The 144,179-nt window shown below is 47.5% G+C and overlaps 1 protein-coding gene across 1 annotated transcript; it reads left to right on the top strand.

Moving 5' to 3' along the window:
• The first annotated feature begins 59,714 nt into the window (after positions 1–59,714).
• LOC141097724 (nicotinamide N-methyltransferase-like) lies at positions 59,715–87,648 on the top strand. The gene is made up of 3 exons (XM_073585098.1): positions 59,715–59,934; positions 85,196–85,403; positions 86,533–87,648. Exons 1-3 carry the CDS (start codon positions 59,784–59,786, stop codon positions 86,960–86,962), a joined length of 789 nt encoding a protein of 262 aa, XP_073441199.1. The 5' UTR covers positions 59,715–59,783; the 3' UTR covers positions 86,963–87,648.
• The last annotated feature ends 56,531 nt before the right edge of the window (positions 87,649–144,179 follow it).

The following is a 144,179-nucleotide window of genomic DNA, read 5'->3' as shown; positions in this document are numbered from 1 at the left end:
CAATGGCTGGATTTCCTTCGATTTTGTAAGTCCTATGGATCACAGCAACGTTATGTAAATGAAGGCTGTGAGGGAAGAAGTAAAAGTCTCTCCCCTCCAGAAATGTGCCCCCACCCTTGGGATTCCACAGGATTATTGTTTTCTTTTAATTAAAAGAGCTAGGAAGAAACTCTTTGAAGCTCTTAACACAAGGGTACAAACTTTTTTGCAGCTGCAGCCAGCTGGCTCTTTTGCCTGACTGAAGCACAGGAGACGCCATGCTACAACAAGTCACAGCAGGCTCTAAGGTATTGAATCTGGAAAATGACCTATAATAACAGAATGCAATATCTCTGAGCCTAGCAGAGCACATTTTTGGAATCGGCATTCCTTTCCCCACGTGCCCATATTATTTGGCCACCTTCAAAACCCTGCATTATGGAGTTATAAAGCATAGCTAACAGGAATTACATACAGTAGGCATATTTAGCCTCTATGTACAGATAAAATCTAGCGGAACCCAGTGGCGGCACAACCAACCCATTCAGCGCTTCTTGCGCAAAGTTATGGGCCATCCACGATTTTGGACAGAAAATCTTATTCTCAGACATGGGAAGAGGGAGGCAGCCCAGCCAAGGGGTAAGGAACAGCTGTTAGGGCCTGCGGAACACACCAAATAATATGAAAGAAGATATGAGGTGCGTTCGCAGCCCGGGGTCCACCGTGCAGAGATGGAACCTGCTGCTGATTAATGTCAGAACTAGATGATGGCTAAACGCTTGCTCACACGTGGGTTAACTTCACCCAGTGTGAATAGAGGCGAACTTTGTTGCTCCACAGAGACGCTGAAACAAACGCCAGAGCCTGTTGAACTCACAGAGCTGGGCTGAGTGAGCGCTAATTAGGGGTCACAGAGCCCTGTCCTAGAGACACCGGCCTAGAGCATCTCTAGACCATCAGAGCTCGGCGCCAAGGCTGCGGGGCCAGCAAAAGGTAGCAGTATATATAATCTCACCAAGTGCACATAGTGCTGCTTCGGCAAATGCCAATAACCACCCAGGACGGGGAGGAAAGCACTAGAGGTGCGCACTGCATCGCACAGCGGTCACAGCTACCTGGTGTGGTATGACAGTGCCTGTAGTGGGGAGGCACAGTCGGACGCTAGTGTGCGTAGAGTACTGGAAGCATGGTGGCTTGAGCATAGCTGCCCATTGGCGCTGACTCTGAATCCCTAACCAACATGCGTATCAAAGGGAGGGGAGTCACCAGATACATGCATCCATCATCATACACACAAATAAGCATAAGAGTCTATACTAGCGCATGGTCGAGAGGCCATGCAACTCTTTTGTAGTGGCGTCCTTCCGGGACCTTCCCAGTGGTGGACCAATCTGAGCAGGAGTAGGACCTCCGACCTCCAATGGGAGGTCATCGCACGGGCATGCTCAGTACCCAAAAGATAGGACTTAGTCTCAGAAGCGTCTACTTGCTGCTGACACAGGCATGGAGATATAGCAGAGCCAGAAGGAGCATGGAGTTATAGCAGAGCCAGAAGGAGCAACCAGATGCCTAGCATCAGCCTGGGCAAGACGCCTAGAGCGACGACCCTGCTGAGCAGGAATCTCTGTGGCTGCAGAGGAATGGAAGACCGCAGAGAGCATGGCTCAAGATTCCCCCTGTGCAGTGGGGAAAACTCAACGCCTATCATTACCCTCCCTCCTAGGGCCCCCTCCTCTCTGAGCCTCGCTAAGCTCAAATGGCTCCCAGGTCTGAGCCTCTGGACCATGACCCTTCCAGTCCACCAAATAAAACTTTTTACCATGCATCACCCTGCGTCCCACGATGGCATTGACCTCAAACTCATCGGAAGACAGGTCTGATGTCTCGGCAGATGACTCGGAGAACCGAGACAAGTGAACCGACTTAAGAAGGGACACATGGAAGGGGTCAGAGATGGCCAAGTGTGGGGGAAGGGCCAGGCAGTAGACCACTGCATTGATCTGCTCAAGAACCTTGAAGGGGCCAATGTAGAGAGGAGCAAACTTAGTGGACTCAACCCGCAGCCTGATATTACGGGCCGAGTGCCACACTAAGTAGCTAGGAGCGAAGGTCGGAGCGGGGAGCCAATGCGTGTCGGCGGAAGCCCTCATTCTTTCCTTAGAGGCCAAGATGGCATCCTGAGTGTGATCCCAAATGTCACGAGCCTCCACCACCCAGTCTGCCACCCTAGAATCGGTGGACAACATGGGCATAGGAACAGGGACGTGCGGATGCTGGCCGTACTTAAGGAGGAACGGCGTCTGACCGGTGGAGTCGGCCGCAGCATTGTTCAACTCAAACTCTGCCCATGGTAGCAAGAATGCCCAGTCCTGCCTGGCCAAGACAAAATGTCGTAGGTATGTGACCAGGGTCTGATTGGCTCTATCAACCAACCCATTCGTCTCGGGGTGGTAGGCCGAGGAGAGATTTAGCTCAATACTGAGCAGACTACAGAGCTCTCAACAGAACCGAGACGCAAACTGGGGACCCCGGTCACTGACTATTTTGACCGGCACACAATGCAGGCGAAAGACGTGTTTTATGAACAAGGCTGCCAGGCCTCATGCAGAAGGTAGCCGCGAGAGTGGTACCAGGTGCACCATTTTAGAAAAATGATCGGTGACAACCCAGATGACAGTGCTGCCACTGGACTTGGGCAGACCGATCACAAAGTCCATGCCGACCATCTCCCAAGGTCTGTCCGCCACCGGCAGGGGGTAAAGTTGCCCTTCAGGCCTCTGACAAGAAGACCTGTTCTGGGCGCAGGAAACACATGCCTGAATATAATCTCCCACGTCTTGTGCCATGTGCCACCATCAATATGTCCTCGCCAAGAGTTCAGTGGTCCTCTTCGTCCCAAAGTGACCTCCCACCCTGGATGCGTGGGCCCAAGAGAAAACCTCTGGCCGCAGACGGGCGGGAACAAAGGTCTTGCACCGATTCAAGAGCGACCGGAGCCACAGTCCTCTAGCTTTCAGATGGGACGATTAGCTGAGGCTCAGGCTCCTCCTCCTCCAGTGACATCATGGAGCAAGAGAGAGCATCGGCCCGGACATTCCTCTCACCGGTCAGATAGTGAAGGGTGAAACGGAATCAGGAGAAAAACAGCGACCATCTGGCCTGGCGATAATTAAGCCGCTGGGCCGTTTGTAGATATTCAAGGTTTTTATGGTCGGTGTACACCTGGAAGGGGAACTGCGCACCCTCCAGGAGGTGTCTCCATTCAGAAAAGGCCAACTTCATGGCCAACAACTCCCTGTCCCCGATGGAATAGTTCCTCTCCACCGGTAAAAAGGTCTAGAGAAGAAGAAGCAGGGATGTTTCTGACCTTGAGCATCCTTCTGATAAAGGACTGCTCCGGCACCGACGGACGAGGAATCTACCTCCAGGATAAATGGTTTATCCACATCGGGACGGTGGAGTATGGGAGCGCCAGCGAAATGTGTCTTGATGGCGGAGAAGGCCTCAGAGACCTGTTCAGACCATACTTTAGGATTGGCTCCCTTTTTGGTGAACGTTACCAAAGGGGCCACCAAGGTGGAGAAATGGGGAATGAACTGGCGATAATAGTTTACGAACCCCAAAAAGCGCTGCATCGCCTTAAGGGAGTGGGGTTCTTTCCAGTCCATTACCACCTGCAATTTGGCCGGATCCATAGCCAAACCCTGGGCCGAGATGATATAGCCCAGGAAAGGCAAGGACTTCTGCTCAAACTGGCACTTCTCCAACTTGGCATAGAGGGAGTGCGCTCGCAGGCGGTCGAAGACCTTGCAGACATCTCTCCGGTGGGAAGTCAAATCTGGAGAGAAGATAAGAATGTCGTCCAGATAGACCACCACCGAGGTGGAGAGCATTTCTCGGAAGATGTCATTTACAAAGTCTTGGAAGATGGCTGGGGCATTACAGAGGCCAAAGGTCGTGACCAGATACTCATAGTGGCCATCGCTGGTGTTAAAGGCCATCTTCCATTCGTCCCCCGCAAGAATACGTATTAGGTTATAGTCTCCCCGCAGATCCAACTTGGAAAATACCCTTGCTCCTCGTAACCTATCAAATAGTTCCAATATCAAGGGCAGAGGATACTTGTTCTTAATGGTTATGGCATTAAGACCCCTGTAATCGATGCAGGGGCTTAATTCTCCATTCTTCTTTTGGACAAAGAAGAATCCTGCTAGTGCCGGTGACACCGACTTCCTAATGAATCCTCTTGCCAGATTCTCTCTGATATAATGAGACATGGCCTCTGTCTCTGAGAGAGATAGGGGGGTAGACTCGGCCCCGAGGAGGCTCAGCACTGGGCAAGAGGTCATAAGGGCGGTGCGGCGGAAGGGTCTCCACCACCTTCTTGGAGAAAACGTCTGCATACCGTTGATAAGGCTTGGGAAGTGAGGATAGATCTGCGGGAACCTCAGAGGTAGCGACCTGTACGCAGTCCCTCAGACACCTACCCTCGCAGGACTTGCTCCAACTGAGAATTTTCCCCAAGGACCACTCTATATGATGAGTGTATAAAAGGATATAAAACTGTCTCCTGACATACAGTAAGGCACATTAAAAAGTAGTTATAATTTTTTCTGCCACTAAATGTGAAACAGCGTGCTATATTCCACCTTGTCATTTTGTGGTGGTGATCCGAACCTGTCTGCAGACCTAAGGCAGATTAAACAAAAATTATAATATTTCAGTTGCACAAAGTTAGACAACCTGCCGTATCACAGTTTGTGTTAGGATTGGCGGAACGCACTAAATAAAAATAATAATAAAGTGCGTTCGCCGCTCGGGGTCCACCGTGCAGTAGATGATATGACTGCTGCTAAGTGGTGGCAGGCAAGCAATATGGCGGAAATGCGCACGTGGGTTAAACGTCACCCAGGTGCGCAGAGCAATCTCTGTTAAGTCACAGAGGTGCCAACAAAGACAAATACAATAAGGCTGAGCCTGTTGGAATCACAATACTCAGAGTAAATGCACACACAGTATCTGGTCACAGGAGCAGAGCCAAAGACAGTGGAACTGCGTCCGTCTAGACCTACCGTGCGTGCGACGTCGCAACTGTGGATGCCAAGGAGGGCTGCAACTGCAGCGCGGCGTAGGACACTGCCTCTAGATGACAAATCTAGTACGCAAGCGCAATGTCGGATGCTAGCCACTGTGGATGATGTAGTAGTGGCGTGCTGGCGCTGACTCTAAGCTTAGTCCCTGTCCACATACTTAATAACAGAGGGAAGGGGTTTCAAATGAGTCATTCACCGGAATCATACATCCATCATCATTCACACAGTAGCAACTAGAGACTATACTAGCGCATGGCGGAACGGCCATGCACGCTTTTTATAGCAGCTGGGACCTTCCGGAAGCTTCCAGATGTCCGAAATGGACCAATGAGATCTGGAGCAGGACCTGAGCATATGACTCCCGATCTCCAATGGGAAATCGTCTCATGAGCATGCTCAGTAGGAGGACAGAGGGACTTAGCCCCTGGAGAGATTTGCTGCAAGGCAATCTCCTCTGCAGTAGATAAACAGCAAGAGACCGCAGAATGTAAGGGTCTGGATTCCTGCAGAGCAAATGCAGAAACCTGACGCCTAACATTACCCCCCCTCCTAGGGCCCCCTCCTCCCTGAGCCTTCCGATCCACCACCTTGTGCTCATCAGGGGCATAGGCTTCAGACCCGTTCGAAGGCAACTCTGATGTCCCGGTAGGTGATAAGTTAAACCGGGACACGTGGAAGGCATCAGAGGTGGCAGGGTCGCCAGGTTTGAGAAGGGACATGTGGGAGACAACGGGGGCGGCAAAATCGCCAGGAGCAAAAGCTAAAGTGGAACGCCGCAGTGTGTCGGCTGGTGTCTCCACTCTCTGTTTAAGGAAGCTATTCCGAGCACAAAAGGCGCAGGCCCGAATATACTTTTTAACGTCCCGAGCCCTGTGCGGCCACCAATACGACCCCGCCAGGAGTTTTGTGGTCTGCATGTAGCCACAGTGACCACCCCTCCTAGAGGCGTGTGCCCACGCGAGAACCCTCGGCCGAAGGTGGGGAGGGACAAAGGTCTTACCCGGCGGCACAGAGTTTGGCCATTGCGGGGCACTGTTGTCCTGAGAAACAGCGTGTTGACAATGTTAACCGTAAATGGAGTTTTGTGCCGGACGCGCCTCGAAAATGGCGCGAGACACCTCCATGGGCTCTGGGAGTGGAGTCTCTGCTCGCGTGGTTCCAGAGGCTCAAAAAAGTTTGGAGCCGAGGTAACCTTCCGTTTGGATTGAGCACGCTCCAGGCCGCGGTCCGAAAAACGGAGATCAATGCGGGTGGAAATGGCAATCAGCTCTTCCAAACTTGCAGGAACCTCTTTGGTAGAGAGAGCATCCTTAACATGGTCTGCCAAACCTCTCCAAAACACAGGGATGAGGGCTTTGTCAGACCACTCCAGCTCGGAAGCCAGTGTCCGAAAACGAACGGTATACTGACTAACCGAGAGGGATCCCTGAGTCAAAGCAAGTAGCTGAAGAGAGGTGTCGTACATGACTCATGGTCCCAGGAAGACCTGCTTAATAGCTGTCAAAAACTGAGCAGCGGTCCGAACCTCTGGGTCACCACGCTCCCATATTGGCGTAGCCCACTCCAACGCCTTGCCCGACAGAAGGGAAACAATAAACCCCACCTTGGCCCGTTCCGTAGGGAATCACGTAGCCTGTAACTCCAGCTGGATAGAGCACTGGCTGACAAAACCCCTACAGGAGGCGCCATCGCCAGGAAATTTATCGGGCAACGGGAGGCGGGTAAATGTTGGTGCATGGGAGGACGTGGACATAGGTGAAACCATGTCTGTGATTGCCGGTACAGCAGCTTCAGTGGATTTCGCAGCTGAGATAGCACTCTCCAGAGTAGCCAACCGGAATTCCAGCTGTCAACTATACTGTAAGAGTTGCTGCTGTTCTGCCATCACTAGCCAGACCCTGGCACTAGTATAATGTTCGGAACAGCAGAACGCACTAAATAAAAATAGTAATAAAGTCCGTTCGCAGCTCGGGGTCCACCGTGCAGTAGATGATATGACTGCTGCTAAGTGGTGGCAGGCAAGCAATATGGCGGAAATGTGCACGTGGGTAAAATGTCACCCAGGCGCGCAGAGCAATCTCTTTTAAGTCACAGAGGTGCTAACAAAGACAAATACAATAAGGCTGAGCCTGTTGGAGTCACAGTACTCAGAGTAAATGCACACACGGTATCTGGTCACAGGAGCAGAGCCAAAGACAGCAGAACTGCGTCCGTCTAGACCTACCGTGCGTGCGACGTCGCAACTGTGGACGCCAAGGAGGGCTGCAACTGCAGCGTGGCATAGGACACTGCCGCTAGACAACAAAGCTAGTACGCAAGCGCAATGTCGGACGCTAGCAACTGTGAATGATGTAGTAGTGGCACGCTGGCGCTGACTCTAAGCTTAGTCCCTGTCCACATACGTAGTATCAGAGGGAAGGGGTTTCAAATGAGTCATTTACCAGAATCATACATCCATCACCATTCACACAGTAGCAACTAGAGACTATACTAGCGCATGGCGGAACGGCCATGTGTGCTTTTTATAGCAGCCGGGACCTTCCGGAAGCTTCCAGATCTCCAAGATGAACCAATGAGATCTGGAGCAGGACCTGAGCACATGACTCCCAATCTCCAATGGGAAATTGTCTCATGAGCATGCTCAGTAGGAGGACAGAGGGACTTAGCCCCTGGAGAGATTTGCTGCAAGGCAATCTCCTCTGCTGTAGATAAACAGCAAGAGACCGCAGAATGTAAGGGTCTGGATTCCTGCAGAGCAAACGCAGAAGCCTGACGCTTAACACATTGTCATTTGGTTGGGTTGTAATTAAGCTTTAGAGGCCTGATCCAGAGGCCACAAAAATTCTTCTGTTATTTAACATCATACAGTAAAGGACCTGACTTTAAAAATAGTTTGCAGCATCTAGTGTGTTATATGGGCCTGATCCATAGGCCACAAAAAAGTCTTCTGTTATTAGCATCATGCAGTAAGGGACCTGACTTAGAATCATAGAATCGTAGCGTTGGAAGGGACCTCCTGGGCCATCTGGTCCAACCCCCTGCTCAAAGCAGGATTCACTAAATCATCCGAGACAGATGTCTGTCCAGCCTCTGATTAAAAACTTCTATTGAAGGAGAGCTCACCACCTCTCATGGCAGCCTGTTCCACTCATTGATCACTCTAACTATCAAAAAGTTTTTTCTAATATCTAATCTGAGTCTCCTCTCATTCAGTTTCATCCCATTGCTTCTAGTCTTTCCTTGTGCAAATGAGAATAAAGATGATCCTTCTACAATGTGACAGCCCTTGAGATATTTGTAGACAGCTATTAAGTCTCCCCTCAGCCTTCTCTTTTGCAAGCTAAACATTCCCAAATACTGCAACTAGTGTTGAGCATTCCGATACTGCAAATATCGGGTATCAGCCGATATTCGCGGTATCGGAATTCCGATACTGAGTTCCGATACTTTTAGCATGTCGAATACCAGAATCGGAAGTTCCCATAATGCTATGAGCCAGTTTGATTTGATTCAGCCAATGAGGAATCCTAAGAAGTGTGGGCACATCCTGTTAGGCATGTAGGCATGTTAACTAATGGCATGGCTGTGATTGGCTGATGAAATGATGTCATGATGCACTATAAAAGCCGCCACCACCATTTTGAGTTCACTCTGCTGTGAATTCAGTTAGGGACAGGACGCTGCTCTTCTGACTCTGAGGGACAGTTAGAGATAGCGATTTGCTATATTGTGCTTTACCCAGGCTACTTTAGCAACCCCTATGTGAAACTTTCTTTTGCCTTGCAGCGCTGTTCACAGCTGTCTGCAAGGTCTGTGTGTGTGAGTGCAGCTCACGCTGTAGTGTGTTCTGCAGCCACCTCTGGTTGTAGAACGCTCAGCGTGCGTCACTGCCTCATACATATTTTCCTCAGAATCAGCGCTGCAGGAGCCGTCACAGTCTACCTCCACATGGACCCGTGAACGCTTACCTGTTACGACCGATATGAGCACAGCCGTGGCCAAACGTAAACAGGCCGTACTGAAATTAATTTCTTTGGGGAATCGAAGCCACACAGCGCAGGAGCTCTGGAATGCCATCAAGCAGGAGAGCGACGTGTGGTTTGTGCCAGCGAATCTCCAGCCGGGCTTGGTAGTGTGTGACAATGGCCGAAATCTGGTGGCAGCTCTGGGCCTAGGCAACCTCACTCCCATCCCAGGTCTGGCACATGTGCTCAACTTGGTAGTACAGAGTTTTTTGAGGGACTATCCGGATCTTGATGCACTGCTGCACAAGGTCCGCGTAGAGTGCGCTCACTTGTGGCGTTACAGCATGGCAAGATCACGCATTGCAGCTCTGTTCACCGATTCCGCCTTCCGGAACATCGCATCATATGTGACCTACCCACCAGGTGGAATTCAACGTTACATATGTTGGAGCGGTTGTGTGAGCAGCAGGCAGCAGTAACGGAGTACCAGCTGCATCAGGCGCAAACAAGTCGCACTGTGCGCCGTTCACACTTCACCACCACTGAGTGGGCCTCTATGAAGGACATCTGCCACGTTTTGCATGCCTTCGATGATTCCACGTGGATGGCGAGTGCAGATGATGTACTAGTCAGCATGACTGTCCCCCTTATCTGCCTGCTTCAAAAAACACTGCAAGCACTAAGGGAGGAGGTTTTGGGAGAGGTGGAGGATGAGGAGTCACAAATGCCATCTGCTTCTGGACAGTCTGCGCAACGTGGTTCCTCACAAAGGCCTAGGCAGGGGACACTTTGTGAGGAGGATGAGGAGGAGTCAATGGAGGAGGTAGACATCTCTCCAGAGGAGGGAGGTACACAATGCTCTAGTAGTCAGTATGTAGAGCGAGGGTGGGGTGATGCAGAGCAGGCAGAGATGACGCCTCAAGCAGGGGACAGTGGGTCGTCCTCCCAGGGCTGTGGGGTACTTGGTACCGGGCCGGTATCAGTGGGATGTGTCACAGCAGCGGTGACCCGGACCGTGGCCCTGGGCGCCCAAGTAAAAGGAAGATGTGAATGGTGGAATGTAGTTAGATGAATAGTTCGTGACGCCACCTGTGGTGTTCGGCAAGTGAGATGTTAAGCCGACGCTGCATGCAGCTCCGCTGGGACTGGTGGTATGGTGCAGCAATGATGTTATAGCCCTCCACAGGCAGGGCTGTTGTCCCAGGGCAGTGTAGATGTGAAGACACTTAGATGGTGTAGTGTTTGGCGCAGGGGATGTAGCAGTGCCAGGCGGACGGACGCAGGAAGGAATGGAGGACACCAGGGCATGTAGTTCCAAAGCTTTACTCAGTCTGTAGTGCCCGCTTCTGTGCCGTGTCCTCTGGGTTAGGGACTCAGTCAACCTCCAGGCAAGATGGAATGCTCCCTTCCAACACTCCGCCAACTTACGTGCCTTTTCTGAACGTCTCCTCTATAGCGCCTTTAAGTGTGAAGATCTCCTAGTACTGAGTTACACTGGAGTTCCTCCTGACTGATGTTCCCAAGAACTCTACTTGTATGGCAGACAGCTGTAGCCTGCTTCGGGGACGCTCTACTCCTGAGTCCCGGCTCTCTATCCGTGTTCCTGTTGTGCTCCAAGTCTTAGATGGGAGTAGTGCATTTACAGTCCACTACTCCACTGGTGTCTGCTGCAGAACCATTAGTGTCCATACAATCTCGGGGACCAGGCCCCGACCTTGCGCTTAGAACTTCTAGGCAGGGTTCTTCCTCTAACCCACGTCCTCTGTGTTCCCTTTAACTCCTACGTTCCGTACTTGTCTTTCCCTTCTATGGAAGCTCAGGCTTTGGTTCAATGTCTTTCTCCTTCTTTCCTTTCCCGTGCCAGCTGGCTCAGATCACTGAGGCAGCTGCAGCACTCTTTCCTCCATCCCTCTTCCAGGGATCCCCACTCCTCTCCGAGTGGCTTAACCTGACTCTTCGTCTGACTGAACCTCACTCCTAAAGCCTTCCCGCTCTTTTATATGCATTCTCAACTCCACCCACCTCCCTGCACGTTTAGTGTTCCAAGCAGGCAACCACAAAAGGTGCTCTGCTTCTCTCTAAGCATGGAGCCGCAATGTGGTTTTGCTGAACTACTCTATTGTGTGGGGTGCGAGTGTTGGAGCGTGGTCAGGAGCCTCCAACTTACCTGGATGGTGGGGCACCACACCTTAGGAAAAGGTGCAGTACCTCTGTGGCGACTGAGCCTCAGGGGCGCCACATACCCCCCCGTTAAACACAGCACGTCTGCGGGCTGCAAGGTAAACAAAGTTGACAATACAGGAACTTACACATTTTTGTAATGCTAAATAAACATTTCTTATACTAAACTTCCCAATGTGAGAGGCACTCATTCTTGAACGTTGCAAACAATTCTTAATTAACTATCTAAAATCCTAAGTCAAAAGTGCAATTTTCCATACAATACTTAATTCAAAGTGCTATTGTCTGTTACTCACTATCACGTCAGTATTCTTCATCAACACATTTCTTTCCTCTTAACTCTGAGTGACAACCGTGGTGCCTGGTTCATCATCTACATTTTCAAATCTTTATTATTCTTTATTCAAATATCTCATCTCTCTATCAAAACTTTCTTAATTCTATATATAAAAGCCATTTACTCTCATAAGACACATCATTATCAAATACTTCACATTAAACTTTTCAAAAGTTCTTGTAAGTGCTGGACACTGCTCCCAGCCGGGATCTCTTGCAGTTTCCTTTGATTGGAGTCATGCTCCAAATGAGGTAGACGTTATCTTCGCAAAGTGTCTATGTAAAATCAAGAGAGGGTACCTAAAGAGGTACAACTATTTACAACTGCAGTTCTGGACCATTCAACGTTCATGATCTCCATAGTTCAATGGAAAGGCTGCCAACAAAACGGCAACACTGGAAAAATAAACTAGGGCATGATAACCAAAAATAGGAAACAATGGCACAACTGTGCAAATACCCTCCTGGGTAACACGAGTTATTAACTAATGGTTGTTGTCCCCTCCTGGGTTTATGGAAGCTGATGATTGGGAACTGCTACCAGATGTGATACTTTGGGTGTCGTCACCCTGTTGCTGGTTGCTTGCTAATTCTGGTGCTCTAGTGCATGGCCTAGCACCGAGGGATGCCGCAGCTTGTTGGCGCTGATAGGCGACTACATGGGGACTCGGCAGCCAAGGGATCCTGAGGTCACTATCCCACAGTGACCTAGATTCCTCCAATCCCCGAAGATGCTGAATCGTGCACGCCTGTTCCAGCCGTACCCTTCTCAGTAGGATTCTTTTCCACCTCCCCATTTCCGACAGTCTAGTGCCCCCAGCTGACTCTTCCAACTGCCCCATTTCGAGTTCCCGCAAGCCAGCCTCTGACAACGTGAATTCGGGGGGCAACCATTTAGGAGGGCCTGGGTGTATACATGGTACCTCCCAATGGTACGGTCTCTGCTCCGGTGCAGGCATAGTGGCAGTGGGCGCTGCCCGGTGGGACACCGGGGACGGCGGTGGAGCTAATGGCGGCTCCGGGTCCGCGGGGGTCTCTGTGGGGACCTGCGCAGCTGCGTCAGGTCCGGATGGGGGCTTCTCTTCCTCTGCTTCAGCTCCCTGTGCTGTGTACAACTCCTCCGGTAGTAGCGGCAGGGAGGGAAGAAGGTACGCTGCCGGTGGCATGGCAGCGGTTTCAGACTTCACAGGGTCTGCCTGGAAGAGGTCTGGTGCAGCAGCGGCAGGTACCGGTGTCGCGGGTGCCGCAGGTGTAGGCCCCTCCTGGGCGCACTGCAGGTTCAATGTCCATAGCATTTCCTGCCTCAGTTGCAGGCGGCGCGCCAGCTGGGCTATTTCGTCCTCCAGCTGCTGGCGGTTCATCTCGGACACTGGGTTGGAGCCTTCAGCCATGGCGCCGGGGAGATCCACTTCCCAGCGCTCCGCAGGCCTCCTCCCATCTCTCTCCAAGATAGCATTCTGGCATTCTTCTACCTCCTCTCTCGACCCCTTTCCCGCCACTGGCTTCTGCCCCTCCTTCTTGGGGTGGCGTCTTCTTCCAGCGCCTCCATACCAAGCCAGTATACGAACCACTCGGGGGGTGGGCCATGTTGGTGTCACATAGTAATTCAGGCAGGGGAGGCCCAAGACTGTACGCGGTCTTTTCCTAGGACCTCCCATCTCGTCACGCCCTTCTTCTCCACGCCAACAGCCATTTTTAATGTTGATTTTACAGTCTATTAAATTGGGTCTTCTGCACATTCTCAAAAGTTTTAAGTCCAACAAATCTTAGGCACACAGAACCCGATGGCATCGGGTCTCGATATCCTGTTCGTGACGCCAAGTTGGGTCGCCCTCCCAGGGCTGTGGGCTACTCGGTACCGGGCCGGTATCAGTGGGATGTGTCACAGCAGCGGTGACCCAGACCGTGGCCCTGGGCACCCAAGTAAAAGGAAGATGTGAATGGTGGAATGTAGTTAGATGAATAGTTCGTGACGCCACCTGTGGTGTTCGGCAAGTGAGATGTTAAGCTGATGCTGCATGCAGCTCCGCTGGGACTGGTGGTATGGTGCAGCAATGATGTTAAGCCCTCCACAGACAGGGCTGTTGTCCCAGGGCAGTGTAGATGGTGTAGTGTTTGGCGCAGGGGATGTAGCAGTGCCAGGCGGACTGACGCAGGAAGGAATAGAGGACACCAGGGCATGTAGTTCCAAAGCTTTACTCACAGTTTGTAGTGCCCGCTTCTGTGCCGTGTCAGGGACTCAGTCAACTTCCAGGCAAGATGGAATGCTCCCTTCCAACACTCCTCCAACTTTTGTGCCTTTTCTGAACGTCTCCTCTTTAGCGCCTTTAAGTGTGAAGATCTCCTAGTACTGAGTTACACTGGAGTTCCTCCTGACAGATGTTCCCAAGAACTCTACTTGTACGGCAGACAGCTGTAGCCTGCTTCAGGGACTCTCTACTCCTGAGTCCCGGCTCTCTATCCGTGTTGCTGTTGTGCCCCAAGTCTTAGATGGGAGTAGTGCATTTACAGCCCACTACTCCACTGGTGTCTGTTGCAGAACCATTAGTGTCCATACAACCTTGGGGACTGGATCCTGGCCTTGCGCTAAGAACTTCTAGGCAGGGTTCTTCCTCTAACCCACGTCCTCTGTGTTCCCTTTCACTCCTACATTCCATACTTGTTTTTCCCTTCTATGGAAGCTCAGGCTTCGGTTCAATGTCTTTCTCCTTCTTTCCTTTCCCATGCCAGCTGGCTCAGATCACTGAGGCAGCTGCAGCACTCCTTCCTCCATCCCTCTTCCAGGGATCCCCACTCCTCTCCGAGTGGCTTAACCTGACTCTTCGTCTGACTGAACCTGACTGAACCTCACTCCTAAAGCCTTCCCCGTCTTTTATATGCATTCTCAACTCCACCCATCTCCCAGCTTGTTTAGTGTTCCAAACAGGGAACCACCAAAGGTGCTCTGCTTCTCCCTAAGCATGGAGCCACAAAGTGGTTTTGCTGAACTACTCTATTGTGTGGGGTGCGAGTGTTGGCAAGGTCAGGAGCCTCCAACTTACCTGGATGGTGGGGCACCACACCTTAGGAGAAGGTGCAGTACCTTTGTGGCGAATGAGCCTCAGGGGTGCCACAACAGCTTTTCTTGGCCAGTTGGGAGTTTGCAGCACATGGTTGATTTCATGCTGCAGTGCCTGAGAAATGACCGCCGCATCGCCCACATTCTCAACACAGCTGATTATTGGGTGTACACCGTCCTAGATCCTCACTACTGGGACAACTTACAAAGCCTCATAACACCATTGAAGCAGGAGCGTAAAATGTGCGATAACCAAGACACACTGGCGCATTCCATCATTTTCTCCATTCCACCCGAAAGCAGTGCTGCTAGTGCTTTACAAAGCTGCTCTGTGCGCCGAAGCAGTGGAGGAAGCTCTGCACAAAGAGAGAGCAGAGGCAGCGCATCAGCACAAGGCAAGACCAGTATGGCCCAAATGTGGCAAAGTTTTGTGTGCCCGCCACAAATGTCTACACCATCACAGACGGCTCCAGTCAGCAGGAGGCAACGTTTCCGTCAAATGGTGACAGACTACATGTCTTGCCCTCTCAGTGTACTCCCAGACTGCTCTTCCCCCTTCAAGTTTTGAGTCTCTAAGCTGGATACATGGCCAGAGCTTAGCCAGTATGCATTGGAGGTGCTGGCTTGCCCTGCTGCTAGTGCACTATCGGAACGCGTCTTTAGTGCCGCAGGTGGTGTACTAACAGAGAGTCGCATGCGACTATCCTCCGATAACGTTGACCGGCTTACTTTTCTGAAAATGAACAAGGCCTGGATCTCGCCGGAATTTGCCAGTCCTCTTCCAGATTAAATAATTGGTTGGCAACAGTATCCAGGTCTTCTGTTGTGTTCATGTTTCTACCACCTGAACTGTAATCACTGGGCTCCAACACCGCCAGTTGCTGCTCAGAAGTACCGTCTGCACAGAGAAAAACACTAGCTCCTGTGTTAGTGGGGTTCAGTAATGCCAGCTGCTCTCCTGCTGTGTGTCCTGCAATATCTCCTGCTCCCTCCACATTCATCCCAACATAAGATATTAAACTTGCTCCAAATAGGCCTCAGTCTACACCATGATTGACCCTGTGCTCCAACACCGCCAGTTGTTTCTCAGAAGTGCCGTCTGCACAGAGAAAAACACTATCTCCTGTGTTAGTGGGGTTCAGTAATGCCAGCTGCTCCCCTGCTGTGTGTCCGGCAATATCTCCTGCTCCCTCCACATTCACACTACAACTGATTTTAAACTTGCTCCAATTAGGCCTCAGCCTACACCCTGACCAACCCTGGGCTCCAATACCACCAGTTGCTGCTCAGAAGTGCCATCTGCACATAGAAAAACACTAGCTCTTGTGTTAGTGGGGTTCAGTAACGTCAGCTGCTCCCCTGCTGTGTGTCTGGCAATATCTCCTGCTCCCTCCACATTCACACTACAACTAATTTTAAACTTGCTCCAATTAGGCCTCTGGCTCCACTCTGTCTCTAGTATTTACCCTGTGCTCTAACACCGCCAGTTGCTGCTCAGAAGTGCCGTCTGTACAATCAACATTTGTTCCTGTGTTACTGGGGTTCAGTAACGTCAGCTGATCCCCGGCTGTGTGTCCGGCAATTTCTCCTGCTCTGTCTGCCGGACAAACAGCAGGGCATCAGCTGACGTTACTGAACCCCAATTACACAGGAGCAAGTGTTGACTGTGCAGACGGCACTTCTGAGCAGCAACTGGCGGTGTTGGAGCCCAGGGTAAATACTAGAAACAGAGTGGAGCCAGAGGCATAATTGGAGCAAGTTTAAAATCAGTAGTAGTCTACAACAGATATTAATCTAGATCCAATTAGGCCTCTGGCTCCACTATGTTTGTAGTATTAACCCTGGGCTCCAACACCGCCAGTTGATGCTCAGAAGTGCCATCTGCATGGTCAACATATGCTCCAGTGTTATTGGGGTTCAGTAATGTCAGCTGATCCCCAGCTCTGTCCACACTGACACACCTACAGATTTTAAACTTTCTCCAATTAGGCCTCTGTCTCCACTCTGTTTGCAGTATTTACCCTGGGTTCCAGCACCGCCAGCTGGTTCCTGGCAGTGTCTTTGGCACGGGTACTCCCTCCTGCCCAGCCTGGTTCCAGCACGCCAGCTGTTTCCGGATAGTGTCAATGTCACTTTGCCTCCAAAACTTTGTCCTGTCGTGTTGCGGTCGGGTTAGCCGACTCTATGGTGCCTGCAGTTTTGGTGCTTCCTTTGTATGCTGCAAGATCTGGCAATAAAGGCTGGTTCTGTAGTGCCAATAGGACAAGCACCCCCTGTAGGACTGTGGGTTTCGGTAACTGCGGCCGGCTCTCGGCCTTGCAACATTGTTTTTCAGGGGTACCTTCTGCTACCCATCTGGGTTCCAGCACCGTCAGCTGGTTCTTGGCAGTGCCTTTGGCTTAGGTGCCTCCATCTCGGTATCCGAGTTCCAGCAACGTCTGCTGGTCCTGGGTAGTGCTTTCTGGCACAGGTACCTCCTGCTTAGTAACCGGGTTCCAGTACCATCAGCTGGTCCTCGGTAGTGCCATTGGCTCTTGTTCCTTCTGCTGCCCCTTCAGGTTCCAGCACCATCAGCTGGTTCTCGGCAGTTCCTCAGCCTTCTTGTACCTTCTGCTACATTTCCAAGTTCAAGCTTTTTGAAATGGTTTTTGGTAATCACTCTGGATCTCCCTGACGACGACCCTGAAGACCACCCCAAAGAATACCAAAAAGATGACCCTGAAGAAGATAACCAAGAGGACAAAGAACATGAAGACAACCACCAAGATACAGAACAACAAGAGACCAAGAAGCAGAAGAACAAAAAGCAGAAGAACATTAAGCATAAGACTAAAAATCAGAGCAAAAGATATTATCTATATTATAAGCAGAAGAAGACTAAGCAGTGTATGGGGGTGAGTCCGTTCCTCCTTGTGGTGCCCCTGGAAAATGCCTGCTGCTGCAGGCCAAATTGAACGCAGACAAATTCTGTTGTAAATCTTTTGTGACAGGCAGAACGGAAGGCGTAATCTTCAAACTTTTATAGATAACAACTACAGGAATGCCTGTCACAAATAAGAATATGATGAAGAAGAATAGGAAGAAGATGAAGAAGTAGAATATGAAGAAGAATAATAGTTGAATAAGAAGAATATGAAGAATGTAAAAAAAAAGAATAATAGGAAGAAGGTGAAGAAGAAGTTGATGAAAAAGAGGCTTCTGCTGAGGATCATGAAGTAGAAAGTGTGGGAGAGTAAAAAAGAAGGTGAAGAGCATGGAAGTAGTGAAACATACATATCTGACAAAATATAAGAGAGGTTAACATAGTCAATATCTTTGTAACTCCGAACGACTTAAAAAAAAAAATTAATTCCTGCTATTCCATTTGATTGGGCTAAACCTCTATGCCTTTAATGTCTCCTCCACCTCCCCAATACATTCTACATTATTCTTAGTTGTTTTTCCTTCATGTAGAATTAACCTACAAGGAAATAAAGTGTTTATTTTAATTCCGATATTTCTGTCCCATTGACTTGCATTGGTTTCCTGTATCGGAATCAGGGATATCCGATACTTTTTGGGTATCGGTCCGATCCAATCCGATATTTCACGATATCGGAAGGTGTCGCTCAACACTACCTGCAACCTTTCCTCATAAGACAGGGTTTGCAGACCGGTCACCATTCTGGTCGCTCTTTTCTGAACTTGCTCCAGTTTGTTGATGTCTTTTTTAAAATGTGGTGCCCAAAACTGGACACAGTATTCCAGATGAGGTCTGACCAAAGAAGAGTAGAGGGCAATAATGACTTCATGTGATCTAGACTGTATGCTTCTGTTAATATATCCTAAAATTGCATTTGCCTTTTTTGCCGCTGCATCACACTGACTCATATTCAGTCTATGATCTATTAGTATACACAAGTCTTTTTCACATGTGCTGTTGCTTAGCCCTATTCCTCCCATTCTGTATATGCTTTCTTTCATTTTTATTGCCCAGATGTAGTACTTTGCATTTTTCCCTGTTAAAAACCATTCTGTTAGTTGCTGCCCACTTCTCCAGTTTATTTATATCTTTTTGAATCATCTCTCTCTCTTCTCTAGTATTAGCTATCCCTCCTAGCTTTGTGTCATCAGCAAATTTAATCAGTTTACCCTCAATTCCTTCATCTAAATCATTGATAAAGATGTTGAACAATACAGGGCCCAGGACAGAGCCCTGTGGTACCCCACTTGAGACATTCTTCCAACTGGATGTGCAGCCATTTACGACCACTCTTTGGGTCCGATCACTAAGCCAGTTATGAATCCACCTAACAGTTACCTTGTCCATTCCATACTTAGTCATTTTTACAATAAGTATGGTGTGAGATATTTTGTCAAATGCTTTGCTGAAGTCAAGATACAGTATATCTACAGCATTTCCCTGATCCACCCATTCAGTGATTCTGCCATAGAAGGTAATTAAAGGGGTTGTCCGGGCTTTTCACATAATCTCAGGGCATATCTAGGCTGCAGAATGCTGGCAATAAGTAATTTACTTTCTGTCACTAGTTTGCACGGTTGGTAGATATTCTTAACAGAGCGTCCAAGGGGGTGTGTGTTCTGGCATTGAAATGAGAACTGGTTGTTTCCTCCTATGCTACTAAAAACATGCCCTCTGTAGCAACAACCTCACCCTCCATAGCTACAGGCCCTACCCATCCACATAAAGAAGCCCTCCTCACACAGTATAACAAATCCTCCCCGCCGCTCCATTCTGCCCCCTCCCCGCCGCTCCATTCTGCCCCCTCCCCGCTGCTCCATTCTGCCCCCTCCCCGCCGCTCCATTCTGCCCCCTTCCACCCGGCACCATTCCCCTCCTCCCTGCCGCTCCATTCCCCCCCACCACTCCTGTCCGTCTCACCCGGTCTTCACATTGCCGGTGAAAGTGCAGCAGGGAAGGAGCGGGTCATGTGACAGGCTCTGTGCACGTCACTTCAGCCTGCCTGTCACATGACCCGCCCCTTCCCTGACCCTGCTGCACTTTCACCAGCAATGTGAAGACCGGGTGAGATGGACCGGCGTGGTGGGTGGGAATGGAGCGGCAGGGAGGGGGCGGAATGGAGCGGCAGGGAGGGGGCGGAATGGAGCGGCGGGAGGTTTTGTTATACTGTGTGAGGAGGGCTTCTTTATGCCGACAGGGAGGGCCTGTAGCTATGGAGGGTGGGGTTGTTGCTATAGAGGGCATGTTTTTAGTAGTGTAGGAGGAAACAACCAGTTGTCATTGCAATGCCATAACACACCCCACCTTGGACGTTCTGTTAAGAATATCTACAAAACCGTGCAAACTAGTGACAGAAAGTAAATTACTTATTGTCACAATTCTGCAGCCCAGATATGCCCTGAGATTATGTGAAAAGCCCGGACAACCCCTTTAAGTTAGTCTGACATGACTTATTAGTTACAAACCCATGCTGACTCTGTTTAATCACTTCATTCTTATCCAGGTACTTACATACATGTTGTTTAATAATTTGTTCAAATTATCTTTCCTGGTTTAGAAGTCAGACTCACCGGCCTATAGTTGCGCCTGGGTCCACTTTCTTCCCCTTTTTGAAGATAGGAACAACATTTGCTTTTCTCCAGTCTTCTGGGACTTCTCCTGTTCTCCAAGAATGTTCAAAGATTATGGAGAGTGGTTCAAAAATTTCTTCTGCTATCTCCTTCAGTACTCTGGGGTGTAATTCATCTGGACCTGGAGACTTGAATTCATTTAGGTTAGCTAAGCGTTTCCTCACTATCTTTCTGTTTATAGATAACCTGGATTCTTCTATTCCCTTAATAGGACAGTGAATAACAATTGATGTTACATTTCCTTTCTGAGAGAAAACAGATGCAAAATAGGAATTTAAAAGTTCGGCCTTCTCAATATCCTATCTTACCATTTCATCATTTTCATTCTGTAAAAATCCTATAGCATCTTTGACTTTTCTTTTACTTTTGATTGGAGTTGAGCAAAACAGGTCGGTCAGATTAAAAAATCGCCAACTTTCGCTAAAGTCGGGTTTCGCCTATCGAAACCCGACCCTAGCGTGAGGTCGGCCATGAGGTCGCCGATCAGCGTGCCAAAGTTGCGTTTCAAATAATGCTTTCAGCGCCTTTTCTTACCCAATGACGGAGGACGCACACTGTGGGCAACGCGATGACATGCGCAGCGGCCAGCACCATCTTAGAGAAGGGCATTGAAGTGATTGGCTGGCTTTGTGTGGCATCACAGGGGGTATAAAAGGCTGTGAACGCCGACCGCCATCTTAATTCTGCCGATCTTACAATAGGGAGAGGTGCTGCTGATTCTGAACAGGGTGAGCGTTAGGCAGGGAAGAAGAAATAAAAAGCTGCTTCTGCTGATAGTGCTTTTCACTGTACAGTTAGTGTGCAGTGAAAGGGGAGGATTTTTGTTGTGTGCAGCAGCGCTGGTGGTGATTAGGCTGCCTTTTAAGGCTACCTGCTAGCTGCATTGCTGTGTGCACACTGCTGTTCAAACTGCTTTTTTCAAAGCACTCCAAATTTTATTATTTTTTCCTGGTGAGTTACTGAGCATTCATTTTTTCACACACCGTCTAGCGGTGTTCGCTCCTCACACAATACCGTGTACCGGCTGGTATCACGGACAAATAGAAGCTATCTGGGTGTGACTCTGGAAGAAAAAGCCGAGGAGTTTGTCCGTTTTTCCAGACCTACACCTTAGAATTGTGTCCATTTTTCAAACAGTTTCGTATATCTGCTGTTTGATTACAGTCAAAACTAGACAGAGACAGCGTGTGTCAGTCCGTATACAAATACACGGAGCTTGACAATTTTACATACACACACCGTACAGTGAGTTACTGAGCATTCATTTTTTCACACACCGTCTAGCGGTGTATGCTCCTCACACACTACCGTGTATTGCGGCTGGTATCATAGACAAATAGAAGCTACCTGTTTGTGACTCTGGAAAAAAGAAATGAGGAGTTTGTCCGTTTTTCCAGACCTATACCTTAGAGTCGTTTCCATTTTTCAAACAGTTCCGTATATCTGCTTGTTGGATTACGGTCCAATACATACTGTGAGAGCGTCTGTGACTAACATAATATACACGTTGATTTAATTTGTTTAATACACCTTACACAGCTGGACGCTCCTCATACAGTACCATCTCTCTGCTGGTATTTTTGGTACATTTTCCCAAACATGAGGAAGTATGGTGGAAGAGTCCGCGGACGTGGCCGGGGGGGGCGCAGCTGGTACTGATGGTGGTGGTGCATCGGCTGGTTCTGGCAAAAGCACAATAGCAGCTAAGGCAGGAGGTGTTGAGCCTGCGTCATCCTCTGGCCCAAGAAGGCCTGTAAGGTTGCCTTTTCTTGGAGTCGGAAAACCGCTTTTAAAGCCGGAGCATCAGGAACAGGTTTTGGCGTACATTGCCAAAACAGCCAACAGCTCTATTGCCTCCTCTTCTGAGTGGGCCACACCGCTGTGGGAGCGTGGTGATCATGTGGTGCAGGGTGCTTCGCGGTTCTTAGACACTCTGAAACAGGTCTTCCTGGGACCACGAGTCACCCATGACACCGCGCTCCGGCTGCTGGCACTGTCACAGGGCTCGTCCATGGTCAGTCACTTCGCCATCCAGTTCCGGACGCTGGCCTCAGAATTAGAGTGGCCAGATAAGGTCCTCATTCCGGCGTTCTGGAGAGGTTTGGCTGGCCATGTGAGGGACGCTCTGGCCACCAGGGATATTCCAGCTACACTGGAGGAGCTTATCTCTGTCTCCACCCGAATCGATCTTCGTTTCATCGAGCAAAGGTTGGAACGGGACCAGTGTAGGCAGAGGTTTAGGTTGGCACCTTGTTTTTCTAGACCTCTGGAATCCCCCGATCGGGCGTCCGAGCGTCAGGGGGCTTCCCGTGAGGGATCTAGACTCCGGTCCGCTCGAGCTCCTGTGAGCTGTCATATTTGTAGGCAGGCCAGTCACCTCGCCAACCGGTGCCCACAGCAGCAGGGAGAATGCTCGCGCCTAGTGGCCGTAGGAGGCGGCGCACTAAAGCCAGCGATGTTTTCCTCCAAGCTGTCCTTTAAGGGGACTCTTGGGTTTTATTCTTCCACTCTGGCGGTGGAGGTTTGCGTGGATTCCGGGGCGGAGGGCAATTTTATGTCGTCAGCCTTCGCCCAACGGCACGCTATACCTATGGTTATGATGTCTACACCAGTCACCGTCAGAGTGGTAAACGGCACCACTCTACCCTCGTAGATAACTCACCAGACCGTCCCCTTGGTACTCTCTGTGGCTCCGTCTCATCAGGAGACGATATCCCTCCTCGTCATGCCCGAGGGTATTGACCAGGTACTTCTAGGGGTTCCCTGGCTGCGGTATCACTCCCCCCATATAGAGTGGTCCTCAGGGAGGATTATTGGGTGGAGTAAGTCATGTGAGGGTAGATGTCTGAGGGAGTGCGTTCAGGTTGCCTCCACCGAGGTTCCCGCTGATCTCTCCTCGCTCCCCAAACACTATCGGCAGTATGCAGACGTGTTCTCCAAAAAGGCGGCGGAGACCCTTCCACCGCATCGCCCCTATGACTGTCCTATTGACCTCTTGCCTGGTGCTGAGCCTCCCCGGGGTCGAGTCTATCCCCTATCTCTCCCGGAGACTGAGGTCATGTCTCAGTACATCAGGGAGAATCTGGCAAGAGGATTCATTAGGAAGTCAGTGTCACCAGCGGGGGCGGGATTCTTCTTCGTCCAGAAGAAGAGTGGGGAACTACGTCCTTGCATTGATTACAGGGGTCTTAACGCCATCACCGTTAAGAATAAATATCCACTGCCCCTGATATCAGAACTGTTTGATAGGCTACGAGGAGCGAGGGTATTTTCCAAACTTGATCTGCGGGGGGCTTACAACCTGATTCGCATCCGTGATGGGGATGAATGGAAGACGGCATTTAACACCAGGGACGGGCACTATGAATACCTGGTGATGCCCTTCAGGCTCTGTAATGCCCCAGCCGTCTTCCAGGACTTTGTGAACGATATCTTCCGGGATATGCTTACCACCTCGGTTGTAGTCTATCTGGATGATATCCTCATCTACTCTCCAGATATTGACTCCCACCGGAGAGAATTTTGCAAAGTTCTCGCTCGCCCGCGGGCGAACTCCCTCTATGCCAAGTTGGAGAAGTGTGTGTTTGAGCAGGAGTCCTTGCCTTTCCTGGGCTATATCATCTCGGCCCAGGGATTGGCCATGGATCCTGCCAAGCTACAGGCGGTGATGGATTGGCAGGAACCTCATTCTCTCAAAGCGGTGCAGCGCTTTATGGGGTTCATAAATTATTATCGCCAATTCACCCCCACTTCTCGACTTTGGTAGCACCCTTGGTAGCCCTCACCAAGAAGGGTGCAAATCCCAAGTTGTGGTCGGAACCGGTCTCCAAGGCCTTCTCCACCATTAAGTCCCATTTCGCTAGCGCTCCCATTCTACATCGCCCCGATGTAGACAAGCCCTTCATTCTGGAAGTGGATGCCTCTTCCGTCGGTGCTGGAGCAGTCCTGTTCCAGAAGGACACGCAAGGTCGGAACCATCCATGCTTCTTTTTCTCCAAGACCTTCACACCGGCGGAGAGGAATTATGCCATCGGGGACAGGGAGTTGCTAGCGATGAAGTTGGCCTTCTCGGAGTGGAGACACCTCCTGGAGGGGGCTCGTTACCCTTTCCAGGTGTTCACCGACCACAAAAACTTGATGTATTTACAAACAGCCCAGCGGCTAAACTCTCGCCAGGCTAGATGGTCCTTGTTCTTTTCCCGGTTCCATTTCACCCTCCACTTTCTCTCCGGGGAGAAGAACGTCCGGGCCGATGCTCTCTCCCGCTCCGTGGTGTCATCGGAGAAAGAGGAGGAGGAGCCTCGGCTGATCGTCCCATCCGAAAGCCTGAGGACTGTTGCTCCGGTTGCCCTTGAGTCTGTGCCTCCGGGCAAGACATTTGTCCCTGCCCGTCTGCGACCGGAGGTCCTCTCTTGGGCTCACTCGTCCAGAGTGGGTGGACATTTTGGGACAAAACGGACCTACGACCTTTTGGCGAGGACGTACTGGTGGCCACATATGGCCCGTGATGTCAAGGACTATATTGAGGCATGCGTCTCTTGTGCCCGGAATAGGTCCTCTCGGCAGCGGCCCGCTGGGCTTCTTTTCCCTCTGCCGATAGCAGACAGGCCCTGGGAGATGGACGGTATGGACTTAGTGGTGGGGCTACCCAAGTCCAGCGGCAGCACGGTCATTTGGGTTGTCACCGACCATTTCTCTAAGATGGTGCACCTGGTACCTCTCTCCCGGTTACCATCAGCGGGGCCTGGCAGTCTTGTTCATCAAGCACGTTTTCCGCCTGCACGGCATGCCGGACAAGATTGTTAGTGACCGAGGTCCTCAGTTTGCGTCCCGGTTTTGGAGAGAGCTCTGTTCTCTACTCAGCATTGAGCTGAATCTCTCCTCGGCCTATCATCCCGAGACGAATGGGTTGGTAGAGAGAGCCAACCAGACCTTGATAACATATCTTCGACATTTTGTCTCAGCCAGGCAGGACGACTGGGCATCCTTGCTGCCGTGGGCAGAGTTCGCGTTGAACAATGCTGTGGCCGACTCTACCGGTCAAACCCCATTCCTCCTAAATTACGGTCAGCATCCGCGCGTTCCTGTGCCCATGCCCGTGTCTTCCACCGACTCCAGGGTGGCAGACTGGGCGGCGGTGGCACGTGACTCCAAGGAGAGAATGAGGATCTCTGCTGACGCACACCGGCGTCCTGCTCCAAGCTTCTCCCCTGGCGACATGGTATGGCTCTCTACCCGAAACATTAAACTGCGGGTTGAGTCGCCCAAGTTCGCGCCACGATACATTGGCCCATTCAAGGTCCTTGAGCGACTTAGCTCGGTGGTCTACCATCTGGCTCTTCCCCCACATTTGGCCATCTCGGACGTGTTCCATGTGTCCCTCCTCAAACCAGTTCACATGGCCCGGTTTTCCGAGCCATCTGCCGGGTCATCAGACTTATCGTCTGACGAGTTTGAGGTTAATGCCATCGTGGGGCGCAAGTTTGTCCGTGGCAAAAAATTTTATTTGGTGGACTGGAAGGGTCATGGTCCCGAAGCTCGGACCTGGGAGCCGGTGGAAAATATTCACGCACCACTCCTGATCGCGGCTTTTGAGCGCAGTGAGGCTCAGAGGGGAGGTAATGTTAGGCATCGGATTCCTGGCACTGCACAGCGGGAATCCAGAGCCAGACATCCTGCGGTCTCCCATTCCTCTCCGACCGCGCAGACTCCTGCTCAGCAATCTCGGCTGGCCAGGCATCTCCCTCTGACTCGTTCTGTGAGCCTGGATGTTGCTGCCACCTCTGGTGCAGCAATGGTGACGCAACCTGCTTTGCAGGGAACTGCTCCCGAGGCTAAGTCCTCATGCCGTGCTACTAGGCATGCCCACAACTTGTCCTCTCAGTGGAGAGCAGGGGTCACATGTGCAGGTCCTATGTCGGATCTGATTGGTCCTTCCTATAGTACTGGAAGGTCCCGGAAGCGCATGGCTATAAAAAGCCCGCATGGCGGCTCGGCCATGCGCTAGTGTAGCATATTATGCTGTGTGTGTATGGTGATGGATGCATGGACTGGTGACTGACTCATTTGAAACCCCTTCCCTCGGTTATTACGAATGGTGACAGATTGTTGGGTAGTCAGCTCCAGGTTGTGGCCAGCTACACGCCACTGTGCCTCCTGCACGACACACTAGCGTCCGACGGTGCTCGGTCATTCCGGCGCCGTCGCTCAGCAGCGATAGTTATTGCCGCGCTGCGGTTGCAACGTTCTTGGCGTCTGCGGTTGCAGCGTCATTCGCTGGATATCCTGTGAAGTAAACAGGGCCAGCGTCCTCATACAACTCTGTTGTTTTAGCGACTCTGTGTGTGAACAGAGCCGTACTTAGCGTTCGGGTGACGTTAACCCGAGCGCAGTACCTCACCTTTCGGTGCATCCGCCATTACTCAGCAGCGGTCTTGTCACCTACCGCACGGTGGACCCCGGGCGGCGAACGCACCTCCTATTATTTATATCTGGTGCGTTCAGCCGACCCTAACAGTCATGGCCACAGCACTTGCAAGTTGCAATACTTACCTCTCCCTTCTCCACCGCTGTGTAGTCTGGGCAGTTAAATCCTTCACAGGGACGGCCACTAGAAATTTGGTGTATTGATCAATGATGGTTAAGATGTAGCTATGGCCTGTCCTGCTGGCCTCTACCTTCAGATGATCAATGGCTACCATTTCAAATGGATGTCAACTTACAAGCGGATGCAGTGGTGCTTTATGATCACCTTTCACAGTTGTGATAATCACAGACGTGTGACATTCCTGCCACCATTTTTCAATGTCTCCTCTCATGCCAATCCAATAGAATCGCCTACGGCCTGTGGCTTCTGTCTTTTGCACTCCAAAATGACCAGACACATCTTGATAGGCAGTGAGGACCATGGGTACATCTCTCCGTCTGATCACAATTTAATGGAGACGAGTAACGGTGATGTGATCCACGCTACTGCGATAAATCAATCCTTTCTTCACAAAGAACCTTTTTCGCTTTCTCCACAGACAAAGTAATTGAGGGTCTGCATCGCCTCTGCAACATATAACGGGAGGTTTTCCCACGATGAGTAATTCCAAAATTTCTGCTAACACTCGACTTTGCATCTATACTTGTGTCCATGTAGTTTCCAGTAGCGGAGATTCTTGACTGGCTTACTGAGATTGAAATATATACGAACATTTAAAAGTACCACAACACTGTATACTGATGTACGCTATGAATACCTTTCCCTTTTTATACTTTTTTAATTCTGGTGTAATACATAGTGAGCCTGTGAGTGTATGTGTCTGACTCCGGAAGTATAGACGGAAATTTAACCCTAGACTGGACACACCTGGTATGTGCTGATACAGTACCATGTTTCAAAAATTTGTATTAAGGTATCATCTGTAGGATAACCAACTGTGGGGGGGGGACCCTCTCCTTGCCAAAGACAAACACGAGACTGAGACAGAGTTTGTATTGAACAGGTCCGTTTTTAGTGCCCATCCTTCTGTCGACAACAGCAATTCACCACAGCCGTTTCACATTTCTCTGTACACAGGCCCTGGTACCTTCACTTCCTTTGTAACTATAATTGTGGTGTCCTCTGTGGCTCTTCCACTGAGGCTGGCCTAGGCCCAACCACCACAGTGCTGCACCAGTCTGAGCACACCGTCCGTATGTCCGTAGCCCCACGTCATCTTCGTCTACCGTCCTCTGGGCCACCCTCCCATGACCGCCTCAACTGTCAGTCCTCTCTGGAGCCTTTCCACTGTCTCTATTTCCTCAGCAGAACATCCTCTTTATTGTGCTCCCTTCGCTGACTTACTCTTCCAGAACCTTCCCTCAGCCTTTTATACTTCCAGTTCTAGTAACTCCGCCCACCATCACCTAACAGTTTCTCTGACCAATGGCAGTTATTCAGTCCCACTCCTACACTCTTCACTGCCCTCCAATGGGCAAGCTAAAACACTGCACCCTTTCTCTTTATCTTAGCGGTTTCAAACCTACACTGCGCTACACCTCTGCTTCTCATTACAGGCTGGTTTGTCTGTCAGTCCACCTTCCCTACATCAACCATAGTGAGTGAGCGTATGTGGGTTACACCTTCTATATTTACGATGAATCGGAGAAACAAATTTTTATACAATACTCGATATAGCTTGTATCTTGTTTTACAGTACCTTTGTTCGACATTTATCATTACGGTCAAATCCATACTGTGTAAGAGTCTGAGAGTGACTACAGGACTATTTATACGGAGATTTCAATTCTACCCTAAAAAATATATACTTGCTATCTTGTTATCCAGTAACTTTTTTTACAACATTTTTTTATTATGGTCAAAACCAAACTGAGTGAGCGGCTGAGGGTGACTACGGAAATATATACCGATATTTTCAATTTGGCCAACACTGTATACAGCAGAATGCTTCTGATACAGTAACCTTTTTAGCTATTTAGATTCTGGTGTAATCCATAATGAGCCTGTAAACGTCTGTCTGTTACTCCGGCAATATATTTGGAACTTTAAGATTACCCCAACACTGTATACAGCTGTATGCTTGTGTTACATAACCCATTTACAGCTTTTCATATTCTTGTGTAATCCATACTGGGTCTGTGAGCATTTGTGTCTGACTCCTGAAATGTATAGGGAGAATCAGAATGTTTACACTATACCAGGGGCGTAACTAGAACTGATTGGGCCCCATAGCAAACTTTTAAACGGGGCTCCCTCAAAGACACACCCCCTCAAAGACACACCCCCTTCAAGACACACCCCCTTCAAGATGCAGTGCGAAATCATTCATAGTGTACATTTTTTTTCTGCCGGGGCCCCAACCTTTTTTGCACCAGGGACCGGCTTCAAGCAAGACCATTCTTCCATGGCCTGGCAGGGCGGGGATGGAGGTGTGACAGGGGCGGGGCTTTGGTCATAAGGGGGCGGGGCTATGGACGCGGTTGTATTTTAGCAGTGCATACTTATCATTTAATTATAATATTTATAATGTGACTCAACTCACCATAGGTTTTGAATGAGTGGGAGCACCTGGCTTGTTTCTCTGTTTCAGTGGGAGCACTGAGCTACTCCTACTGATGACCGTCACTGCTAATGATGATTGGAACCTACAAGGAAATGGAGCACTGAGCACTTAAGAAAAATTGTACTGGAGTACTGTACATGCTGATTATTTTCTAATCATCAGAAAATGTATGTGTGGTTCCCCCCGTCCTGTCCAGCTCTGTGTGGCTCCCCCTGTTGTATGCATGGCTCCCCTGTCACCATCCTTACAAACATGGCTCTGCTCCCATCCTCCCATCCTTGTATACATGGCTCTGCTCCCACCCTCCCATCCTTTATGCATGGCTCCCCTGTCCCATCCTTTATGCATGGCTCCCCTGTCCCATCCTCTATGCATGGCTCCGCTCCCACCCTTCCTCCCTTGTATATATGGCTCTGCTTCCACTCTCCCTCCCTTGTATATATGGCTCCGCTCCCACTCTCCCTTCCTTGTATTTATGGCTCCCTCCCATGTATTTATGGCTTCGCTCCCACTCTCCCTCCCATGTATTTATGGCTCCGCTCCCATGTATTTATGGCTTCGCTCCCACTCTCCCTCCCATGTATTTATGGCTCCGCTCACACTCTCCCTCCCATGTATTTATGGCTCCGCTCCCATGTATTCATGGCTCCGCTCACACTCTCCCTCCCATGTATTTATGGCTCCGCTCACACTCTCCCTCCCATGTATTTATGGCTCCGCTCCCATGTATTCATGGCTTCGCTCCCACTCTCCATCCCATGTATTTATGGCTCCGCTCCCACTCTCCCTCCATTGTATTTATGGCTCCCTCCCATGTATTTATGGCTCTGCTCCCATGTATTTATGGCTTCGCTCCCACTCTCCCTCCCTTGTAATTATGGCTCCGCTCCCATGTATTTATGGCTCTGCTCCCACTCTCCCTCCCTTGTATTTATGGCTCCCTCCCATGTATTTATGGCTTCGCTCCCACTCTCCCTCCCTTGTATTTATGGCTCCGCTCTCATGTTTTTATGGCTTCGCTCCAACTCTCCCTCCCATGTATTTATGACTCCGCTCCCGCTCCCCCTCCCATGTAATTATGGCTTCGCTCCCACTCTCCCTCCCATGTATTTATGGCTCCGCTCTCGCTCCCCCTTCCATGTATTTATGGCTTCACTCCCACTCTCCCTCCCATGTATTTATGGCTCCGCTCCTGCTCCCCCTCCCATGTATTTATGGCTCCGCTCCCACTCTCCCTCTCAGGTATTTATGGCTCTGCTCCCAACCGGGTATGTATGGCTGGGCTCCCCCATCCTCCCCCATCATACTTACCCCTCACGTCGCTGTCGTTGAACTTCCTTCCCGTCACTCCACATCCCTGCATCTTGCGGCGCTTCAGCTTCTTCCTGTGCGGAGCGGTCACGTGCTACCGTTCATTAAGGTCCATGAATATGGACGCCACGCCAATGGGACATGAGTGACGTCCATATTCATGACCTTAAATGAGCGGTAGAACGTGACCGCTCAGCGCTGGATGAAGCCGCCGCGCCGACAGGGATGACAGGGTGAGTATCAGCTGCTACACGACAGCCGCCGGCTCCCCTTGTGTCCACGGACCAAGCTGGGTTGTGGACTCCCTCTCCTGAGCTGGAAATTGTATTTAATGGCTTCCCCTGACTGGTGTCCAGTGTTTGGGACCCGGTCCTTGTCTGCCTATATTCACACAGATGTCAACTTTGACACAAGATAAGGTTATCAATACTAGACAGTGTAGGACCGCCGCGACCACAGAGTCACCTTGTCGATGGTGGGATGGCTTTTATGCTATGTTTGATCAAATACAGTATTACTAAGAACTCTGTATGATTTAAATGCACTTTTACTTTTTACTTATTTAATTATAGCAGGGCTTTTTCAATTTGTCATTTGAAGGTTTTGTATGCTTTTTGGCCATGTGAACATGCATTTATATGCTGCATGTGTACCAACTCAAACCAAGCTCAATTTTTTTGTTTTTTCTTTGTATTTTTGCATTCTGTGCAAGCTGGGGTGTGGCCTCCCTCTCCTGAGCTGGAAATTGTATTTAAATGCTTCCCCTGACTAGTGTCCAGTGGTTGGGACCCGGTCCTTGTCTGCCCTTATTCACACAGACTGCTGCATGTGTACCAACTCAAGCCAAGCTCAATTTTTGTGTTTTTACTATATATACCTTGTATCTGGTGATACTGTTCCTCTTTTTCAACTTGTTATTTTATTGGGTAATCCATACTGAGCCTGTGAGTGTCTGTGTATGCCTCATGAAATATATACGGAGATTTACTGTTATCCATATACTGTATAGAGCTGTACGCTTCTGATACAGTACCCAATATCTGCTAGTATTTTGGGTCCATTTTAAAAAACATGAGGAAGTATGCTGGAAGAGGAAGCGGATGTGGGCGTGGAGGGCCACCTGGTACTGATGGTGGTGGTGGTGCATCTGCTGGTATAGCCAAAAACACAATAGCAGCTAAGGCAGGAGGTGTTGAGCCAGTGTCATGGTGTAGCTCTGGAAGGCTTCTAAGGCTCCTTTTTCTCGGAGTAGGTAGACTGCTTTTAAAACCTGAGTATCAGGAACTGATTGTGGCTTACATTGCTGAAACAGCCTCCAGCTCTATCGCCTTCTCTTCTGAAGTTGTAAAAAATGCAAGCACTGAGTCGTAACTGCAGGCTTCTGGTCAGGAGCAACCCCTTTCCTTGTGTCCTTCACCCACACCAAAAGTTAAGGATGTGGACGCACACACCTCAGATTTCCATGGAGCTCTTTGCACATACCATGCCTGGGTAAATTAAAAATAGGGCCCATCATTTACTGGAGCAATGTAAATGGGGCAGATCAGACACTGGAGCAGCATCTAAGGGGCACATTATACACTGGAGCATTACAAATGGGGCCCATTATATATGGAGCATTATGTAGAGCTCATCGTATACTGTATGGAACATTATATGTGACTAATTATTTGGTATGGAGAAATATATGGGGCTCATTATTCTGTATGGCACACAATGTGGTGGCCATAACACTGCATGGAGTAATATACTGTTCTTTTTTTGAGCTATTGTACAATTTAAAACAGATCAGTCATGTCATGTAAGCAGTGAAGTATGTGTCATTGTACTATACCTATATTTCTGTGACGTATCGGAGCATCATGAATTGTGGTATGTGTTAAAGGGTTGCACTGACACTCTTTAGTCCAGGGCACATGAAAACCTAGAGCCAGCCCAATCTCCCCACAACTTTAGCCAAATAACCCCCAGTTTTCAATGCGTAACTATTCTTAGGAAGCAAATTAAGGTTGACAAGCTTTAGTTATAAGAATTGATGTTTTTGGCATTGAAATGGGCACTGTAGGTGTGTTTACTGTCTTCCACTCCCTGCCGACTTTGCTTCCCCATAGACTTGCATTGGGTTTCGTGTTTCAGTCTGCCTCCGACTTTTCCCTATAGTCGGCCGATTTCATTCGACCCGACTTTTGCGAAAGTCGGGTTTCATGAAACCCAACTCGACCCGAAAAAAGGCAAAGTCGCTCATCTCTACTTTTGACATATACCCAAAATCCATTTTTTTTTGCTTTTGACGTCTCTGATTCATGCCTGCAGGTTCTGAAGACAGCATTATATTCTTCTTTAGATATGCTTCCCTCTTTCCATTTTATAAAAATTTATTTTGTTCTTTTTAGCATCTACTTAAGTTCTGTGTTCATCCATCCTGGTTTCCTTAAATGCTTCCTATTCTTCCCTATTTTCGGAATTGTTAACAATTGTGCTTAAAGAATTTCCCATCCTTCCTGGACATTTTTGTCCTTAAGGATATCCAGCCATTGGATCCCTCCAATTCTCTTTCTGAATCCCTTAAAATCTGCCTTTCTGAAATCTAACCTTGACGTCTGAGTCTTCACAGGTCTTCCTCCTCTAGTGATCCAAAATTCTAAAATAGCATGATCGCTACCTCCTAGGGACCCAGCCACTTTTACCTCCTCAACCATTTACTCCCTGTTTATGAGGATTAGATCCAAGGTAGCAGTTCCCCTTGTTTTCTCCCCTACCTTTTGGAAGAAAGTTGTCAGCAAGAGAGGATAAGAATTTCCTTGACCTGTTAGTTTTGCCTGAGAGAGATTCCCAACTAATATCTGGATAGTTGAAATCTCCTATGACAACTATGTCATATTTTTTGGAGAACTTGGCCATTTGGTGCACAAAGAGTTCATCCATATCTTCAGCTTGCACAGGCGGCCTGTAGTAAATGCCTACAATGGTGTCCTTTCCATTGTTCTGTCCTTGTATTCTTACCCAAACAGTTTCCACAGAATTCCCAGTCTCTGAAGCTTCAATCTCTGTGCAGATATATGCATTTCTAACATACAAAGCAACACCCCTTCCTCGTTTATCAAGTTTGTTTCTTGCAAATAAGTTGTATCCTTCTATCCTTGTATTCCAATCATGTGTATTGTCCCACCAAGTTTCAGTGATTCCAATGACATCATATTTCTTGTCCTGCGTTAGTAGTTCCAATTCTCCTTGTTTGTTGCCCATGCTTTGTGCATTAGTATAGAAACATTTTAGTTTGTGATTGGTTTCTCTTTCTCCAATATTTGTATTAATTAGATTCTTTTGTCTTTGTTCTTTCCTCCCACTTCTAATAGCAGAGTTCTCATTAGCATTTGTCAGGTGTATGGCTTTTTCTGGCCTTTTGCTTCCCTTCCCGCATTGTTCTAGTTTAAAGCTCTCCTGATGAGTGTAGCAAGACGACTTCCAAATACATGTTTTCCAGTCTTCGTAAGGTGCACCCCATCTCTAGCAAGTAGTTCATCGTATAGGTAATTCACTCCGTGATCCAGAAATCCAAATGCTTGCTGATTGCACCATCGACGTAGCCAGTTGTTCACCTGCAGAATCTTAATCCACCTCCTTGTTCCATGGCCATCCACTGGGATGATGGAAGAGAAGACCACCTGCGCTACCAGTTCTTTCACTTTCTTACCTAAGTTTTCAAAGTCACTGCAGATGGTTTACAGGTCGTTTCTTGCTGTGTCATTTGTCCCCACATGTAGTAGCAGGAATGGGTAGTCATCTGTAGGTCTGAAGAGTCCTGATATCCTGTCAGACACATCATTAATTTTTGCACCTGGAAGACAACACATTTCTCTTGAGGTTATATCCAGTCTGCAAATAGCAGCCTCTGTTCCTCTTAACAGGGAATCCCCCATGACCACCACTCTCCGTTTCTTCTTCACAACATTTTTCTTTCTCCATCCAGGAGGACTCTGAAGGCGTACAAGGTTGTTGTTTGTGGGCAAAGTCTTATCCTGATGTATCTCTTCATCGTTCTCCTGCATAAGGATTTTTACAGGATGAAAATGATGAAATGGTAAGACAGGATGTTGAGAAGGCCGAACTTTAAAATTCCTATTTTGCATCTGTTTTCTCAAAGAAAGGAAATGTAACATCAACTGTTCTTCACTGTCCTATTAAGAGAATAGAAGAATCCAGGATATCTATAAACAGAAAGATAGTGAGGAAACACTTAGCTAACCTAAATGAATTCAAGTCTCCAGGTCCAGATGAATTACACCCTAGAGTACTGAAGGAGATAGCAGAAGAAATTTTTGAACCCCTCTCCATAATCTTTGAAAATTCTTGGAGAACAGGAGAAGTCCCAGAAGACTGGAGAAGAGCAAATGTTGTTCCTATCTTCAAAAAGGGGAAGAAGGTGGACCCAGGCAACTATAGGCCGGTGAGTCTGACTTCTATACCAAGAAAGATCTTTGAACAAATTATTAAACAACATGTATGTCAGTACCTGGATAAGAATGAATTGATTAAACAGAGTCAGCATGGGTTTGTAACTAATAAGTCATGTCAGAAATGAAAAAATGACTAAGTATGGAATGGACAAGGTAACTGTTAGGTGGATTCATAACTGGCTTAGTGATCGGACCCAAAGAGTGGTCGTAAATGGCTGCACATCCAGTTGGAAGAATGTCTCAAGTGGGGTACCACAGGGCTCTGTCCTGGGCCCTGTATTGTTCAACATCTTTATCAATGATTTAGATGAAGGAATTGAGGGTAAACTGATTAAATTTGCTGATGACACAAAGCTAGGAGGGATAGCTAATACTAGAGAAGAGAGAGAGAGGATTCAAAAAGATATAAATAAACTGGAGAAGTGGGCAGCAACTAACAGAATGGTTTTTAACAGGGAAAAATGCAAAGTACTACATCTGGGCAATAAAAATGAAAAAAGCATATACAGAATGGGAGGAATAGGGCTAAGCAACAGCACATGTGAAAAAGACTTGGGTATACTAATAGATCACAGACTGAATATGAGTCAACAGTGTGATGCAGCAGCAAAAAAGGCAAATGCAATTCTAGGATGTATTAACAGAAGCAGACAGTCTAGATCACGTGAAGTCATTATTTCCCTCTACTCCTCTTCGGTCAGACCTCATCTGAAATATTGTGTCCAGTTTTGGGCACCACATTTTAAAAAAGACATCAACAAACTGGAGCAAGTTCAGAAAAGAGCAACCAGAATGGTGACCGGTCTGCAAACCCTGTCTTATGAGGAAATGTTGCAGGATTTGGGAATGTTTAGTTTGCAAAAGAGAAGACTGAGAGGAGACTTAATAGCTGTCTACAAATATCTAAAGGGCTGTCACATTGTAGAAGGATCAACTTTATTCTCATTTGCACAAGGAAAGACTAGAAGCAATGGGATGAAACTGAATGGGAGGAGACACAGATTAGATATTAGAAAAAACTTTTTGACAGTTAGAGTGATCAATGAGTTGAACAAGCTGCCACGAGAAGTGGTGAGTTCTCCTTCAATGGAAGTCTTCAAACAGAGGCTGGACAGACATCTGACTGGGATGATTTAGCGAATCCTGCTTTGAGCAGGGGGTTGGACCAGATGGCCCAGGAGGTCCCTTCCAACTCTACGATTCTATGATTCTATAAGAGCCTAGTAAAAGGTTCCTGAGCAGTATGGGCGCTGACTGACTCCTGATCCTCCTGCTTCTCTGGGTCACATTCCTCTGTTTCTTTAAAAATAGTTTGTAGCATCTAGTGTGTTATAGAGGCCTGATCCATAGGCCACAAAAAAGTCTTCTGTTATTAACGTCATAAAGTAAGGGACCTTGTTAGGATTGGCAGAACACACCAAATATAAATTATAATAAGGTGCGTTCGCAACCCAGGATCCACCATGCGGTGATGGCAAAACCGCAGCTAGAGGACAATGGTGGAGCGCAGCTGCAAGTAAGCACTGTAAACACACCACTAAATGTCACTCGGTGTGAACAGAGTTCAAAGCGCCTGAGTTTGTTACTCCACAGAGCAGTGCGGAAACTGAGAGCACTCTAAGCTATGCCCTGTTAAATGTCATAGGAGCATAGAGGGATTGACGCTAGTGGGGTCCCAATAACTCACCCCCCACTATGCTGGTGATTGAACTTGCACTGACATATGGTGGCATTTGAGCCTGTGCCTGAGGACACCCGGTGCAGCCGCTAAGTTCAAGCGGGAGTTCTTACCTTACACTGCATGTCCAGAAACATACTCGCAGTGCTATTAGCAGCACACGTGCACACAGGGTGGTAGTTGTCCCACCTACACACACACAGCAAATAAGCAAGATACTAGCATACAGGCGTGTGCCATTAAGAGCCTTTTATACCTTTAGCTCAAGTCCAGACAGACAGGACTTTGCCTGTGGACCAATCAAAAGCTGCCACCTCACCAGAGCAGCTGACATCTGAGCACCAATGAGAAGGTGCCACATCATGGACATGCTCAGTAGGGTGAAATCCAGACTTAGTCTCCAGAGCATAACGCTGCACGTGTATACCAGTAGTCACCATAGGCATAGCTGGAGAGCCAGCAGTAACTGTTATGATTTGGTAACCGAGGAGGATAGCCGGGGCATAAGCTAGGCAGCCAGATAACCAGAAAGGTTGGTAACTTAGTGGATTGCAGACCCCTAAACTGATAACACAACTAGAATTAGCCATGGGACATAGCTATGATGCCCTAGATGCCTCGGCATAGCCAAAGAATTTACTGAGCCTAAAGGAAGAGAGGGGAAAGCTACCCAGGAGTAGAACGCCAAAGGAATAGATAGCCCCCAAACATATGTTGCTGGTGAGACAAGATGAGGTACAAAACACAGGCAGAAAATAGAGTGAGCAAATGATGGGGCCCAAACTGTCTAGATAGAACAGGACAGGAAAGAATACTGTCTGCCATCACGCAAAAAACTCTAAGAAAAATCCAACACGTCTGATATGCAAAAATACTGAGGCCACATAACCTCTCCCCCACTAGATCAGAATTCTGGTGTGAAATGGAAGCAAAGCAAAATATACTGATATACCAGGGAATTAGAAATACTGAAAGACTGACATGAGCTGTGACATATGGAACAGGGTCCAGCACAGGTCCCAGCAGGGAGCCAGGCTGAACTCACATCAGCAAAGCATAAATCAGAGAAAGGCAAAAACTGAATCAACTGCAAAAAGATTCAAGCAAACAAATGACTTATCTGAAAGATGCAGGACCAAGCAGGAGGCAAACAGACTTCCAAAATGCACAGGAAGAAAACCAAATCACCAGCAACAACTGAGGGAAGGTTGCTGACTTAAATCTTCCCAGTCTGTAACACCTGACCTCCAATCAGCCTCCTCAGGTGATTGACTTCTGTCAGCTAGACCAGCTCCATTACCAGCAGCAACCACCAGAGGGAGCCCTATCTCTGAAGCCAGGTCAAAAGTGTTCACAAGAACTAACTACACCTGAAGCATGAGCTTGGGCAAAGTGCTGGGTTTTGAGTCTGTGCTGAGCAGTCATACCAGAGGCTGATCCTGAATGAGAGACTGCTGCTCTGGACAAGGCTTGGTACCTATCCTGTGCAACATGAGAATCCTGACGCCTAACAGACCTGACTTTAAAAATAGAAGAAGCTAGTGCGAAATACATGTTGGGGTGAAGGAGGTCGTGTCATTCACATTCACTAGAGACCTGGTATCAGTGTTTTCATAGGTATTACCCTTTTTTAATTTTATTTTGAACCTTTGTGGATTTATGCAGCAATCCTCTAGTACTTTCTCAGCCGTGATATTATTTAATCGTGCTGACATTGAGGTCATTTACTTTTACCTGCAGCATATATCAGACTGGGTTACATTCATTCAGGTGCAATTTAATGTGGGTTTCTATTACATTCAGAGTGAGTTGCCTGTAGTGTTGTCACAGATTATTTCCACACAGTATTTATTTTTTTTCTAACCTTTGAGGTTTTATGCAGCAATTCTCTAGTACTTTTTCAGCTGTGATACTATTCAATCTTGCTGATATTGAGGTAATTTATTTTAACCTGCAGCATATATCAGATCGGGCCACGCCCATTCAGGTGCAATTTAATGTGGGTTTCTAGTACTACACTTTATTTTTTTTTTTTTTTTTCAGTCACGGTATATTCAGTTATTTTGACACTGAGGTTATTTAATTAAGTTACATATATCAGGCCTGACTTATATTCAATATTTTTTTAATACTGTGGTGTGAATATTCTCTACATTTATAGAGATATTAGACTCTTGTTGGAAATTATTTATAATTACTTATGTGCAAGGATTCAGATTTGTCTGTGTGACTATAATAACTAATGGCATGAATGTTTTGAGCGCCTCCTGCTGGGCATTTTTGTAATTTTATAATATTTTTAATGTTTTTTCAATAAAATTTGATATTTTATTCTCATACTGGATCTCTTCATGATTTTTGGTGCCGTCATGGTATATTGGCCCAAAAATGTTTGTTTCTGATATTTTGAAGTGCCAGAATATATGTGGTATTTGGACTAATTTCAAGTATATTTAAAAATAGTTTGTAGCATCTAGTGTGTTATAGAGGACTGATCTATAGGCAACAAAAAAATTCTTTGGCTATTAACGTCATACACTAAGGGAACTGACTAGTGATGAGCAAGCACTAAAATGCTCGGGTCGAGCAAATTGAAAAACTCAGGTACTAGACTCGAGCAATGAGTCTAGTGTTAGTCTATGGGAAATCCGAGCTTTTTTTCCGCGACCCCTCCCCGGAGGTCTTTCTAGGGTATCAAAACGTCGTAAATGTATGGGGACAGCGCACAAACGACATGGGAACATCATGGGGATCGCCCCTGGAAACATTTATGACTCCTCGGTCTCTGCTGTGACCAATTTTGTCAGAGTGTGCCACTTTTACAGGCGCTTACAAAACCAAAATGGATTTTACAGGGAAATATGTTAATGGACTTCCTTTCCAGGGTACTAATTTGTAAGTAAGGCAAAAGAAATAACCCCCCAAAAATGCACCTCCACCACTTTGGCAATTTTCACACGCAGCATTTTTGATGCATTTTCCAACATTACCATTGCTTTCAACCAATACAAATGCATTTACTGGAAAATGTCATTGTTAGGCTACTTTCACACTAGCGTTTTTTTGCGCTGCGTTTGGAGCGCACATGAAACGCATGTCAAAAGCGCATGCAAACGCTGCATTATTTTGTAGCATTATTGTGCGCATAACAACAAAAAATTGCAGCGTTTTTATCCGTTTGTGTTTTTCAAGCGTTTGCATTTTTATGCGCAATTAACTGGAGAAAAAATCCTTGAAAAATTCTTGCAACACACTCCACCAATGGGACACCAGTGGGTGTGTCTATGGAAATTCTTTATATAGACCCAGTTTACACCTGAATTCTTCGCATTTGCTTGCATTTGACTTGAGAAACACTGATCTGCGCTGGAAGAGCTTTTACTTTGACTTGGATCTGGACTTGAGGGTGGCTCAGGCTTATGCCGTTGCTTGCCATGAACAGAGGGAGAGAGAGAGAGGCAGCGAAGACGGCAGCAGCGGCATATGTGGATACATCCCATTACGGAACTCCGGGAGAGCCGTGGAGCGTACCACACCCTCTACAGTGAGCTACAGGCAAACCCGGAGAAATTTACGGATTATACCCGGATGACCCAAGAAACATTTCACTATTTGCTTGTTCGGGTAAAAGAAGTCATCCGGAGACAGGACACGCAGCTCCGGCGTGCGATTACTCCTGAGGAACGGCTCCTGGTCACATTAAGTTACGTAGTTTTGCTAAACCAATGTCTGCTGAATTTTCTTGCTTGTGACATGTACTCTTCAAAATCTGGCAGAATTACAGTTCTGCCATGTCGGTAACTACAAGCTGCGTTAATTTTTGGATGCCATGTATTGAACCAAATGCTGCTGAATTATTTTTTTTGTTTTAATGTAACGTGTGTAAAAAAATTACATAAACACAAATATTAATTTTTGTTGATTTCTTTCTGTCACAGATTCCTGGCTACTGAAGAGACCCTCTCCTCACTGCACTTCGAGTACCGGATTGGAATCTCCACGTTGTCTGGAATTGTAGCGGACACCTGCCGGGCTCTCTGGAACGTTCTCTGTCCCGAATTCATGCCCATGCCAACCGCAGAAAAGTGGTTGGACATCGCTGAAAGATTCTGGACTGTATGCAATTTCCCTAACTGTTTGGGAGCGGTGGATGGGAAACATATCAGGATTATCAAGCTGAAAAGAACAGGCTCTGAGTTCTTTAACTACAAAAAGTACTTTTCAACTGTACTGATGGCCATTGCAGATGCAGACTGTAAGTTTATTGCAGTGGACATTGGGGCATTTGGCCGTGTTAATGAGTCCCAGGCTTTTTAGACATCAGACATGGGCAGGAGGTTGTATGGCAACAACTTCAATTTCCCCATGCCACGGCCTCTTCCCAACACCGAAGGTCCGCCACAGCCATTTGTAATGGTTGGTGATGAAGCGTTCCAGATGTGCCAACACCTCCTCAAACCCTACTCCAGCCGGGACTTGGACCTACAGAAAAGAATTTTCAATTACACGCTGATCAGGGCCAGGAGAACAGTAGAGTGTGCCTTCGGTATACTTGTATCTAGATGGCACATTCTTGGCACAGCTATAAATCTGAAACTGGAAACATGGGATGAGATGGTCAAGGCCTGTGTTGTTCTACATAACTTTGTACTTTCTCGAGAGCATCCGAACTTTGATCTTGATGATGTTGATCCTAATCCATTGCCTGAATTTACACAGCACCCTTTCAGGTCATCTGTTGAAGTTGGCCAAATGAGGGACCAATTTGTGGCATACTTCAACTCAGATGTAGGACGGGTGGAACACTATTCAGTTTGCAATACACCAGATATCTCGATTACTGACGTTTCTTGTGTCAGATATGTTTTGTCAACAAAACCAATCTACATCTTCACCAACTCCACAAGGTTCAACAACTGATCATGTTGTAATGAAATCCATAGTTGCTAAAAATTTTTGAAACAGAGGATTCCATACAACTTGATCTTTTGTTGGTCCTTGAGGCCTGGAGTTGGGGAACCCTGCTGGATGCACTCTGTGCAATATTCCTACAATGTAGAGATTGTTCTGGAAAAGGAAAGTCATGTAGATTATACCTATATGACTTGTCTTTTCCACAGCAGTGTCTACATTCTAGTAATATTGAACACACTAGATCCAGCAGGGTTCCCCAACTCCACTCCACAAGGTTCAACAACTGATCATGTTGTGATGGGTATATGGGCATGGGACTAATGGATGGAGGATGTGTGATGGGTATATGGGCACTCGACTATGGGATGGAGGATATGTGTGATGGGTATATGGGCACGGGAATATGGGATGGAGGATGTGTGATGGGTATATGGGCACTGGACTATGGGATGGAGGATATGTATGACGGTATATGGGCATGGGACTATGGGATGGCGGATATGTATGATGGGTATATGGGCACGAAACTATGGGATGGAGGATATGTATGATGGGTATATGGGCATGGGACTATGAGATGAAGGATGTGTGATGGGTATATCGGCACTCGACTATGGAATGGCGAATATGTATGATGGGTATATGGGCATGGGACTATGGGATGGAGAATATGTATGATGGGTATATGGGCACGGGCCTATGGGATCGTGGATATGCATGATGGGTATATGGGCAAGGGACTATGGGATGGAGGATAATTATTATAACTTGCTATAACTAACCACAGTTAGTTACTATGCCCGGGCAGCGCAGGGCTCTTCAGCTAGTTACTTACTAAATGGGAAACTGCTGGGGAAATCAGACATGGAAAAAGACTTAGGCATCTTAGTCAATAAGAAGCTAAATTGGAGTGCCCAGTGTCAGGCAGCTGCCACCAAAGCAAATAGGGTCATGGGATGCATTAGAAGAGGTCTGGGGACACGAGAAGAAAACATAATTCTCCCTCTGTACAAATCACTCGTCAGACCACACTTGGAGTATTGTGTGCAATTTTGGACGCCGGTGCTCAAGAAAGACATCACTGAACTTGAAAGGGTTCGAAAGCGGGCTACTAAAATGATAAATGGAGTTGGTTCACTACAATACCCAGAAAGGTTATCAAAATTAGGTCTATTTACTCTAGAAAAGAGAAGACTTACGGGAGACCTAATATATATGTACAAGTATATCAGAGGGCAATACAGAGATCTATCCAATGAACTGTTTGTATCAAGGACTGTGACAAGAACAAGGGGGCATTCTCTTCGTTTGGAGGAAAGACAATTTCTGCACCAGCATAGAAGAGGGTTCTTCACGGTAAGAGCAGTGAGGCTCTGGAATTCTCTTCCTGAGGAAGTGGTGATGGCCAACTCACTGAATGAATTTAAGAAAGGAATGGATGCTTTTCTTGTGAGTAACAGTATAGAAGGTTACGAATAACAGAATATTATAGGTAGATGGTTGACCCAGCTTAGGGGAAGGAATTTTTTTCCCTATGGAGAAAATTGGCTTCTACTCTGTGGGTTTTTTGCCTTCCCCAGGATCAACAATGCCGAACAGCTGCACTAAAAATAGGCTGAACTAGATGGACATAAGGTCTTCCTTCAGCCTTCAAAACTATGTCAATACAATATAAAAGGGAAAAAGCTTTATTGACAACATGAATAAAAACATTTAAAAAAAACAATCCGCATAAACCCAGTGTTAGGCGTCGGGCTACTGCCACTGCACAGCATGAATCCAGAGCCTTGCACCCAGCAGACTCAGCAGACTCGTCAGTCCAGGAGCTCTGCCCAGACCAGCAGTGTAGGATCGGTTGCTGCTGCTGCCACCTCTGGTTCAGGTTTGACAACGCATGCTGGCCAGCAGCAAGCCACTCCAGAAACTAAGTCCTCCTTTCGCTCCACTGAGCATGCCTGTGGGACGATCTCTCTTTGGAGATCGGAGGTCACATGCTCAAGTCCTTCTTCAGCTTGGATTGGACCATCTGAAAGGTCAGGAAGGTCCCGGAGGGACGAGGCTATAAAAGAGCTGCATGCGTGCGGCCATGCGCTAGGATAGACTCAAATAGTTTGGAGTGTATGATGATGGTTGCATGTATCTGGTGAGTGACTCATTATGAAACCCATTCCCTTTTGATACGTATGTTGGTAGGGTATAGAGTCTGAGTCAGCGCCTGAGTCTATAGGCCACAGTGCATACCAGCCGTCTGCACACTAGCATCCGCTGGTGTCGCCCACTACAGGGCACTATCAAACCGCGGCAAGTGACAGCCACGCCGGTGCAACGCCTTGTGCACCCTGTGTGCTTACCTGGCCCAACCCAGGGCGATTAGTGGCGTCCACCTGAGCGGCACTGTGCACACTTGCACACGTAATTTATTTAACCCTTGCTGGCATCGCAGTTGCGGTGCCAAGCGCTAGCGGTCTAGAGGGACTTCAGTCCTGCGATCTAAGGGCTTAGTTCTGTGACTATACGCTAGCACTCACACTGCCGAGCTCTGTGAGCAATAACAGGCTACGGCATTTATTATTTTGCGGTTGTGCGGCTCTGTGCGATAACAAAGTCCGCCTCTGTACACATTGGGTGAGGATAACCCCGTGTGTTCCGTTATTATACCGCCATATCGCATCTGCCATTACCAAGCAGCAGTTACCACCTCTGCACGGTGGACCCCGGGGTGCGAACGCACCTAAACACCATCTTTATTATTTGGTGCGTTCCGCCAGCCCGTAACATTCTGCTTCCACACCTTGTGCAGGCAATCAAATATATACATATATATAGTTATATATATATATGTATATATATATATATATACAGTTGTGGCCAAAAGTATTGACACCCCTACAATTCTGTCAGATAATACTCAGTTTCTTCCTGAAAATGATTACAAACACAAATTCTTTGGAACTAATATCTTCATTTAATTTGTCTTAAATGAAAAAACACAAAAAGAATTGTCCTAAAGCCAAATTGGATATAATTCCATACCAAACATAAAAAAGAGGGTGGACAAAAGTATTGGCACTGTTCGAAAAATCATGTGATGCTTCTCTAATTTGTGTAATTAACAGCACCTGTAACTTACCTGTGGCACCTAACAGGTGTTGGCAATAACTAAATCACACTTGCAGCCAGTTGACATGGATTAAAGTTGACTCAACCTCTGTCCTGTGTCCTTGTGTGTACCACATTGAGCATGAAGAAAAGAAAGAAGACCAAAGAACTGTCTGAGGACTTGAGAAACCAAATTGTGAGGAAGCATGAGCAATCTCAAGGCTACAAGTCCATCTCCAAAGACCTGAATGTTCCTGTGTCTACCGTGCGCAGTGTCATCAAGAAGTTTAAAGCCCATGGCACTGTGGCTTACCTCCCTAGATGTGGACGGAAAAAAAAAATTGACAAGAGATTTCAATGCAAGATTGTGCGGATGTTGGATAAAGAACCTCGACTAACATCCAAACAAGTTCAAGCTGCCCTGCAGTCCGAGGGTACAACAGTGTCAACCCGTACTATCCGTCGGCGTCTGAATGAAAATGGACTGTATGGTAGGAGACCTAGGAAGACCCCACTTCTTACCCCGAGACATGAAAAAGCCAGGCTAGAGTTTGCCAAAACTTACCTGAAAAAGCCTAAAACGTTTTGGAAGAATGTTGTCTGGTCAGATGAGACAAAAGTAGAGCTTTTTGGGCAAAGGCATCAACATAGAGTTTACATGAGAAAAAAAGAGGCATTCAAAGAAAAGAACACAGTCCCTACAGTCAAACATGGCGGAGGTTCCCTGATGTTTTGGGGTTGCTTTGCTGCCTCTGGCACTGGACTGCTTGACCATGTGCATGGCATTATGAAGTCTGAAGACCACCAACAAATTTTGCAGCATAATGTAGGGCCCAGTGTGAGAAAGCTGGGTCTCCCTCAGAGGTCATGGGTCTTCCAGCAGGACAATGACCCAAAATTCATTTCAAAAAGCACTAGAAAATGGTTTGAGAGAAAGCACTGGAGACTTCTAAGGTGGCCAGCAATGAGTCCAGACCTGAATCCGATAGAACACCTGTGGAGAGATCTAACAATGGCAGTTTGGAGAAGGCACCCTTCAAATATTAGGGACCTGGAGCAGTTTGCCAAAGAAGAATGGTCTAAAATTCCAGCAGAGCATTGTAAGAAACTCATTGATGGTTACCGGAAGCGGTTGGTTGCAGTTATTTTGGCTAAAGGTTGTGCAACCAAGTATTAGGCTGAGGGTGCCAATACTTTTGTCTGGCCCATTTTTTGGAGTTTTGTGTGAAATGATCAATGTTTTGCTTTTTGCTTCATTCTCTTTTGTGTTTTTTCATTTAAGACAAATTAAATGAAGATAATAATACCAAAGAATTTGTGTTTGCAATCATTTTCAGAAAGAAACTGAGTATTATCTGACAGAATTGCAGGGGTGTCAATACTTTTGGCCACAACTGTATAGTGTATATATATATATAGATATAAACCACTTGTTAATAGATCATTATACAATAAGGTCACATGTAAACCATTATATCTAGCCTCAGCCAGAAACAGACAATAACCACAGAGTCACAAGGCAATGCACAGAACGAGAAAACAGACCGGGTCATACACAATAAAGCAATGGAACTAAACAGTATGCAAGCACTCCAGGGGGTCAGACACACAGCCAAGACAGATGTGACACTGACAAGGATCACAAGACAAAGGCAGGTAAATATAGCCCTCCCCAAACCAAAAGGAGGCCATACAAAATTAACCCTGAGAGGACAGGGAAGGAGCCCTGTCCACAACCATATCAGAGGGATTCGCTCCACTACCAAACCTGCAAATCCCTGCAAAAATTAAAGCACGTCAGGTTTTCCTAAAAATCTGACTTGGTCAAATACTTTGACCAAATCCACACTCACTTTTACTCAGCCTTATCATCACTGACATTTCTCCGAAATCAGAATACACTCCAGTGAGTTTAGTATGTCTCTATATGTATCCTGGGGAACAAATACCAGCCCTTGTAGATGACATCCCTCACTGTCTCACATAGTGTAGGAGTCTCTCTCTTTTTAAATCTCTCTCTGAACATGAGTCTTAATGCCCTGTTACACATAACGATGTCCCAGCAATCCCACCAACGATCCGACATGATGGAATCGCTGGGACATCGTTAGGCTGATCGCTGGTGAGCTGTCACATAGACAGCCCCAGCGATCAGGACCAGCGACGCTGGACGCTGGCTTCTAATGTAAACGTAGGGTATCTAGGAGCTCCGCAGCTCCTGGATACCTGCTGTTTACCTTGGAAACCAGTGTACACGCTGGTTTCAAAGGTAAACATCTGGTATTTAGAAGCCGCGCGACTCCTGGATACCCACTGTTTACCCTGGAAACCAGCGTGCACGCTCATTTCCAAGGTAAACAGCGGGTATCCAAGAGCCGCGGGGCTCCTTGATACCCGACGTTTACATTAGAAACCAGCGTTGCTGATCGCTGGTCTCTCACTGCCACACGCAGTGATGCGTGCTGGGCAGCGGGAGACCAGAGATCAAAAAACGGCCCGGGACGTTCGAGGACGATCAGCGACAACCAGCAGGGGGCCGGTCGCTGATCCCCGTCACACACAGCGATCTCGCTGGAGAGATCGCCGATGTGTCACAAAATCAGCGATCTCGCTAGCAAGATCGCTGTGTGTGACGGGGCCTTTAGAGAAAATGGCCTCCAACTGTGACTCAACAGGCACTGTGTGCATAGTCATTCCACTTCTGGGGCCAGTCTGCTGACGTGATGCCAGTCACTCTCTTCAGCTGAACTGCTCTGACCCTCTGCTCTTCACTAGTTACAGTGAATGTGGCCTTCTCCATCCCATCAGTGTTTTGGGGTGTTTCTTCAATTTTTAATACATCAATGGTGGCAAAATTTTCACTTTCCACGTAGTCTTCACTTACCATGTCAACAGTTTTAGTTTCATTCAAGTCAAGTTCTTGATTTTTCCCATCTTGCTCGCTTTCTCATTGTCTTCTGTCAGTATCTTCTGATAGAACTGAATGTTCCTTCTGGTCACATAAATCTCTTCCACAGTCTTCAACAAGATTACTGCTTTCCATGAATTCTTGAACAAATTAAGGATGCTTGCACAATCTTTTAAAACTTTCAAAAAAACTTCTTCTGAGGCCATCCTCTAGATGTCTTCTAGGTTATTTGGCAATCTCTGCTTAGATTTTTGCTAGACCTTGCACTTAGTGCATAGGCTTCACCAGTGTAAGAGTCCCAGTTTTTTTTTTATAAATTCTACCCTAATTTATGTTGAGGCCCTCCTCTACTTTTCTCCCAGTGTGTATTGGAGTCCCTCCTTCAATTTTTTTGACAGCCCTTGCATTTAGTTCATATCCTTTATAAGTCTAGGAGTTCAACTCCTTAACAATTTTAACAAAATGTGCATGAGGCCCTCCTTTATTTCCAATATCTGAGTGCATTTTTCTCTTGCATTGTCTGTATAGGTTTTGTAATTTTCAGAGTCTCCCTTTCATAAATTAAACAGGATGTGTCTGACCATGTCACAAATACCACATGCCCAGTTAAGGAGGTAAAATTTTAAAATTACATCATATGACTGTTTTTTCACCATTGAAAGCATTGAGAAAGTGCAAACACTAGAGTTGAGCGAAACAGGTCGACCAGATTCATAAGTCGCCGACTTATAGCAAACTCGGGTTTCGCCGACCGAAACCCGACCACGGAGTGAAGTTGGCCATGCGGTCGGCAAAACGAGCGCCAAAGTTGGATTTCCCAGAATGCTTGCACGTGACTTTTTTCAGCCACTGAGCAAGGACGTACACTGCAGGCAATGAGATGACGTGTGCAGCGTCCGGGGAGAGAGAGAGACTTATCGCGCACTTTAAAAAAGTGGTCCGGCATGTAGGTGTGTTTACTGTCCTCCACTCCATGCCGACTTTGCTTCCCCATTGACTTGCATTGGGTTTCGTGTTTCAGTCGGACCTTCGACTTTTCCTGATAGTCGGCCGATTTCGTTCAACTCGACTTTTGAGAAAATCGGGTTTCATGAAACCCGACTCGACCCTAAAAAAGGCAAAGTCGCTCATCTCTAGCAAACAAGCATCCAAAACACTACATGTGAACATAGCCTAAGTACTGGAGGAGGCTTTTTTTTCTCTTTTTAATTTTGCTCTATATAGTGTTGTGCGTTACCATCCGATATCGTGAAATATCGGATCGAATTGGATCGGACCGATACCCAAAAAGTATCGGATATCGCCGATTCCGATACCGGAAACCAATGCAAGTCAATGGGACAGAAATATCGGAATTAAAAAAAACCCCTTTCTTTCCTTGTATGTTAATTCTACATGAAGAAAAACAACTAAGAATAATGTAGAATGTATTGGGGGAGGTGGAGGAGACATTAAAGGCATAGAGGTTTAGCCCAATCAAATGGGATAGCAGGAAATAATTTTTTTTTAAGACGTTCGGAGTTACAAAGATATTGACTATGTTAAGCTTTTTTATATTTTGTCAGATATGTATGTTTCACTACTTCCATGCTCTTCACCTTCTTTTTTACTTGATGATCCTCAGCAGCAGCATCTTTTTCATGAACTTCTTCTTCACCTTATTCATCTTCTTCTTCTTCACCTTCTTCCTATTATTCTTTTTTTTACATTCTTCATATTTTTCTTATTCAACTATTATTCTTCTTCATATTCTACTTCTTCATCTTCTTCCTATTCTTCTTCATCATATTCTTATTTGTGACAGTCATTCCTGTAGTTGCTATCTATAAAAGTTTGAAGATTACACCTTCTGTTCTGCCTGTCACAAAAGATTAACAACAGGATTTGTCCGCGTTCAGTTTGGCCTGCAGCAGCAGGCATTTTCCAGGGGCACCACGAGGAGCAACGGACTCACCCCCATACACTGCTTAGTCTTCTTCTGCTTATAATTTAGATAATATCTTTTGCTCTGATTTTTAGTCTTATGCTTAATGTTCTTCTGCTTTTTGTTCTTCTGTTTCTTGGTCTTCAGCTTCTTGGTCTTCTGTCTTTTGTTGTTCTGTATCTTGGTGGTTGTCTTCATGTTCTTTATCCTCTTGGTCATCTTCTTCAGGGTCATCTTTTTGGTCTCCTTCGGGGTGGTCTTCCGGGTCGTCGTCTTCAGGGTCATCGTTTTCGTGGTCATCGTCTTCTTCGGGGTGGTCTTCAGGGTCGTAGTCAGGGAGATCCAGAGTGATAACCAAAAACCATTTCCAAAAGCTTGAACTTGGAAATGTAGCAGAAGGTACAAGAAGGCTGAGGAACTGCTGAGAACCAGCTGATGGTATTGGAACCCAGATGGATAGCAGAAGCTGCAAGAGCCAATGGAACTAGCGAGGACCAGCTGACAGTGCTGGAACCCGGAGGGGCAGCAGAAGGAACAAGAGCCAATGGCACTACCGAGGACCAGCTGACAGTGCTGGAACCCGGTTACTAAGGAGGAGGTACCTGTGCTAGAAAGCACTACCAAGGACCAGCAGACGTTGCTGGAACTCGAATACCGAGAAGGAGGCACCTCAGCCAAACGCCCTGCCGAGAACCAGCTGACGGTGCGGGAACCCGGATGGGTAGCAGAAGCTGCAAGAGCCAATGGAACTAGCGGTGACCAGCTGACGGTGCTGGAACCCGGAGGGGCAGCAGAAGGAACAAGAGCCAATGGCACTACTGAGGACCAGCTGACGGTGCTGGAACCCGGTTACTATGCAGGAAGTACCTGTGCTAGAAAGCACTACCAAGGACCAGGAGACGTTGCTGGAACTCGGATACCGAGAAGGATGCACCTCAGCCAAAGGCCCTGCTGAGAACCAGCTGACGGTGCTGGAACCCGGATGTATAGCAGAAGGTACCCATGAAAAACAAAGTTGCAAGGCCGCGAGCTGGCCGCAGTTACCGAAACCCACAGTCCTACAGGGGGTGCTTGTCCTATCGGCACTATGGAACCAGCCTTTGTTGCAAGATCCCACAGCCCACATAGGAAGCCCATAAACTGCAGGCACCATAGACTCGGCTAACCCGACCGCAACACGACAGGACAACGTATTGGTGGCAAAGTGACAATGACACTACCCGGAAACAGCAGGTGTGCTGGAACCAGGCTGGGCAGGAGGGAGTACCTGTGTCAAATACAATGCCGGGAAACAGCTGGTTTTGCTGGAACCCAGGGAAAATACTACAGAGTGGAGACAGAGGCTTAATTGGAGCAAGTTTAAAATCTGTAGTTGTGTGAGTGTGGACAGAGCAGGAGAAATTGCCGGACACACAGCTGGGGATCAGATGACATTTCTGAACCCCAATAACACTGGAGCATATGTTGACTGTGCAGACGGCACTTCTGAGCAGCAACTGGCGATGTTGGAGCCCAGGGTCAATCAGGGTGTAGGCTGAGGCCTAATTTCATCAAGTTTAATATCTGTTGTAGACTACTACTAATTTTAAATGTGCTCCAATTAGGCCTCTGGCTCCACTTTGTCTCTAGTATTTACTCTGGCCTCCAACACCGCCAATTGCTGCTCAGAAGTGCCATCTGTGGACAGAGCAGGAGAAATTGCCGGACACACAGCCGGGGATCACCTGACGTTACTGAACCCCAGTAACACAGGAACAAATGTTGATTGTGCAGGGGGCACTTCTGAGCAGCAACTGGCGGTGTTGGAGCACAGGGTAAATACTAGAGACAGAGTGGATCCAGAGGCCTAATTGGAGCAAGTTTGAAATCAGTAGCAGTGTGAATGTGGAGGCAGCAGGAGACTTTGCCGGACACACAGCAGGGCAGCAGCTGGCATTACTGAGCCCCACTAACACAGGAGCATGTGTTTTTCTCTGTGCAGATGGCACTTCTGAGCAGCAACTGGCAGTGTTGGAGCCCAGGGTCAATCATGGAGTAGGCTGAGGCCTACTTGGAGCAAGTGTAAAATATGATGTAGTTTGAATGTGGACTGAGCAGGAGACTTTGCCGGACACACAGCAGGGGAGCAGCTGGCGTTACTGAAGCCCACTAACACAGGAGATACTGTTTTTCTCTGTGCAGACGGAACTTCTTAGCAGCAACTGGCTGTGTTGGAGACCAGGGACAATCATGGAGTAGGCTGAAGCCTACTTGGAGCAAGTGTAAAATATGATGTAGTTTGAATGTGGACTGAGCAGGAGACTTTGCCGGACACACAGCAGGGGAGCAGCTGGCGTTACTGAATCCCACTAACACAGGAGCTAGTGTTTTTCTCTGTGCAGCCGGCACTTCTTAGCAGCAACTGGCTGTGTTGGAGACCAGGGTCAATCATGGAGTAGGCTGAGGCCTACTTGGAGCAAGTTTTATATCTGATGTAATTTGAATGTGGAGGGAGAAGGAGACTTTGCCAGACACACAGAAGGGGAGCAGCTGGCATTACTAAACCCCACTAACACAGGAGCATGTGTTTTTCTCCGTGCAGACGGCACTTCTGAGCAGCAACTGGCAGTGTTGGAGCCCAGGGTCAATCATGGAGTAGGCTGAGGCCTACTTGGAGCAAGTTTTATATCTGATGTAGTTTGAATGTGGAGGCAGCAGGAGACTTTGCCGGACACACAGCAGGGGAGCAGCTGGCATTACTGAGCCCCACTAACACAGGAGCATGTGTTTTTCTCTGTGCAGATGGCACTTCTGAGCAGCAACTGGCAGTGTTGGAGCCCAGGGTCAATCATGGAGTAGGCTGAGGCCTACTTGGAGCAAGTTTTATATCTGATGTAGTTTGAATGTGGAGGCAGCAGGAGACTTTGCCGGACACACAGCAGGGGAGCAGCTGGCGTTGCTGAAACCCACTAACACAGGAGCTAGTGTTTTTCTCTGTGCAGACGGCATTTCTGAGCAACAACTGGCGGTGTTGGAGCCCAGGGTCAATCATGGAGAAGGCTGAGGCCTACTTGGAGCAAGTGTAAAATCTGATGTAGTTTGAATGTGGAGGGAGCAGGAGACTTTGCCGGACACACAGCAGGGGAGCAACTGGCGTTACTGAACCCCACTAACACAGGAGCATGTGTTTTTCTCTGTGCAGATGGCATTTCTGAGCAGCAACTGGCAGTGTTGGAGCCCAGGGTCAACCATGGAGTAGGCTGAGGCCTACTTTGAGCAAGTTTTATATCTGATGTAGTTTGAATGTGGAGGCAGCAGGAGACTTTGCCAGACACACAGCAGGGGCGCAGCTGGAGTTACTGAACCCCACTAACACAGAAGCTAGTGTTTTTCTCTGTGCAGACGGCATTTCTGGGCAACAACTGGCGGTGTTGGAGCCCAGGGATTACAGTTCAGGTTGTAGAAACATGAACACAACAGGAGACCTGGATACTGTTGCCAACAAATTATTTATTCTTTAAGAGGACTGGCAAATTCCGGCGAGATCCAGGCCTTGTTCATTTTCAGAAAAGTAAGCCAGTCAACATTATCGGAGGATAGTCGCGTGCAACGGTTTGTTAGTACACCACCTGCGGCACTAAAGTCGCGTTCCGATAATACACTAGCAGCAGGGCAAGCCAGCACCTCCAATGCATACTGGCTAAGCTCTGGCCATGTATCCAGCTTAGAGGCCCAAAACTTGAAGGGGGAAGAGCCGTCTGGGAGTACACTGACAGGGCAAGACATGTAGTCTGTCACCATCTGACGGAAACATTGCCTCCTGCTGACTGGAGCTGTCTGTGTTGGTGTAGACATTTGTGGCGGGCACACAAAACTTTGCCACATTTGGGCCATACTGGTCTTGCCTTGTGCTGAGGCGCTGCCTCTGCTCCCTCTTTGTGCAGAGCTTCCTTCACTGCCTTGACGCACAGAGCTGCTTTGTAAAGCACTAGCAGCACTGCTCTCGGGTGGAATGGAGAACATGATGGAATGCACCAGTGTGTCTTGGTACTCCCGCATTTTACCCTCCCGGTTCAACGGTGTTATGAGGCTTTGTAAGTTGTCTCGGTAGTGAGGATCTAGGAGGGTGCACACCCAATAATCAGCCGTGTTGAGAATGTGGGCGATGTGGCGGTCGTTTCTAAGGTACTGCAGCATGAAATCAACCATGTGCTGCAGACTCCCAACTGCCCAAGAAATGCTGTCCCCTGCTGGAGGCATCATCTCTGCCTGCTCTGCATCACCCCACCCTCGCTCTACATACTGACTACTAGAGCATTGTGTACCTCCCTCCTCTGGAGAGATGTCTTCCTCCTCCATTGACTCCTCCTCATCCTCCTCACAAAGTGTCCCCTGCCTAGGCCTTTGTGAGGAACCACGTTGCGCAGACTGTCCAGAAGCAGATGGCATTTGTGACTCCTCATCCTCCACCTCTTCCAAAACCTCCTACCTTAGTGCTTGCTGTGCTTTTTGAAGCAGGCAGATAAGGGGGACAGTCATGCTGACTAGTGCATCATCTGCACTCGCCATCCGCGTGGAATCATCGAAGGCATGCAAAACGTGGCAGATGTCCTTCATAGAGGCCCACTCAGTGGTGCTGAAGTGTGACCGGCGCACAGTGCGACTTGTTTGCACCTGATGCAGCTGGTACTCCAGTACTGCTGCCTGCTGCTCACACAACCGCTCCAACATATGTAACGTTCAATTCCACCTGGTGGGTAGGTCACATATGATGCGATGTTCCGAAAGGCGGAATCGGCACTGCAGAGCTGCAATGCGCGATCTTGCCATGCTGGAACGCCGCAAGGGAGCGCACTCTATGCGGACCTTGTGCAGCAGTGCATCAAGATCCGGATAGTCCCTCAGAAAGCTCTGCATGACCAAGTTGAGCACATGTGCCAGACATGGAATGTGAGTGAGGTTGCCTAGGCCCAGAGCTGCCACCAGATTTCGGCCATTGTCACACACTACCAAGCCCAGCTGGAGATTCGCTGGCACAAACCACATGTCACTCTCCTGCTTGATGGCATTCCAGAGCTCCTGCGCTGTGTGGCTTCGATTCCCAAAAGAAATTAATTTCAGTACGGCCTGTTGACGTTTGGCCACGGCTGTGCTCATATCGGTCATAACAGGCTCCTGCAGCGCTGATTCTGAGGAACTGGAGTATGAGGAGGAGTCAATGTGTACAGACTGGATTCCTGCAATCCTTGGAGTTGGTAGAACACGTACAGCGCCACTCTCAAGATCTGTACCCGGCTCCACAACATTGACCCAATGGGCAGTGAGGGAAAGGTGTTGTCCCTGTCCATGGTTACTGGTCCACGCATCGGTGGTCAGGTGTACCTTGCTACTGACGGAGTTTAGTAGCGCATGTTTAATTTTTCCCTCCACATGCTTTTGCAGGGCAGGGACGGCTTGCCTGCTGAAATAAAAGCGGCTGGGCACGGTGTATTGTGGGACTGCCAATGCCATGAAGTTACTGAAGGTGTCAGTCTCCACCAGCCTGAATGAGAGCATTTCAAGGGCCATTAGTTTGGCAATGCCATCATTCAGAGCCTGTGCTCGGGGATGGTTTGCCGAGTATGGCCGCCTTTTCTCCTATGACTGTGCTACCGATGGCTGTAGAGTGGCCTGGGAGTGTGAGGATGACAGGGAACGTCGTGCTGTGGGTGGAATGTCACTGGGTCTCTGGACAACAGTGCTAGAGGTTCTTCCATGGTGATCCTGTGAGGAAGCCGAACCAGCTGTGTGTGAGCTGGAGGAAGAGGCTACAACATGAGCTGAAGAGGTGGTAGGTGGTGCTATAGGCTAGCCTACGTCTTCAGTGTGTCTTTGTAACTCCACCACGTGCTTGGTCTGCACATGTTTCCACATATTTGTGGTATTGAGGTTGCTGACACTTTTCCCTCTTTTGACTTTCTGATTACACAGTTTGCATTTGACAAAGCAAATGTCATCTGCAACTGTGTCAAAAAAGGACCACGCACTGCAAGTCCTGGGAGCGCTCGTTTTGGGTTTTGGAATAGGAATGCTCCTAACGGGTGCTGAAGTGGAGGCTACAGGCAACCAAGTCTGCCCCCTCCCTCTCCCTCCTGTTTTTGCCGTTCGGGGAATCTCTTCCTCATAGCTGCTCCCACCACCTTCCTGTTCCTCACGCCATGATGGGTCAAGGACCTCATAATCTACACTCCCCTCTTCAAACACCTGCTTCTCCTGGGTAGTCTCGCCAGCACCGTACGCACCAGAAAGTGGCACCTGAGTCTCATCATCTGATGCGTACTGAGGTGTGCTGACCATAGGCACTAGCCCACCCACCTCTTCAGATTCAGAGGGACAAAGCAGTTGCGCATCACTGCATACCCCTCTTCTTTACATTCTAGAATGCTGCTTGGCTGGCCCCCTCTTTCCAAGCCAAGAGATTCAGAGAACAGAAGTAGAGAATGAGATGGCTCCTGTCCAGGGCTCTCTGACTGCCTGGGCAATTTGGCAGGTGATGAAGAGACAGATGGTTGCTCTTCAGTGCTCTGGCCCTGAGAGGATGTGGAAGTCATTGAAGTCGATGCATTAGCTGCCATCCATCCGACAACGGCTTCAATTTGTTCGTCCCACAGCAGTTGGGTACGGCAAGGTCCTACAAAGCTGTGCATAAAGGACTGTTGCCTGGTAAAACTAGGGGATGCTGAGTCACTGGTGCCCGCAGCAGGCACAGAATCTCCATGTCCTCTCCCTGCTGAAACTCCACGCCCACGACCACGTGCCTTACTCCCTGCCTTCTTCATCTTGGTAGACTGATAATGATAGGCAGAAAAGTACAAAGGGGGGGGCTTAGTGTGCTTATTCCTGAACAGCTGCTAACAGGTATAAGAAACACTAATTTTATAAAGTGTGTGGACTACACTTTAATATGAGCTAATGTGGCCTACACAACTGTTAAGTGGAGTGTTTGGTGAACTTTATTTACGTGTTTTTTTTCAAAAAAACAAAAAGGATGTGACCAAAGATCTGAAAGCGATAGTATCACAAACTTTTTGGAGCTATTACAATGCAGGAAGGTAACCTGCAATGCAATAGATGAGGCTCCAAAAAATAGGCTAATACTAATCTGGCTGCAGCTGCAGGGCACAAGCCAGCAAAAAGGCTCCTCTATCTACTCCTATATAGTGATTGCAACCAACCAATGTAGATGGATACGGATGGAAGCACACTAATAGGAGAAAAAAATCAGGAAAAATGAGCTGCAATAAAGCAAAAAAAGGACTATGTATAAGGCAGTGACGCATGCTGAGCGGACTACAACCAGAGGTGGCCGCAGAACACACTACAACGTGAGCTGCACTCACAAACAGAGACCTCACAGACAGCCGTGAACAGTGCAGAGAACTGGGCACTAGCACTGAAAGGCTGCAGAAAGGCTCCGCTGTCTACTCCTATAGTGTTTGCAACCAATGTATATGGATACGGATGGATGCACACTAATAGGAGAATTAATGAAAAATGAGCAGCAATAAAACAAAAATATGTATGAGGCAGTGATGCACGCTGAGCGGCCTACAACCAGAGGTGGCTGCAGGACACATTACAGCATGAACTGCACTCACACAGACCTTGCAGACAGCTGTGAACAGTGCTGCAAGGCAAAAGAAAGCTACAGTGATTGATAATGTAGCCTGGGTAAAGCACAATATTATTTAGCAAATCGCTATCTCTAACTGTCCCTCAGAGTCTTGAACAGCAGCCTGTCCCTAACTGAATTCACAGCAGAGTGAACCCTAAATGGCGGCGGTGGTGGCTTTTATAATGCATCATGACATCATTTCAGCAGCCAATCACAGCCATGCCATTAGTTAACATGCCTACATGCCTAACAGGATGTGCCCACACTTCTGAGGATTCCTCATTGGCTGAATCAAATCAAACTGGCTCATAGCATTATGGGAACATTCCGGTATTCGATATGCAAAAAGTATCGGAACTCAGTATCGGAATTCCGATACCGCGAATATCGGCCGATACCCGATATTTGCGGTATAGGAATGCTCAACACTAACCCTATATACATGTCATTATACAGGAAAGAATGTTACCTAACAGCTTTATCTGTAAAATCCATTTCATCTTCAATTTTGTATGTTTTATGTTTTATTGTCAATCCGTAAAAGTGGTGTAATACTCTGACAGCATTGTTCCCAGCAGTGATCTGTGAGTCAGAGATGCATCCAGGCATGTTTCCCATGCTGTTCCTATTCCATTTGAACACTGTTTCCATACATTTCAGCAATTTTACTGCCCACCAGCCCTCCTGGGAGGTTCTGTCGGAAAAATGCTTTTGTTTCCCATTGACCATCCGAGAATACAACTTGCTCGATTCGAGTACTGAGCATTCAAGCATTTTAGTGTTCACCCCATAGAATATGCCCCATATGCTGCTCCATAGATTATGCCCCCATATGCTGTCCCATATAATATGCCCCATATGTTGCTCCATAGAATATGCCCCCATATGCTGCTCCATAGAATATGCCCCATATGCTTCCCCCATAAGATGCTCCATATATTATGCCCCATATGCTGCTCCACAGACTATGCCCCCACATGCTGCTCCATAGAATTTGCCCCATATGCTGCCCCATAGAATATGCCCCCATATGCTGCTCCATAGAATATGCCCCCATATGATGCCCCCATAAGATGCTCCATATGTTATGCCCCCTTATGCTGCTGCTGCAAAAAAATGCCATACTCACCTCTCCTGCTCAGGACCCGGCACCTGAGATATTCACCTGTCCGGGGTCCATCGCTGCTCACCGCTGTCTGCCGCTTCCTGTGTTAGTGACTGTTCAGCCAGCAGAAGGCGCAGCGCGCCCTAACCACGTCACCGCTCCCCCTGCTGCCTAGACGTCACTGACACAGGAAGCGGCAGACAGCGGTGAGCAGCGATGGACCCAGGACAGGTGAATATTGGATATACTTACCCCCTCCTGGCGTGGTCTTTGCAGCCCCGCTTCTCCGACTCCCACTGTTTTGGCAGCTCTTCCTTCAGCGGTCATGTGGTACCGCTCATTAAACTCATGGATATGCGCATATTCATGAGTTTAATGAGCGGTGCCACGTAACCTCTGAAGGCAGGAAGGGAGACCATGGGAGAAGCAGTGGGACTGCAGAGACCGTGCAAGGGAGGTCAGTATGACCTCTGACACCCCCGCTCCCCCTCCCCCATCGACCCCCAGGTATATGACTTGTGTATAAGCCGAGAGGCGGACTTTCAGCCCCAAAAAATGGGCTGAAAATCTAGGCTTATACACGAGTATATACGGTAATTGGATTAATTGTGGAAATTTAATACTGATGTGAAATTATTAAATGATACCGTGCCCACATTGCAGTAAAGTTCTCACATTGTGCTAACATGTGCCTGCATTAAGCTAAATTTTGCCCTAGTGTGTAGTGCAACACAATGGTCCCTTAGTAATACAATTTCCACATAGTGTACATTCTCAAGATCTTATCGCTGTGATACTGATTAATTAAAAATTATTTTGGGGAGTAGTAAATGATGAGTGAGTATGATTTTTTAGCTCACCCTTCACCACTCCTCACCCGTACAATAGAAAGCCAGTGCAATTGAAGTTGGTCCCAATTTTGCTGGATTCTCACAAAGCAAATTGCTACAAAATTTCAAATTTAGTTGATTCAATTTTTTTTAAATTCAAGGTGAATTCAATGGAAATTGATTCTTTCATCTTAAAAAAATATGTATTTTCGTTCTAGAATACCGAGAAGAAAAAAATCCTTAAATTTTTTACTGGAAGAAAAAATGGTCAGGTTGCGTATTATTGCTGTGTTTTATAGGAACTTCTTGTATATTATGGTTTTATGTTTACTAAGCAGTTTATAATATTTTTCTTTTATTCCAGTTGTAAGTGAACAAGTTTTAGGCTGTTTTTGAGAAGTTATTGCAGACTGACAAATAGACATGTTTCTACTTTCTTTCCCATGGTTCCTTTCACCCTAAAGCTCTTCTTTTTAATTGAAAGATCAATATTGTACTATGTTGACTTCTTTAAGTTTATTTGAACATATTCCCATGACTGACTTGTGAATATAATAATTCATCATGTGATAGGTAGTTATATTTTTCTAAAATTGCAAATTGCTTCTTGGTAATCAGATAAAGACCTTGAGTTTACGGAGAGTCATCCTGTCTGACACAAGATTTGACTATGGATTCCTGCACCTGTAAGCTTTATCATGAATGCGTCTTTGATTCCAGACGACATCTGGATGATTATGTTTCAGATAAACCAGACATGTCCTTCATGGAAGATTTTGTGATATTTCCTATTGAAAATTGTAAAAATATTTTCACAAAAGGTATGTATTATTCTATGCTTCACCTTTTTTTGATACCTTGATTAGAGAACAATTTTCTCCTTACAAGATCAATAGTATCTCTTTAAAATCACCGTGTGCATATCCAAAACTCACCCACCACCCTTCTGCCCCTTAAAAATAGATTCTTTTCTTGGCTACAAAATTAATTTTAAACATTTGTATGCTAGTTTTTTTTGGGGGTGTGAGTGATCAGAGTGGGCAACCCTGCTTTTCTTTTCATTTCAACTGAAAGTAGATTAAAGCCTTGGTGGCTGAATTTAATAGAGCAGTAATTACTAGTGTTGAGCATTCCGATACCGCAAGTATCGGGTATCGGCCGATACTTGCTGTATCGGAATTCCGATACCGACTTCCGATATTTTTTCAATATCGGAATTCGGCATCGGAATCGGAAGTTCAAAGTTGATTGACAGACTGACGTCATCATGATGCGCGGTGTGTGCGCATCATGATGCGCCGTCATTTCGGGCCTTCCGGGGGTCTCTGCCGGCCTGCCGGGGGGCTGTGCCGGCCTGCCGGGGGGCTGTGTGGACTGCCCGGGGTCTGTACCGGCCTGCCGGGGGGCTGTGCCGGCCTGCCGGTGGTCTGTGCACCCTGTGGGGGTCTGTACCGGCCTGCCGGGGGGCTGTGCTGGCCTGCCGGTGGTCTGTGCACCCTGTGGGGGTCTGTACCGGCCTGCCGGGGGGCTGTGCCGGCCTGCCGGGGGGCTGTGCACCCTGTGGGGGTCTGTACCGGCCTGCCGGGGGGCTGTGCCGGCCTGCCGGGGGGCTGTGCTGATGTCCGGGGGTCTGTGCAAGCATCGTCCGATGGGACTACAAGTCCCATCGGGCGATGCCTGCTACCATGACAGTGATTGACACATTAGCCAATGATGGGACAGTAGTAGTCCCATCATCCGGCTAATGTGTTAAATGTTAAAAAAAAAATACTACATACATACTACATGCATGCTACATACATACTACATGCTACATACATACTACATGCTACATACATACTACATATATACTACATACATACTACATATATACTACATACATACTACATACATGCTACATACATACTGCATGCTACATACATACTACATACATACTACATACATACTACATGCATGATACATACATACTACATGCATGCTACATGCATGCTACATACATACTACATGCTACATACATACCACATACATACTACATACATACTACATATATACTACATGCATGCTACATACATACTACATGCTACATACATACCACATACATACTACATACATGCTACATACTACATACATACTACATGCATGCTACATACATACTACATGCATGCTACATACATACTACATGCTACATACATACCACATACATACTACATACATACTACATACATACTACATGCATGCTACATACATACTACATGCATGCTACATACATACTACATGCCACATACATACCACATACATACTACATACATACTACATACATACTACATGCTACATACATACCACATACATACTACATACATGCTACATACTACATACATACTACATACATACTACATGCATGCTACATACATACTACATGCATGCTACATACATACTACATGCCACATACATACCACATACATACTACATACATACTACATACATACTGCATGCTACATACATACTACATATATACTACATACATACTACATACATGCTACATACATACTACATACATACTACATGCTACATACATACCACATATATACTACATACATACAATACATTCATACAATACATACATAGACATACAGTACATATAACATAGAGTAACATACTTACCAATACTTGTCACATTGTTCCCCGAAGCCATTGTCTTTTCCGGAATAAATATTAACATAACAAACCACAAAAATACTCACCCACGATCCGAAGCAGTCCACGAGTGTGTCCCACGACGATCTTGGGTAGAGAACGGCAGCATCAGATGATGCTGCCGTTCTCTACGGGCTGCAGGAATCCAATGACGGAAGGTAGGTATCCTTCCGCACTGTATTCCTCCGCCACTTAAAAAAAAAAAAGTCCCTAGTCTCACTTTATGCCATTGCTGCGTGGGAAATTCCCACACAGCAATGGCATAAAGTGAGACTAGGGACTTTTTTTTTTTTTTAAGTGGCGGAGGAATACAGTGCGGAAGGATACCTACCTTCCGTCATTGGATTCCTGCAGCCCGTAGAGAACGGCAGCAACAGCTGATGCTGCAGTTCTCTACCCAAGATCGTCGTGGGACACACTCGTGGACTGCTTCGGATCGTGGGTGAGTATTTTTGTGGTTTGTTATGTTAATATTTATTCCGGAAAAGACAATGGCTTCGGGGAACAATGTGACAAGTATTGGTAAGTATGTTACTCTATGTTATATGTACTGTATGTCTATGTATGTATTGTATGAATGTATTGTATGTATGTAGTATATATGTGGTATGTATGTAGCATGTAGTATGTATGTAGTATGTATGTAGCATGCATGTAGTATATATGTAGTATGTATGTAGCATGTAGTATGTATGTAGCATGCATGTAGTATATATGTAGTATGTATGTAGCATGTAGTATGTATGTAGCATGCATGTAGTATATATGTAGTATGTAGCATGTAGTATGTATGTAGCATGCATGTAGTATCTATGTAGTATGTAGCATGTAGTATGTATGTAGCATGCATGTAGTATATATGTTATGTATGTAGCATGCATGTAGTATATATGTGGTATGTATGTAGCATGCAGTATGTATGTAGCATGCATGTAGTATATATGTAGTATGTATGTTGCATGTAGTATTTATGTAGTATGAATGTAGCATGTATGTAGTATGTAGTATGAATGTAGCATGTATGTAGTATGCATGTTGTATGTATGTAGCATGTAATTTTTTTTTTTTTTTTACATTTAACACATTAGCCGGATGATGGGACTACTACTGTCCCATCATTGACTAATGTGTCAATCACTGTCATGGTAGCAGGCATCGCCCGATGGGACTTGTAGTCCCATCGGACGATGCCTGCACAGACCCCCGGAGCCTGCACAGCCCCCCGGCAGGCCGGCACAGCCCCCCGGCAGGCCGGCACAGTCCCCCGGAGCCTGCACAGCCCCCCGGCAGGCCGGCACAGCCCCCCGGCAGGCCGGCACAGCCCCCCGGAGCCTGCACAGACCACCGGCAGGCCGGCACAGACCACCGGAGCCTGCACAGACCCCCTGGCAGGCCGGCACAGCCCCCCGAAAGGCCCGTACAGACCCCAGAGAGGCTGTACAAGGGCAGGAAAGGGTTTTTCTTATTCCGATACCGGAAGTCCCATAGACTTGAATGGGACTTCCGGTATCGGAATCGGCGATACCGATACTTTTTTTAAAGATCGGCCGATACCATCCGATACGATACTTTGAAGTATCGGACGGTATCGCTCAACTCTAGTAATTACCAACGCTTCTTGAGAGACACATTCAGCTTTGTGAGAGGGTCGTGAGCAACACTCCAATCCCACTAATATCCAGTTTCCAACTCCCCATCAGCACTGGCACCCAGAGCTCCTATTATTTGTAGAATGACAGCTAAAGTTTCCCCACAGAAATAACACCGAGACAATATACTTAAATCCAAGGGTATCCATCTTGACCTCATTTGTTATTCCAGCAACTAGTACTCCCATCACACTATCTCATCACCCTATCCCCTCTATCTGTCTGCATCATACTATATCCAGCTTAGCAATTACTAATATATCTCAACAATTGGAAGGCCATTATATGCACAGTAAGATCTGTTCTTCTGACCAAAGTCACCATCTTGAGATCTCCTCTTTATAGCTGTTTACTAGACGCAATGCTAATGCACTAAATTGGCAAACAGCCTCAGCCACACATCATGGTCTCCTGAGCCAAAGGTTGGGGAACCCTACCATAGGTAATATAGTACCTCAGGGTTTAGAAAATTCAAAGCCCCCACCTCACCCTTTGTTTGCTCAATAATCTACATTGGGGAAAAAAGTATTTAGTCAGCCACCAATTGTGCAAGTTCTCCCACTTAAAAAGATGAGAGACCTGTTATTGACATCATAGGTAGACCACAACTATGAGAGACAAAATGAGAAAACAAATCCAGAAAATTACCTTGTCTGATTTGGCAAGATTTGTTTTGCAAATTATGGTGGAAAATAAGTATATTGTCACCTAAAGATTTCTGACTCCCACATACCTGTAACTTCTTCTTTAAGAGGCTCCTCTGTCCTCCACTCATTGCCTGTAGTAATGACACCTGTTTGAACTTGCTATCAGTATAAAAGACACCTGTCCACAGCTAAAAACAGTCACACTCCAAACTCCACTATGGTGAAGACCAAAAGGCTGTCGAAGGACACCAAAAACAAAATTATAGCCCTGCACCAGGCTGGGAAGACTGAATCTGCATTAGGCAAGCAGCTTGCTGTCATGAAATCAACTGTGGGAGCAATAATAAGAAAATGGAAGATATACAAGACCACTGATAATCTCCCTCGATCTGGGGCTCCACGCAAGATCTCACCCTGTGGGGTCAAAATGATCACAAGAACCGTGAGAAAAAATCCCAGAACCACATGGGTGAACCTAGTGAATGACCTGCATAGAGCTGAGACAACCATAACAAAGGCTACCATCAGTAACACACTACGCTGCCAGGGACTCAGATCCTGCATTGTCTGAAGTGTCCTCTTGCTTAAGCAAGTACATGTCCGGGCCCGTCTGAAGTTTGCTATAGAGCATTTGGATTATCCAGACGAGTATTGGGAGAATGTCAAATGGTCTGCTGAAACCAAAGTAGGACTGTTTGGTAGAAACAAAACTCGTCATGTTTGGAGGAGACAGAATGCTGAGTTGCATCCAAAGAGCACCATACCTAATGTGAAGCACGGCGGTGGTAACATCACGCTTTTGGGCTTTTTCTCTGCAAAGGGACCATGACAACTGATCTGTGTACATGAAACAATGAATGGGGCCATTTATCATGAGATTTTGAGTGCAAACCTCCTTCCATCAGCAAGGGCATTGAAGATGAAACGTGGATGGGTCTTTCAGCATGATAATGATCCCAAGCACACCATCAGGGCAACGAAGGAGTGGCTTCATAAGAAGCATATGAAGTTCCTGGAGTGGCCTAGCTAGTTTCCAGATCTCAACCCAATAGAAAAAAATTGAGGGAGTTGAAAGTGTGCTCAGTGACAGGACCAAAAAATCACTGCTCTAGAGGAGATCTGCATGAGGGAATGGGCCAACCTACCACCAACAGTGTATGCCAACCTTGTGAAGACTAAGAGAAAATGTTTGACCTCTGTCATTTCCAAAAAAGAAGTTATAACAAAATATTGAGATGAACTTTTGTTATTGACCAAATACTTGTTTTCCACCATAATTTGCAAAATAAATCTTACCAAATCAGAAAAGGTGATTTTCTCGATGTATTTTCTCATTTTGATTCTTATAGTTGTAATCTACATACAATGCCAATTACAGACCTCTCTCATCTTTTTAAGTGGGAGAACTTGCACAATTGGTGGCTGATTTTTTCCCCACTGTATACGATGATGAAGGTTACAATTTGTGATGTTCATTTTTAGAGGGGATTTTATTTTATTGCATGTAATACGAAAGGAAAATTTGTACCAGATCTTGCATATTACTTGAACAAATTTGCTAGATAATGCATCACATATTTAAACACTCATTTGATGCAAAATATAGTACCATTTCTTTTTGTTCAGTTTATGCCATCTATGAGCATTCTCCCACTTAGTTTAACCCCTTTCTGCCATTGGTATACCAATGTGTCCAATTTAAGGTTCTGTCTTTGAAGCTGGCTCAGGAGCTGAGCCTGCATAATTCTTCTATAAAATACAGCCATCAACTGAGCCTCTAACATCTGTGAGAGGAGCTAAGCTCAGCCCACTGCAGTTAACCCTTTAAATGTCACTGCCAATTTCTCACTGTGATCATGGTGGACATGTTGTTTTTACGTGACCATTGTCTTTCCATGTTGAGGTGACTTAATAAATTCAATTTTGGTATTTCAAAAAGTGATAAAAATTAGTGATGAGCGAGCATGCTTGTCATTGCTTGTTACTCGCTGGAGCATCAAGGTGCTTTAGATTCTCATTATTCGGCTATTAATTTGAATGCTCGTGTCTGAGGATTGCATCTAAGGTTATTTTATTTTGTGCTCCGATAATATGAATATAGCACCGTTTGTATGCAGATAGGTATCTGACATAATGGCATAGTAAATCAGCTTCAATACTTATTGTGACAATTAGAGTTGAGCGATACCAGCCGATACTTGAAAATATCGGATCGGAATGGATCGGCCGATCTTTTAAAAAAGTATCGGTATCGCCGATTCCGATACCGGGAACCAATGCAAGTCAATGGGGCCAAAATATCGGAATTAAAAAAAACCCTTTCTTTCCTTGTAGGTTAATTCTACATGAAGAAAAACAACTAAGAATAATGTAGAATGTATTGTGGGAGGTGGAGGAGACATTAAAGCCATAGAGGTTTAGCCCAATCAAATGGAATAGCAGGAATTAAACTTTTTTTTTAAAGATGTTAGGAGTTACAAAGATATTGACTATGTTAGCCTCATTTATATTTTGCCAGACATGTATGTCTTCTTCTTCTACTTCCTTTTTTTACATTCTTCTTCTTCTTCTTCTACTTCCTTTTTTTACATTCTTCTTCTTCTTCTTCTACTTCCTTTTTTTACATTCTTCTTCTTCTTCTTCTACTTCCTTTTTTTACATTCTTCTTCTTCTTCTTCTACTTCCTTTTTTTACATTCTTCTTCTTCTTCTTCTTCTTCTTCCTTTTTTTACATTCTTCTTCTTCTTCTTCTTCTTCTTCTTCTTCTTCTTCTTCTTCTTCTTCTTCTTCCTTTTCTTACATTCTTCATATTCTTCTTATTCAACAATTATTATTCTACATATTCAGCTTCTTCATCTTCTTCCTATTCTTCTTCATCATATTCTTGTTTGTGTCAGGCATTCCTGTAGTTGTTATCTAGAAAAGTTAGAAGTTTACACCTTCCGTTCTGCCTGTCACAAAAGATTTACAACAGGATTTGTCCGCGTTCAGTTTGGCCTGCAGCAGCAGGCCTTTTCCAGGGGCACCACGAGGAGGAACGGACTCACCCCCATACACTGCTTAGTCTTCTTCTGCTTATAAATAAGATAATATCATTTGCTCAGAGTATTAGTCTTATGCTTAATGTTCTTCTGCTTTGTTTTTTTTATGCTTCTTTGTCTTCTCTCTCTTGTTGTTCTGCATCTTGGTGGTTGTCTTCCTGTTCTTTGTCCTCTTGAACCAGCTGACGGTACTGGCACCCGGAGGGGCAGCAGAAGGAACAAGAGCCAATGGCACTACCGAGGACCAGCTGACGGTGCTGGAACCCGGTTACTAAGCAGGAGGTACCTGTGCTACAAAGCACTACCAAGGACCAGCAGACGTTGCCGGAACTCGGATACTGAGATGGAGGCACCTAGGCCAAAGGCTCTGACGAGAACCAGCTGACGGTGCTGGAACCCGGAGGGGTAGCATAAGCTGCAAGAGCAAATGGAAATAGCGAGGACCAGCTGACAGTGCTGGCACCCGGAGGGGCAGCAGAAGGAATAAGAGCCAATGGCACAACCGAGGACCAGCTGACGGTGCTGGAACCCGGTTACTAAGCAGGAGGTACCTGTGCTACAAAGCACTACCAAGGACCAGCAGACGTTGCCGGAACTCGGATACCGAGATGGAGGCACCTAGGCCAAAGGCTCTGACGAGAACCAGCTGACGGTGCTGGAACCCGGAGGGGTAGCATAAGCTGCAAGAGCAAATGGAAATAGCGAGGACCAGCTGACAGTGCTGGCACCCGGAGGGGCAGCAGAAGGAATAAGAGCCAATGGCACAACCGAGGACCAGCTGACGGTGCTGGAACCCGGTTACTAAGCAGGAGGTACCTGTGCTCCAAAGCACTACCAAGGACCAGCAGACGTTGCCGGAACTCGGATACCGAGATGGAGGCACCTAGGCCAAAGGCTCTGATGAGAACCAGCTGACGGTGCTGGAACCCGGAGGGGTATCAGAAGTTACCCCTGAAAAGCAAAGTTGGCATGCCGCAAGCTGGCCGCAGTTACCGAATCACACAGTCCTACAGGGGGTGCTTGTCCTACTGGCACTATGGAACAAACCTTTCTTACCAGAACCCGCAGTCCACATAGGAAGCACCTAAACTGCTGGCACCCTAGCCTCGGCTAACCCAACCGCAACACGACATGGCAACTTGGGGTGGCAAACTGACATTGACACTTCCCGGAAACAGCAGGCAGGGCTGGAACCAAGCTGGGCAGGAGGGAGTACCCGTGCCAAAGTCAGTTATGAGCAGCAACTGGCGATGTTGGAGCCCAGGACAAGCACTTAGCAGGCTGAGGCCTGATGTGCTGTCAATTGGGAGGCAGCAGGACAGATTGCCATCAAAACAGCAGGGGAACAGCTGACGTTACTGAACCCCACAAACACAGGAGCTAGTGTTTTACTCTGTGAAGACGGCACTTCCGAGCAACAACTGGCTGTGTTGAAGCCCAGGGACAAGCACGGAGCAGGCTTAGGCTGCATTGAAGAAATTTTAAGATCGGTTGTAGACTACTAATTTGAACCAAGCTCCACTTAGGCCTGTGGCTTCACTGATTTTCGTATTTCCCCTGTCCTCCAACCCCGCCAGTTACAGCTCCGAAGTGGCGTCTGCACAATCCACACTTGTTCCTGTGTTACAGGTGTTCAGTCCGGTCAGTTAATCCCCTGATGTGTGTCCGGCAATGTCGCCTGCTCTGTCCACATTCCCATAATGGGAATGTGGACAGAGCAGGCGACATTGCCGGACACACATCAGGGGATTAACTGACCGGACTGAACACCTGTAACACAGGAACAAGTGTGGATTGTGCAGACGCCACTTCGGAGCTGTAACTGGCAGGGTTGGAGGACAGGGGAAATACGAGAGACAGTGGAGCCACAGGCCTAATTGGAGCACGGTTAAAAATCAGTAGTGGTACGACTGTGTAGGCAGCAGGAGACTTTGCCATCCACACAGCAGGGGATCAGCTGACATTACTGAACCCCACTGAGACACGGGAGCAAGTATCTCTTTCCGTGTGGACGGCACTTCCGAACTACAACTGGCTGTGTTGAAGCCCAGGAAATAGGAGGGTGTAGGCAGAGGCCTACTGTATTTTGAATGAGGTGACAGCAGGAGAGACTGCCATCCACACAGCAGGGGATCAGCTGACATTACTGAACCCCACTGAGACACGGGAGCAAGTATCTCTTTCCGTGTGGACGGCACTTCCGAACTACAACTGGCTGTGTTGAAGCCCAGGAAATAGGAGGGTGTAGGCAGAGGCCTACTGTATTTTGAATGAGTTTACAGCAGGAGAGACTGCCATCCACACAGCAGGGGATCAGCTGACTTAACTGAACCCCACTGAGACACGGGAGCAAGTATCTCTTTCCGTGTGGACGGCACTTCCGAACTACAACTGGCTGTGTTGAAGCCCAGGAAATAGGAGGGTGTAGGCAGAGGCCTACTGTATTTTGAATGAGGTGACAGCAGGAGAGACTGCCATCCACACAGCAGGGGATCAGCTGACATTACTGAACCCCACTGAGACACGGGAGCAAGTATCTCTTTCCGTGTGGACGGCACTTCCGAACTACAACTGGCTGTGTTGAAGCCCAGGAAATAGGAGGGTGTAGGCAGAGGCCTACTGTATTTTGAATGAGGTGACAGCAGGAGAGACTGCCATCCACACAGCAGGGGATCAGCTGACATTACTGAACCCCACTGAGACACGGGAGCAAGTATCTCTTTCCGTGTGGACGGCACTTCCGAACTACAACTGGCTGTGTTGAAGCCCAGGAAATAGGAGGGTGTAGGCAGAGGCCTACTGTATTTTGAATGAGGTGACAGCAGGAGAGACTGCCATCCACACAGCAGGGGATCAGCTGACATTACTGAACCCCACTGAGACACGGGAGCAAGTATCTCTTTCCGTGTGGACGGCACTTCCGAACTACAACTGGCTGTGTTGAAGCCCAGGAAATAGGAGGGTGTAGGCAGAGGCCTACTGTATTTTGAATGAGGTGACAGCAGGAGAGACTGCCATTCACACAGCAGGGGATCAGCTGACATTACTGAACCCCACTGAGACACGGGAGCAAGTATCTCTTTCCGTGTGGACGGCACTTCTGAACTACAACTGGCTGTGTTGAAGCCCAGGAAATAGGAGGGTGTAGGCAGAGGCCTACTGTATTTTGATTGAGGTGACAGCAGGAGAGACTGCCATCCACACAGCAGGGGATCAGCTGACGTTACTGAACCCCACTGAGACACGGGAGCAAGTATCTCTTTCCGTGTGGACGGCACTTCTGAACTACAACTGGCTGTGTTGAAGCCCAGGAAATAGGAGGGTGTAGGCAGAGGCCTACTGTATTTTGAATGAGGTGACAGCAGGAGAGACTGCCATCCACACAGCAGGGGATCAGCTGACGTTACTGAACCCCACTGAGACACGGGAGCAAGTATCTCTTTCCGTGTGGACGGCACTTCCGAACTACAACTGGCTGTGTTGAAGCCCAGGAAATAGGAGGGTGTAGGCAGAGGCCTACTGTATTTTGAATGAGTTTACAGCAGGAGAGACTGCCATCCACACAGCAGGGGATCAGCTGACATTACTGAACCCCACTGAGACACGGGAGCAAGTATCTCTTTCCGTGTGGACGGCACTTCCGAACTACAACTGGCTGTGTTGAAGCCCAGGAAATAGGAGGGTGTAGGCAGAGGCCTACTGTATTTTGATTGAGGTGACAGCAGGAGAGACTGCCATCCACACAGCAGGGGATCAGCTGACGTTACTGAACCCCACTGAGACACGGGAGCAAGTATCTCTTTCCGTGTGGACGGCACTTCCGAACTACAACTGGCTGTGTTGAAGCCCAGGAAATAGGAGGGTGTAGGCAGAGGCCTACTGTATTTTGAATGAGGTGACAGCAGGAGAGACTGCCATCCACACAGCAGGGGATCAGCTGACGTTACTGAACCCCACTGAGACACGGGAGCAAGTATCTCTTTCCGTGTGGACGGCACTTCCGAACTACAACTGGCTGTGTTGAAGCCCAGGAAATAGGAGGGTGTAGGCAGAGGCCTACTGTATTTTGATTGAGGTGACAGCAGGAGAGACTGCCATCCACACTGCAGGGGATCAGCTGACGTTACTGAACCCCACTGAGACACGGGAGCAAGTATCTCTTTCCGTGTGGACGGCACTTCCGAACTACAACTGGCTGTGTTGAAGCCCAGGAAATAGGAGGGTGTAGGCAGAGGCCTACTGTATTTTGAATGAGGTGACAGCAGGAGAGACTGCCATCCACACAGCAGGGGATCAGCTGACGTTACTGAACCCCACTGAGACACGGGAGCAAGTATCTCTTTCCGTGTGGACGGCACTTCCGAACTACAACTGGCTGTGTTGAAGCCCAGGAAATAGGAGGGTGTAGGCAGAGGCCTACTGTATTTTGAATGAGTTTACAGCAGGAGAGACTGCCATCCACACAGCAGGGGATCAGCTGACATTACTGAACCCCACTGAGACACGGGAGCAAGTATCTCTTTCCGTGTGGACGGCACTTCCGAACTACAACTGGCTGTGTTGAAGCCCAGGAAATAGGAGGGTGTAGGCAGAGGCCTACTGTATTTTGAATGAGGTGACAGCAGGAGAGACTGCCATCCACACAGCAGGGGATCAGCTGACGTTACTGAACCCCACTGAGACACGGGAGCAAGTATCTCTTTCCGTGTGGACGGCACTTCCGAACTACAACTGGCTGTGTTGAAGCCCAGGAAATAGGAGGGTGTAGGCAGAGGCCTACTGTCTTTGTAATGCGGAGACAGCAGGAGAGACTGCCATCTCCACAGCAGGGGATCAGCTGGCAATGATGAACCCCACTAACACTTGAACGAATGTGTTTGGCTCTGTGGAGACGACACTTCTGAACACCAACTGACGCTGTTGGAGCCCAGGATTAGGCGAGGAGCAGGCTGTGGCCTACTGGATTTTGGCAGGTGAAGGCAGCTGGAGACTTGCCATCTCCACAGCAGGGGAACAGCTGGCAGTGCTGAACCCCACTAACACTCTAACGAAGGTGTTTGGCTCTGTGGAGACGACACTTCTGAACACCAACTGACGCTGTTGGAGCCCAGGATTAGGCGAGGAGCAGGCTGGGGCCTACTGGATTTTGGCAGGTGAAGGCAGCAGGAGACTTGCCATCTCCACAGCAGGGGAACAGCTGGCAGTGCTGAACCCCACTAACACTCTAACGAAGGTGTTTGGCTCTGTGGAGACGACACTTCTGAACAACAACTGACGCTGTTGGAGCCCAGGATTAGGCGAGGAGCAGGCTGGGGCCTACTGGATTTTGGCAGGTGAAGGCAGCAGGAGACTTGCCATCTCCACAGCAGGGGAACAGCTGGCAGTGCTGAACCCCACTAACACTCTAACGAAGGTGTTTGGCTCTGTGGAGACGACACTTCTGAACAACAACTGACGCTGTTGGAGCCCAGGATTAGGCGAGGAGCAGGCTGGGGCCTACTGGATTTTGGCAGGTGAAGGCAGCAGGAGACTTGCCATCTCCACAGCAGGGGAACAGCTGGCAGTGCTGAACCCCACTAACACTCTAACGAATGTGTTTGGCTCTGTGGAGACGACACTTCTGAACACCAACTGAAGCTGTTGGAGCCCAGGATTACGCATGCCGCATGCAGAGGCCAATGGGCAGCGGTTTTTATGGAGGTTGTGGACTACTACTGATTCTAACCATGCTCCACTTAGGCCTCTGGCTCCACTGTCTCTACTATTTACCCTGGCCTCCAACCCCGCCAGCTACATCTCTGAAGTGGCGTCAGCACAATCTACACTTGTTCCTGTGTTACTGGTGCTCAGTCCCGTCAGTTGATCCCCTGATGTTTGTCCGGCAAGTTCGCCAGCTCTGTCCTCATTCCCACTACTGGTTATGGGAATGTGGACAGAGCAGGAGACCTTGCCGGACACACATCAGGGGATAAACTGATGGGACTGAGCCACAGGAACACAGGAACAAGTGTAGATTGTGCTGACGCCACTTCAGAGATGTAGATGGTGGGGTTGGAGGTCAGGGGAAATAGTAGAGACAGTGGAGCCAGAGACCTAAGTTGGGCACGGTTAAAAATCAGTAGTGGTTTGAATGTTGATGGAGCTGGTGACTTTGCCGTCCACACAGCAGGGGATCAGCTGGCATTACTGAACCCCACTAACACAGGAGCTAGTGTGTTTCTCTGTGCAGACGACACATCTGAGCGACAACTGGCTGTGTTGAAGCAAAGGGATTATAGTTCAGGTGGTAGAAAAATGAACACACCAGCAGACCTGGATACAGTTGCCAACCACTAATTTAGTCTGTAAGAGGAATGGCAAAGTCTTTGGAGATCCAGGCCTTGTTCATTTTCAGAAAAGTCAGCCGGTCAACATTATCGGAAGATAGTCGCGTGCGACGGTCTGTTAGTACACCACCTGCGGCACTAAAGACACGTTCCGATAATACACTGGCAGCAGGGCAAGCCAGCACCTCCAATGCATACTGGCTAAGCTCTGGCCATGTATCCAGCTTAGAGACCCAAAACTTGAAGGGGGAAGAGCCATCTGGGAGTACAGCGACAGGGCAAGACATGTAGTCTGACACCATCTGACGGAAGCGTTGCCTCCTGCTGACTCGAGGCGTCGCTGATGGTGTAGACAATTGTGGTGGACACACAAAACTTTGCCACATTTGGGCCATAGTGGTCTTGCCTTGTGCTGCGGCGCTGCCTCTGCTCCCTCTTTGTGCAGAGTTTCCTCCACTGCCTCGACGCACAGAGCTGCTTTGTAAAGCACTAGCAACAATGCTGTCGGGTGGAATGGAAAACATTATGGACTGCACCAGTGACTCTTCGTACTCCTGCATTTTACGCTCCCGGTTCAACGTTGGTATGAGCCTTTGTACGCTGTCCCGGTAGCGAGGATCTAGGAGGGTGTACACCCAATAATCAGCCGAGACGAGAATGTGGGCGATGCGGCGGTCGTTTCTCAGGCACTGCAGCATGAAATCAACCATGTGCTGCAGACTCCCAACTGCCAAAGAACCGCTGTCCCCTGTTTGAGGCGTGACCTCGGCCTGCTCTGCATCACCCCACCCTCGCTGTACATACTGAGTAGAGGTTTGTGTACCTCCCTCCTCTGGAGAGATGTCTTCCTCCTCCATCGACTCCTCCTCATCCTCCTCACAAAGTGTCCCCTGCCTAGGCCTTTGTGAGGAAACACGTAGCGCAGACTGTCCAGAAGCAGATGGCATTTGGGACTCCTCATCCTCCACCTCTTCTGAAACCTCATCCCTTAGTGCTTGCAGTGTTTGTTGAAGCAGGCAGATAAGGGGGACAGTCATGCTGACTAGTGCATCATCTGCACTCGCCATCCGCGTGGATTCATCGAAGGCACGCAAAACGAGGCAGATGTCCTTCATAGAGGCCCACTCAATGGTGCTGAAGTGTGAACGGCGCACAGTGCGACTTGTTTGCGCCTGATGCAGCTGGTACTCCATGACTGCTGCCTGCTGCTCACACAACCGCTCCAACATATGTAACGTTGAATTCCACCGGGTGGGTAGGTCACATATGATGCGATGTTCCGGAAGGCCAAATTGTCGCTGCAGAGCAGCGAGGCGCGATCTTGCCGTGCTGGAACGTCGCAAGTGAGCGCACTCTATGCGGACCTTGTGCAACAGTGCAGCAAGATCCGGATAGTCCCTCAGAAAGCTCTGCACGACCAAGTTAAGAACATGTGCCAGACATGGGATGTGTGTGAGGTTGTCTAGGCCAAGAGCTGCCACCAGATTTCGGCCATTGTCACACACTACCAAGCCCGGCTGGAGATTCGCTGGCCCAAACCACACATCGCTCTCCAGCTTGATAGCATTCCAGAGCTCCTGCGCTGTGTGGCTTCGATTCCCCAAAGAAATTAATTTGAGTACAGCCTGTTGACGTTTCGCCACGGCTGTGCTCATATCGGTCGTAACAGGCTCCTGCTCTGCTGTTTCTGAGGAACTTGAGTAGGAGGAGGAGTCTATGTGTACAGACTGGAGTCCTGCAATCCGTGGCGTTGGAAGAACACGTACAGCGCCACTCTCCAGATCCGTACCCGGCTCCACAACATTGACCCAGTGGGCAGTGAGGGAAAGGTATCGTCCCTGTCCATGGTTACTGGTCCACGCATCGGTGGTCAGGTGGACCTTGCTACTAACGGCGTTTAGTAGCGCATGTTTTATTTTGCCCTCAACATGTTTCTGCAGGGCAGGGACGGCTCGCCTGCTGAAATAAAAGCGGCTGGGCACGTTGTATTGGGGGACTGCCAATGCCATTAAGTCCCGGAAGGTGTCAGTGTCCACCAGCCTGAATGACAGCATTTCAACTGCCAGAAGTTTGGCAATGCCAGCATTCAGAGACTGTGCTCGGGGATGGTTTGCCGAGTAAGGGCGCCTTTTATCCCATGCCTGTGCTACCGATGGCTGTGATGGATGGGAACGTGCTGCTATGGGTGTAATCTGACAGGGTCTCCGGACAACAGTGGCAGAGGTTCTTCCTTGGCGATCCTGTGAGGAAGCCGAACCAGCAGTGTGTGAGCTGGAGGAAGAGGGCCCAACACGAACTGAAGAGGTGGTAGGTGGTGCTGTACGTTGGCCTACGTCTTCAGGGTGTCTCTGCAACTCCAACTCGTGCTTGGTGCGCACATGTTTCCACATATTTGTGGTATTGAGGTTGCTGACATTTCTCCCTCTTTTGACTCTCTGATGACACAGCTTGCATTTGACAAAGCAAATGTCATCTGCAACTGTGTCAAAAAAGGACCACGCACTGCAACTCTTGTGAGCGCCCGGTTTGCCTTTGGAAGGAGGAATGCTCCTAACGGGTGCCGAAGTGGAGGGTACAGGCAACCAAGTCTTCCCCCTCCCTCTGCCTCCTGTTTTGGCCGGTAGGGGAATCTCTTCCTCCGAGCTGCTCCCACCACCTTCCTGTTGCTCACGCCATGATGGGTCAAGGACCTCATCATCTTCCCTCCCCTCTTCAAACAGCTGCTTCTCCGGGGTTGTCTCGCCAGCACCGTACGCACCAGAAAGTGGCAACTGAGTCTCGTCATCATCTGATGCGTACTGAGGTGTGCTGACCATAGGCACTGGCCCACTCGCCTCTTCAGATTCAGAGGGACAAAGAAGTTGCGCATCACTGCATACTCCCTCTTCTTCACATTCAGGAATGCTGCTTGGCTGGCCCCCTCTTTCCAAGCCAACAGATTCCGAGAACAGAAGTAGAGACTGTGATGGCTCCTGTCCATGTCTCTCTGACTGCCTGGGCACTTTGGCAGGTGGTGAAGAGACAGATGGTTGCTCTTCGGTGCTCTGACCCTGAGAGGATGCGGAAGTAATTGAAGTCGATGCGTTAGCTGCCATCCATCCGACAACGGCTTCAATTTGTTCCTCCCGCAGCAGTGGGGTACGTTGAGGTCCTACAAAGCTGCGCATAAAGGACTGTTGCCTGCTAAAACTGGGGGATGCTGATCCACTGGTGCCCGCAGCAGGCCCAGGATCCCCACGTCCTCTACCTGTAGAATCCCCACGTCCTCTCCCTGCAGAATCCCCACGTCCTCTCCCTGCTGAAACTCCACGCCCACGCCCACGCCCACGCGCCTTACTCCCTGCCTTCTTCATCTTGCAAGACTGCTTAAGATAGGCAAAAAAGTACAAAGGGGGGCCTTAGTGTGCTTATTCCTGAACAGCTGGTTACAGGTACAAGAAACACTAATTTTATGAAGTGTGTGTGTGTGTGGACTAGACTTTAATAGGAGCTGATGTGGCCTACACAAGTTCAAAATGTAGTGTTTGGTGAACTTTTTTTGTGGTTTCTTTGTTGGAAACAAACTCAAAGTATGTGAACAAAGAATTGAAACTGATAGTATCACCAACTTTTTGGAGCTATTACAATGCAGGCAGGTAACCTACAATGCAAAAGATGAGGCTCCAAAAAAATTGGGTAATACTAATCTGGCTGCGCCGGCAGGGCACAAGCCAGAAAAAAAGGCTCCTCTATCTACTCCTATATAGTGTTTGCAACCAACCAATGTTGATGGATACGGATGGATGCACACTAATAGGAGAAGAAAAAATGAGCTGCACTCAAAGACAAATATGTGTGAGGCAGTGACGCACGTTGAGCGTCCTACAACCAGACGTAGCTGCAGGACACTCTACTCAGCGTGAGCTGCACTCACACACAGTCAGAGGCCTCTCAGACAGCCGTCAACAGTGCAGCTAAGTGGGCACTGGCACTGACAGGCTGCAGAAAGGCTCCGCTGTGTACTCCTTTATAGTGTTTGCAACCACCGTAGATGGAGACGGATGGATGCACACTAATAGAAGAAAAAATGAGCTGCACTCAAATAAAAATATGTGTGAGGCACTGACGCACGCTGAGCGTCCTACAGCCAGACGTAGCTGCAGGACACACTACTCAGCGTGAGCTGCACTCACACACAGTCAGAGACCTCTCAGACAGCCGTGAACAGTGCAGCAAAGTGGACACTAGCACTGAAAGGCTGCAGAAAGGCTCCGCTGTCTACTACTAGTGTTTGCAACCAACGTATATGGATACGGATGGAAGCACACTAGATTGAAATTATGTAAAAAATGCAGCTCAAAAAATAAAAGATGTATGAGGCAGCAGTGATCACACTGGGTGGCCTACAGCCTGACGTGGCTGCAGGACCCACTCCACAGCGTGAGCTGCACTCACACAGCCCTTGCAGACAGCTGTGAACACTGCTGCTAGGGCAAAGAAGGCTACAGTGGTGGTTTATGTAGCCTGGGTAAAGCACTAGATGTTTGGTGGAATCGCTATTTCTAACTGTCCCTCACAGTCTTCTACAGCAGCCTGTCCCTAACTGAATTCACAGCAGAGTGACCAGAAATGGCGGCTGCGGTGGCTTTTATAGTGCATCATGACATCATTTCGGCAGCCAATCACAGCCATGCCAATAGTTAACATGCCTACATGCCTAACAGGATGTGCCCACACTTCGGAGGATTCCCATTGGCTTAATCAAAGCAAGCAGGCTCATAGCATGATGGGAACTTCCTATTCCGATTCCGATTCCGGAATCCGATATGACAAAAGTATCGGAATTAAGTATCGGAATTCCGATACCGCTAATATCGGCCGATACCCGATACTTGCGGTATCGGAATGCTCAACACTAGTGACAATACATATGATACATTCATGTTTTTAGTGGAAATTTTCTATGGGGATATTAAGACTTTTGTGGGTATAGTGCTACGCTAATTAAGCTCCTTTAGTCTATATTTACTTTATATGTGAGTGGTGTGAAATAACTTAGGGTATCTGGACTCTCTACCTCTTTCTTACACTATATTTGATTGTATATATAAACCATCTTTTTGCATTCATGAAGACCTCACGATAAAATACTGTACAAGTGGATACAGGCCATCTGGCTCTCTTTTTCTTACTTTACGTCTTATAGGGAGGTGTAGGAGAATAGGGACAGCCATCGCATGTGCAAGGGCGCCATTCTCGTTTTTCTTAGGGTGCCACCCTCCGCACCTAGATAGGTGTCCAGGTAGGAAACGCATATAGCGTCAGTTCACTCTTTTCCACACATCGGCTGAGTGAAACTGATATTAGGGTGTAGCACTAATTATCACTTTTTTATATACCCGTTCTGATCCCTTTCTTTTTCGTTTTTTCTTTTTGTTGAAGTATTTTTTGGCTATTTTCTACAGTATTTATTGACTTTTGCTATGGCAGAGTCTTTTTGTCATGGTCACTGTGGGATGAATGTGAGATGATGCGGGTATTGTGAGGCAGGGGTGACAGGGCACGGAGGTGAATGTGAGAGGTGGTATTGTGAGGCAGGGATGACAGGGCATGGGGGTGAATGTGAGAGGATGGGGGTATTGTGAGGCAGGGGGGGACAGGGCACGGGGGGTGAATGTGAGAGGATGGGGGTATTGTGAGGCGGGGGGGCAGGGCACGGGGGGTGAATGTGAGAGGATGGCGGTATTGTGTGGCAGCAGGGACAGGGCCCAGGGGGTGAATGTGAGAGGATGGGGGTATTGTGAGGCAGGGAGGATGGAGCACGGGGGTGAAGGAGAGAGGATGGGGGTATTGTGTGGCAGCAGGGACAGGGCTCAGGGGGTGAATGTGAGAGGATGGGGCTATTGTGAGGCAGGGAGAATGGGGCACGGGGGTGAATGGGAGAGGATGGGGGTATTGTGAGGTAGCAGGGACAGGGCCCAGGGGGTGAATGTGAGAGGATAGGGGTATTGTGTGGCAGTGGGGACAGGGCACATGGGGTGAATGTGAAAGGATGGGGGTATTGTGTGGCAGCAGGGACAGGGCAAAGGGGGTGAATGTGAGAGGATGGGGGTTTTGTGAGGCAGGTGGGACAGAGCACTGGGGGGTGAATGTGAGAGGATGGGGGTATTGTGGGGTCAGGGGGATAGAGCACTGCAACCTTTATGACTGGAAGAGCAAGGCTGCCTGGAGGAATAAAGTTAATTTCCTTCTGGTAAAGGGGCACTCAGTGCGGGTGTTACAAGGTGTCAGAAGGCTATTAACTATTATACTTTGTATTAGAGGAGCAGTGGGGACATCATTATATGTATTGGGTAACTCTGGGGCACATCATCCTGTATGTACGGGAGCTGCGGGCTCATTATACTGTATGTAAGGGAGCTCTGGGCCTATTATACTGTGCATAGGGGAGCTGTGGGCCTACCATACTGTGTACAGGGGAGCTATGGGATCATCATGCAGTGTATAGTTGATTTTTGGCCCAGAATACTGTATATAGATGAGTTATACATGGGGAACTCAGGGGACATTATTAAAGGAAGTATCACGTGGACCCGTCCTGTGTGACGTGACCAGCAGGCCGGTAACTAGAACAACAGGACGCGGCACGTGATACTGTCCTGTGTGACACGGCTCGCAGGCCAGTAACTAAAACTACAAGACAAAGGGAAGGGAAACAGTTACAACGGTGGGCCCTGCGATAGGGAAGGGGGACGTGGAGACCATGGAGCACAGTGTTCCTAATGCTCCTAACGTTCCCTATGCCGTTTCCGCACAGGGCGCCGATCAGAAACCTGTCGCCCTAGCACACCCTACACCTATCCCTTGCTAAGGAGCTGGGTGGCGCAGGCACTGGCCCCACCGCTGTACTAATACACACTAAGGAAAAACACAAACAGGGAAACACCACTTAGCTTTACTCTGTTGCACTTGCTCCTAGCAACAGAGTCCACCACCAGCATGCAGCTCTCCTCCTGAATCGCTGCCACCAAGCTCTGTCAGAGCTACAAGGAAATCCCCTATGACTCCTTTCACACCAGGACTAAGACAGTGCTGCAAGGAACGCTCTCCAGCTCCTTCCTCCACCAAGGATGGTTGAAATGAACACTATCACCAACACTGATTGTAACACCTGTGACTCTTTTTATAGCAGAGTCAGCAATCACACCTGCATTATAATCATGTGCACTTAGCTAAAGAAACTAGAGTGCAATGATGCTCACCACCACCGGGGGTAAACTTAGAACAAACGACACCACAGTGCAATAATCCTAATGGCCACCGGGGGCAAAAACCAACCTTAAGCACAGCTTAGGAAAAAAAAAGGTTACCTGTGCTTTTTATCAGTCCTGATCCAGCATGGATCATGACAGGAAGTCTGTCACCCCATTTTAGCCCTATCAGCTGCCGGCACCACCATCGGGGGCTTATCTACAGCATTCTGTAATGCTGTAGATAAGCCCCCGATGTAACCTGAAAGATAAGAAAAAAGAGTTAGATTAAACTCACCCCGGCGTTCGGTCTGGTCCGATGGGTGTCGCCGTCCTGTCCGGCAACTTCCATCTTCATATGATGATGTCCTCCTCCTTGCTTCTCCCTCGGCTCCTGTGCAGGCGTACTTTATCGGCCCTGTTGAGGGCAGTGCAGAGTACTGCAGTGCCCAGGCGCCGGACCTCTCTGACCTTTCACGACGCCTGCGCAGATAAAGGGCAGATAAAGTACGCCTGCGCAGGAGACGAGGGAGAAGCAAGGAGGAGAACGTCATCGTATGAAGATGGCAGGCACTGGATCGGACTGCGACACCTACCGCCCCCCCGGTGAGTATAGTCTAATGTGTTTTTCTTATCTTTCAGGTTTCATAGGGGGCTTATCTACAGCATTACAGAATGCTGTAGATAAGCCCCTGATGGCGGTGGCCGCAGCTTATAGGGCTAAAATGGGGTGACAGATTCCTTTTAAATGTTAAGTGGGCACTTAAACATTATTGTTATAGGGGCTCTCAGTATTGTGACCATCAAAGTTGCACATGGAGTACTTTCTAGGGACAAAATTTGGAGGGCACACGCACAGGAAATTAATATTTTCTTGGGGGCAATTTTACCATCTAGAGATCACAAAGGAGGCATTATTACAATGTAAGGGGCATAGTGGTGGAATTACTATGCGGGGCAGTAAGAGGAGCTCTGCTTTTGTACCACACAGCAGGTGCAGTAATAGGGGTACATACGGCAGCAGCTGCTCAGCATTGGGGTATCGGTAGGATGAGAAGTTTGTGCAGGTTGGGAATACATTTGCACATGTAAACACGAGAAGCAATGGGATGAAACTGAATGGGAGAAGATGCAGATTATATATTAGAAAAAACTTTTTAACAGTGAGGGTGAGCAATGAGTGGAACAGGCGGCCATGAGAGGTGGCAAGTTCTCCTTCAATGGAAGTCTTCAGAGGCTGGACAGACATCTGTCTGCGATGGTTTAGTGAATCTTGCATTGAGCAAGGGGTTGGACACGATGACCCTGGAGGTCCCTTCCAACTATAACATTCTAGGATTTCATGATTCTACATCTGAATGGGGCAGGAAATGTGAAAAGTCAGAGGAGTCTTTGCTGTAATCTCTGTTAATGAGTCCTGGCTGGAGAAGTTGACATGTTGGTCTGTGCCAGATGGAAAAGATGGGAAAAGTGAATGACTCCACCAGAAACAACGTCCTCTGTAAGTCACCATCTATAACTGTGCAGTCATCTCTATATGTCCTGCAGGACTGGGAATCTACCACTGACCATATGGCAGTAATATCAGTGCTGGTCTTTGTATAGACTTATTTTCAATAACAGTGTGGTCATCTCCTGAGGTTCCCATATACCACCATAGTTATAATCATGATTACCTGGTTAGGTGCCACAGGCAGACACAGACAGAAAGGGCCCCTGTGCAAGAACAATATATGAGCCCTTTGCAGCCCAAGAGCTCCTAAAAATGCAAAATTGCACCTTTTTTGAAGGTAGAAATGGGCCCCCTTACCTCTTGCGCCCATGTGAGGCCAGCGGCCACGCAGGTTGCAACAATGATATGTCCTCTGGTTAGGGGCCCAATCAGATGTTTCGCCCCCCCCCCGAGCTGAACCCCTAGCTATGCCTCTGCTCTGATTGAATGGCCACACAGCGCCATCAAGTCTATATAAGACCTCAGCACAGTGTACCAATGGAAACAGGCAGAGCAGGGAGAGGTGCTGCTGACCTAAGGAAAGAGTTTAAGCTGCATATAGGCAGGGATTAGGCACCATTAATATTTCTTTCAAGTGCAAAAACAGCCCTTTTATAGGCTAATTATAATCAATATTAATATTGCTGTTAGCAACACTCAAGTAGAGTTTGTGAAGAAGGGGTAGTGTAGGACTTGATAGTATTAATTACACATGTTTCCTGCTGCAACTCTTGCCAAAAGCTGGATCAAGCCGCTTGGAGGAAATCATGAAACCAGGAATTGAAACTTGAGGGAGACAATTTGCATATTCCTAGTGCATTTTGGGAAGAGTAAAGAGTCCCTGTGAGTCTGAGTCTTTACAGTGATTCCACAGAAATTTGTTTCGTTCAACATGGAGAAGAAGATTACCAATATTGTGTGCTGCAATGTGTGCTATTTATTTATAGACTTTCCAGAGGAAAAGACAAACTTTACGTGCCAGAAAGCTTGTGACACTGTTAGAGGATAAGGTGCAAAGTCTTCAGGAGAGAATAGCTACACTGAAGCTCATCAAAGAGCTTCTTGGGTCATGCTGAGTTGTCAGTGTTTTGTTTGATAGCTAGGCTGTTCGACTTTGTGCTGAGCTGTGTGTGAATTGATTGACAACTTGGCTGTCCAATCTGTGACTGAGGGGGTGCAGGCCTTTCTCCAGGTGTTCTATGTTCTGTAGACTACCCAAGCTATTTAACTGAACTGTCTGCCCCTGATAACTGCCAGATGTAGTTTGTGCTTCTTGGTGAGTGTTTGCCTGATTCTGTTGTTCTGAGTTTTGATCTTCTGCTGCCTGACCCTTTGGACTGTCTTCTGACGATCCCTTTCTCTTGTCCGTTTGTTTTAATCCGCAATCTTCTGAAATTTTGACCCTTGTTATGTAACCTGACTTACGCCTGTGTCTTTTCACTTGGTTATCTAAGTATTCTCTTGGTAATGACCCTTGAACGTATGACTTCTCTGCCTCACGGTCTGTCCATGAGTAGTGACTAGCATCACAATATCTATCTCAAAATTCTGTAAATCAAAAAATTAACATGTCTTTCTAAAAACAAGCCCTCCCGCAGCTCCTTTGATGTAAAATGAAAGTGATTTGAGTCTAGGAAAATGGCATCACAGGCAAAATTTTTAATTATGAATTTTCAAATGTTTATCACCACTTAGATAACAATAAAAAAAATTGCACAATATTGGTATTGCCATAATTGTATTGATGTTAAGAGTCATACTGGCAAATCACATTTACCATACAGTGAATACCATAAAAACACAATTTAAAAAACAATTGCACTTGGAACTTGTACTGCGCTTAGAATTTTTTTTACCTTTTCCATCACTTTGAATGGTAAAATTAATGCTGTCATTCAAAACTAAACATTACACAAAAACAAGCACACATACAGTATATTGATGAAAAAATAAGTACAGTATGTTCTTGCTCTTGGCAAAAAGGGTGGAAAAATCACAACTGCTGAAACAGAAAATCGCCCAGTTAGGGTTTAATTAAAGTTGTACTAGCATATTTTTACAAATTCAATGCTAAATAAGTAGCACTATTCTATTTGTGTAATACTTTTTTAGTTCAGTTACGTTGACACATAGTATACTCTTTCATAATGTGAAGCTGAGTCTTGTGATCCCAGTATTAGCATGGGTCCTGTACATGCTCTTCTTGTAGTTAGGAAACAGTCTGTATCTTTCTGAGAGCTACAATATGACATCATTACTTATCAAACTGACTCTGGAGCTTAGACCTTTCCTCACCCCATCCAACTCCACTTTCCTTGTTTCTCTGTAGCTTCCTTCATGGAGATAAAAATATAATTTTCCCTTGTATAAGAAAGAAGTGACATAGACGGTACAATGAGATACAAAGCTTCCCTATCCCCTATCACTCAGTCTACAAATAAAATGGGCCAAATATCTATTACATTCCATGAGATGCAGCTACACATTTTTGTCCCTTACCTCATGTTCGAAAGAGCTGACAAGTTGCAGATTATCACATGCAGGAGGCGGAAGCATTATTACATTGGCTATACAGAGACTGCCGTGGTACATTGCCATACAAGGAATTCAATAAAACTCTGCATTATAAAGCTACATATCATAGAAAATATTGAAAACATTGTAATATAAAGCTATTTCACATAAGATACATTTAAAACTGATTCATCACTGCCAGCATTAGATAGAACTCAGCGTAAGCAAAGAAGAGTAAGCATTGTTATCAAAATTTGCTTCTTTACAAAGCCATAGGCATTATATGTAGGCTGTATTAGGAGAACCAAATCAGAAGGTGTTCAGTAATCCCAATAGCAGAAAAACCAATGTGACAATATTTGTGCTCTTCTCTTATATTTGGGTATTAAAAAACCTATGCTCACATGTTTTGCTGAAAGTCATTATTTATCTACATCTGTGAGGGTTTAACATATCTGATTTGTAATCTTCAACTCCTTTTTTCTGACAGGTCATATTAAAGGAGACATTGTGATTGACCTCAGTCTTGGCTCCTTGATTCATCATTTATATGCAGCCTGTGATTATTTCAAATACATCATAGTGCTGAAGGCCAGTGAAAGATGCATCATGGAGCTGAAAAGATGGGTGGACTCACGTACAGGAGCATTTAGCTGGGACCATGCCGTAAAAGTACATGTTGATGTAGATCGACAAAGGTAGACTATTTGTCCAAATATTGCTCAAATCCATTGTCTATGTGCCTATACTGTAACTACTATAATTTTCCATCTATCTGTTTAAAGGCTTATATTTTGTCAAACTGTAGCAAATTTGGTAGCACTTTTATGGCTTATATAATGCTTTGATCACTTTATATTTCATTTCTTAGGGGAGGTACTGTGTTCAGGATTTGATGGTTTGATTTTTTTCTTTCTTATTTGTGTTTACCACTAAGGTTAAACAATTTTATATTTTGAGAGTTCAGACTTTTAGAAATGTTCCAATACCAAATAAAGTATGCTTTAGAATTTATTATTGAAGGGTATACTACAAGTAATGATCTTCTATGAAGCCCAGACAGTGGCTTGGCTTCATAGGTGTTACAAAAATGACAGTGATATAGCCCTTTAGTAGGCAGCAGCTGCCAGGGCAAACAATTATCATCATGTGATGGGGGGCTATTGGTATTTGGACAGATGCTCTCACTATAACTGCACCATTAAAATGCTGAAAGCAGATATTGAGGAGAGGGAAAGCTTAGGGGAAAGGTAGAGAGCGGAATCCCAGAGTTGGCTAAGAGTCAAAGACTAATTCAGTCATTCTGCATATACTCAGCTCTCCATGTGTATATATATACTTCCGTGATTATCAGCTTGCAACAAACCACTACTAACAGATTCTGCACTTGGTCTTAACCACATGGCTGAGAATAGACCTATAGATGACTGTTTTAGGTTTTTTGTCCTTCAGTGTTGAGCGGGATTTGGCTAGAAGAGTGTAGTGCACTTAATGAAGCTTCAGGGAAGTAATGTCTCTCTTTAACAAAACCAGTTGTGTTTGGAGATGTACAGGTCATGCACCATGGAAAAATGTATGCAAAGTAGCTTAATCACAGTATTCTTTAATTCCATCTTGTGTCACCTTGTAGAAGTCTCTACCCAAAAAGTCAATGTATGACATTTTAATGAGAAAGACTCACTTATACTGTACTTAAAACACAACTTTTGCCGATTTTAAGTCTTCCTTTCCATACTGAAAGCCACAAATTCAGAACTGAGCTTTCTTTTGCTCTTTTGAGTATGATTGGGAGATAATCACTTTCTTCATTTTTCTCATCTCTTTCAGTGACAAGTTAAAGGAAAAAGAAGAAAAAATGAGATTGGCAATTCAACATGTTATGAAATGTAACCTTGAAAAAGAAAATATGTTGGATCCGATCGTCTTACCACAAGCTGATTGTATCATCAGTGCTTGGTTCTTAGGTGCTATTAGCAAAGATCAAGATGAATACATCCGATATCTCAAAAAAGTCTCAGTGTTGCTAAAACTTGGAGGACACATTATATTAGTCGGGGATTTAGGCACAACCTATTTCATAATCGGGAAAGAAAAGCTCCATTATCTTAACTATGATGAGGAATTTGCTAGGAAAGCTCTGGCTGAAGCAGGTTTTGTAGTTGACTATTGTAAGGTTAAGAAGAGAAGGACTGTCAGTGACCTTATTGACTATAAGGCCGTCATAGTCATTGCTGCTCACAAAGAGAGGGAGGTCTAAATAGAAGCTAATTAATTAGGTCTGCATGTCAAGTGTGTATATGCATAGCTTTTAGACAGGATCCAATAATTACTAAAGACTTCTATAATCTTATATGTTGTATTTGCTTGGAAAATTTACAGAGTCTACATAATTTGCTTAAGTAGATTCTAATATAAAAAATATTTTTTTTTTGTTACACAGATGTAGCATTTTTAACCTTATTGATAACTAGTAGAATACCTGCGGCTTTGCTCGCGGAAAATATGTTAAGCTGATCAGGGCGTATCTTATCCTTTAGCCATATACTGTAAGTAAATGAGCATGTGGAAGACCTCTTTTTTGCCACTAAATTTAATACATTCAACACTGACTTTCACCAAAAATGTAACACTATGTAATTACGTCCATGAGCTCGATCAGTTTTTATTTAAAAACCCTTGCTGTTAAATCATGTCGATCAGAGGGGCCCTGACCATTCAGAAGCTCTTACCTTATCTCTGGCCAAGTTGGATTATATGTAACTGTAATAAACAAATCAGGATGACCATATATCTGAACATATGTCATGGGGTCCTGAGCATACTGATGCATAAGTCTGGGACTTCCAGAAAATGTAGCCAGTAAAATAAACATACGCCCAATATCAGCCATGTTTCCATCATTAGCAACAGTATCCCTAAAATAAAAGTATTCATCCACTATAAGCTTGTTGGTTCCATTGTATGTACAAAAGACGCTCACTTTCCACCTTGGCATACATATTAACTATAAATTGATGAAAAAGTTGCCTATATTGTAAAATGTTGTTAGAAAACCCATGTCTGATCATTATTTGGTACAGGAAAGATGTATATCTTTGTACCGTGTTAGCCAGTAGATAGAAAAATATTCAGAATTGAGAGTTCTCAGTGGTTGATACCTTTTAATGGCTAACTGAAAAGATGGTAACACATTGCAAGCTTTCGAGACTACTCAGGTCTCTTCTTCAGGCTAGGCTAATACAAAATCTGAAGAGTCACATATTTATGCACAATACAACACAGAAAGAATGCAATGGATAAGACAAGTGACGTGAAGCAGAACTATCAATATGGGAGAGGGAGAAACATAAATATTGGACCAGTACATAGATAAGGAGTCCGGATGTTTTATAGTCCTCTGATTGGGGTCTCCTAATGTGTTGTGATGCCCCCACCAGGTCTTGAAAGCAAATTCCTTAATTGATGTAAAAAGACATAAATCCATGCGACACATTCATTCCAGCACTGAGAGTGTCAAAGGTCGTCATAAATTTATACTCACAGACCCTCCTGTCTCTCTGAGATGTGAAGTTACCTTTCAATACCAGTAATTTCATATCCATGGTGTTGTTGTGATCAGGCATACAAAAATGTTTTGCCACAGGTAGATCCATTCTTTTTTCTCTTATTGTGTGACGATGAGCATTCATCCTTGTTCTAAGCTTTTGCCCTGTCTCCCCCACATACAGACCCCCAGTTGGACATTTAGTACAAATAATTAAGTACACCACATTAGATGTAATGCAGCTGAAAGTACCTGGGATGTTGTAGTCCTGATGTGAGTTGGGGATCTTTATCTTGTCTGTGGTCATTATAAATGGACAAGTTTTACATTTTTTCTGGTTGCAAGGAAAGGTTCCTGCAGATATTGGAGAGGATAGGGATCTTCTGACAATGATGCTTCTTAAATTTGGGGGCTGCCTAAAACACAGCAGTGGGGGGTCTGGAAAAATGGATTGTAATCGGGCATCTTTTTGTAGTAAAGGTTGTAATTTCCGTGCAGCTCCCCTTAGCACTTCCAGATTTGGGTTGTAGGTGACTACTAGAGGCACCCGGTTATTTTCTTCTTTAGCTTTGTAATGTAGCAGGTGATTCCTTGACATTCTGGTGGCTCTTGTAATTTGGTTTTCAATTGTTCTTGTATGGTAGCCCTGATTCAAAAAGGTCTTTTTGAGGCGACCAAGGTGTTTGTCTCTATCCATGGGTTTGAAACATATAGGATTGTATCTGATGGCTTGGCTATAGATAATAGAGTTCTTTATGTGTTTTGGATGGAAACTGTCCCATTTAAGGTATGTTGGACGGTCGATTGGCTTTTGATACAGGGATGTCTCTATTTCATTGTTTTTTAGCTTAATGATGGTGTCCAAAAAGTTAATCTCAGTGCTGGAGTAGTTGAGTGTTAAATTGATGGTGGGATGAAATTGATTAAACTGTTCGTGGAACTGTGCCAGTCTCTTGTAGATCAGCATCAGTCCCTGAATAAACTAGCAGCAATAGGTCCTCTACCAGAAGGAACCATCCTGGCCACCATGGATGTGGAATCTTTGTACTCTAATATCCCCCACCAAGATGGATTAAATGCCTGCAAATTCTTCATGGAAAACACAGGGACTGATGCTGATGCTGTGGTGAAACTTATAAAATTCATCCTCACCCACAATTACTTTGAATTTGACAACAAGATCTATCTACAAGAGACTGGCACAGCTATGGGAAGTAAAATGGCTCCACATTATGCAAATCTTTTCATGGCCAAGCTTGAAACCGACTTTTTGTCCTCATGCCCCTTCAGGCCCCTGGCCTACTACCGCTTCATTGATGATATTTTAATCATCTGGACGGAGTCTGAGCAACAGCTAAAGACGTTCCACGAACAGTTTAATCAATTTCATCCCACCATCAATTTAACACTCAACTACTCCAGCACTGAGATTAACTTTTTGGACACCATCATTAAGCTAAAAAACAATGAAATAGAGACATCCCTGTATCAAAAGCCAGTCGACCGTCCAACATACCTTAAATGGGACAGTTTCCATCCAAAACACATAAAGAACTCTATTATCTATAGCCAAGCCATCAGATACAATCGTATATGTTCCAACCCCATGGATAGAGACAAACACCTTGGTCGCCTCAAAAAGACCTTTGTGAATCAGGGCTACCATCCAAAAACAATTGAAAACCAAATTACAAGAGCCACCAGAATGTCAAGGAATCACCTGCTACATTACAAAGCTAAAGAAGAAAATAACCGGGTGCCTCTAGTAGTCACCTACAACCCAAATCTGGAAGTGCTAAAGGGAGCTGCACGGAAATTACAACTTTTACTACAAAAAGATGCCCGATTACAATCCATTTTTCCAGACCCCCCACTGCTGTGTTTTAGGCAGCCCCCAAATTTAAGAAGCATCATTGTCAGAAGATCCCTGTCCTCTCCAACATCTGCAGGAACCTTTCCTTGCAACCAGAAAAAATGTAAAACTTGTCCATTTATAATGACCACAGACAAGATAAAGATCCCCAACTCACATCAGGACTACAAGATCCCAGGTACTTTCAGCTGCATTACATCTAATGTTGTGTACGTAATTATTTGTACTAAATGTCCAACTGGGGGTCTGTATGTGGGGGAGACAGGGCAAAAGCTTAGAACAAGGATGAATGCTCATCGTCACACAATAAGAGAAAAAAGAATGGATCTACCTGTGGCAAAACATTTTTGTATGCCTGATCACAACAACACCATGGATATGAAATTACTGGTATTGAAAGGTAACTTCACATCTCAGAGAGACAGGAGGGTCTGTGAGTATAAATTTATGACGACCTTTGACACTCTCAGTGCTGGAATGAATGTGTCGCATGGATTTATGTCTTTTTACATCAATTAAGGAATTTGCTTTCAAGATTTCAAGACCTGGTGGGGGCATCACAACACATTAGGAGACCCCAATCAGAGGACTATAAAACATCCGGACTCCTTATCTATTTACTGGCCCAATATTTATGTTTCTCCCTTTCCCATATTGATAGTTCTGCTTCACGTCACTTGTCTTATCCATTGCATTCTTTCTGTGTTGTATTGTGCATAAATATGTGACTCTTCAGATTTTGTATTAGCCTAGCCTGAAGAAGAGACCTGAGTAGTCTCGAAAGCTTGCAATGTGTTACCATCTTTTCAGTTAGCCATTAAAAGGTATCAACCACTGAGGACTCTCAATACTGAATATATTTCATTATTTGGTAGGCATAAAAGTCCATAGCTGATATATATTTTTTTTTTTTGCCCTATCAGTCTTGGGATCAGTCTGTGTTAAATTAAAGTGATAGCCATTTTGGCCATTTCAAAATATTATCGAATATTGCAGAGCATCATATGAGCTATGTGTTTCTGAAATGCATTGAAGATTGTCGCTTCATCGCTGAATAATTATATCTCGGCTTTGAAAGTCCTGTCCATCCATTACAATAGTTACTTCGTTAACAGTGAGAGAATTAAATCGCCTTTTATGCTCTCCAACCGGTGTCTTGTCTGCTCTTATTACAACTTGATATTCATGACTTGGCATTCTTTCTAAGGCTATTTTGAAAAGGTTTACTGACTGATTGTGCTGATGGAAAAATCTTTGCAAATTCAACACAATCTCTTTTTTTGTCTCAAGTATAGCTTCACAATGTCTATCAGCCTGCATTTGTTCGGCTCCCAAAAAATACATTTGTAAAAACTTTGGATCTTCATTTGCTACAGGAAGTATTGAACCGATTTTGTGATATATTTGGCCCTGGACTTTAAAAGTTGGTATAAATCCTGCTTCCTGGAGTCTAGCTGTTGTAGAAAGGATGTCATCTGGAAAGATTAATTGTATCTCCTAATATTTTGCAGGAAATACTTGGACTCGGGAGTTGTTCCTGACATGTATGAAAGAAGTGGTTCAGGAGGTACATCTAAGGGTGGCAAACTGACTTTGCCATTTGAGCAGCACATACCAGGCGATTCCAAGTTAAATTTCTTTGCTTCAGCCTGCCTTATCTGAGTCTTGTGAAGACGACATTCCCGTTGCTCTAATGTCTCAGCTGCCTTACATTTAGCCTGTCTCATCTGTTTCTTTCCTAGCCGTGAGTCATGTTGTTCACTTGTCACAGCTCTTTGACACAATTTTGCTTTCTTAAGCTTTTAGATGAACTTGCCCAATAGATGGTCGTTTTTTGGGTGGCATTTTAAAAACAGTCCTAAGAATTATGACTAGTGTTGAGCGATACCGTTCGATACCCAAAAATATCGTATCGGATGGTATCGCCCGATACGAAAAAAATATCGGGTATCGCCGATTCCGATACCGGAAGTCCCATTCAAGTCAATGGGACTTCCGGTATCGGAATTAAAAAAAGCCCTTTATTTCCTTGTTGGCTAATTCTACATAATTGAAAACAAATAAGAATCATGTAGAATGTATTGTGGGAGGTGGAGGAGACATTAAAGGCATAGTGGTTTATTCAAATCACATGGCATAGCATTAATTCCAATTTTTTTTTTCAAGACGTTCAGAGTTAAAATGATATTGACTATGTTAACTTTTTTATATTTTGTCAGATATGTACTGTATGTTTCACAACTTCCATGCTCTTCATCTTCTTTTGTACTTCTCCCACACTTTCTCCTTCATGATCCGCAGCAGTAGCATTTTTTTCATCAACTTTTTCTTCACCTTATTCATCTTCTTCTTCTTCATCTTCTTCCCATTAATTTTTTTTTTTCCATTTTTCATATTCTTCTTATTCAGCTATTATTAATTTTCATATGCTATTTCTTCATCTTCTTCCTATTCTTCTTTTTCTTCATTTTGTTATGGTGACAGGCATTCCTGTAGTACTTATCTATAAAAGTTATAAGATTACACCTTACATTCTGCCTGTCACAAAAGATTTACAACAGGATTTGTCCGCGTTCAGTTTGGCCTGCAGCAGCAGGCATTTTACAAGGGCACCACGAGGAGGAACGGACTCAACCCCATTTACTGCTTAGTCTTCTTCTGCTTATAATTTTGATTTCTTCTATGATAATTTTTAGTCTTATGCTTAATGTTCTTCTGCTTTCTGTTCTTCTGCTTTTGCTTCTTCTGCTTCTTGTTCTTCTGTCTTTTGTTCTGCATCTTGGTGGTTGTCTTCATGTTCTTTGTCCTCTTGGTCATATTATTTAGGGTCATATTTCTGGTCTTCTTTGGTGTGGTCTTCAGGGTTGTCGTCATCAGGGTCGTCGTCATGGAGATCAATAAGGATTACCAAAGACAATTTCAAAAAGCTTGATCTTGGAAATGTAGCAGAAGGTACAAGAAGGCTGAGAAACTGGCGCGAACCAGCTGACAGTACTGGAACCCGTAGTGGCAGCAGAAGGAACAAGAGCCAATGGCACTACTGAGGAAGAGCTGACGGTGCTGGACCTCGGTTACTAGGCAGGAGGTACCTGTGCTAGAAAGCACTACCAAGGACCTGCTGACGTTGCTGGACCTCGGATACTGAGATGGAGGCACCTAGGCCAAAGGCTCTGGCGAAAACCAGCTGACAGTGCTGGCACCCGGATGGGTAGCAGAAGGAACAAGAGCCAATGGCACTACCGAGGACCAACTGACGGTGCTGGACCACGGTTACTAAGCAGAAGGTACCTGTGCTAAAAAGCACTACCAAGGACCAGCTGATGGTGCTGGACTTCGGATACCAAGATGGAGGCACCTAGACCAAAGGCTTTGGCGAGAACCAGCTGACAGTGCTGGCACCCGAATGGGTAGCAGAAGGAACAAGAGCCAATGGCACTACCGAAGACCAACTGACGGTGCTGGACCACGGTTACTAAGCAGAAGGTACCTGTGCTAAAAAGCACTACCAAGGACCAGCTGACGGTGCTGGACTTCGGATACCGAGATGGAGGCACCTAGGCCAAAGGCTCTGGCGAGAACCAGCTGACAGTGCTGGAACCCGGGTGGGTAGCAGAAGGTACCCATCCAAAGCAAAGTAGCCAGGCCGCAAGCCGGCCGCAGGTGCCGAAACCCACAGTCCTACAGGGGGTCCATGTCCGATTGGCACTACAGATCCAGCCTTCAGTGCCAGTTCCGGCAGCCCACATAGGAGTCACCTAAACTGCAGGCACCGTAGAGTCGGCTAACCCGGCCGCAAGACGACAGGACAATGGATTGGTGGCATAGTGACCTTGACACTACCCGGAAACAGCAGGCGTGCTGAAAACAGGCTGGGCAACAGGGAGTACCCGTGCCAAAGACACTGCCGAGAACCAGCTGACGGTGCTGGAACCAAGATGGGTAGCAAAAGCTACAAGAGCCAATGGCACTACCGAGGAACAGCTGACGGTGCTGGACCACGGTTACTAGGCAGGAGGTACCTGTGCTAGAAAGCACTACCAAGGACCAGCTGACGGTGCTGGACCTTCGGATACCGAGATGGAGGCACCTAGGCCAAAGGCTCTGGCGAGAAACAGCTGACAGTGCTGGAACCCGGGTGGGTAGCTGAAGGTACCCATCCAAAGCAAAGTAGCCAGGCCGCAAGCCGGCCGCAGGTACCGAAACCCACAGTCCTACAGGGGGTCCATGTCCGATTGGCACTACAGATCCAGCCTTCAGTGCCAGTTCCGGCAGCCCACATAGGAGTCACCTAAACTGCAGGCACCGTAGAGTCGGCTAACCCGGCCGCAAGATGACAGGACAACTGATTGGTGGCATAGTGACCTTGACACTACCCGGAAACAGCTGGTGTGCTAGAACCAGGCTGGGCAACAGGGAGTACCCGTGCCAAAGACACTGCCGAGCACCAACTGGCATTGTTGGAGCCCAGGGACAATCATGGTGTAGGCCGAGCCTACTTGGCGGTAGTTTTAGCTTGTTTGTAGGCTACAACAGACTGTCAACGTGCTCCAATTAGGCATCTGTCTCCACTCTGTTTCCAGGATTTAACGTGACCACCAACACCGCCAGTTAATGTGTACAGTAGCCGTCTGCCCAATCCACACGTGTTCCTGTGTTACTGGGGTTCTGTAATGTCAGCAGATCCCCTGATGTGTGTCTGCCAATGTCTCCTGCTCTGTCCACATTCCCACCACTTGCAGTGGGAAGGTGGACAGCGCAGGAGACAGTGCCGGACACACATTGGGGGATCAGCTCACGTTACAGAGCACCAGCAACACAGGAACAAGTGTGGAATGCGTGGACGGCAACTGTGAGCAGGAACTGGCGGTGTTGGAGGTCAGGGGAAATACTAGAGACAGAGTGGAGACAGAGGCCAAATCAGAGAATGTTTAAATCAGAAGTAGTTACAATTTGGAGGCAGCAGCACTTTGCCCTCCACACAGCAGGGGATCAGCTGACGTTACCGACCCCCACTTTCACATGAACGAGTGTTTTTTTCTGTGCGGACAGCACTTCCGAGCACCAACTGGCGTTGTTGGAGCCCAGGGACAATCATGGTGCAGGCCGAGGCCTACTAGGAGCCAGGTGTAAATCGGAGGTATTTTGACTGTGGAGGGAGCAGGACACTTTGCCCTCCACACACCAGGGGATCAGCTGACGTTACCGAACCCCACTTTCACATGAACAAGTGTTTTTTTCTGTGTGGACAGCACTTCCGAGCACCAACTGGCGTTGGAGCCCAAGGACAATCATGGTGTAGGCAGAGGCCTACTTGGTGGCAGTTTTAGCTTGTTTGTAGGCTACAACAGACTGTCAACGTGCTCCAATTAGGCATCTGTCTCCACTCTGTTTCCAGGATTTCACGTGACCACCAACACCGCCAGTTTATGCGTACAGTAGCCGTCTGCCCAATCCACACGTGGTCCTGTGTTGCTGGGGTTCTGTAATGTCAGCAGATCCCCTGATGTGTGTCTGCCACTTTCTCCTGCTCTGTCCACATTCCCACCACTTGTAGTGGGAAGGTGGACAGCGCAGGAGACAGTGCCGGACACACATTGGGGGATCTGCTCATGTAACAGAACACCAGGAACACAGGAACAAGTGTGGAATGCGTGGACGGCAACTGTGAGCAGGAACTGGCGGTGTTGGAGGTCAGGGGAAATACTAGAGACAGAGTGGAGACAGAGGCCAAATCACAGAATGTTTAAATCAGAAGTAGTTACAATTTGGAGGCAGCAGCAGTTTGCCCTCCACACAGCAGGGGATCAGCTGACGTTACCGACCCCCACTTTCACATGAACTAGTGTTTTTTTCTGTGCGTACAGCACTTCTGAGCACCAACTGGCGGTGTCGGAGCCCAGGTAAAATCAGGTAGTAGGCTGAGGCCTACTTGGTGGCAGTTTTCGATTGTTTCTACACTACTACTAACTGTCAACGTACTCCAATTAGGCCTCTGGCTTCACTCTGTTTCGAGTATTTCCTCTGGCTTTCAACCACGCCAGTTGCTGCTCTGACATGCCGTCTGCACAACCAACACTTGTTCCTGTGTTACTGGGGTTCTGTAACAGCAACTTCTCCCTAGAGGTGAGTCAGGCAATGTCTCCTGCTCTGCCCAGTTTTCACTACAAGTAGTGGGAATGTAGACAAAGCAGGAGACATTGCCGGACTCACTTCTGGAGATGAGCAGATGTTACAGGACCCAGGTAACACAGGAACAAGTGTTGATTGTGCAGACGGCACTTGAGAGCAGAAACAGGCGGTGTTGTAGGCCGGAGGAAATACTCAAAACAGAGTGGAGACAGAGGGCAAATCAGAAAACATATTAAATCAGAGGTAGTCAGAAGTTGTAGGCAGCAGGAGAGTTTGCCGAACACACAGCAGGGGATCAGCTGACGTTACCGAACCCCACTTACACATGAGCGAGTGTTTTGTCTGTGTGGACAGCACTTCTGAGCAACAATGGGCGTTGCTGTAGCCCAGGAAATAAAGTTCAGGTCATAGAAACATGAACACAACAGGAGACCTGGATCCTGTTGCCAGCCAATTATTTATTCTGGAAGAGGACGGGCAAATTCAGGTGAGATCCAGGCCTTGTTCATTTTCACAAAAGTAAGCCGGTCAACATTATCGGCGGATAGTCGCGTGCGACGGTCTGTTACCACACCACCAGCAGCACTAAAGACACGTTCCGATAATACACTGGCAGCAGGGCAAGCCAGCACCTCCAATGCCTACTGGCTAAGCTCTGGCCATGTATCCAGCTTAGAGACCCAATACTTGAACGGGGAAGAGCCGTCTGGGAGTACATTAACAGGGCAAGACAAGTAGTCTGTCACCATCTGACGGAAACGTTGCCTCCTGCTGACTGGAGCCGTCTGTGATGGTGTAGCTGTTTGTGGCGGTCCCACAAAACTTTTCCACATTTGGGCCATACTGGCCTTGCCTTGTCCTGCGGCACTGCCTCTGCTACCTCTTTGTGCAGAGCTTCCTCCACTGCCTCTACCCACATGGCTGCTTTGAAAAGCACTACCAGCAACACTTGCGGGGGAATGGAGAACATGATGGCCTGCACAAGTGTTTCTTGGTACTCCCGCATTTTACGCTCCCGATTCAACTGTGGTATGAGGCTTTGTAAGTTGTCCCGGTAGCGAGGATCTAAGAGGGTGTACACCCAATAATCAGCCGTGTGGAGAATGTTGGCGATGCGGCGGTCATTTAACAAACACTGCAGCATGAAATCAACCATGTGCTGCAGACTGCCAACTGGACCGGAAACGCTGTCCCCAGCTTGAGGCAGCATCTCAGCCTGCTCAGCATCACCCCACCCTCGCTGTACACACTGACTACTAGAGCCTTGTGTACCTCCCTCCTCTGGAGAGATGTGTTCCTCCTCCTCCATTGACTCCTCGTCATCCTCCTCACTAAGTGTCCCCTGCCTGGGCCTTTGTGTGGAAGCACGTTGCGCAGACTTGCCAGAAGCAGATGGCATTTCTGACTCCTCATCCTCGACCTCTTCAAAAACCTCCTCACTTAGTGCTTGTAAGGTTTTTTGAAGCAGACAGATAAGGGGGACAGTCATGCTGACTAGTGCATCATCTGCACTGGCTATCCACGTGGAGTCATCGAAGGCACGCAAAACTTGGCAGATGTCCCTCATAGTGGCCCACTCAGTGGTGGTGAAGTGTGTCCGGCGCACAGTGCGACTTGTTTGCGCCTGATGCAGCTGGTACTCCATTACTGCTGCCTGCTGCTCACACAACCGCTCCAACATATGTAACGTTGAATTCCACATGGTGGGGAGGTCACATATGATGCGATGTTCTGGCAGGCGGAATCGGCGTTGCAGAGATGCAATGCGCGATCTTGCCATGCTGGAACGCCGCAAGTGAGCACACTCTAGGCGAACCTTGTGCAGCAGTGCATCAAGATCCGGATAGTCCCTCAGAAAGCTCTGCATGACCAAATTGAGCACGTGTGCCATACATGGTATGTGAGTGAGGTTGCCTAGGCCCAGAGCTGCCACTAGACTTCGGCCATTGTCACTCACTACCAAACCTGGCTGGAGATTCGCTGGCACAAACAACACATCGCTCTCCTGCTTGATGGCATTCCAGAGCTCCTGTGCTGTGTGGCTCCGATTCCCCAAAGAAATTAATTTAAGGACGGCCTGTTGACGTTTGGCCACACCTGTGCTCATATCTGGCCTAACAGGCTCATGCAGTGCTGATTCCGAGGAACTAGAGTAGGAGGAGGACTCAATATGTACAGACTGCATTCCTGCAATCCTTGGAGTTGGCAGAATACGTACAGAGCCACTCTCCAGATCTGTACCCGGCTCCACAACATTGACCCAATGGGCAGTGAGGGAAAGGTATCATCCCTGTCCATGGCTACTGGTCCACGCATCGGTGGTCAGGTAGACCTTGCTACTGACGGCGTTTAGTAGCGCATTTTTAATTTTTCCCTCCACATGCTTTTGCAGGGCAGGGACGGCTTGCCTGCTGAAATAAAAGTAGCTGGGCACATTGTATTGTGGAACTGCCAATGACATCAAGTTCCGGAAGGTGTCAGTCTCCACCAGCCTGAATGACAGCATCTCAAGGGCCAGTAGTTTGGCAATGCTGGCATTCAGAGCCAGTGCTCGGGGATGGTTTGCCGAGTATGGCCGCTTTTTCTCCCATGCCTGTGCTACCGATTGCTGGTGAGTGGCCTGGGAGTGTGCTGATGACTGAGAACGTGGTTCAGTGGGTGGAATTTCAATGGGTCTCTGGACAACAGTGGCAGAGGTTCTTCCATGGTGTTCCAGTGAGGAAGCCGAACCAGCTGTGTGCGAGCTGGAGGAAGAGGCCCCAACACGAGCTGAAGAGGTGGTAGGTGCTGCTGAAGGTTGGCCTACATCTTCAGTGTGTCTGTGTAACTCCACCTCGTGCTTGGTACGCACATGTTTCCACATATTTGTGGTATTGAGGTTGCTCACATTTTTCCCTCGTTTAACTTTCTGATGACACAGCTTGCATTTGACAAAGCAAATGTCATCTGCAACTGTGTCAAAAAAGACCACACACTGCAAGTCCCTCTTCTTCACGCTCTAGAATGCTGCTTGGCTGGCCACCTCTTTCCAAGCCAACAGATTCTGAGAACAGAAGTAAAGATTGAGATGGCTCCTGTCCAGGGCTCTCAGACTGCCTGGGCAATTTGGCAGGTGGTGAAGAGACAGATGGTTGCTCTTCAGTGCTCTGGCCCTGGGAGGATGCGGAAGTCATTGAAGTGGATGCATTAGCTGCCATCCATCCGACAACGACTTCAATTTGTTCGTCACGCAGCAGTGGGGTACGGCGAGGTCCTACAAAGCTGCGCATGAATGACTGTTGCCTGGTAAAAGTGGGGGATGCCGGGTCACTGGTGGCCGCAGCAGACACCGAATCCCCACGTCCTCTCCCTGCTGAAGCCCCCCATCCTCTCCCTGCTGAAACTCCATAGCCACAACCACGTGCCTTACTCCCTGCCTTCTTCATCTTGGTAGACTGATAAAGATAGGCAGAAAAGTAAAAAAGGGGGGCTTAGTGTTCTTATTCCTGAACACCTGCTAACCAGTATAAGAAACACTAATTTGGCTAAGAGTGTGTGTACTACACTTTAATATGATCTAATGTGGCCTACACAACTCTAAAGTGGAGTGTTTGGTGAACTTTATTTCCTTTTTTTGGGGGGGGAAAAATAAAAGGATGTGACCAAAGTTTGAAAGCTATAGTATCACAAACTTTTTGGAGCGATTACAATGCAGGAAGCTAACCTACAATGCAATTGATGAGGCTCCAAAAAATAGGGTGATACTAGTCTGGCTGGCCCTGAAGGGCACAAGCCAGCAAAAAGGCTCCTCTATCTAATCCTATATAGTGTTTGAAACCAACCAATGACAATGGATGCGGATGGAAGCACACTAATATAGGAGCAAAAATCTGGACAAATTAGCTGCAAAAAAAGGACTATGTATGAGGCAGTGACGCACAGTGAGCAGACTACAACCAGCGGTGGCTGTAGAACACACTGCAATGTGAGCTGCACTCACACACAGAGAGACCTATCAGACAGCCAAAAACAGTGCAGAGAAATGGGCTATAGCACTGAAAGGCTGCTGAAAGGCTCCGCTGTCCACTCCTTTAGTGTTTGCAACCAACGTATATGGATACGTATGGAAGCACACTATACAGGAGAAAAAAAAAGCAGCAATAAAAGAAAAATGTGTATGAGGCAGAGACACACGCTGGGCGGCCTACAAGCAGATGTGCCTGCAGGACACACTACACAGCATGGGTCTGCACTCACACAGCCCTTGCAGACAGCTATTAAAACAGCGCTGCTGGGCTACAAAAATGCTACAGTGGTGGATTATGTAGTCTGGGTAGAGCAATAGATATGTTTGATGATCACTATTTCTAACTGCCCCTCACAGTCTTCAACAGCAGCCTGTCCCTAACTGAATTCACAGCAGAGTGAACCCGAAATGGCGGCTGCTGCGGTTTTTATAGTGCATCATGACATAATTTCAGCAGCCAATCACAGCCATGCCAGTAGTTAACATGCCTACATGCCTAACAGGATGTGCCTACACTTCTGAGGATCCCCATTGGCTGAATCAAATCGAGCGGGCTCCTAGCATTATGGGAACTTCCGATTCCGGTATTCAATATGAAAAAAGTATCGGAACTAAGTATCGGAATTCCGATACAGCGAATATCGGCCGATACCCGATACTTGCGGTATCGGAATGCTCAACACAAATTATGACCCTTTAGTATTCACCTGACACTGATAAGAGATGTAATAGGATGAATAGTAAATACAGAGCAGCCTTCACATAGTATTACTATGACTTGAAGGAGCTCACATCTCAGTAATGAAAACTGCCTCACAGGCAGACTTGTCTAGTTGCCCATAGCAACCAATCAGAGCTCAGCTTTCACTTTACCTCAGCAGCTTCAGTGATGAAAGCTCCCTGTGTAGTAAGTAATAATGACAATCTTACTATGAGGCGTTTTCACCTGACCAATATTGCTGCTCAGTAATGTTTGTCTGTGTGCGTAGGGTGCATCTATCTGAGTGTGTTTGCATGCCTGTGTGGTCCTTGTGTGCGTTGGTGTGTGTGTGTGGTGTGCATGTGGTGTTTATGCGGTGGTGTTTTGGTATTTGTGGGGTGGTGTTTGTGTTGTGTGCATCTAGAGTGGTCTGGTGTTTGTGTGGTGTGTTGTGGCATTTGTGTGGTGTTGTGCTTGTGGGTTGGTGTATGTGTGCTGTCTGTGTGATGTTTGTATGGTGTTTTTGAAATGTTTGTGTGTTGTGTGTGGTGGTGCTGCCCCTTTAGCAGCGACTCTTTGGCACTGTCGCTATAATCCGTCCCTGTCAGTCACAACTGTTGTTTTCCCCTCAGCACTTTTACTTTCACCTTCATATTTCTCCATTATATGTATAGGGCCTAACTTTGGGGGCCACAATCTCATGACGGGGGGAAGCTAGCGAGACTTAATGTGCACAGTATTCTGCTGCAGTGGGTGGAGAGGGGGCATGCCAAATTTCACCCAAATCGGGGGGAGAACTGTGGGTTTGTATACAGCAGGCTACTACAGATTTCACATTTCCCTATTACATGCATAGGGGCTAACTTCGGGGGCCCCAATTTTATGACGGGGGGACACTAGCGAGATGTAACGTGCAAAGTATTCTGCTCCTGTGGGTGGAGAGGGGGTGTGCCAAATTTCACCCAAATCGGGAGAGAACTGTGGATTTGTATAGAGCGGGCTACGACAGATTTTGAGTTTTATATATGTAGATGTGTTAACATACACTATACTACACCAAAAAAAATCTTTATGCAAGAATTCGGTAACTTGATGCTTAAGCCCTTAGTGACAGAGCCAATTTGGTACTTAATGACCAGGTAAATTTTTACAATTGTGACCACTGTCATTTTATGAGGTTATAGCTCTAGAACGCATCAACGTATCCCATTCTGAGATTGCTTTTTTCGTGACATACATTACGTCATGTTAGTGGAAAATTTATTTGATAGAACTTGCATTTATTTATTGAAGTAACAGAAATTTGGCAAAAATTTTGTCAATTTTACAATTTTCAAACTTTTTATTTTTGTACCCTTATATCAGAGAGTGATATCACACAAAATAACATAAACAGTATTGTGAGGAAAGAGGGAGACACAAGCGCAATATAGGGTCTTATCCCACAAATAAAGTAAGCGGTTTGACAAAAAACTGCTCACCTGGTAGTAGGTATTCAAAGCATGTATAGATAAGGGCTGCTGCAGATCCACAAGTCGGTCACCAACTATCTGAAACAGAGCTCTGCAAAGGAATACGTGGATTTCGTCCGCCCTGCCCAAATGATGAAATTCCAGAAGGTTGATAAAGTTTGACAGTGGTTTATTCTACGCATTTCAAGGGTTTTTGCAACCTCTTCTTCAGGAAATACCACATGGAAAATTAAAAATCACATATATACTGAGCAAGAAAAGCAAATCTCGGACACGAACTCCTAAAGATATGCCTCAGCTTCCTCCAGATGTGCTGAATTAGAATAAGGGAAAAAAAAAAAAAAGGGAATCACTCATCTCCTTCCCACTCTGCCACTGAGCTTTGGCAGATGAGTGATTCCCTTTTTTTTTCCCCTTATTCTAATTCATCATTAAATAGGAATAATAAGCCGAACCTAAGTTTTAAAAAAATATATATATTTTTTATTTTTTATTAATAAAACATTTATTTTTAATTGATTAAAATTTAGAGCCTTACAATTTAATTTTTAACTAATGGTTTATTTCAACATATGTCTCTTCCACATTAGATACACTTGCAGGAACTAGTTAGTATAGCCGAATAGTCTAATTGTCAGGCAGCACATCTGGAGGAAGCTGAGGCATATCTTTAGGAGTTCGTGTCCGAGATTTGCTTTTCTTGCTCAGTATATATGTGTTTTTAAATTTTCCATATATTTTTTTTTTTTCCTTTTTGTTCAACAACCTGTGAAATTAAAATAGACATGTCAATATAAGAACAGCTTCTAACTGTTACTATGAATTTTTATACTGTTTGCTAGCTATGAACTTTGACATGTGTCATCTGACTGTTTGGAGCTCATTTTTTTGAAATCTGTGTGCACTTAATGCACCACCCATGTATGGTTCATGTGGTATTTCCTGAAGAAGAGGTTGCAAAAAACCTTGAAACGCATAGAATAAACCACTGTCAAACTTTATTAACCTTCTGGAATTTCATCATTTGGGCAGCGCGGACGAAATCCACGTACAATATTCCTTCGCAGAGCTCTGTTACAAAATAACAAAAATGACATAAACAACATTTCCCACATGTCAACTTTGCATCAGCACAATTTTGGAAACATTTTTTTTTGCTAGGACATTATAAGGGTTAAAAGTTGACCAAGGATTGCTCATTTTTCCAACAAAATCTGCAAAACCATTTTTTTTTAGGGACCACCTCACAGTGAAGTGAGTTTGGGAGGTCAATATAGCAGAAATACCCAAAAGTGACACCAGTCTAAAAACTCCACCCCTCAAGGTACACAAAGCCACATTTAAGAAATTTATTAACTCTTCAGGTGCTTCACGAGAACTAAAGCAATATGGAAGGAAAAAATGAACATTTTACTTTCACAAAAATTTACTTTGGAACCAAATGTTTATTTTCATAAGGGTATCAGGAGTAATGGACCACAAAATTTGTTGTGCAATTTCTGCTGAGTACGCCGATACCCCATATGTGGGGGAAAGCCACTGTTCAGGTGCATGGCAGGGCACAGATGGGAGGGAGCACCATTTGACTTTTTGAACACAAAATTCGCTGGAATCAATGGTGGCACCATGTCGCGTTTGGAGACCCCTAATGTACCTAAACAGTGGACACCCCCAATTCTAACTCCAACCCTAACCCCGACACACCCTTAACACTAATACCAACCTTAACCATAACCCTAATCCCGACACACCTCTAGCCCTAATCCCAACCCTAACCATAACCCTAACCACAAACCTAACCCTAACATACCCATAACCCTAACTCTAGCCCAACCCTAACTTTAGCCCAACCCTAACTTTAGCCCAACCCTAACCCTAGCCAAATTCTAACCCTAGCCCAACCCTAACTTTACTACAACTCTAACTTTAGCCCAACTCTAACCCTAATTGAAAAATGGAAATAAATACATTTTATTATTTTATTTTTTACCTAAATAAGGGGGTGATAAAGGGGGGTTTGATTTACTATTTTTTTTTAATTTGAGCACTGTGATAGGGTCTATCACAGTGATCATAATGAACCAATAGGAAAAATTTCTTACTGTTGCAGGTTGCCGGCCGGCAGATGTCGGCGGGCGCACTATGCATGCGCCGCCGTTTTCTTACCGGAAGAAGACACTGGCGGCAGGGAGACTTCGCAGGGGTTATAAGGACTCTGGAGGTACCAGGGGGATCATGTGATCCAATTTCTTTCACATCAGAGAAAAGAGAAATTAAATGGGAAATAAGACTTTTTTTGTGGTCGCCGTTTTTACGTTAAGGCCGGGGTCACACTGGCGATTAAAACGGACGAATGCAATGCGATAAAAAATTGCATTGCATTCGTCCCAATGTTATTCTATGGGGCAGCTCACATCATGCGATTTTTGATCGGATCCGATCCTCGGACCGAGACAATCGCAGCATGCTGCCATTGTCACCGATTTTCGGATCAGATTCGACAATGCAAGTCTATGGGGGCGTGAAAAAATTGGATTGCAAACGGACCCAATGTGTGAGTTGCGATAAAATCGCACCAAAAGCCGGCATTTTTTTTCCCAAAATACAGTAACATCACAGTGTCCGGTTACATAAAGAAACGAATTAATAGATCTAGACACATTAAATAAATAAATAAATATATATATATATATATATATATATACACACATATTTTATACATGTCATAGAGACACATTTCTATATATATTTCTAATTCATACAGTTCTTAATTGCAGAATAGCCGCTGAAACATTAGCCGGCTTTTGTATAACTTTCTCCTGCCCGACATGAAATGACACATGGTTTACATATAGTTAACCATTTCATTTCATGTTTTTGTTTTATGTCTATCACTATTAATTATATGAGGGCTTGTGGGTAAAATTTTGGAGTTGTAGGGGTTCATTTAAGGGGTTAATTCGTTGTATTAAATTGCGGGGACTCCCGCTGACATCAGTTTGGCCTGCAGCAGCAGGCATTTTCCAGGGGCACCACGAGGAGGAACGGACTCACCCCCATTTACTGCTTAGTCTTCTTCTGCTTATAATTTTGATTTCTTCTATGCTGATTTTTAGTCTTATGCTTAATGTTCTTCTGCTTTTTGTTCTTCTGCTTTTGCTTCTTCTGCTTCTTGTTCTTCTGTCTTTTCTTCTGTATCTTGGTGGTTGTCTTCATGTTCTTTGTCCTCTTGGTCATATTATTTAGGATCATATTTCTAGTCTTCTTTGGTGTGGTCTTCAGGGTCGTCGTCATCAGGGTCGTCATCATGGAGATCAATACGGATTACCAAAAACAATTTCAAAAAGCTTGATCTTGGAAATGTTACAAAAGGTACAAGAAGGCTGAGAAACTGTCGAGAACCAGCTGACAGTACTGGAACCCGTAGTGGCAGCAGAAGAAACAAGAGCCAATGGCACTACTGAGGAACAACTGACGGTGCTGGAACCCAGATGGGTAGCAAAAGCTACAAGAGCCAATGGCACTACCGAGGACCAACTGACGGTGCTGGACCACGGTTACTAAGCAGAAGGTACCTGTGCTAAAAAGCACTACCAAGGACCAGCTGACGGTGCTGGACCTTGGATACCGAGATGGAGGCACCTAGGCCAAAGGCTCTGGCGAGAACCAGCTGACAGTGCCGGTACCCGGGTGGGTAGCAGAAGGTACCCATCCAAAGCAAAGTAGCCAGGCCGCAAGCCGGCCGCAGTTACCGAAACCCACAGTCCTACAGGGGGTCCATGTCCCATTGGCACTATGGATCCAGCCTTCAGTGCCAGTTCCCGCAGTCCACATAGGAGTCACCTAAACTGCAGGCACCGTAGAGTCGGCTAACCCGGCCGCAAGACGACAGGACAATGGATTGGTGGCATAGTGACCTTGACACTACCCAGAAACAGCAGGCGTGCTGAAAACAGGCTGGGCAACAGGGAGTACCCGTGCCAAAGACACTGCCGAGAACCAGCTGACGGTGCTGGAACCCAGATGGGTAGCAAAAGCTACAAGAGCCAATGGCACTACCGAGGAACAGCTGACGGTGCTGGACCACGGTTACTAAGCAGAAGGTACCTGTGCGTTGTTGGAGCCCAGGGACAATCATGGTGCAGGCCGAGGCCTACTTGGTGGCAGTTTTAGATTGTTTGTAGGCTACAACAGACTGTCAACGTGCTCCAATTAGGCATCTGTCTCCACTCTGTTTCCAGGATTTCACGTGACCACCAACACCGTCAGTTTATGCGTACAGCAGCCATCTGCCCAATCCACACGTGTTCCTGGGTTACTGGGGTTCTGTAACGTCAGCAGATCCCCTGATGTGTGTCTGCCAATGTCTCCTGCTCTGTCCACATTCCCACTGCTTGTAGTGGGAAGGTGGACAGCGCAGGAGACAGTGCCGGACACACATTGGGGGATCTGCTCACGTAACAGAACACCAGGAACACAGGAACACGTGTGGAATGCGTGGACGGCAACTGTGAGCAGGAACTGGCGGTGTTGGAGGTCAGGGGAAATACTAGAGACAGAGTGGAGACAGAGGCCAAATCACAGAATGTTTAAATCTGAAGTAGTTACAATTTGGAGGCAGCAGCAGTTTGCCCTCCACACAGCCGGGGATCAGCTGACGTTACCGAACCCCACTTTCACATGAACGAGTGTTTTTTTCTGTGTGGACAGCACTTCCGAGCACCAACTAGCGTTGTTCGAGCCCAGGGACAATCAGGGTGCAGGCCGAGGCCTACTAGGAGCCAGGTGTAAAGCTGAGGTATTTTGACTTTGGAGAGAGCAGGACACTTTGCCCTCCACACAGCAGGGGATCAGCTGTCGTTACTGACCCCACTTTCACATGAACAAGTGTGTTTTTCTGTGTGGACAGCACTTCCGAGCACCAACTAGCATTGTTGGAGCCCAGGGACAAGCAGGGTGCAGGCCGAGGCCTACTAGGAGCCAGGTGTAAAGCTGAGGTATTTTGACTTGGCAGGGAGCAGGACACTTTGCCCTCCTCACAGCAGGGGATCAGCTGACATTACTGACCCCCACTTTCACATGAATGAGTGTGTTTTTCTGTGTGGACAGCACTTCCGAGCACGAACTGTCGTTGTTGGAGCCCAGGGACAATCATGGTGCAGGCCGAGGCCTACTTGGTGGCAGTTTTAGATTGTTTGTAGGCTACAACAGACTGTCAACGTGCTCCAATTAGGCATCTGTCTCCACTCTGTTTCCAGGATTTCACGTGACCACCAACACCGCCAGTTTATGCGTACAGCAGCCGTCTGCCCAATCCACACGTGTTCCTGGGTTACTGGGGTTCTGTAATGTCAGCAGATCCCCTGATGTGTGTCTGCCAATGTCTCCTGCTCTGTCCACATTCCCACTGCTTGTAGTGGGAAGGTGGACAGCGCAGGAGACAGTGCCGGACACACATTGGGGGGATCTGCTCACGTAACAGAACACCAGGAACACAGGAACACATGTGGAATGCATGGATGGCAACTGTGAGCAGGAACTGGCGGTGTTGGAGGTCAGGGGAAATACTAGAGACAGAGTGGAGACAGAAGCCAAATCAGAGAATGTTTAAATCTGAAATAGTTACAATTTGGAGGCAGCAGCAGTTTGTCCTCCACACAGCAGGGGATCAGCTGACGTTACCGACCCCCACTTTCACATGAACGAGTGTTTTTTTCTGTGTGGACAGCACTTCCGAGCAACAACAGACGATGTTGGAGCCCAGGGTTAGTCATTTTGTAGGCTGAGGCCTACTTGGAGGCAGTTTAAGATAATACGTTGTTTGAATTTTGAGGCAGCAGGAGAGTTTGCCGTACACACAGCAGGGGATCAGCTGACGTTACCGAACCCCACTTACACATGAGCGAGTGTTTTGTCTTGCGGACAGCACTTCTGAGCACCAACTGGCGGTGTCGGAGCCCAGGGAAAATCAGGTAGTAGGCCGAGGCCTACTTGGAGCCAGGTGTAAATCTGAGGTTGTTTGACTGTGGAGGGAGCAGGACACTTTGCCATACACACAGCAGGGGATCAGCTGACATTACCGAACCCCACTTACACATGAACGAGTGTTTTGTCTGTGTGGACAGCACTTCTGAGCAACAACGGGCGTTGCTGTAGCCCAGGAAATAAAGTTCAGGTCATAGAAACATGAACACAACAGGAGACCTGGATCCTGTTGCCAGCCAATTATTTATTCTGGAAGAGGACTGGCAAATTCAGGTGAGATCCAGGCCTTGTTCATTTTCAGAAAAGTAAGCCGGTCAACATTATCGGCGGATAGTCGCGTACGACGATCTGTTACCACACCACCTGCAGCACTAAAGACACGTTCCGATAATACACTGGCAGCAGGGCTAGCCAGCACCTCCAATGCATACTGGCTAAGCTCTGGCCATGTATCCAGCTTAGAGACCCAATACTTGAATGGGGAAGAGCCGTCTGGGAGTACACTAACAGGGCAAGACAAGTAGTCTGTCACCATCTGAGGGAAACGTTGCCTCCTGCTGACTGGAGCCATCTGTGATGGTGTAGCCGTTTGTGGCGGTCCCACAAAACTTTTCCACATTTGGGCCATACTGGCCTTGCCTTGTCCTGCGGCACTGCCTCTGCTACCTCTTTGTGCAGAGCTTCCTCCACTGCCTCTACCCACATGGCTGCTTTGAAAAGCACTACCAGCAACACTTGCGGGGGAATGGAGAACATGATGGCCTGCACAAGTGTTTCTTGGTACTCCCGCATTTTTCGCTCCCGGTTCAACTGTGGTATGAGGCTTTGTAAGTTGTCCCGGTAGCGAGGATCTAGGAGGGTGTACACCCAATAATCAGCCGTGTGGAGAATGTTGGCGATGCGGCGGTCATTTAACAAGCACAGCAGCATGAAATCAACCATGTGCTGCAGACTGCCAACTGGACCGGAAACGCTGTCCCCAGCTTAAGGCAGCATCTCTGCCTGCTCAGCATCACCCCACCCTCGCTGTACACACTGACTACTAGAGCCTTGTGTACCTCCCTCCTCTGGAGAGATGTGTTCCTCCTCCTCCATTGACTCCTCGTCATCCTCCTCACTAAGTGTCCCCTGCCTGGGCCTTTGTGTGGAAGCACGTTGCGCAGACTTGCCAGAAGCAGATGGCATTTCTGACTCCTCATCCTCGACCTCTTCAAAAACCTCCTCACTTAGTGCTTGTAAGGTTTTTTGAAGCAGACAGATGAGGGGGACAGTCATGCTGATTAGTGCATCATCTGCACTGGCCATCCACGTGGATTCATCGAAGGCACGCAAAACTTGGCAGATGTCCCTCATAGTGGCCCACTCAGTGGTGGTGAAGTGTGTCCGGCGCACAGTGCGACTTGTTTGCGCCTGATGCAGCTGGTACTCCATTACTGCTGCCTGCTGCTCACACAACCGCTCCAACATATGTAACGTTGAATTCCACCTGGTGGGGAGGTCACATATGATGCGATGTTCTGGCAGGCGGAATCGGCGTTGCAGAGATGCAATGCGCGATCTTGCCATGCTGGAACGCCGCAAGTGAGCACACTCTAGGCAAACCTTGTGCAGCAGTGCATCAAGATCCGGATAGTTCCTCAGAAAGCTCTGCACGACCAAATTGAGCATGTGTGCCAGACATGGTATGTGAGTGAGTTTGCCTAGGCCTAGAGCTGCCACTAGATTTCGGCCATTGTCACTCACTACCAAACCTGGCTGGAGATTCACTGGCACAAACCACACATCGCTCTCCTGCTTGAAGGCATTCCAGAGCTCCTGTGCTGTGTGGCTCCGATTCCCCAAATAAATTAATTTAAGGACGGCCTGTTGACGTTTGGCCACACTTGTGCTCATACCTGGCCTAACAGGCTCATGAAGTGCTGATTCCGACGAACTAGAGAAGGAGGAGGACTCAATATGTACAAACTGCATTCCTGCAATCCTTGGAGTTGGCAGAATACGTACAGAGCCACTCTCCAGATCTGTACCCGGCTCCACAACATTGACCCAATGGGCAGTGAGGGAAAGGTATCGTCCCTGTCCATGGCTACTGGTCCACGCATCGGTGGTCAGGTGGACCTTGCTACTGACGGCGTTTAGTAGCGCATTTTTAATTTTTCCCTCCACATGCTTTTGCAGGGCAGGGACGGCTTGCCTGCTGAAATAAAAGCGGCTGGGTACATTGTATTGTGGAACTGCCAATGACATCAAGTTCCGGAAGGTGTCAGTCTCCACCAGCCTGAATGACAGCATCTCAAGGGCCAGTAGTTTGGCAATGCTGGCATTCAGAGCCAGTGCTCGGGGATGGTTTGCCGAGTATGGCCGCTTTTTCTCCCATGCCTGTGCTACCGATTACTGGTGAGTGGCCTGGGAGTGTGCTGATGACTGCGAACGTGGTTCAGTGGGTGGAATTTCACTGGGTCTCTGGACAACAGTGGCAGTGGTTCTTCCATGGCGTTCCAGTGAGGAAGCCGAACCAGCTGTGTGTGAGCTGGAGGAAGAGGCCCCAACATGAGCTGAAGAGGTGGTAGGTGCTGCTGAAGGTTGGCCTACATCTTCAGTGTGTCTGCGTAACTCCACCTCGTGCTTGGTACGCACATGTTTCCACATATTTGTGGTATTGAGGTTGCTCACATTTTTCCCTCGTTTCACTTTCTGATGACACAGCTTGCATTTGACAAAGCAAATGTCATCTACAACTGTGTCAAAAAAAGACCACGCACTGCAAATCCTTGGAGCGCCCGTTTTGTGTTTTGGAAGAGGATTGCATCTCACGGGTGCCAAAGTGGAGGCTACAGGCAACCAAGTGTGCCACCGCCCTCTCCCTCCTTTTTTGGCCGTTCGGGGAATCTCTTCCTCAGAGCTGCTCCCACCACCTTCCTGTGGCTGACGCCATGATGGGTCAAGGACCTCATCATCTCCACTCCCCTCTTCAAGCACCGGCTGGTCCTGGGTTGTCTTGCCAGCACCGTACGCACCAGCAATTGGCAACTGAGTCTCATCATCATCAGATGAGCACTGAGGTGTGCTGACAATAGGCACTGGCCCACCCGCCTCTTCAGATTCAGAGGGACAAAGCAGTTGCGCATCACTGCATACTCCCTCTTCTTCACGCTCTAGAATGCTGCTTGGCTGGCCACCTCTTTCCAAGCCAACAGATTCTGAGAACAGAAGTAAAGATTGAGATGGCTCCTGTCCAGGGCTCTCAGACTGCCTGGGCAATTTGGCAGGTGGTGAAGAGACAGATGGTTGCTCTTCAGTGCTCTGGCCTTGGGAGGATGCGGAGGTCATTGAAGTGGATGCGTTAGCTGCCATCCATCCGACAACAGCTTCAATTTGTTCGTCACGCAGCAATGGGGTACGGCGAGGTCCTACAAAGCTGCGCATGAAGGACTGTTGCCTGGTAAAAGTGGGGGATGCCGGGTCACTGGTGGCCGCAGCAGACACCGAATCCCCACGTCCTCTCCCTGCTGAATCCCCCGTCCTCTCCCTGCTGAAACTCCACGGCCACGACCACGTGCCTTACTCCCTGCCTTCTTCATCTTGGTAGACTGATAAAGAAAGGCAGAAAAGTAAAAAAGGGGTGGCTTAGTGTTCTTACTCCTGAACACCTGCTAACCAGTATAAGAAACACTAATTTGGCTAAGAGCGTGTGTACTACACTTTGATATGATCTAATGTGGCCTACACAACTGTAAAGTGGAGTGTTTGGTGAACTTTATTTCCTTTTTTTGGGGGGGGAAAAAGAAAAGGATGTGACCAAAGTTTGAAAACTATAGTATCACAAACTTTTTGGAGCGATTACAATGCAGGAAGCTAACCTACAATGCAATTGATGAGGCTCCAAAAAATAGGGTGATACTAGTCTGGCTGGCCCTGAAGGGCACAAGCCAGCAAAAAGGCTCCTCTATCTAATCCTATATAGTGTTTGCAACCAAAAAATGACAATTGATGCGGATAGAAGCACACTAATATAGGAACCAAAATCTGGATAAATTAGCTGCAAAAAAAGGACTATGTATGAGGCAGTGACGCATGCTGAGCGGACTACAGCTAGCGGTGGCTGTAGAACACACTGCAACGTGAGCTGCACTCACACACAGAGAGACCTATCAGACAGCCAAAAACAGTGCAGAGAAATGGGCTATAGCACTGAAAGGCTGCTGAAAGGCTCCGCTGTCCACTCCTTTAATGTTTGCAACCAACGTATATGGATACGTATGGAAGCACACTATAGAGGAGAAAAAAAAAAGCAGCAATAAAAGAAAAATGTGTATGAGGCAGAGACACACGCTGGACGGCCTACAAGCAGACGTGCCTGCAGGACACACTACACAGCGTGGGTCTGCACTCACACAGCCCTTGCAGACAGCTATTAAAACAGCGCTGCTGGGCTACAAAAATGCTACAGTGGTGGATTATGTAGCCTGGGTAGAGCAATAGATATTTTAGATGATCGCTATTTCTAACTGTCCCTCACAGTCTTCAACAGCAGCCTGTCCCTAACTGAATTCACAGCAGAATAACCAGAAATGTCGGCTGCAGCGGTTTTTATAGTGCATCATGACATCATTTCAGCAGCCAATCACAGCCATGCCAGTAGTTAACATGCCTACATGCCTAACAGGATGTGCCCACACTTCTGAGGATCCCCATTGGCTGAATCAAATCGAGCGGGCTCCTAGCATTATGGGAACTTCCCATCCCGGTATTCGATATGAAAAAAGTATCGGAACTCCGATACAGGGAATATCGGCCGATACCCGATACTTGCGGTATCGGAATGCTCAACACTAGTTAGGGGCCAGTATTCTCCCTCTGCACAGGATGGATGTCAAGCCTTGTCTGGTACTGTAGTCCCCCATTCAGGCTCAGCCACTAAGATGACTGCTCAACACAGACTTCTGTCCTAGCACCTTGTTCTGGCTCATGCTGCACATGTAGTTGCTGCTGTCTCTCCAGCTAAGCCTATGGTGACTACTGGTTTACACATGCAGTGTTGTACTGTGGAGTTTAAGTCCATATTTCATCCTACTGAGCATGTATGGGATGTGACGCCTTCTCATTGGTGTGGCAGCTTCTAATTGGTCCACAGGCAAGGTCCTGTCTGTCTGGACTTGAGCTGTATGGATAAATGGTCCTCTGGAGTGCATGCCTGTACGCTAGTATCATGTGTGTTTGGTGGCTACTTTACCACCCTGTGTGCGCATGTGCAACTAATAGCACTATGAGTGTTTATCTAGACAGGCAACACAGTGTAGGGTGGGAAATCCCGCTTGAACTTAGCATCAGCACCAGGTGTCCTCAGGCGCACATGCTAAAGCACACCATGTGTCAGAGGAGGGTCAGCCACTAGCTCAGTCTTCCCTGGGGATGTTATGTTATAGGGACCCCAATTAGTCTTTTTTTATACGCCTGTGTTAGGCGTCGAGTTTCCCCCACTGCACAGGGGGAATCTCAAGCCATGTCCTCTGTGGTCTCTCATTCTTCTGCAGCCACAGAAGTTCCTGCTCAGCAGAGATGTCAGTCCCAGTGTCTTGCTCAGGCTAATGCTATGCATCTGGTTGCTGCTGCAGCTCCAGGCTCAGCTATAGCATTCTGCATTAGTCAGCGGTGATCTGACGCTCCTAGGACTAAGTCCTGCTTTTCTCCATCTGAGCATGCCCGAGAGATGACCGCTCATTTGTGATTGGAGGTTACATGCTCAGGTCCTCAAGCATCTCAGATTGGGCCATCAGGAAGGTCCCAGAAGGCTGCAGTTATATGGAGTATATAGTATAGACAATATGGAGTGTGTGTTTATTCAGTCTTGCCAGGTAGTGCCTTGGTCTGCACTCCACAGTAGCCAGCGTCGATTAGTGGCATTCGCAGGTGCGACGCCGTGTGCCTAGTGGGTCTAGAGAGGCTCTTATCATGCGCCTTTGGGGCAGAGTCTTGTGACCTTACACTAGCGCTTACTCAGCTGTGCCCTGTGACAGTTAAAGGGTACTGCATCTGTGTTATGCGGTACCGTGGCTCAGAGAAGCAACAGAGCCCGTCGCTATTACATACTGGGTGGCATTTAACCCACGTTTGTCCTGTGCGATACCGTCATTTTGTGTCCGGAGATAATCTCCTTTCTATTTATTTCTGAGGTTAACCTTGCTGCATCTTCACTCCCCCCAGATTGATTGGGCAATGGGGAGCATACAAAGATGCTGTAATGCTGTAGCTTCTGTGAAAGACTGTCTCTAAAAGCCCATGCACCCCTGGGCAAATTCTTCGTACCATCAAGAACTTCAGCCGATCTGCAAAGACATTTCCATGACTCCCAGTGTATGGTGGTTTCTGAGCATGGCAAAGGTTGCTGGGGAGAGGGCGTTAGAGGGAAGTAACGTTAGGCGCCAGGATTCTCCAGCTGCACGAGATGGATCTCTAGTAGTGTTGAGCGATACCATCCGATACCCTAAAATATCGGATCGGATGGTATCGGCCCGATACGAAAAAAGTATCGGGTATCGCCGATTCCGATACCGGAAGTCCCATTCAAGTCTATGGGACTTCCGGTATCGGAATAAGAAAAACCCTTTTCTGTCCTTGTACAGCCTCTCGGGGGGGTGTACGGACCTTCCGGGTGTCTGTGCGGACTGCCGGGGGGCTGTGCCGGCCTGCCGGTGCGCTGTACCGACTGCCCGGGGGTCTGTGCGGACTGCCGGGGGGCTGTGCCGGCCTGCCGGTGGTCTGTGCCGACTGCCCGGAGGTCTGTACCGGCCTGCTGGACGCTGGTCTCCATGCTGGAGGTTTGGATGGTGTCACGACGCATGCGCCGTTGTGGCCATTAGTGATTGGTTCATTCTAGTCACATGAGCGGACATGTGACCGTTACCATAGATACAAAAGGTCCTGTGCCAGTAATGGCCATATCTCCTTGAGAAAGCGCTATCTGTAAGCGCGAAACGCGCGTCGGAGATGCTACCACAGTCTGGGGGACTTGAGCACCATTAGGTAAGTGTCCCCACCACCAGATGACCTCTTGCTATCATCGCATTATTAGCGGTTTTGGGATCGCTACTGTTTATACCATTTTTTCTGTTATATCCTATATGCCTCGGCTATGTGACATTTACTTTGTTACATATAGGTAGCAGTTGTTGGCCTGTATTTCGGTAGGGCTTAACCACTGTAGGTGGCCTTCGTGTGACAATGCCCTATATGTGACTTCCACATGGAAACTTTTTCACAGCTTGGGGCATTTGAGCTCCTCAGTTAACCGTTCCCATTGCTATTTACTATGGAATCGCTGGTCTTTCTGGACTACCATCATTCATTTTTTCCCTTTGTTATACTCAGTTTGCCCCTACCATTTTGATATTTAGTATGGTCATGACCCCTATATGCCTTTGTATGTAGGTAGTGGCATTCTGTTTGTACCTTTCTTAGGGTTCATTGATAATGGGTGGGCCTTGCGTGATGGTGCTCAATGGGTTACCTCCACATTTCCCTTTTCCTGGCTCTTGGTGTCATATTTTACATGCAATTATGTTATGATTATTGTATGTGTTTTTTTCTGTACCTTGGTGTTAATAAAATTTGATATTTTTTTACACAATTTTGGATCTAAGTACTCCGTTTCTCCTGGTTAATATATATACCACATATATACTACATGCATGCAACATGCATACTACATATATACCACATATACCGGGGGGGGCTGTGCCGATTGTCCGGGGGTCTGTGCCGACTGTCCGGGGGTCTGAGTGGACTGCCGGGGGTCTGTACCGGCCTGCCGGGGGTCTGTACCGGCCTGCCGGGGGGCTGTGCTGGCCTGCTGGGGGGCTGTACCGACTGTGCGGGGGTCTGTGCAGGCTGCGGGGGGCTGTGCCGGCCTGCCGGTGGTCTGTACCGACTGTCCGGGGGTCTGAGCGGCCTGCCGGGGGTCTGTACCGGCCTGCCGGGGGGCTGTGCTGGCCTGCTGGGGGGCTGTACCGACTGTGCGGGGGTCTGTGCAGGCTGCGGGGGTCTGTACCGGCCTGCTGGGGGGCTGTGCCGGCCTGCCGGTGGTCTGTACCGACTGTCCGGGGGTCTGAGCGGACTGCCGGTGGTCTGTACCGGCCTGCCGGGGGGCTGTGCCGACCTGCCGGTGGTCTGTACCGACTGTCCGGGGGTCTGAGCGGACTGCCGGGGGTCTGTACCGGCCTGCCGGGGGTCTGTACCGGCCTGCCGGGGGTCTGTGCTGGCCTGCCGGGGGGCTGTACCGACTGTCTGAGGGTCTGAGCAGACTGCCGGGGTCTGTACCGGCCTGCCTGGGGGTCTGTGCAGGCTGCGGGGGTCTGTACCGGCCTGCCGGGGGGGCTGTGCCGGCCTGCCGTTGGTCTGTACCGACTGTCCGGGGATCTGAGCGGACTGCCAAGGGGTCTGTACCGGCCTGCCTGGGGGCTGTGCCGACTGTCCGGGGGTCTGTGCCGACTGCCTGGGGGGCTGTGCAGGCATCGTCCGATGGGACTTGTAGTCCCATCGGACGATGCCTGCTACCATGACGGTGATTGACACATTAGCCAATGAATGGACAGTAGTAGTCCCATCATCCGGCTAATGTGTTGAATCATGTGTTGAATGTAAGAAAAAAAAAAATACATACCACATACATACTACATGCTATATACATACTACATACATGCAACATATATACTACATGCATGCAATATACATACATACTGCATATGTACCACATGCATGCAACATGCATACTACATATATACCACATATATACTACATGCATGCAACATGCATACTACATATATACCACATATACCGGGGGGGCTGCGCCGACTGTCCGGGGGTCTGTGCCGACTGTCCGGGGGTCTGAGCGGACTACCGGTGGTCTGTACCGGCCTGCCGGGGGGCTGTGCCGGCCTGCCGGGGGGCTGTGCCGACTGTCCAGGGGTCTGAGCGGACTGCCGGGGGTCTGTACCGGCCTGCCGGGGGTCTGTACCGGCCTACCGGGGGGCTGTGCTGGCCTGCTGGGGGGCTGTACCGACATTGCGGGGGTCTGTGCAGGCTGCGGGGGTCTGTACCGGCCTGCCGGGGGGGCTGTGCCGGCCTGCCGGTGGTCTGTACCGACTGTCCGGGGGTCTGAGCGGACTGCCGGGGGTCTGTACCGGCCTGCCGGGGGTCTGTGCTGGCCTGCCGGGGGGCTGTACCGACTGTCTGGGGGTCTGAGAGGACTGCCGGGGTCTGTACCGGCCTGCCAGGGGGCTGTGCCGGCCTGCCGGGGGTCTGTACTGACTGTCTGGGGGTCTGTGCAGGCTGCGGGGGTCTGTACCGGCCTGCCGGGGGGCTGTGCCGGCCTGCTGGTGGTCTGTACCGACTGTCCGAGGGTCTGAGCGGACTGCCGGGGGTCTGTACTGGCCTGCCTGGGGGCTGTGCCGACTGTCCGGGGGTCTGTGCCGACTGTCCGGGGGTCTGTGCCGACTGCCCGGGGGGCTGTGCCGACTGCCCGGGGGGCTGTGCAGGCATCGTCCGATGGGACTACAAGTCCCATTGGGCGATGCCTGCTACCATGACGGTGATTGACACATTAGCCAATGAATGGACAGTAGTAGTCCCATCATCCGGCCTATGTGTTGAATGTAAGAAAAAAAAATACATACCACATACATACTACATGCTACATACATACTACATACATGCAACATATATACTACATGCATGCAACATACATACATACTGCATATATACCACATGCATGCAACATGCATACTACATATATACCACATATATACTACATGCATGCAACATGCATACTACATATACTACATGCATGCAACATGCATACTACATATATACTACATGCATGCAACATGCATACTGCATATATACCACATATACCGGGGGGCTGTGCCGACTGTCCGGCGGTCTGTGCCGACTGCCCGGGATTCTGTACCGGCCTGCCGGGGGGCTGTGCCGACCTGCCGGTGGTCTGTGCCGACTGTCCGGGGGTCTGAGCTGACTGCCGGGGGTCTGTACCGGCCTGCCGGGGGGCTGTGCCGGCCTGCCGGTGGTATGTACCGACTGTCCGGGGGTCTGAGCGGACTGCCGGGGGTCTGTACCGGCCTGCCGGGGGTCTGTACCGGCCTGCCGGGGGTCTGTGCTAGCCTGCCGGTGGTTTGTACCGACTGTGCGGGGGTCTGTGCAGGCTGCGGGGGTCTGTACCGGCCTGCCGGTGGTCTATACCGACTTTACGGGGGTCTGAGCGGACTGCCGGGGGTCTGTACCGGCCTGCCGGGGGGCTGTACCGGCCTGCCGGGGGGCTGTGCCGGCCTGCCGGTGGTCTGTACCGACTGTCCGGGGGTCTGTACCGGCCTGCCGGGGGGCTGTGCCGGCCTGCCGGTGGTCTGTACCGACTGTCCGGGGGTCTGTACCGGCCTGCCAGGGGGCTGTGCCGGCCTGCCGGGGGGGCTGTGCCGACTGCCCGGGGGGCTGTGCCGGCCTGCCGGTGGTCTATACCGACTGTCCGGGGGTCTGAGCAGGCTGTGGGGGTCTGTGCAGGATCGTCCGATGGGACTACAAGTCCCATCGGGCGATGCCTGCTACCATGACGGTGATTGACACATTAGCCAATGAATGGACAGTAGTAGTCCCATCATCCGGCCTATGTGTTGAATGTAAAAAAAAAAAAAAAATACATACTACATACATACTACATGCATACTACATACATACTACATGCATGCAACGTACATACATACTACATATATACCACATGCATTCAACATGCATACTACATATATACCACATATATACTACATGCATGCAACATACATACTACATATATACTACATGCAACATACATACTACATATATACTACATGCATGCAACATACATATATACTACATGCAACATGCATACTACATATATACCACATGCATGCAACATGCAAACTACATATATACCACATATATACTACATGCATACTACATATATACCACATGCATGCAACATACATACAGTGGGGAAAAAAAGTATTTAGTCAGTCAACAATAGTGCAAGTTCCACCACTTAAAAAGATGAGAGGCGTCTGTAATTTACATCATAGGTAGACCTCAACTATGGGAGACAAACTGAGAAAAAAAAATCCAGAAAATCACATTGTCTGTTTTTTTTTCATTTTATTTGCATATTATGGTGGAAAATAAGTATTTGGTCAGAAACAAGCAATCAAGATTTCTGGCTCTCACAGACCTGTAACTTCTTCTTTAAGAGTCTCCTCTTTCCTCCACTCTTTACCTGTAGTAATGGCACCTGTTTAAACTTGTTATCAGTATAAAAAGACACCTGTGCACACCCTCAAACAGTCTGACTCCAAACTCCACTATGGTGAAGACCAAAGAGCTGTCAAAGGACACCAGAAACAAAATTGTAGCCCTGCACCAGGCTGGGAAGACTGAATCTGCAATAGCCAACCAGCTTGGAGTGAAGAAATCAACTGTGGGAGCAATAATTAGAAAATGGAAGACATACAAGACCACTGATAATCTCCCTCGATCTGGTGCTCCACGCAAAATTCCACCCCGTGGGGTCAGAATGATCACAAGAACGGTAAGCAAAAATCCCAGAACCACGCGGGGGGACCTAGTGAATGAACTGCAGAGAGCTGGGACCAATGTAACAAGGCCTACCATAAGTAACACACTACGCCACCATGGACTCAGATCCTGCAGTGCCAGACGTGTCCCACTGCTTAAGCCTGTACATGTCCGGGCCCGTCTGAAGTTTGCTAGAGAGCATTTGGATGATCCAGAGGAGTTTTGGGAGAATGTCCTATGGTCTGATGAAACCAAACTGGAACTGTTTGGTAGAAACACAACTTGTCGTGTTTGGAGGAAAAAGAATACTGAGTTGCATCCATCAAACACCTTACCTACTGTAAAGCATGGTGGTGGAAACATCATGCTTTGGGGCTGTTTCTCTGCAAAGGGGCCAGGACGACTGATCCGGGTACATGAAAGAATGAATGGGGCCATGTATCGTGAGATTTTGAGTGCAAACCTCCTACCATCAGCAAGGGCATTGAAGATGAAACGTGGCTGGGTCTTTCAACATGACAATGATCCAAAGCACACCACCAGGGCAACGAAGGAGTGGCTTCGTAAGAAGCATTTCAAGGTCCTGGAGTGGCCTAGCCAGTCTCCAGATCTCAACCCTATAGAAAACCTTTGGAGGGAGTTGAAAGTCCGTGTTGCCAAGCGAAAAGCCAAAAACATCACTGCTCTAGAGGAGATCTGCATGGAGGAATGGGCCAACATACCAACAACAGTGTGTGGCAACCTTGTGAAGACTTACAGAAAACGTTTGACATCTGTCATTGCCAACAAAGGATATATCACAAAGTATTGAGATGAAATTTTGTTTCTGACCAAATACTTATTTTCCACCATAATATGCAAATAAAATGAAAAAAAAAACAGACAATGTGATTTTCTGGATTTTTTTTTCTCAGTTTGTCTCCCATAGTTGAGGTCTACCTATGATGTAAATTACAGACGCCTCTCATCTTTTTAAGTGGTGGAACTTGCACTATTGCTGACTGACTAAATACTTTTTTTCCCCACTGTATATACAACATATATACTACATGCATGCAACATGCATACCACATATATACCACATATATACTACATGCATGCAATATGCATACTACATATATACCACATATATACTACATGCATACAACATACATTCATACAACATGCATACTACATATATACCATACATACTACATGCATGCAACATACATATATACTACATGCAACATGCATACTACATATATACTACATGCATGCAACATACATATATGCTACATGCATGCAACATACATACATACTACATATATACCACATGCATGCAACATGCATACTACATATATACTACATGCATGCAACATGCATACTACATATATACTACATGCATGCAACATGCATATATACTACATACAATACATTCATACAATACATACTGTGGGGAATAGATAGCTTAGCTGGGATCTTTGCTTTGGCGCAAGCGTGTGGCTATGAAGTCACTTCAGCAGACTAGCAAGTTCCACATGGATATTGACACGGCATATTTATTGTGCACACTTGTTATTCAATGTTACACATGCCAAACATGAAATAAAACATCTAAGGCCGTCTGGCCACTAACTAACAATAGCAGGCTAACTACAAAATAAACCTATATAACAGCAAACAAGTCCATGTAATATTACTGTGTCAGCTCCCAGCTCAGCAGACCAGATAGACTGAGAGATCCCAGCTCCTCCTGATTATATCAGCTGGACCAGTCAGGAAACCAAAACCTGGATTGAATAAGTGGAGGGGGAACTACCAGTCCTTTCCATGCTAAGGAAACCAGGACTGGATTACAGTGAAATAAACTGGCTTCATCATCAGTACAGGGAGACATATGAAATGAAACAGGGAGAAATATACCTGTTTTCTAGTACCTCTCCCCTTGGCACCTCACACACCCCCCTCCTCTGTTCGAGCCCGTGGGGTCGGACACGACGAGTCACCAAGCAGTGCGTTCTAGACAACACATCTGCATTTCTGTGCGCTGTGCCCGCCCTGTGCTCAACGGAAAATTTAAACCCTTGTAATGCTAAGAACCAGCGTGTCACCCGCGCATTACCTTCTTTTGCCCGGGACATCCACGTTAGGGGCGAATGGTCCGTCACTAGTCTAAACTGGCGACCTAGTAAATAATAGCGCAATGTGCACAGGGCCCATTTCACAGCCAGGGCTTCACGCTCAACTACACTGTAGTTCTTTTCTGCTCTAGTAAGTTTTCTGCTTAGATAGGCCACTGGGTGTTCCTCGCCATTTACTTCTTGAGACAAAACCGCGCCGAGGCCCACCCCAGAGGCGTCCGTTTGGACAATAAACTCCCGCTTAAAGTCTGGTGCAACAAACACTGGTTGGTCACAGAGGACTGTTTTCAATCACTGAAAGGCCTCCTCTGCTTCTGCGTCCCACTTTATTGTGACAGATTTCGACCCCTTAGTAAGATCTGTGAGAGGAGCTGCGATGGTCGAAAAATGTTTGATGAACCGCCTATAATAACCAACGATCCCTAAAAACGCTCCAACCTGTTTTTTGGTTACCGGTCGTGGCCAATTTTGAATAGCGTCCACTTTATTGGCTTGAGGCTTCACGACGCCTCTCCCTATGCTATATCCTAGATAGCGAGCCTCTTCCAATCCCAACGTACATTTCTTGGGAATGGCAGTCAACCCAGCTGTTTTTAGGGAGTCTAAGACGGCTTGTACTTTTGACAAATGCGTGTCCCAGTCATCGCTAAAGATAATGATGTCGTCCAAGTACGCGGATGCATACTGGCCATGGGGTTTTAGGACAATATCCATTAGACGTTGGAAGGTGGCTGCGGCACCATGCAACTCAAATGGCATATCTCGGTACTGGAATAATCCCTGGGGCGTAACAAAGGCAGTTTTCTCTTTGGCTGATTCCGTGAGGGGAATCTGCCAATAACCTTTTGTTAAGTCAATAGTGGATATGTACCTGGCCGAACCCAGTCTCTCTATCAGTTCATCGACTCTTGGCATCGGGTAGGCATTGAATTTCGATACTTCAGTTACTTTCCGAAAATCGTTACAAAATCGGATAGTCCCATCGGGTTTGGGCACCAGTACGATAGGGCTAGCCCAATCACTCCGGGACTCCTCAATGACCCCGAGCTCTAACATCTTCTTCACTTCCCGGGCAATGGCTTGTCTCCGAGCCTCCGGAATTCGATATGGTTTTAGCCGTACCCACGCCTGTGGATCAGTAACAATGTCATGTTTAATTAGGTGAGTCCGGCCAGGAAGTTCCGAGAAAATATCTGCGTTCCTCTGTATGAACTCCCTGGTCTCTCGTTTTTGGCTTTCGGATAGCGTGTCTGCAATACCCACTTCTGGCGGAGCTACCTGGGGGTCCTTTACCTTAGAAGGTGGTGCCCCTTGAGGCCCATCCTCAAGGGCAGCTCCTGCCACCAGACTCTCCCTGTCCCGCCAGGCCTTAAGCAAGTTTATGTGGTATATTTGTTCGGGTTTTCTCTTGTCTGGTTGGTGTATCTTATAATTTACTTCACCTATTCGTTCCAGCACTTCGTATGGTCCCTGCCATTTCGCAAGAAATTTATTCTCTACGGTAGGCACCAATACCAACACCCTGTCTCCGGGCTGAAAGACTCGTGGTTTTGCTGCTCGGTTGTATACCGTGCTTTGGGCATGTTGTGCGCGCTCTAAGCACTCTTTAACTATTGGCATAACTGCTGCAATTCAGTCCTGCATAAGTGTTATGTGTTCAATTACACTGCGATAAGGAGTCACCTCTTGTTCCCAAGTCTCCTTGGCAATATCCAACAGGCCTCTAGGACACCGCCCATAAACCAACTCAAAAGGTGAAAAGCCTGTGGAGGATTGGGGTACCTCACGTATAGCGAACAGGAGGTATGGTAGTAGGGCATCCCAATCTCTCCCGTCCTTATCCACCACCCTTTTCAACATTCCCTTTAAGGTTTTGTTAAAGCGCTCCACCAAACCGTCAGTCTGAGGGTGATATACTGAGGTACGCAAATGGGAGATTTTTATTAGTTTACATTAATCCTTAAATATACGAGACATAAAGGGGGTCCATTGATCCGTAAGTATCTCTTTCGGAATGCCGGTGCGGGAAAACATATTAACCAGCTCTTTTGAAATTGATTTCGCATTGGCATTCCGCAAGGGCACTGTTTCAGGATAACGCGTGGCGTAATCCAATACTACCAAAATGTACTGATGACCCCTGGCAGATTTAACTAATGGACCGACTATATCCATTGCTATCCTCTCGAAGGGCACTTCTATTATTGGTAAGGGCACTAAGGGGCTTCTAAAATGTGACATAGGTACGGTCAATTGACACGTAGGAAATGACCGACAATACTGGGTCACGTCTCCCACTAGACCCGGCCAAAAGAAACGTTGCAGGATACGGTGTTTTGTCTTTTCTACCGCCAGGTGTCCTCCCAAGGGATGTTTATGTGCCAACTCCAAAACTACCTGGCGAAAGGACTTAGGTACTACTAGTTGTTCTACCACCACCCCTCGCACCTTGTCTATGTGATACAACATATCCTGCTGCACTGCCACGTGTGGGAACTCGTTTTGAGCCCCTGGGTACAATGGTCTTCCCTCGGAGACCTTTATGTTTTCCCACGCCCTTGCTAGAGTAGGATCCTGGTGCTGAGCGGTCCCGAACTTACCACGGGCCACCTCAAGATCAGGCATTTCTAAAACATCCTCTAGCTGGTCTGCCTCGCCTGCATACACAGCCAGAGGAGAGTCCGCAGATTCTAGTACTTCCTCTGAGATGGGTTCTCCATCGTCTTGCTGCAATGGTTCAGGGGCTAGCTCTGGAGTACCGTCTTCAACTAGAGGGTTCATGCCACTTTTGAAGTTCCACAAGTCCCAAAATAAGGGAAAGTCTCTCCCCAGGATTACACTGTGTCCCATAGACTTTATGACTGCGGCCTGATGTCTTTTGGTCCCTACTGGCGTGGCCAGAGTAACCCAGGCAGTGGGGTAGTTCTTAGTATCCCCATGGATGCAGCTAATGCCCACGGTTAAGTTCGCTAGGGTGCTAGAGTCCACCAAACTGGCATGTACCAAAGTTACTTGACTGCCGGAATCCAAGACGGCATTCACACTTTAACCGTCAACCTCGACGTGGCACACGTGTTGTTCATTTCCCGTGAGGGTCTCCGCCACACAGACTGACTGCACATATAACGAAAGACGCCTCATAGCGTTACAGTCCATTGGCTCTGTAGTCATTGGGCAGTTCTACATGGCCAAGCCCGCGACATCGCCAACATTGTATAGGCCCTTGCCTCCTCGATGGAGATCCCAGACGAGGTCTGCTGGCTTGATGTGAGCCCGTACCACCTCCATAGTCCTTTGTAGGTCTGCTACCCTTCCTTGTGACGTTCTCTTCTTTTGAAGATGAAGTAGGTTTCGCAGGGCTCTCCAGCGATTTCTTGGGGAGCCAGTGGGGTGCTAACGTCCCTTGGAGTAGGCTTTCAGAAGCATTGTAGCGTTCGACCATATTCACCAACTGGTCAGCGGTAGTTGGGTCACCCTGTCCAACCCACCTCTGGATCTTGGCGGGTAAGGACCGCAGGTACTTGTCTAGAACAACACGCTCCACCATCTGTGCGGACGTCAAAGCCTCTGGTTGCAGCCATTTTTTTACTAGATGGATGAGATCATGCATTTGTGAGCGGGCTGGCTGATGCTCCACAAAATTCCATAAATGCACCCTCTGTGCGCGTACATACGTGTTTACTCCCAGCCTTGCCAGGATTTCGCCTTTGAGTTTGATATAGTCCATAACATACGCTCCACTCAGATCGTAATAGGCCTTTTGTGGATCTCCGCTTAGAAATGGAGCAACTACCTCAGCCCATCTGTCCAGTGGTAAGTGCTCACGTTCTGCAATACGTTCAAACACGGTGAGGTATGCTTCCACATCATCATCTGCGGTCATTTTAAGCAAAGTCTTCTGTACGGCTTTCTGCGCACTAGCAGCGCTTTGTGCACGATCTCCCTCATCTCGGGGTTGCCGAACCAAGGCCTGTTTTATTGCCTCCAACTGCTCTTGCTGCATCTGGTGTTGCTGCTCTAGAGCCTTCTGGAAGCAAGTATTAGTCTGCTGTTGTTGCACATTTGCTTGCAATAACTGCTTCACTAGTTCCTCCATATTACTGGACTCTTGGCTCTTCAAAAGCGCAGAAGCTTTCAGCCAGGGCATACACAGCGTTTTCTCTGCAGTCACAGTCCAGCAGCCACAAGTGCCCGCATTCGAAACACCATTTGTGGGGAATAGATAGCTCAGCTGGGATCTTTGCTTTGGCGCAAGCGTGTGGCTATGAAGTCACTTCAGCAGACTAGCAAGTTCCACATGGATATTGACACGGCATATTTATTGTGCACACTTGTTATTCAATGTTACACATGCCAAACATGAAATAAAACATCTAAGGCCGTCTGGCCACTAACTAACAATAGCAGGCTAACTACAAAATAAACCTATATAACAGCAAACAAGTCCATGTAATCTTACTGTGTCATTTCCCAGCTCAGCAGACGAGATAGACTGAGAGATCCCAGCTCCTCCTGATTATATCAGCTGGACCAGTCAGGAAACCAAAACCTGGATTGAATAAGTGGAGGGGGAACTACCAGTCCTTTCCATGCTGATCACTAAGGAAACCAGGACTGGATTACAGTGAAATAAACTGGCTTCATCATCAGTACAGGGAGACATATGAAATGAAACGGGGAGAAATATACCTGTTTTCTAGTACCTCTCCCCTTGGCACCTCACAATACATAGAGACATACAGTACATATAACATAGAGTACATACCATCACTTGTCACTTTGATCCCCGAAGCCATTGTCATCTATGGAATAAATATTAAAATAACAAAGCACCAATATACTCACCCCTGATCCGCAGAAGTCCATGAGTGTCCCACGACGATCTTGCGAGGAGAACAGCAGCATCAGCTAATGCTAACGTTCTCTACAGGCTCCAGGAAATCAGTGTCGGGAGGGAGGTATCCTTCCGCCCTGTATTCCTCTGCCACTGTAAAAAACAAAAAAAAGTCCCTAGTCTCATTTTATGGCATTGCTGTGTGAGAAATTTCCCACACAGCTTTTGCCATAAAGTGAGACTAGGGACTTTTTTTTTCTTTACAGTGGCGGAGGAATACAGGGCGGAAGGATACCTACCTCCCGACACTGATTTCCTGGAGCCCGTAGAGAACGGTAGCATCAGCTGATGCTGCTGTTCTCCATGCAAGATCATCGTGGGACACCCGTGGACTTCTGCGGATCAGGGGTGAGTATATTGGTGCTTTGTTATTTTAATATTTATTACATAGATGACAATGGCTTCGGGGATCAAAGTGACAAGTGATGGTGAGTATGTACTCTATGTTATATGTACTGTATGTCTATATGTATGTATTGTATGAATGTATTGTATGTAGTATATATGTATGTTGCATGCATGTAGTATATATGTAGTATATATGTAGTATGCATGTTGCATGCATGTGGTATATATGTAGTATGTATGTATGTTGCATGCATGTAGTATATATGTATGTTGCATGCATGTAGTATATATGTAGTATGCATGTTGCATGCATGTGGTATATATGTAGTATGTATGTAGTATGTATGTTGCATGCAGTATATATGTATTTTATACACTCACTGGCCACTTTATTAGGTACACCATGCTAGTAAGGGGTTGGACCCCCTTTTGCCTTCAGAACTGCCTCAATTCTTCGTGGCAGAGATTCAACAAGGTGCTGGAAGCATTCCTCAGAGATTTTGGACCATATTGACATGATGGCATCACACAGTTGGCGCAGATTTGTCGGCTGCACATCCCTGATGCGAATCTCCCGTTCCACCACATCCCAAAGATGCTCTATTGGATTGAGATCTGGTGACTGAGGAGGCCATTTGAGTACAGTAAACTCATTGTCATGTTCAAGAAACCAATCTGAGATGATTCGAGCTTTATGACATGGCGCATTATCCTGCTGAAAGTAGCCATCAGATGTTGGGTACATTGTGGTCATAAAGGGATGGACATGGTCAGCAACAATACTCAGGTAGGCTGTGGCGTTGCAACGATGCTCAATTGGTACCAAGGGGCCCAAAGAGTGCCCAGAAAAAATTCCCCACACCATGACACCACCACCACCAGCCTGAACCGTTGATACAAGGCAGGATGGATCCATGCTTTCATGTTGTTTACGCCAAATTCTGACCCTACCATCCGAATGTCGCAGCAGAAATCGAGATTCATCAGACCAGGCAACGTTTTTCCAATCTTCTACTGTCCAATTTCGATGAGCTTGTGCAAATTGTAGCCTCAGTTTCCTGTTCTTAGCTGAGAGGAGTGGTACCCAGTGTGGTCTTCTGCTGCTGTAGCCCATCTGCCTCAAAGTTCGACGCACTGTGCGTTCAGAGATGCTCTTCTGCCTACCTTGGTTGTAACGGGTGGCAATTTGAGTCACTGTTGCCTTTCTATCAGCTCGAACCAGTCTGCCCATTCTCCTCTGACCTCTGGCATCAACAAGGCATTTCCGGCCACAGAACTGCCGCTCACTGGTTTTTTTTTCTTTTTCGGACCATTCTCTGTAAACCCTAGAGATGGTTGTGCGTGAAAATCCCAGTAGATCAGCAGTTTCTGAAATTCTCAGACCAGCCCTTCTGGCACCAACAATCATGCCACGTTCAAAGGCACTCAAATCACCTTTCTTCCCCATACTGATGCTCGGTTTGAACTGCAGGAGATTGTCTTGACCATGTCTACATGCCTAAATGCACTGAGTTGCCGCCATGTGATTGGCTGATTAGAAATTAAGTCTTAACACACAGTTGGACAGGTGTACCTAATAAAGTGGCCAGTGAGTGTATGTGGTATGTATTTTTTTTTTCTTACATTCAACACATAGGCCGGATGATGGGACTACTACTGTCCATTCATTGGCTAATGTGTCAATCACCGTCATGGTAGCAGGCATCGCCCGATGGGACTAGTAGTCCCATCGGACGATGCCTGCACAGACCCCCGCAGCCTGCACAGACCCCCGGCAGGCCAGCACAGCCCCACGGCAGGCCGGTACAGACCCCCGGCAGGCCGGTACAGACCCCCGGACAGTCGGTACAGACCACCGGCAGGCCGGCACAGCCCCCCCGGCAGGCCGGTACAGACCCCCGGCAGTCCGCTCAGACCCCCGGACAGTCGGTACAGACCACCGGCAGGACGGCACAGCCCCCCGGCAGGCCGTTACAGACCCCCGCAGCCTGCACAGACCCCCGGACAGTCGGTACAGACCACCAGCAGGCCGGCAAAGCCCCCGGCAGGTCGGTACAGACCCCCAGGTAGTCGGCACAGCCCCCCGGACAGTCGGCACAGCCCCCCGGCAGGCCTGCACAGCCCCCTGGCAGGCCGGTACAGACCCCTGAACAGTCGGTACAGACCACTGGCAGGCCGGCACAGCCCCCCGGCAGGCCGGCACAGACCCCCGCAGCCTGCCCTGACCCCCGGACAGTCGGTACAGACCACCGGCAGGCCGGCACAGCCCCCCGGCAGGCCGGTACAGACCCCCGGCAGTCCGCTCAGACCACCGGCAGGCCTGTACAGACCCCCGCAGCCTGCACAGACCCCCGGACAGTCGGTACAGACCACCGGCTGGCCGGTACAGACCCCCGGGCAGTAGGCACAGACCCCCCCGGACAGTCGGCACAGCCCCCCTTTATATGTGGTATATATATATAGTATGCATGTTGCATGCATGTAGTATATATGTGGTATATATGTAGTTTGCATGTTGCATGCATGTGGTATATATGCAGTATGTACAGTCATGGCCAAAAGTATTGACACCCCTGCAATTCTGTCAGATAATACTCAGTTTCTTCCTGAAAATGATTGCAAACACAAATTCTTTGGTATTATTATCTTCATTTAATTTGTCTTAAATGAAAAAACACAAAAGAGAATGAAGCAAAAAGCAAAACATTGATTATTTCACACAAAACTCCCAAAATGGGCCAGACAAAAGTATTGGCACCCTCAGCCTAATACTTAGTTGCACAACCTTTAGCCAAAATAACTGTGACCAACCGCTTCCGGTAACCATCAATGAGTTTCTTACAATGCTCTGCTGGAATTTTAGACCATTCTTCTTTGGCAAACTGCTCCAGGTCCCTGATATTTGAAGGGTGCCTTCTCCAAACTGCCATTTTTAGATCTCTCCACAGGTGTTCTATGGGATTCAGGTCTGGACTCATGGCTGGCCACCTTAGCAGTCTCCAGTGCTTTCTCTCAAACCATTTTCTAGTGCTTTTTGAAGTGTGTTTTGGGTCATTGTCCTGCTGGAAGACCCATGACCTCTGAGGGAGACCCAGCTTTCTCACACTGGGCCCTACATTAAGCTGCAAAATTTGTTGGTAGTCTTCAGACTTCATAATGCTATGCACACGGTCAAGCAGTCCAGTGTCAGAGGCAGCAAAGCAACCCCAAAACATCAGGGAACCTCCGCCATGTTTGACTGTAGGGACCGTGTTCTTTTCTTTGAATGCCTCTTTTTTTCTCCTGTAAACTCTATGTTGATGCCTTTGCCCAAAAAGCTCTACTTTTGTCTCATCTGACTGGAGAACATTCTTCCAAAACATTTTAGGCTTTTTCAGGTAAGTTTTGGCAAACTCCAGCCTGGCTTTTTTATGTCTCGGGGTAAGAAGTGGGGTCTTCCTGGGTCTCCTACCATACAGTCCCTTTTCATTCAGACACCGACGGATAGAACGGGTTGACACTGTTGTACCCTCGGACTGCAGGGCAGCTTGAACTTGTTTGGATGTTAGTTGAGGTTCTTTATCCAACATCCGCACAATCTTGCGTTGAAATCTCTTGTCAATTTTTCTTTTCCGTCCACATCTTGGGAGGTTAGCCACAGTGCCATGGGCTTTAAATTCTTGATGACACTGCACACGGTAGACACAGGAACATTCTGGTCTTTGGAGATGGACTTGTAGCCTTGAGATTGCTCATGCTTCCTCACAATTTGGTTTCTCAAGTCCTCAGACAGTTCTTTGGTCTTCTTTCTTTTCTCCATGCTCAATGTGGTACACACAAGGACACAGGACAGAGGTTGAGTCAACTTTAATCCATGTCAACTGGCTGCAAGTGTGATTTAGTTATTGCCAACACCTGTTAGGTGCCACAGGTAAGTTACAGGTGCTGTTAATTACACAAATTAGAGAAGTATCACATGATTTTTCGAACAGTGCCAATACTTTAGTCCACCCTCTTTTTTATGTTTGGTGTGGAATTATATCCAATTTGGCTTTAGGACAATTCTTTTTGTGTTTTTTCATTTAAGACAAATTAAATGAAGATAATAATACCAAAGAATTTGTGTTTGCAATAATTTTCAGGAAGAAACTGAGTATTATCTGACAGAATTGCAGGGGTGTCAATACTTTTGGCCATGACTGTATGTATGTTGCATGTATGTAGCATTTATGTAGTATATATGTTGCATGTATGTAGCATGTAGTATGTATGTAGTATGTATGTAGCATGTATTTTTTTTTTTTTTACATTCAACACATAGGCCGGATGATGGGACTACTACTGTCCCATCATTGGCTAATGTGTCAATCACCGTCATGGTAGCAGTCATCGCCCGATGGGACTTGTAGTCCCATTGGACGATGCCTGCACAGACCCCCGCAACCTGCACAGACCCCCGGACAGCCGGTACAGACCCCCGGCAGGCCGGTACAGACCCCTGGCTGGCCGCTCAGACCCCCGGACAGTCGGTACAGACCACCTGCAGGCCGGCACAGCCCCCCTGGCAATCTGCTCAGACCCCCGGACAGTCGGTACAGACCACCGGCAGGCCGGCACAGCCCCCTGGCAGGCCGGTACAGACCCACGGCAGTCCGCACAGACCCCCGGGCAGTCGGCACAGACCCCCGGGCAGTCGGCACAGACCCCCGGCAGGCCGGTACAGAACCCCGGCAGGCCGGTACAGAACCCCGGGCAGTCGGCATAGACCCCCCCGGAAGGCCTGAACTGAAGGCGCATCATGATGACGTCATTTTGGCAGCCAATCAGAGCCACAGCAGTGGCTCTTTGCATTATGGGAACTTCCGATTCCGATATTGAAAAAATATCGGTACTCGGTATTCCGATACAGCGAATATCGGCCGATACCCGATATTTGCAGTATCGGAATGCTCAACACTAATCTCTAGCCTTATCTGGTACTGTGGTCTCCCATTCAGGCTCAGCCGCTGGGATAACTGCTCAGCGTAGACTTCGGTCCCAGTGCCTTGCCCAGGCTCATGCTGCACGTGTAGTTGTTGCTGGTTCTACAGCTAAACCTATGGTGACTACTGGTTTACACATGCAGCATCGTACTCTACAGCCAAAGTCCAGATTTCATCCTACTGAGCATGTCCGGGATGTGGACCTTCTCATTGGTGCTCAGACATCACCTGCTCTTGTTATACTGCATCTTCTGATTGGTTCACAGGCAAGGTCCTGTCTGTCTGGACTTGAGCTGTATGGATAAAAGGTCCTCTGGTGTGCATGCCTGTGTGCTAGTATCATGTGTGTTTGGTGTGTTGGTGGCTACATCACCACCCTGTGTGCACGTGTGCTGCTAATAGCACTGTAAGTGTTGGTCTAGAAAGGTAGTGTCCCTCTTGAATGTAGCATCTGCACAGGGCGTCCTCAGGTACACCGTGTGTCAGAGCAGGGTCAACCACCAGCTTTGCCTTCCCTGGGAGGTTAAGTTATAGGGACCCCAATTAGTATTTTTCTATACACCTGTGCAGTTAAACAGTATAGTCCTTTTTGCTGTACTTCATAGTACCACTCTGTGGTGTAACAGAGCTTGTTACTTTGTGCTCTGTGCACACTGACTCATTTAACTCAGTGTGCTTTAAGTGTTTTCTCGCAGCATTGCTCCGCCATTATGCTAGCTGCAGTTTCTACATCACCGCACGATGGACCCCGGGTTGCGAACGCACCTTATTATAATTTATTATTTGGTGCGTTCCGCGAATCCTAACAGGTTGACTGATAAAATTTAACAAGGACTGGATTTCGCAACAGTATTTGAGCCCTCCAGATGACAGTATCCTAACCTAAAGTCACCCAAAACGTTGTTTGATGCAACTGGTGATCACGCCCATCCCTTCCCATACAAACCCCCTTTTTTCTTCTTACACATGTTTTCAACTCCTGCTTCTGCCACATGTACCTCATAGTCAATAAGCTATAAACAATGTTCCACTCATTAATATTTCCCATCGGAGGCACGTGTGATGAGACCCTTCTTCCTTCATCTACCATAGTATCATGCCCCTTGGGCTTATTTTTGGAGACACTATGGCTATGCCTGGAAACTGGGCACTGCAACTACTGTGCTAGTAGTCCTAGCTTCATAATTGTTTGGCCCTTCAGACCTGCCTTGCTTCCTTCATCAACTATGATACAGCCCTTTGGGCTAATTTTTGGAGAGACTATAGCTATGCCTGGACACTGGGCACTGCAACTACTGTGCTAGTAGTCCTAGTTCATAATTGTTTGGCCCTTCAGACCTGCCCTGCTTCCTTCATCAACCATGATACAGCCCCTTGGGCTAATTTTTGGAGACACTATGTCTATGTCTGCACATTGGGCACTGGAACAACCGTGCTAGTAGTCTACTTTCATAATTGTCTGACTCTTGAGGCCTCCTTCCTGCGTCAACCATGATGCAGTCCCTAGGGCTAATGTTTTGAAGACACTATATCTATGCCTGCATATTGGGTACTGGAACTACTATGCTAGTAGTCTACTTTCATAGTTGTCTGGCTCTTGAGGCCTCCTTCCTTCGTCAACTATTATACAGCCCCTAGGGCTAATATTTTGAAGACACTATGTCTATGCCTCCACATTGGGCGCTGGAACTACTGTGCTAGTAAGTAGCATACGAGTTCCGCTCTGTCGGCAAAAAACGACAGGACTTCAAATAGTGTTTGTACATTCTAGTGAACCAGTGGCGTAAAAACACTCGTGCAGCCCCTGACCAGGTGCCCCCGTTATATACATTTGTTTACAGCATACATTTTTTTAACATTTACACATTTTTTAGCCTTTTACTCTGCCCTCAGACCGCTTTGTAGGGTCCAGCAGACAATTACTGGCATTTTCAATTGACTAACATTGGACTCGCTACTCGTACCGAATACCCGAGTATTACGGTAGACTCGGTATGAGTATAGCGAGTCCGAATATTTCACTACTCGCTCTCAACAAACTTTAGTTGGCACCAAACCTCAACAGTAAACAGACATCCCAGAAAATGTCCGTGTTCAGATTTTGACAACGGACATTAGGTGTCTGGTACGTACCCCGGAATATAGAGTTCAGATTTACTCATCCATAACTGTAAGCTCTTATTTTCAGCAGGGTACTCGCTCATGTGGCGCCCCTGAGGGTTCAGTCGCCACAGAGGTACTGCACCTCCTCCTGAGGTGTGGTACCCCACTATCCAGGTAAGGTGGAGACTCCCAACCACGCTCCAACACCTGCATCCCACACAACACAGTAGTGTAGCAAAGCACCCTTTGGTGGCTCCCTGCTTGGAACACGAAGCGTGCTGGGAGGCGGGTGGAGTTTAGTTTGCACTCAAAAGAGCAGGAAGAGTTTAGGATTTAGTCAGCCTGACAGAGTCAGAGGAGGAGAGAAGATCCCCTGAGTGGGATGGATGGAAGGAAGTGCTGCAGCCGACCTGGGTCCGCTGGCACAGGAAAGAGACATTATAGAAAGCCTGACTCTCCATAAGAAGGAAAGGATTAGTACGGAACATAAGGAGAGGAGGACTAAGGATTAGGGTTAGAGGAGAACCCTTCCCAAGTTCACAGCGCAAGGCCGGGGTCTGGTCCCCGAGGTTGTATGGATACTAATGGTCCAGCAGCAGTCACCGGAGGAATAGAAGTTGTCACCACTTTATTCCCACACAAGACTTGGGGGCACAACAGCATCGTGAGTGAGCCGGGACTAGGTAGTAAGGAGTCCCTGAAGCAGGCTACAGCTGTCTGCCGTACAAGTAGAGTTCATAGGAACATCTGACAGGAGGAACGCCAGTGTAACTCAGTACTGTGAGTACTTCACTTTAGGCACAACAAGGGAGACGTTCAGAAAAGGCATATGTTTGCGGAGTGCTGGAAAGGAGTGCTTTATCTTGCCTGGAAGTTGGCTGAGCCCCTGACCTGGAGGACACGGCACGGATGCGGGCACCTGTACCACAACAGACTGTGAGTAAAGCTTTGAAGGTACATGCCCTGGTGTCCTCCACTTATTCCGGCATCAACCTACTCAGCACCGCTACATCTCCACACCTGCCACTGCACCATCTACGTCTCCCCTCACTGCTACTTCACCCACACTGCCCTGGGACTACAGCCCTGCCTGTGGAGGGCTATAACATCATTGCTGCACCCCACCATCTGTCCCAGAGGATCTGCCTGCAGCATCGGCTTAACAGCTCCCTTGCCGAACACCACAGGTGGCGTCACGAATCACTCATAAACTTTCATCATCATAAGCACACTGAACATTCCTCTTTTACAATGGGTGCCCAGGGCCACGGGCCGGGTCCCAGCTGCTGTGGCATCTCCCATTGAAGCTCATCGGGCCCGGTACCGAGTACCCCACAGCCCTGGCATGGGGCGACCCATTTCTGGCGTCACGAACAGGATGACGAAGCCCAGTGCCACCGGGTTCTGTGTGCCTAAGATATATTGGACTTAAACATTGCTGAAAATGTGCATAATCACCAAATTGATAGACTGTAAAATGGACTCTAAAAATGGCCACCGGCGCGATGAAGAGGGGCGTGGCAACATGGGTGGTCCTAAGAAAAGACCGCGATCTGTCCTGGGCCTCCCCTGCCTGAACTTCTATGCAACCCCAACATATCCCACCCCCCGAGGGGTTCGCATACTGGCCTGGTATGGAGGAGTAGGAAGAAGACACCGCCCTCAGAAGGAAGGGCGAAAGCCGGTGGCGGGAAAGGAGTCCAGACAGGAAGAAGAAGAAGGAGAGACTGCCATAAAGGAAGAAGGAAGGAGGCCCGAAGAGCGCAAGGAGGTTGAGCTGAACCTCCCCGGCGCATTGGCTGAAGGCTCCGATCCGACTCCCAACATGAACCGTCAGTAGCTGGAGGACGAGATAGCCCAGCTGACCACCCGTGTGCGGCAGAGACAGGAGGAGCTTTGGATCCTGAACTGGCAGCACGCACGAGAGGGGCCTACGTCATCAGCACCTTTACCCCCGGTACCCTCACCACTGGTAGCCGCCGCTGCTGCTGTACCACTGGTACCTTCACCCGCAGAGGGTTCAGTCGCCACAGAGGTACTGCACGTCCTCCTGAGGAGTGGTACCCCACTATCCAGGTAAGGTGGAGGCTCCCAACCACGCTCCAACACCTGCATCCCACACAACACAGTAGTGTAGCAAAGCACCCTTTGGTGGCTCCCTGCTTGGAACACGAAGCGTGCTGGGAGGCAGGTGGAGTTTAGTTTGCACTCAAAAGAGCGGGAAGAGTTTAGGATTTAGTCAGTCTGACAGAGTCAGAGGAGGAGAGAAGATCCCCTGAGTGGGATGGATGGAAGGAAGTGCTGCAGCCGACCTCAGTGACATTAAGAAGGAAAGGATTAGTGCGGAACGTAAGGAGAGGAGGACTAAGGATTAGGGTTAGAGGAGAACCCTTCCAAGTTCACAGCGCAAAGCCGGGGTCCGGTCCCCGAGGTTGTATGGATACTAATGGTCCTGCAGCTGACACCGGAGGAATAGAAGTTGTCACCACTTTATTCCCACACAAGACTTGGGGGCACAACAGCATCGTGAGTGAGCCGGGACTAGGTAGTAAGGAGTCCCCGAAGCAGGCTACAGCTGTCTGCCGTACAAGTAGAATTCATAGGAACATCTGACAGGAGGAACACCAGTGTAACTCAGTACTGTGAGTACTTCACTTTAGGCGCAACAAGGGAGACGTTCAGAAAAGGCATATGTTTGCTGGAGTGCTGGAAAGGAGTGCTTTATCTTGCCTGGAAGTTGGCTGAGCCCCTGACCTGGAGGACATGGCACGGATGTGGGCACCTGTACCACAACAGACTGTGAGTAAAGCTTTGGAACTACATGCCCTGGTGTCCTCCACTTATTCCGGCGTCAACCTACTCAGCACCGCTACACCTGTCATGGATTTTTGATTGATATAGATATATATCTCTGTGTGTGCTGCGGCCTGTCCTAATTAGAGTGAGTCTTATTGAGCGCTCAAGGAAGGAAAGACGCCAAGCCTAGTTAGAAGCCATCCTTTCCAGCAGAACTCTGGAAGTTTATTGAATATACTTGGTTTTATCAGTTCGTACAAAGGAGTGGTTACTCATTAACATAAAGGCTGAACTTCTTATCTAATTGGTCAGTTTAAATACATGAACATATATGGGTGTCTGACATGGGGTTACTTAGACATCATATGATTTACTGTCCCTTGCCTTGCAATGTCAGCAAGACTCCAGTATCGGCTTGGACCATCTGGCCTAACTTCCTCTTCTGTATATCTGGGAGAAATGTCACAAGACAATGCTATCATGAGACAACATCAGCTCCCCAGACTCTCTCATGGGGGGTAGCAGGTCATTTCCACTAACTAGTTACAAAGTTCAATCTGTGAATATGTATCTGCATGAATATCAGTATATAGAGTATATAAGAGTACATAAGTATATAGCATATAGCCTATAGCAGGCAAGTGAGATCTAGATGAAATACATATACATATATATTTCCATAACAATCCCCCCTTAGATGTCACTTGCCCTAAATTCCTGCTCCTGGCCCAAAGCGCTGCAACTCTTTTATGCTGCCGGTGGTCTGATGCACGCCTAGCGCATACATCTTCCCTCCGTACAGACTTTCGCAAATGGGCGGTCAGGAGATCTGTCCCTAACGGGGGTTGGGTGCAATGTAATCAAAGTCTCTTAGTTAGCAGTCTATGCAGTCAGTGCATGTGTATTCTCTATCAGGTAGGTAATTTATTCAGTCAGGTACGTCATCCACAGCATCATTCCAGCTCAGGTGTATCTTCTGGTATGAAGGCCTTTTCCAGCAATGCGGTGCATGGATCCAGGTGGGGGTTTTTCCTTCCAGGTTGGTGGCGTCAGCACTTGGAGAAGGGCCATCAAATCTGGGATCGAGTACTTCTCCTTACGGACTTTTTCCACCCTCACTCAGTCTCCTGACTTCAGGGCGTGCATACCAGACACCAAATCTGGACCTGGCAATGAAGGAAAAACTTGAGAATGGACATTAGCAAGATTCTTGATAAATTCATTTACACATGCAGACAAAGTATCATTTTGCATAGTCAACTGCTAAGTAAAGAATACCAATACCCCTAACCTGGGTTTTTTGACCCAAATAAAGTTTCATATTGGTGACAGCTTTTTCTGAGCCTATGGGAGTGTCCAATGCCAGGGTTTGTCTGTCTCTTCGGCAAAATTTTTTTGCATGCTGCTCTTAAGTGTCCCACTTAGTCTATGGTGCGGGATGATGGGAAGCGTGTAGGCCTAAGTCTGACCCTACTGCTAATCAGGTCTCTTGTGTCAGGTTTGCTGTGTATGTGGGTCCCTGATCACTTGCTATTGCTTCTGGAACCCCCATATTTGCACACTATTTTTGAGAGTAGCTTCTTTGCAGTAGTCTTCGCCAACCGGTTCCTTACTGGGAAGTCTTCAGGCCAGATGATGTGGGGGAACCTTTCTCGCTTGTCCGATGTTGAATTTGTCGGAGGCCAAACAGCTGCTGGGAATTTGGCTGTTAAGGTGTGAGTTGAGTCCAATCAGGTCATTCATCTGTGTCTTCAATTCTGTGTGGGGGCTATGTGCCCATTGAACCACCGTAGGGTACATACTCTGAGGTAGACTGGGTCTGTCTTGAGGTAGATGTTTGAGGTAGACGTTTTGAGGTAGACGGTTTGAGGTAGACAGGTTTCTTGGAGCCCAGTGCTTTTGCCCTTCAGCATCCAGTTTTCCTTCTCCTCCTTCCGAGTCTGGTCCTGCTACTTCTTGTACAGGTTTCAGGAAGTCATTTTTGTCAGGTTTTCTCGTCTTCAGCCGTCATGTAGTAGCCGCCCGGCTCTACGACCTTTCCCACTTTCCATATTGTCGTCCTCTTGGCTGCTTCTTGGCTGCCACGTCTGCCATGTTGATGCCCCGTGTCTCTACTGTGTTCAGTTTTCCGTGTGCCTTGACCTTCAACACCGCCACCACTTTTAGTAGTTGAAGAGCTCCATTAGCTCCGCTTCTTGGGCTCTCAGGCTGACAAACTTCTGGACCATAGGATGTCTTGATTGCTGGTCGCTGCACATCCCATGTGGAACCTTCCTTCATTATCTGCAAAACTGGAGCTATCAATGGTATCTTGCAGATTTTTCATCTGAGGGTCCTCATCCCCCTTGGGAGTGGGAGTAGAGACAGGTAACGGCTGAGAGCACTGAAGAGTGATGGAGAGCAGCCTTATCAGGAGGGCGTGTGCTGCAGATATTGTTTTCATGCAGGAGGGCCCCCCTTGCAACTGGATCCAGGCCGGCTGAGAGGTAATCTAAAGGCCTCTGGTTTTCTTCTGTGGGTCTGTTTTAAGACACCAGTAGCATGACCTTCTCCATCTTTGTCCTTCCTTTTCCGTTCGGCCAAGACGGGATGGCTTCTCGTAGTCAGGGAGGCCTAGAGCTGGCCCAGAGACTATGAAGTCTTTCCGTTTCCTGTACGAGATGAAGGCTGCATTAAGCCTGGAGCACCAGGGATCCAAGTTCTGCAGTACGAGACTAGACCAAGGAAGGCCTGCATCTTCGGAGTTGTTGAGGGAGTCATCTTCTCCTCTGCGGTCTTCTGGTCATCTCATCTGTTTAGCGTTTTCGTCTGACGAGCAATACGGTGTCTTCGGGAACGTAACTTGCTTTTGACACCACTGGACTCTGTTTTTTGCAGAACTTACGTTGCTGCTCCGCCAGGCAGAGTAGAGGAGACAAGGAAAGCGCTGTGCAGGTAGCGATGTCGATTACTTCTGCATGCTCTGCAATCCAGTTGACAGGGATGGAGGACAATGCTCTGGCGCGCTGTGAAAGGCTGTTCTGGGCCCTCTTGGGCATCACTGTCCATTTGCTCTGCACCCCCATTGTGCGTTTTCAGGAACTTGTCATCCAGGTGAGGGGGAACATTGAGGGGAGCTTCAGGCAGATCTATCACCATGAGCACCGCTGCTGTGGCTGGCACGTTTGTCAGCAAAGTGCGCAGATCTGGCACAACTGGGGTTTCAAACACGGTTGCTTCGCTCACAGCCCTCAGGTTATGCACCATTCAACCCAGTCTGGTTCTCCTTTCACAGTCTTCCTCTTGATCGAGAAAAGCTGGGACTGCATGATGATTCCAGTGGGTGAGGTGGCTCAATCTGGCCTTGCTCTTCACAGTGCAGTGAGTGACTCCCATCTTCTGGCACAGGGCCGGCAGGAAAACAAGCCATTATACTGGGGTCCTCTTTATCAGAGATGACGTCCAGCTGAGCTTTCTTGCTCTCATAGGGGGTCTTTTTGTTGGGGCGTCTTCTTTACCAGCCAGCAGCAGTTCCTTTCACCAAGCTTGATCTCAGGTCAGCATCTTGTTAACCAATTTGAGGAGCTGAGTGGCTGTCTTCTGGTCCAGGGCCTGGATTAGCTTCAGGGAGCACCTTCAGAATCTTGTCCAAGATGATCCTCTGGCGCTGGAGCCGGAAACAGTGCAGCCATTTCACGAAGTGGGTGTGGTCCCTCTGGATTGAGAGTTTTCCTGGCCCATGCCAAAGTTCTTAGGCCGTTTCTTGAACAGCAGTTCCACTTAGACCTCCAGTTAGTCAGAGGCAGTTTAGCTCTAGGTGATGAGCAGCGGATGCTGGGCTTTGTGAGGGTATGTGGTTCCTGACTTGAGTGACACCCGCACTGGCGCAACTTGGAGTCTCCATTGGACCATAGGCTTCCGGGTACTATGTCCAGCACCTCCTTGGGTAGGCTTGCACCGGTTGTTTGAGGGAAGCTCTTGTAGGGCCACCAGTATGATTGATTCTTCTTGGGTCTGGGGTGGAGAAGAGGTCAAAGTCACATCTTCATGGGACACTTTGGTCACCTTCAGTTCCTGCAGTAGGTCTGCGCTCATCAGGTGGGGTGGGCAGGTCTCCACCATAAACTGGAACAGGAAGGAGTGTCCTGCTGTGTCCACATGCTCAGGGGCCTGCAAGCTGGGGAACGTCTGTCTTGACCTTCAGCCCCCATACAAGACACAGAGTGCTCTGATAGACTGGTGGGGTCAGGGATTTTCACTTCTGACTGCACCAGTGTCCACAAGGAAAGATATGACAGCCCCCAGTGATTTGAGGTATTGTGTCCGCTGATGGGTTTCACATGTCAGGGGTGTGACGTCTGGCGGACCTGGTTTGCCTCTGTCCTATGGACAGGGTTCTTCATTGTCTTCTGTGTTTCTTTCTTGGCCTATTCCTCTGCGAGATGCCCTGGGATGCCGGGGTGCTGTGCACTGGTTCCGGAAATGGCCAAGGTTGCCACAGTTGAAACACCTGCCAGCTCTCCTGACTCTGTGTGATAGTTGCTCCTCCACGTCAGTGGCAACCACAGGTGGGCCTGTCCTCCACACTCCTGGGAGGGACTCAATTCTTCTGGCTACTGTAAGCAGGTCATCTACTGCTATTGTCCTGTACTCAGGCCTGGCCACTATCAGCAGTCTCTTGATTGGTTCTCTTTGTCCATGTACAAAGGCCTGTGCCAAAATTTGTCTGTGTACCTGATCATGAATAGTGAAGTCTAAAACTTGGAATACTTGCCTCACTCTGCCATGAAACTCGTCTACAGACTCTGTCTCGGCTTGGCTCATATTATGTAAGCTGAGTGCTTGTCTGGCTTTGGCCCACTCTCTGAGCTGTTCAATTAGCTTTGATCCTGATTCCCAGGAATGCACATCTAATTCTGATGGAAGCTTGGAGTATTCCTTCATGATTGGCCAGAGTGTTTCACCTGCCTTTATCTCCATTATGAACCAGAGATCACTCCAGGTTGCAGCATATGTCTGCTGGCTCTGCTGCATTCTTCGGTAAAATGGCATGGGGTCCATATCTGGGTCTGGCAGATTTCTTAGAATACTGAACACCTGACTAGGGGTGAAGGGCATATAGTGTAAGAGTTCTGGCTCTATCTGCCCCTGCTTACTTGGTGTCTGTGAGTTTCTCCTAGTACTAGGCAGCATGTCTGTCCCTTCTTCATTTTCATCAGAGGAGGAACTGTGCCATTGTTTGATTGTCTTTCTGTGTGTGGGTACTTCCCCCCCTTGAGACTGTAGCTCCATCTGGCACATAGGATCTTCCGTCTCAGACTTAGCAGGTGCAGTCTCTGATGGCCCACACCTCCCTTCTGCTAGCTGTTGTATCAGGAGGGCACCTGTGTTGTTGTCTGTGGGGAGTGATCCACTTTCCTCTACAGGTGTCATAGCTATCTCTTTAGAGAGGGTGACCTGTGGAGATAGGGACACCTCATTGTCTAGGTTTGGCACTGGGCCAGCTGGTGACAATGAACAGAGAGGTGGACGGGAGGGAGAGAGAGTGGAGCAGGGAAAGGTGGAGGAGAGGAGGAAGGAGACAAAAGAGGGGGAGAGAGTGAAGACGAGGGGGATGAGGGAGGATGAGAGATGGGTGTTGGTGAGGAAGGTGGAGAGGGAGGAGAGATGGGAAAGAGAGAAGGGGGAGAGATAGGCAGGGGTGAAGAGGATAGAGAGATAGAGAGGGAGATGGTGAGGGAGGATGAGGTATAGGAGGAATAATAGATGAGAGAGGGGGAGGAGAGAGATGGGAGGAGGGAAGAGTGGGGCGACAGGAGATGGAGCGGACCCCTTCCCCTTTTCTGCCGTCACTGAAGGCATGCTTAGATCTGTGGTCCCTCTCAGACTGCACAGATTAGAATGCCGCTGAAAACACTTTTTCTACAGGTAAAAAATATTCCTTTTCCTGTTCACACTAACTTTCAGCACCTTCTACGCTGTAAAATCAGCTGTCACTTTAAGAAATGCAGACAGCAATTGAGCTCAACTAGCTACTTCACCTTTTTTTTTCCAATACATCATGCCATGCTACAGCATACGGAGCTGCCCGTACACCTACTGTGTCTGCTCCAAAAACTTCGAGAAGGGTGATTAAAAACTCCAAAAAAACACTTTGCAACCCCTTTTTTAAACTTGCTTAAAAAAGGAAGGAAAAACCAAAACCAAAATATTTAGTAAAAAACTTCAAAATTAGAGGAAACAAAATGGAAAATCAAAAATTGACGAAGGAATAACCAAAAACAGGTAATCTTTTTTTAGCAGAAAAGAAAAGGAAAAAGAATGAAGAAGTGAAAACCAAAAAACTAAAAGAGATAAAAAGGGAAAATGATTTTAAAAAGATTTTAAAAGGATAAAAACCAAAAAGTTGATCAAATCAAAAAGTATATAAACTTTAAAAAGAACCACTCAGAAAAATCAAAAACCAATAAATTCAGGGAAAATGGAGGGAAAAAAGAAAGAAAAACAAAAAGTACAATCAAGAAGTTGGTAAACCTTGGAAAAACACTCCAAAAAGAAAATAAAAATCCAAAAATCAGTACAACCTCCAACAATAAAAAGTGTTAGTTCAGAATGCAGAACACACACCCACTTCCTCTTTCTATGCCTGCGTCTCTCAGTAAAATCCTCTGAGAACAATGGAAACCAAAAAGCAGACTGAGACTACAGTGATATTCCCAAAAGACCCAGCTTTCCCGAAAATTCTCACACTACAGTAACAAGAATAAAAATCTCCACGAAAAAATGCAAGATAAAACATAAAAAATAGGGAAAGCAGAGTACGGAACAAATGTGAATCAGGGGCACACCCTGTAGGCAAAAGAGGAAGTGTACAAGGAAAAAAAACTTTTTCTGTTTCAGATCTTTGTGGAAAACAGCAGTGAAAAAAAACAGGTTGATGCACAAATAGACGTTCGG

The sequence above is a fragment of the Dendrobates tinctorius genome, unplaced genomic scaffold (assembly GCF_039654945.1).
Source record: "Dendrobates tinctorius isolate UK_male_01 unplaced genomic scaffold, ASM3965494v1 ptg000086l, whole genome shotgun sequence".
In the NCBI taxonomy this organism is placed as follows: Eukaryota; Metazoa; Chordata; class Amphibia; order Anura; family Dendrobatidae; genus Dendrobates; species Dendrobates tinctorius.
This window is presented reverse-complemented; position numbering and strand designations above follow the sequence as displayed.

What these genes read in the sequence shown, in the direction of transcription:
- LOC141097724 (XM_073585098.1), top strand. Translation starts at nt 59,784, where the DNA reads ATGGATTCCTGCACCTGTAAGCTTTATCATGAATGCGTCTTTGATTCC. An exon ending in TAAAAATATTTTCACAAAAG is followed by an intron (nt 59,935 to 85,195) that starts GTATGTATTATT and finishes TTTTTCTGACAG; the next exon opens with GTCATATTAAAGGAGACATT. An exon ending in GTTGATGTAGATCGACAAAG is followed by an intron (nt 85,404 to 86,532) that starts GTAGACTATTTG and finishes CATCTCTTTCAG; the next exon opens with TGACAAGTTAAAGGAAAAAG.